Consider the following 144,179-nt stretch of genomic DNA (forward strand, 5'->3'; position numbering starts at 1 on the left):
GGTGACTGAGCAGAGGGAAGAACGTGCCCTGCTTGTTTTTGAAGTGTTTGGGTAATTTTGTTTGGGCTGCCATATGGCACCACACCCCTCTTCCCATATTTTAAATCTTTGAGTTTGTTATTTTTTTTTTTCATTTAGACTTTAGGCCAGGCATAGTTATAAAAGGAAGAAAAGAAATTAAAGTTTCAAGATTTAATTATCTTCATATGTCAAGGACCCAAAACATCCACATCCCCTTTTCCCATATTTTATCATACGGACTCACTTGGGGTGCCTTTTTATTGCAGCATCAAATCATTGCTGTTGATGCTCATAATGAGAATGCTACCTCCTACAGACAGGAAGTGTGTAATCTTGGGAAGATTCCCAGATGTGGGGATTCAAATTGGCAGCTAAACTCATGCTATGATTCATTTAAAATAGCATTTCACATTCAAAAAGAAGGAAGAGACCTGTGCAATTATTAGAGATATAACTTTTAAGCCTTTAAGATATTGCCTGGTAATTTTGATAATGGAACTTAATGGGGTGAAAAGGAAAGTCTTGAGAATTTAATGAAATGTATCTGTTTAGGACTCAAATTGATATCAAACATTTTAAACTGCACATAAAAACATTATCTTCCAAACACTAGGACAGTCACAGTATTAAAAAAAATAAATACAACCTTCAAAATGTTGTTTTCTTCCTCATTAAATGTCAATTGCTTAAAGAAGAAAACATCAGTTTGCAGAGTTAAGAGACAACTCTATCGCTGATGAGGTAGTTTTTCAGACATAAAATTCTTTATTTCTACCCTCACACATCTCCAAGCTAAAAAAAAAAATAATACAAACTTTTGGACTAAGAAATATCTTTTAAACTAAGCCACCCCTCTATCTCTGCTAGTCAGAAAGAGCACATTAGGTCCTTTGGCTACATTTTGGCTATCAAGCATCCTTCCAGAGGTTTGAGTGAACCCTCTTACTTCAAGGGGGTTATGCAAATTCAAGGGGGTTATGCAAATGTGTGAAGAATAAACCAAACCTGTAATCAGGAAGCTCCAAAACCCAGCTAAAAGTCAAGCATGGTAAACCAATAGAACATAACACCCAGAAGAAAATTCTTCACTTCTAGATATCTGCCAGAACTAGATTCTATAGTTTGGAGTGGTTCTCAAACACCCTTGTGTTAAAGGGTTGGTAACCAGCCAGTGGTATTTCTCCGTGGTAGTAGAACATTTAAGAGCTAGGGCCTAGTGGAAGAAGGTAGGAATGGGGGTGGGGGTGCATACATTGAACAGGATAATGGAGACTCCAGTCCCTTCCTCTTTCTCTTGGCTTTCCAACTTCCATGAGACAGTTTTCCTCTGTCACAGTTTCTGCCATGATACATTGCCTCCCTACAAGGACCCAAAGCAACAGGGCCAAGCAATCATGGACTGAAACCTCTAAAACCATGAATAAAAATAAACATTTCTTCCTTTTAAGTTGTTTAATTAATCTCAAGTATTTTGTCATAGTGACAGAAAGCTAACATACTAGACTTTATTTCTTCAACATTAGATTGAATCAAAATCAATAAGTATAGAAGCAGGGTTGTCAACCTCTATTTACATTTTAGTATCTCTACCAATAAGTTATAAACTGGCAATTTTCCTTTTGGAAAACAGCAAATGATAATGGCATAATTAATATTAATAGATCCATTTAATCAAGTCATTCACATATTTAAATGAACTCTCCCTCTCTTCCAATGTCTGGGCTATTTTTGCATTGATATTATTATGACCTTTAAATTTATATTTTAACTTCTGAAATCAATTACTTCATTAGTTTAATATCAAAGACAAAACTGGAAAACCTCATTTAAATATAATTTTCATTTCTTAATTCTTTCAAGATTTCAATTTTCCCTATAAAAGTCTCCCTATTGCCATATTACTTTGCTTTTGAAATGTCTTACATAGTACCCACTTCCACATATACCCCTGATTAGTCAGAGCTCTCATAAATTTCAGAAAGTTTGCTTCATAAAATATAAGACAGAATAAAATCAGATGATACACCAGACAGCAAGAAGGGTAATATTAACTCAAGATAGTGTGCTTTTTTTACACAACTCACTTGGAATCTATTAACAAAGAAAGGTTTAATGTGCATTTGTTAGATGTAACACTGGATTGCATTCAGAATGAAACCACACTGAAGTAACAGAAAGAATGCCTATTGCTGAAACAGAGCTCCAAATCTGGGCTACATCTTTCTTCAGACCATATGATGACTCCTTCAATGGTCAAAAGCCCTTCCATATTATGTGTGATCATTAGGGAAAGAGACACAGAACCCAAAGACTAAAAATAATTTGATCTATAAAATTTGGGAATTCATTAAAGAATTTACTTGTTCTTAACTTTTCAGTGAGGTAAAGATGTAAGAAAAAGTTAAGTTTGTTTCTCTCTCATACACACACACGCACACACACACACACACATAATGGTTCTTTAGATTTCTTATTCATTTTCACTAAAGGTTAATCTTTTTATATCTAATTTAAAGAAGTACTATTTTAATAAAACAACCCAGAATATTTGTAACATGACAAGAAGTTATCCCAACTTTGAATTAAATCTCTCAAAACATGGCAAAGAATTTTGCAATTTCAATAGATTGTTTCAGTGATTAAATTTAAAATTATGTTCATATCTCTTTTGAGACTGTTAATATATACTCTTATCAGCAAATACAATGTTGAATTCTTCTCTGAGAGAAAAAAGGAGAATCAGAGGACAGAATTGATGATACTTTCTTATCTCAGGTTTGCAATTGACTCTTAAAACTTATTTAAAATTTAAACATCTAAGCATCCACTCGGATCTCTTCAGAGTACATTCATGCTAAACAGCTTGCATTTGTAAGACAGTGTACAGAGTTTTTAATTTCAGTCTAAGATCATAGAGTCTGGGGACTATCCTACACATCATATAGGCTTTCAAAAAGTAGTAAGATCCAGGTTTGAATTTAGGCTTCACTGCTTATTAATTGTTTAGTAGAGGTTACCTCTCCCTTCCAGGCTTCATGTTATCTTGCAAGACACTCATGACACTCATCAGAGATAATGAACAAAAATAAAACTCCTTAGGCAATGGCTGGCATGTAATAGACGACTAATTGATAAATTTTAATTAAGCCCTCATGGTGACCAGTCCAAAAAGAAATTAAATCTTTATCCTTGGCTACTTGAGGACTTTACCCCAACCAAATAAGTTCATGACTTGGTGTTAATACTTCCTTGACCTCAATAACAGGATCTGGGATTAGATGAGATAATGAATCTAAACAGCTCTGAAATCTCTTCTAATATCCTGTTTAGGAGGAGTTCAATAAAATATGCACTTTATGGGCCTGAAAATTATACAGTTTTTCTAAACTGATGATTAAGACCACAGAAACAAGACTAACAACCAGTATTTATTTCACACTTACACTCTGCTATTAATACATTCATAAGATGCTTTCAATTCTCTCAACACCCTCATAACCTGTTACTATTATTCCCATTTTCCAGATAAGGAAACATAAATGTAGATCAAATGAATGATCTGTTCTGTATAGCACATATACTAGTACAGTGACTACTGCCTATGCAATTACAAAACAATCATTGAAGTATAATGATGGATCTTGCTTCATGGATGCCAATTTTGTCAAATTTCAGAGCCTAATAAAATTAATTTTACTGAGCTTAAAATGAAGAGATAAATTCCTTTTTGATTGGAACAAGATCCTCAACATCAAAGCTATTTTTAAACATCTTCATGTCTGTTGAAGGGGTGGGCAGAAAGGAGGGCTTTGTCTTTATGCCACCATATACTGAATACTATATTCCTGAGACTTATTGAGCAACTACTCACCCATATCATTTAATCTTTATTGGAAAAGTGAAGGCTGTGGTAGAAATTTCCCACAAGGAATTCAGAGATTCCATTTGCCTCTAAACTTTTTTAGACCCACTAAATTTGATTTTTAAAACCAATTTACAGACTCTTTGACTATCATCATGTCTGTTTGGAAAAATTAGGGATTATCCAGATAGCATAATCCACATGCAAAAGTGCATCTAAACTTCATTATTTTCTTTCCATCATCTGTGTAATTGAATTCTGCATATTGTTTTGATTTCATATCATGATAGCATGTGTTTAGATTTGACAGAAATTGTACTATCACTGGCCAGCCCTCAAGAAGAGATTTCTTTAGTTCTACGATATATCATAGTTTCCCATCTTTATTTTCAGAGTTTTAACTTCTGAAAGCATCTTAATTAAATACAGAAGACCATATTCCCATGTGATTTATTAAACTGAGTCTGTATATCTCTTCCAGTTACTTGAAATCAAATTATGCAGCATGTTGATCAAAAACCAGGAGGTGATTGCAGTTTTTTTTTTTTTAGAAAGATTGATTGCTCAGCAGGATTTGGAGGAAAAAAAGACAATAATTGCAATTACAGCTGCATAAATACCCTTCACATGCTGTCTTATATGTTTAGTAGTTCAAGATGAATGGTAAAACATGGACTGGAAGAAATATTCAATTTGGATAATATTTAGCAAAAATCTACATTTGCATGCCAGTATAAATATGCCATTTCTACTGCTATGTCTCTGAATATCTTGGGGGGAAAAAGAAATGTACACAGTGATTTTAATCTCCTCTGAGAATCCAGTGATTTTTTTTTTTTACTTTAAGTACACAAAGGTCAAGGTATGCTAGGATCATAAAGTTTAATAAAAAGTTCATGATGATCATGTGAACATAAAATGTTATAATATTTACTAAGTCAGTGTAATATCTGTTTGACTGTTCTGAGTGAACTCATATATTATCAAAAAAAATGTGTTACTGATTGACTGAGCTGACTGCCAACCAAACTGTCAAGACAGATTGGTTAATATAGAAAAAACAGTCAATTATTAGTTAATGGGCCAAATCTCCTGAGATGAGACTTAGAAAAATTCCAAGAGGGAACTAGGATACTGGAAATGGGGAAGGGTATCACTTTCAATCATTTTCACATAGCCCCAAGACCCTGGAATTAGATATCTCCCAAGCCTGCTCTCCAATTTGATTTTCAAGTCCTGCCAAGCTAGTCAGTAAGATTTATTAGATTTCTTATGCTGAAATGAACACAGATGAAATGTTAAAAATGGAACAGAGATTATTTGAAACTTGTATAGGATTTTGTGAGTCATCTTTAGTCACCAGTTTGTCCATTATTAGGTAGGTATCAAACATCAACATGTTACACCATAATGCAGTCCATTGAAACACGATTGGATTCATTACAGTGACCCATTATATTGAGGAATCAACAGTAAATTCCAGTGATTAAGTTCCTAATAGCATGTATCCTTTTAGTATGATCATGAACAAAGATTAAATTATATTAAGTTTATCCAGTTTGTAACACACCCCATGGCTCACAGTAAGCGCCAAGTATTAGTAGTTTATGCCAAAGATAGGGGCAATGGTTTTGAAAAGTTAAATAGATTTTAAGGTTTAAAGAACTGGAAACTTTGGGCTGTGGCTCGGCGATAGAGTGCTTATCTAGCATATACTAAGCCCTGGGGTGGATACTCAGCATAGTCAAGGGTTGGGGATCAGCCACACCTTCCTTAATCCCATCTTTACATATGCTTCTCTGGCCAACTTTCAAGTTTTGCCAATCTATCTGTTCGGCTTTGTGCTCATGATGTTCACTACAAATCTGGCTAAAAGCCACCAGCAACAATCAGGTCACAGCCTGAGTGTTGTGCTGCCTTGAAATTTCCTCCACTAGAGTACTTAGTCCATCACTTTTCAATTTGGCCTCACACAAAGTCTTAGTGCACGGAAAAACATGTAGGCAAGTTTTTTGCCACAATGTAACATGAATGACCTCTAACCCAACTCCCAATCAAGTTCTCATTCCTCTTTGAAAGTTCATGAGATCAGTCTTTTTTTGTCCTCATTCCTTTTGGCATTCTGATCATCTGCAATAACACCAGAATCACTTACTAAGCTCTGCTTATATTGTTCTAGGGCTTCTCTAGCCTGCATCTCCAAAGTTTTCCAAAACCTTCCCCACAAACCAGTTCCAGAAGCTTCTGAACCACATGGTCCATTATAATCACTGAAGGGTCCCATTCTCAGTACCGATTTTTGGTGTCAGTTTTTCCTTGCTGTGATCAAAATACCTGAAAAGTAGAACTTAGAGGAGCAAACGTTTACTTGACTCCTGGTTTCATTCCATGGTTATCCCTCTCTCCATTGCTTTGTTCCTGAGGTAAGGCAGAACATCATGGTGGAAGAATATGGCAGAAGAGCTGTTTAGCTCTTGGGGAGCTGGGAAGCAGAAAGAGAGAGAGAGGAAAGGGGAAGGAAGGGTCAAGACATCCTTCCCAAAGGCACACTGTCAGTGATATGCTTCCTCTTACCATTCCCCACCTGCCTATAGTTTCTGCCACCTCCCAGTAGTCTATTTAGTTATCAATGGATTAATACACTGTTGAGGTCAGAGCCTTCATGATCCAAGCATTTCTCAAAAGTCCCACTTGAACATTACTGCACTTGGGACCAAATCTTCAACATCTGAGACTCTGGGGCACATTCCAGATTCAAAGCATAACAACAATATTGTAAGGCTGGTTTCCTGTAAATATCATTGAAGAGGAACTCTTTTCACATTGTGTTTTTGTAGGAATCTCTGAACAAGTTTTCAACTACCCAGTTAATGATAATAAACAATAAAAGAGGATCGCATAGAAAAGCACATATCTGCTCAAGGACTTCAGCATTAGACCAGAGACCCTGAGAAGAAAAAGTAGGCCAACCCTACATCATGTTGGCTTCGGAACTGACTTCCTCAACAAGACTCCTAAAGTGCAAGAAGTACAATCAAAAATCAACAACAAATGGGATGGTATCTAACTAAAGAGTTTCTTTACCCTCAAAGCAAATAATCAAGAATGTGAACAGGGAGCCTACAGAATGGGAGAAAATCTTTACCACCTGTACCTCAGAGAGAGCATTAATCCCCAGGTTATACAAAGAACTCAAAAAACTTAACACCAAAATAAATAAGTAACCCAATCAATATATGGGCAAAGGAACTGAACAGACAATCCACAGAAGAAGGAATATGAATGGTCAGAAAATATATGAAAAAATGTTCAACATGTCTAACAATTAGAGAAATGCAAATTAAAACTAAACTCAGATTCCATCTCACACCAGTCAGAATGGCAAAAATCAAGAACACAAGTAACAAAAAATGTCGGTGAGGTACTCTCATATATTGCTGGTGGGGCTGCAATTTGGTGTAACCACTATGGAAAGCAGTATGCAAATGCCTTAGAAAACTTGGAATGGAACTACCATTTGATCTGTTATATCACTCCTTGGTCTATACCTAAAGGACTTAAAATCAGCATACTATAGTGATGTAGCCACATCAATATTCATAACAGCTCAATTCACAATAACCAAGCTATGGAATCAACCCAGGCATCCTTCTATGGATGATTGGATAAAGAAAAGGTGGTATCTATATACAATGGGATATTACTAAGCCATGAAGAAAAATAAAATTATTGCAGTTGCCAGTAAATGGATGGAACTGGAGACTATCATGTTAAGAGAAATAAGCCAATCCCCCACCAAAAAAACACCAAATATTTTCTCTGATATGTGAATGCTAACCCAAACAAGGGAGGGTAGGGAGGAGAAGAATAGAAGTCCATTGGATTAGACAAAAGGAAACAAAAGAAAGGGAGGAGAAAAGGAATAAGAAGGATAGTAGAATGAATCGGACATAACTATCCTATCTTTGTATTTGAATACATGACCAGAGTAAATCCATACCATGTACAACCAAAAGAAAAGGATCCAATTTAAAATAAGTTATACTCCATGTATGTATAATATACCAAAATAACTCTACTATAAAGTATAACTAAAAAGAACAAATAAATCTTTTTTTAAAAAGATAGAAAAGCACATATCTAAAAATTATGCCCCATCTTGCTACAATATTACCTTACACTGAAAAATTAAAAACAAGTCAAAACTGATTGTGATTTTTAGAAATCACAAATTCTAACATAATTTCACTGCCAATCCAACAGCATTTTTTTCAGGATTATAGAAATAAAAACGTTTATGTTCACTTATTTTACCTCCCATAATTTGATGTAAAGCAAAATATGAATTTGAATTTTCCAAATCAACAGATATTTCTAGTCTATTGTTTCTATATTTCTCTATTGCTACTTGAAATACATTCAGGAATAGGATTATATTAAACACCTTTTTATAGATTTAGTGTAAGCCTGAAAATAGAGTAGCTAAATCCCCAGATTAATCTAAAATGAAAATTACCACCAGATGCAATATGGTGCTTCGCAGGACATAGAATATTCAATCCTGGGAAAACTGGGTCTGTTGTTAAGAACAAAAATGAATAAATAAATAATGAAACAAACAAAAGGGAATATAAACAAGATATTAAGTAGGATGAATTCTGCCCTCTTGAAATAATTGTTAAATATGCAAAGGGATTGTTTTGATTTGAAGACCATTACATCAATCCTAACAAAGTAAAACAGTACTATTTGACGCCAGCCAGGCTAGTTACTGATCTAGAACATGCATTTCTGCTGACCCAAAATGGAAATGGCATATGTATTTCTGTGCCTGTTTACTGATGACATGCCAATTCGGCTTCACGTGTACTCAAACTCAGGAAATGGAGAAATGAACAGAATGTGAGTGACTCAGAAGATAAATGGCCATCTGGTCCCTTTCAATTCTGTTTCTTAACTGGACCTCCTCTTCCTTGGAGAAGTGCAGCTAATGTGGATAATTCTTCTTCCAGTCAGACTTGAGAAGGATGCCAAAGTGTTTTTTTTTTAATAAGCAACAGTCAATGTGTATAGGGGAGCACTTAGACATTATTAGAAATATAAGCCTATTTCCTCAGAAGATGATTTATACACAGAGAAACAAAATCCATCTTCTTTGCAAGATCGGAGTAAAATAATGGACTGATCAACCCTATGTTTCAGCCAAGTTCCTAGAAATGACATTTTAGGGCTGTTATATATATATATATATATATATATATATATATATATATATATATATATATATGGTAAATCTATAACAGCCCTAAAATCAAGAAGTATTAAAAGGGACCCAGATGTTGAAGAATCCCTAAAAACTAAAATACAGATAATAAATGAAGTAAGAAACTACAATTCAAAGGGCAGGCAAGTCATTCTGCTGAAAAGATGGAGTGTCTCTGAGGGGTCACATATGCTTACAGTGGGGAGCAAGAGACAGCCCATGGCATCCAGCAGGCTGACTAATTAGCTGTATATGGCTCCCTCATCACCCATCTGACCCTCCATTTGTGCTGTGCATAGACACTAAACTACAGGAATGATTGGGAGCTTGAATTTGAAAGGCTAAGCAGTGTCCCATGGAGTTACTGATGATCAATAAGCATAGTGAATCCCTTGGCTAACAGATTAAACAAACAAACAAAATAGAACTCTTCCATATCACCCCCATGGCATATGCCACCTTTTCCTCAAAGAAATAGATTGCTTTTTAGAAAATTGATTGTTTCACATCAGGAGCTCCAACCGATTATTTTTTAAAAGAATTTATCATTTAATTTTAGTTTACTCAGTAATAACAGAAGATTAAGTAAAAATTAGACAAACTTTGGGATTATATGCTTATAGAATATTTACTGAGATGTATGTGAATAAAAGAAATTGACTCAACAAACATGCTGGCCAGATTTTCATGGAAGAATTTGCCTTAAATTCAGTATTACAAATAAAGAACTATCATAAAGTATTTGAAAACAAATAAGAGTACATTATGGTCAGTTAAAAGGCTGTGTCTGAATAAACTCACCAACAGTGCTCTGTGGATCTCAATGTAGGTCCAAAATTCCTATCACATACGCAAATAAGAGAACCAAGCTATTGGAGTGCTCATCTTGGTTCCACATCTTAGAATGATATCCATCTGAACTCTTCTGGCACCTCCCAATCCCTGTCATATGGCACCTGTACCCCTGTGATAGCTGTACTCTCCCTATGGGGCAAAAGTGACTCATTACTCATATCCTAAAGTAATCACAAGGCACGTGTTTATGATTCCACTGCTTCTCAAGGGTGCATTTGGAAGCTTCTAGTTGAGGAAGAATTTGACTTGCTCTCTGTTTGTCTGGGTCTTCCACAACCCAAGACCCACCTTCTATTCCTGCTAAGCCTTAAGGGAGTAACAGTTCTTTCTTTCTTTCTAATATTTTCAAGTTTCTTCCTCTTTTCTTCCTTTATTCTTTCACACTCATTGGCTTTTCCATCTCATAAATTCTACTTCTTCACTGCATTCATCACAGTTCTTTCCATCTCAAGAACAAGAATTAATGGACATCTATTTTCTTTCAGTATATTTACTAACTTCTGAGGCTGATCTCATCTTTCTCTTCCAACTTACTCCTCCTGAAATTGGAACCACTGAGGACAAGTGGTGTTCATCTTTGCTCCCAGATGTTTCTTATGGGTATTCTGTCCTCTAGTTTCCCACGGCAAATGAACTTTGAATGGTTTGGCTTGATTCTCCAAAGGATTATCGAGCTTGACATCTCTGAAGTGGAAGGTGTTCAGACGTGTGTGTGTGTGTGTGTGTGTGTGTGTGTGTGTGTGTGTGAGAGAGAGAGAGAGAGAGAGAGAGAGAGAGAGAGAGAGAGAGAGAGAGAACCAGGAGCCTTACCTCAGATTCACAGAAGACACATTTGATAAAAGATGGGCTATGGACAGCACCCATGAATCAGAAGGAATTGGCCATTCCTGGAGACTTAATCCTGGAAACTTCATGACTGAAGGTAAGAAAATTGAGGTTCAGAGTGACCAAGGGACTGTTTTGATGGAAGAATGTTATAGATTCTTTTTCAGTGCAAAGTTTCCACACACAAATCTCTTTTTGTACCTGCAAATCACACAACCTCAATATCACTAGGACACATATTGAACAGGACACACATTCCATTCTTCCAGAAAACATGCAGGTATTTATCCAAAGAGAAACATCTAAGCTCTTTTCCACTTTTGTAATTTTATTTTCATCAATCCACCACCACACACACATGCATATATGGCATGTTTCTACAGTTTTTTCAGTGTCTATAAAAATGTTCTCACAGCTAGAAGAAGAGGGAGAATAGGGAAGTTGTTCACTACTTTAAGCTCCACTTCTCTTCATCTTTCAAGTGGCCCCTGTAGAACTCACGCCATCCTAAACTGTCAGGATTGAAAAACAGCTGTGCAATTTGTGATAGGTTCACTACCAGCCCACCTCTGGATTTCATGGACTACTATTCTGATAGACATAATGACCCAGAGATTACATTTGAACTGAATTTTAAGAACATGGCTTATCAATAAATATCAGCACAGAAGACAGAAAATAACAAAGACCCAGAAAGTTAGGGTTGAGATAACTCTCAGTTTAAAAAGAAAAAAAAATGCAAAAGTGGAAAGCAGCTCCATACCACTGTTAAGTTTCTGCTTCTTCAGCATTCTGGCTTTTCTGAGAGGAGTTCTACTCATTTGTTTCCCTTTTCTACATCTTCTCCAGAAACTGTGCAAGTGAGAAACACCTATATGAATTTCATTCCTCTCCCAAAATTTTCCATCATTTGAAATTCCACAACCTGTATACTCATACAGAGAAAAGTTTGTGGTTTTTTTTTTGTCGTTGTTGTTGTTGTGGTTGTTTGATTCACTACCAAAGTCGGATACTTTGGTACAAACTACAATGAGTTTTCTTTTCCAGGAAAAATGTAAACTCTTTTTTTTTTTTTTTTTTTTTTTAGGCAGTGCTAGAGATCAAACCCATATCCTCATGCATGTTAGGTAAGTGCTCTGCTGCCAAGCTGCATTCCCAGTCTCTGAAAAATTAGACTTTCATCCAGAAGTTACTTTGGAAACTCAGGAGCTTAGCCATCAAATCTTGACAGTTTTGGTTCAACAATATCTGTTTTTACAGTTTCTTTAGGACCTCATTTCAGTTAATAAATCAGGTGTTTCACCCAGTTACAGGACAGCCTCTGACAGTATCGCCAATACTGATATTCTGACAAAGTTTCTTCCTTAACAGTTCAGTCCTTGATTTCAGCTGAATAAAATAAAACACAGCTTGTTCTATACCAAATGTGTTCATGTATATTCTTAACCTAACTAAAAATAGTATGACAGAAATATCATGTCATGGTCATAGTACAACTTTATAGCCTTGTGTTCTGGAAAAACAATTTTACTTTTAATAATTTATTTAGGGGACACAGATATGACACTATTGAGGTAAGAACATTGGAATAAAGATTGGGCATAAAAATTACTGAAATAATATTCTTGAGATTAATTTTCTCTTTATTTCACAAAGCTTTAGTTAATTGAATTTTCCTAAGTTAATACTTATTTCCATATTCTGATACTTGTTATATTTATATATTATAGTCCTTATGTAAAAGTGACCCATTTATAAATGTTTATTCACTGGACTGTCATTCCCAGAACTAGCTACACTGAACACTCTCTCAGCTAATCTGAAATTCAATGACAAATATAAAGTACAAACACCAAATTAACAAAATAAACTGAAATTGCAATACTTTTCAAAAGAGATTTATTGCGGATTAGGTTGAAATTACGAACACATCTAAAATAAAGAAAATAATAAAATTCATAATCTGTATTTGAGATCTATAATAAGGTTCCCCTCCTTCAAAAAATACCTTGGAAAATCAGAATGAGAATACCTTGTAGAGCTCCTCTTACTTTAGTGTTGTTGCATGGAAAAAAGATCCAAACTAACTCAGATACAAATTCATCAAATAAGCACTATGACTTCAGAGCCAATAGGATTAGTTCTAACCTGATTTGATACCAAATAAAACTTTCTTCCATTTCAGTGGGTGATCATGGTGTATGTTGACTGTGACCATTCCTGAATTCTTGCTTGAGAAGAAAAACAGATTATAGAACAATCTCCATTGCAATCTGCATGTATTAGCCTAAAGCTATTATATAAACAAAGTCTTTTTTTCTGATTCCATGCACACCAATCTAGCTTTTAATTATGCTGAGGTGTTCTCAGGAAAAGAGAATATCAAGATCTTGCAGACTTCAAAATTTTCATTGTCGTATAGTGAATTTTCATAGTGAATGATCTTAATTCATTAGGAAATAACTTCTGTTCCTTAATTTGTAATTTTAAAAGGTAGAAATAGTTGAATTTAGTGATCATTATATCCTCCATTACCTGGGAAAAGTTTTAAATATGCTATACTCTCGATAAATATTTCTGACTAAAGTAATTGTAAGAGTATACAATTTAAACATGTGTAGGGTAAACCCTATCTCTAAAATAGTAGTATATCTTTAATATTTAAATACACAGTTGAGAATCTGGCTTAAAATATAAATCCTGAACCAGACACAGGGGCACACACCTGTAATCCCAGCAATGTGGGAGCTGAGGAAGGAGGATCACAAGTTCAAGGCCAGAATGGATAACTTAAGAAGACTCTGCCTCAAAATAGAAATAATTTGAGTCAGATATATAGCTCAGTGTTAGAGCACCCCTGGTTTCAATTCCTAGTACCAAAAAATATAAATATAAATAAAAACGATATTTTAATCTTTTAGAAAGTGTATAAGAAGGTGGAAAAAATCAGATTTCCACAGGTTCAAAGCATCACATTAAGAGAAACAGAAAATTCACTAAGTAATAGATGCCAACACCTAAATATTTCTATGAAAATGAAAAAAACAAATCCAAATGGGTTACAGAACTCACAGACAATTCCAACCAGAGAAGGCTTTATACATGTAAATAACACCAGTACATTTCCACAGCTGGAAATCTCTCTCCAAGTGAGATGAGGCTAGACCAACCAGGGAAAAAACAATTCATATCTCTTCATCATTTGGAATGAAGACGGCTTACTTAAACAAAAAAGGAAATAAATTTTAACCTAAAAAAATAGAGTTTAAATTATAACTTCCCCCATAGGAGAGAAGAAAAAATTAGACCACTCATATCCTTCATCCAGTATCTCATGTAAAGCAAAACATTACTGATTATAATTGCAAAGCTATTTAATCTACTGTAGCATAAGTAATATCAGCCAATCACCTATATGAAAGTGTACAAATTTCACTTTGTAAGATATAAAAATGTCAATTCTAACAATGAGGCTTTGGCTTTGATAATATAAAATGCTAGAAAAACTGTTAACATTCTTTAACCAAGATCAACCCTGAAGGAACTAGAGAATGAAAATACAGGGAACTGAAACTTCCAGAATGATGAGCTAGTGTGGGCTAGTGCGGGTGTATGTGTATGGAAGGCTTGCATGGAAGGCGCAGGTGGATTCACCTGGTTTCAGTGTGGGAAGGTCAGAGATACAGAAGGTGGAGTTATTGTATCAGGAGAGAGGTATAAATATCACTCAAATCATACAAATAATCAAGAATTAAAAAGAATTATAAAGGAAAAACAACAAACAATAAGTTGGTAAAGTTTGTAAAAATAAATAGGTTCAAGTATAATAATAATTTTTTAAAAAATACTAAATTGAAAATATCTTAAAAGATAAAAATTGACAGATATACACTACTTGTAACACACCAAAAACATAATGATGTATAAATATTGAGGTAAAACAGTCAAAAACAAATGGTAAGTGAGAGAAATGCTAACCCAAATAAAACTATATGGCTATATTAATATTAGAAAAAGTAACTTTAAGAGAAATATGTTTATGAAAAAGTTATTATATACTGATAGACTTCTATTTGCCAAAAGGATAGAACAATTTAAAATATGTACCTAACACAAGCTACAAAATATTTTGTAAATGTACCTAATATATTTACATTTTATAGGCATTCTAATGTATGTATCTAATTTATGAGATACAAAATACAAAAAAAAAAAAAACCAGTTGGAAGTAATTCAGGAACAAAGTGACAAACTTACTATCACCCTTAAAGCTTGTAACAAATTTCTCTCAGTCACTGCAAAATCAAACATATCAAAAAAATCATCATATATATAGAAAACCTGAGAACCACAATAAGTGAGGCTTGCCTACTAGAATTAGAAGACACAAGTTTTCCCCCAGTGTTCATGGAAGATTTATAAAATTTGATCAACTAAAGATTGCCTCAAATTACTTCCAATAAGTGTCACACAGATCACTCCAGGATAAAAAAAAAAAAAGATTTTTTAAATCCCTCACATATCTGAAAGTTTCAATATATACTCTAAATAACAAAAGGATCTTTAAAAAGTTATACTGGAAAATTTAAAATACCTTTCATTGACTGATAAGGAAAACAGACATAAACTTAGCATGATGAAATAAAAGCTGTAGTTGTGGAATTCATGGGTATGAATACTTAGTAGAAAAAAGAAGAAAGTTTCAAAATAAATAATTTAACTAATGTAAATATTTATAATGTAATATAAATCTAATGAAATTGTTGGATTCTTTAGTCAAGATCAATGATAAAGGAAGTACAAAATGGAAATACAGAACACTGTGAAATCCTCAGAATGATGTTAATCTTAAAAATAATAAAAGGGCTGTGGCTGTGGCTCAGCAGTAGAGCGCTCGTCTAGCATGTGTGAGGTCCTGGGTTCAATCCTCAGCACCACATAAAAATAAATAAACAAAATAAAGGTATTGTTCCCAACTACAACTAAAAAAATATTTAAAAAATAATAAAAGCAGAATAAAACTAAAATAGTGGAAAATTAAACATAAGCAATAAAAGCAAGAGTTAAAAAACAGAAACTAAAGCAGAAAAGATTAACAAAGACAAAAGCTGGTTTTTGGAAAAAAAAAAACAGAAACCATTAAAGAAGAGAAAGACAGGATATGATAAAATGCTATTATTAATAATAACCGAAACATTACAGTACATATTGGATGACAAAACATATTACAAAGACTTCTACGCTGAGAATTTGAAACACTTAGATAAAATGGATGAGTCTTAGAAAATATAACTTTCCAGTGCTAACTTAATAAGAAATAAAAAGCAAAAATAGTCCAATAATTAAATGTTCTTGAAGAAAAATCTTACTCCAGTGTAAGAACCATGCCCAGATGACTTTATAAGAAAATCTACCAAACACTCTAAAAGCTCAAATTGTACTAATTTTATATAGTAAAAACAAAATATAATACTCCAAACTCATTCTGTGAATTAGTACAATGCTGACATCAAAACCAGACAAAACTCTTCCAAGGCAGGAATATTAGTGGTTCACTACACTAATGACAATAGGGGCAAGGAATCAAATCAAATATTAGTAAATCAAATCTATAATATATTCCAAGCATGCATGGATAACTTAGAACTAGGGAATCAATAAATCCATTTCAATAATATATTAAAAGAGAAAAATTACCTGATCATCTCAATGGATGCCTAAAAAGCATTTAATAAATGTGACTCTTATTCATGATTTTGAAAAATCTTTAGAGGACCTTTATCTTACACTTTATACAAAGATTAATTCAAATAGACTTAAAACTTAAATGCAAATCCCGAAACTGGAAAAGCCCTAGAAGAAAACACAGGACTTTGACATTCACTATGACTATGATTTTTGGATATGACACCAAATACACAGGCAAAAATAAACAAGTAGGGCCATATCAAATTTTAAAAGCTTCTGCACAGCAAAAGGAAATAGTCAACAAAATGGAAAGGCAGCCCACAGATTAAGAAGAAACATTTCCAAACCTTATAGCTGGTAAGAAGTTAATATCCAAAATACATAAGAAAATTATATAACTCAATAACTAAAGAACAGGTAACCTATTTAAAAATGTTCAACCATTGTGAATAGAGATGTTCTCAAAGTCATACAAATGGCAACAAATGTTGAAAAAGGTTCTCAAGATGATTTGTTCATTAGGAAAATTCATATTAAAACCATAATGAGACTTCACCTCACACCTGCTAGAACGACTTTTATCAAAAGGACAAAAGACAAGTGCTCGAAAGGGTATGCAGAAAAGAACCCTTGCACTCTGTTCTTGGGAATATAAATTGATACATTCATTGTATAAAACAGTATTTTACTTAAAAAAACACATGGAAACAAAACCAGGATACAATTCAGTAGTCCTAATTTTTAATGTGTGTGTATGTATGTATGTATGTATGTATGTGTGTGTGTGTGTATATATATATATATATATATATATATATATATATATATATATAAAACAGGCACACTGTTAACAACTGAGGGACTTAAGGTGATTTTTTTTCTCTTTTGGGATATCAAGATGCTTTAACAACATATAAAACCAAGATTAAGATCATGAATAGCAGCTCTTCTGCTAAAGCAAGCTTTCAAACCCTCACTGATTCAAAAGTATCTGAAAGATCCCTGTTTCTTCTCCTACATAAAATTTTTCACAACCTCACCCCAAGCTACTCCCATCTCACTCATATAACTGCTTAGTACAAACCACACCAAACTTTATGGCAGTCACTTCATAACTATGTGCCTTGCTCCATATTTTTCTTCCTGCTGGTAAATTCTTTCCTCTGTTTTTTCTTACTTGGCAAACGCCTACTTCATTTCAAGAGCCAGCACAAAATTCACCCCCACTCTACAACTCTGTAAAAATATTCATCTAGGAAAAAAATTGCTTTCTCAGATGTTCTTCCACAGCTCTTTATATATACTCCTACTTTAGTACAGAATACACTAGATTATGATGATGGCTTATATATTATCTTGCTTAACTCTTCATATTTAATTTATTTTAATGATATTTGTCATTTTGATACTCAGAATCAAAACACCTTTCCCATTAGGGGTGGGATTGTAAGATTTAGCCAAAACAAGTACAAGATACCTAGTTAAATTAGAATACTAAAAATTGTTATTAATCTAAAATTCAAATATAACTGGTTGTCCTGTATTTTATCTTGCAATCCCAATTTTGAGAAAAAAAATCAGTGTTAACAGAGTCACACTTTCACTAGAAATGGCAAAGGGCAGCAAATCATCTTCCTTCAAAGCCCAATGTGGACAAAAGATCTGGACTCAGTCATCAGAGGTCCTTGTCCATCTGGAAACAATGTGCCCATGTTTCTAAGAGAGAATTAGCAGCATCCTTCCCAGACTATGTTGATGTGGCCACAAGAGGCTACCTTTCCATGATTTCTGATCTTCTGAGTCTAATTGTGGACTTCTCATCAACTCTGACTTCCAAATTCTTTTATTTCCTTGATATCAATTTTTACCATTTAAAAATCCATATATGTGCTTAATGTCTATCCTGTCTAGTAGAAATACAAGTAGAAATATAAGCTCCCATAGAGTAGAACTCTATTTTGTTCCTTATTTTTTCCTCAGAGCCTGAAATAGATCTTAGGACATGGTAGATACTAAGTGCATTTGTTAAATAAGGAAGAAACAAATGAGTTCTTCCCCATCGCCTATATATATAATTTCTACTTAAATTTAATTAGAATTGGTTTCTCTTTTAAAAAATCAAGTGCTTGTTTAGTATATTCAATTTTTAAGGAAATCTAAATGTTTATATCATTTAAAGTAATATCATGTCAAAAAATAAAACTATCCTTACCTTGGGTAAAATTAAAAACAACCCAGCAAAGTATATGAATTTTTTTGATTCCATCTTCCAACACTAAGATTATCCCATAATCTCCTGAACTTGGGTTTGTACTCAAATGTTTTATAAAACACACACACACACACACACACACACACACACACACACTATTGTGAGATGAAAAGGACTCTGTACAAGGAAACTAAAGGGAAGAAAACAAAGAGTAAACCAAACTTATTTGAACTTTGTGCTTTTGGACCCAAATGTAAACATTGGCAAGCTTACAAAGTATAGGACTTTGCTGATCTTTACTCACCCAATAACTCTTAAATAAAGAGGACCTAAGGGTCCAGGTGACAACCCAGATTCATTTATACCTGCCTATATTGAGATTCAATGAACAACTTCTGCTAGAATTCTGAGTCTAAATTTGCATTTATTACCAATACTTCCTTTTGAGTGACCAGTATTCAGCATGTTATGGTAAGGTCTCCGCTGACTTGGAAATCAGAACAGCACCTCTCTGCATTAAGTCTTATTTGAATTTTTCCCTCCTTTTTTTTTAAAAGAGAGAGAGAGAGAGAGAGAGAGAGAGAGAGAGAGAGAGAGAGAGAGAGAGAGAGAGAGGAGAGAGAATTTTTAATATTTATTTTTTAGTTCTAGGCGGACACAACATCTTTGTTTTTATGTGGTGCTGAGGATCGAACCCAGGCCGCACGCATGCCAGGCGAGCGAGCTACCGCTTGAGCCACATCCCCAGCCCTTCCCTCCTTTTCTTGATGTCTCTGCAGACTTCCCTACAGTTATATGTCATCCTATGTTTCTCTTCCTTAAAATTCTATGGCATTATGCCCTTCTGGTTTTCTTCTCATCTTACTAATTTTTCTATTTTGGTATTCTCCGACTGCCTTTTTTCTAACTTTTAAATTCTGAGATTCTCCCGTATTTTTTATAGATTCTCTTCACTTTGCACCTTCCACTCTTAAGTGAACTCACTGATTTTATGGCGTGTATGCAATACAAGGACATCTTATTTGATATGTCCAGCTCAGATGGCTCCTCTGTGCATCAGACCTTTATATCCAACTGAATTATTGATTTCCCAGGAATATTTCACAGGCTCTTGATTTTATTCAAGCAAAATCTGACTCACAATATTTCATCAAAAAAATATGGACTTTGTCTCCATTGTGTTATTCAATCAATGGCAGTCACCAAAGGTCCAGAACTCTGGTTATGGTTCAATTAAACATAAGTTCCAGTCTTACCTCAGATACTTAACTCCATTCCATACCAACTATTTACTTAACCCCTCTCAAAACATATTATTATTCATTTGATCCATGAATCAAGATTTAACATCCAAGTGTGTTTGTGCCCCCAATTCCTCCTTATTTCCCCATTCCCACAGGTGTTTTCTCCAGTAGATTTTTTTTCTCTATCATATCAGTCCTCATAAATAGAATCGTATTTAATAGAATTAAGTATCTGACTTCTTTTCTCATATTTCAACTTTTATATTGGAAACCATGGGATTTCCCTTACCATTTTGTTCCATACTTCCAAGCTTGGGTTTCTTATCTAGCATTTTCCAAAATATTCTTACATGAATGTCTCTTAAACATTTTATCTACAAAATATTTACTAGTTAGTCAACCCAAATCCTTAGCACTAATTTTGGGTAAATTGTCATGATTTTAAGTTACAAAAATAAAACACATTAAAATTAGTCTTTTCATTAATTTTTTTCAATTATAGGGATAATTTTATTTCTAATATTTCACCAAGATCTCTATATAATGCCAATGATAAATAGCTATAGGTAGTTGTGGCTTAGGTACCCATCTGTGTTGAATTATTTTCCCAGTCCTTTAAAAGTCAACCAAAATGGCAACATAGGTTGTACTAGCTAAAAGGTTAAACACTGATCCAAATATCATGAGGAAATATTATATCAAAGACTATTTTCAATGCTTTTTTCAAAACATACTTTAGTAACCACATCACTTTAAAATGTTTTAATTTGGAAGATTATAGCAAATAGCCATGTGTGGTAGCATATGCCTATAATCCCAGGAGTTTGGGAGGCTGAGACAGGAGGCTCACAATTTCAAAGCCAGCCTCAGCAACTTAGTGAGGCTCTAAGCAACTTAAGGAGACCATATCTCAAAAGAAAAAATAAAAGGGGCTGGAGATGTGGTTCAGTGATTAAGTGCCCCTGGGTTCAATTCCTGGTAACAAAAACATACACGCAAAAAATATATATATATATTATAGCAAATAGACTTTCCATTTGTCACACTGCATTCTTCCCTAGAAAGACTTTTATGGCAGCATGTAAATATCAATGTAAAACCATGATTATCAATGCTTTATCTGATGAGTAAATAAAATCATAGTTTGAGGAATTTTCTCCATAATAAGTCTTAGTTTATGTCCTATTACAATTCATTTTAAAAAATAATGAAATCCTTAGAGTTAGGGTTTTAAGTAGTAAGTTTAGCCTTTTCAAGATTGAAACATATCATAAGATTCATCCTTTGAGTAAAACACTAAAATTATTGGGATAATAAATATTAGGAAGAACAATTTTGTATCACATTCATTTCAAACACTGGGGAGAGTATCAGTTTACCACTGAAAGCCAGGGCTCCTCGGTGAAAAATCTGTCCAATAAGTTTTGCATACTTCTCAAAGCACACTGAACAGAAACACAAACACTGATGCTATTTTTATTGTGTTCATAGTTTTCAGTACTTCTTTTGATTTAATGAAGAGAAATTGTTTCCAATTAAAGGTTTAGTTTGAACAAAGCAGTTGTTCATAGTATTCAAGGAAATCTTTTTGATCCACCAGTAATACTATTTATTCCTGCCTGTACAAATGCCTCAGACTCTGTCCCACTAATCTTAGGTCCCCTATCGTACTCTGTGGCCCTCCTCAGATATAATCAGTACGGTACTTTTTAAAACTCATGTGGCATAAGTGATAACTAAAACTAAAATTTCTGAACATTTTTCTCTCATATATTGCCCCAAATGCATTCCTGTTCAGTACAACTCTGGCTTTGTCCAATTAAAATAGCTTAATATTTATTAAGCACATGATAATAATTGCTTTTCTAAATCATATGCCCTCGATATTAGAGAACATTCAATTTGATTTTAAAATCATAACTTTTATTTCCCTTCAGCCTTAAGTCTATTCATTAATAATCTTGTGGCAATATCAGGATTTAAACATTTTGGGGGAAAGTAATCTAAAAAATACCATAGTAATTTTTGTATGTCTTTAAATTTAATAACAAGATTCAATAATTTCTATTAAAAACATAACTTTACATTTGTTTTTGTTCTGAAAAATATTGAGATGACTTGATTGATAAACCAGTATACTAAAAATAGTATTGTAAATTATAGCTTTCTGCTTATATTTCACAAAATTCTAGAAATAAAAAGATTGAACATCTTATAAAGTTAAATTTTTACACATTCATCTGAAAAATTCCATTGTATCTCTTAACCTGAAAGGATGAATCTTATGATGTTTCAGTCTTGGAAAGGCTGAACTTACTACTTAGACATCTTTTTTGGATGTTTGTGCCAACACTTAAATATTTTCTTGACACTATACAGATTTATGTTCAATATTATATTCACTTGGTTATTTTGAGAAAATACAATGATCTTATAAGTCTATCATGGCTTTTATGAAACATTTTAACACATTAATACATTTTCAACAATTGGAAATAAAATGTAAAACAATTTAAAAAATAAAATGTGAACATGTAAAGGATACATAATAAACAAATGATATTCAAATAATTTAGTCAAGACAAACAAATCACCGGAAAACTGAGCATAAGCCAAGATAAACTGATCAACTGAGTACTTGTATAATTATAAGAAAGCCATGGAATTCCTAAAAGTCTAATATAATCTACATTTCAATTATACAAGTCATAAACAAAAGTATTTCTTTCCTTTTGTTCTTTGTAAATACCAAATCACTTGATAGGCTAATTATTATCAGCAGGCATTCAAGAACCACGCCTTGAAAAGCTTTCTTTCATACATATATATGGCACTGAAAAAAGTGTTCCATGTAAAAAACTCTTTGGAAATTTTGGGCTAAACAGTCTTCTTTCCTGAGACTCTCCAAGAGCAAGGAGTTATAAATTATTTCCACATAGTTTATTCTTTTTTTCTAATGGAAACTACCTTTGTAACATGGTTTGGAAACAGAATTTTTGTTTGTTCCTTCAGTTCCAGTTGGAGTTAATTGATTAGTGCATTTAATGAATCTAAGCATGTTTCATTTCTGGCTTAGATTTATGCCCCTAGGAAATAGCTCAGTTTCTAGATAGGCATGTCAATACTTTTCTTTTCTCTCTTTCTTTCTCTTTTTCTTTCTTTCCTATCTTTTTGCAGTGCTGAAGATCAAACCCAGGTCATCATTCACACGAGGCAAGTGCTGTACTACTGAGCTATATCCCCAGCCCTTTTTATTTTTTCTGAAGTCGTTTGTTGAAAGATATTAACTACCATTAATCTTTTTTTTTAAGAGAGAGAGAATTTTTTTGAGAGAGAGAGAGAGAGAATTTTTAATATTTATTTTTCAGTTTTCAGCGGACACAACATCTTTGTATGTGGTGCTGAGGATCGAACCCGGGCTGCATGCATGCCAGGCAAGTGCACTACCACTTGAGCCACATCCCCAGCCCCAAATCTTTAAGTGTTATATTCTTATTTACCTTACCTACTTCTTACATCATTAGAATTTGATATAGTCTAGTTTTATGCATCTTTCAATAAAAGTACAGCTTCCTTTTCTAGACTATGACATTTATCAAGTCCCAAAAGTATGGATTTACTTTCCTTCCCTCGCTCTGCTTTCCACATTGATCCATGAACCAATTTCCTGGCACTAATTTTCCTTTATCAGAATTCTTTTTATCCTGTGTACTTTCTTGGATTGTTTTTGTTGTTGTTCTTTTGTTTTTACCTTACCTAATCACATTCAACACTTTTAGAAGTAGAAAGTCATCATACAAGAGAAAAATAAAACCAGGGCTCTAAAAGCAAGATGAACTTATTGTAATGATTATTGTTCTGAAGAGAGGGTGTGACTTAGTGGCATAGCCATTCTGAGTCCAAGCACTGCAAAGTGTCAGCAAGTGAATTTTACAAATTTTATGAAAATTTCTTATCCTTGTGAAACTTCAGTTTCCCATCTGTGAAGCAGATATCATAATATCCAATGAGCTTTATGGTGCAGAATGTATAATCTCCTAAAAATGGCAAATACTCAATAAATGCTCATTACCCTCACCCTGATTCCTTGAGGTAATAAATATTTATGGAACTCTGATAAACTGTTCATTTACTCATTGACCAGAAGCAGATGGTATCAAAGGCCCTTGAGTTTCCAACACTCTGTGATCTTTCTTTGCTTCCTGCAGGAGCCTCACCACATGCCATTTCATATAATTGGGAGCTTCTCTGCAGAAGTGCACAGAGAGACACCTTGGAGGGCACTGGAACGTTTCCCTGGACCCTCTGCTTAGTGTTTCATAATGAGCTGTAGCCTTCCATGGGCCTCCCTAAAACACCTTTTATAAGTAGCCACAGAATAGTTGACTTGTATTTTTTTTTTATTTCTCTTAGGCTCCATATGCTGCCCAGCAGTCCTGGGATTCTCAAAACTTTTATTAAAATCTCATACATTTCAGCAATGAAACTCAGCCAGAAGTTTCTGTGAATTCTAGTCAAAGATATTCTGAGCACCAGCCTTATAAATAACGAGTGGCTTTTCTGTTTCCAGTTAAGAAAGTTTTACACCACTTTAACATTCTTCTTCAGTGAAGTGAAATCTACTGTTCTCTCTTCATTATAGTATAGAGAATGGAAGTTTTATATATAAATCACTGAAATAAAACTGACTTCATTAGGCTTGTTGATATCACTTTTATTTTCCTCTGAATCTCTTCAAATAGAAAGAAAAAATGTAAGAATTCTTTTATTGCTGTACTCTTCTTTAAAATAATTGCCTAAAATAACTCTCTAATGTAGAGTAACTTTGATATTCTAATATCCCAAAGACAGCTATTTGCTGTTTAATACTGCCTTGAAAATTACATGGAAAATTAAACCATCCAAATAGCTAAGATACATTAATGTAACATTATACGTCTGACAAACTCACTCAAGCTAAAAATAAGTAGCATTAAATCAATAAATCCAAGCTATTTACATAATTGGTTCAATCTTTTAAAAGTCTCCTTTGCCACTCCCTGTTCATTTTGTTTTATGCTACACATATCATGGTTAATAGAGTTTTAATTAATTTGCAGGCAATGCTTCTTTAAGGAAAAGGAAGAAACTACTTATTATTAAGGATATTTAACATTTGGACATAACCTTCCATGTTTATATGACTTTTGCTTGTATCATCTCATTAGGATCCTTTGACAACTATTTCTATTTTATAGTCAAGTTGAATAATGTTCAGAGATACTAGGTGATTTCTTCAAGACCACCCAGCAAATTAAAGGTAAAAGACCAGGTCATCCAGTATCCATGTTCTTAATATTCCACAGCCTCTCAAATTTTTATATCACAGCCATAAAAAGTGAACATTTAAAATATTTTGAATTTACTTCTAATCATTTAGTTCTCTCTATATTATTCATTTCTTTAAGAAATAGTGCTCCAATAAATGGTTTTAAAATACATAATCCTATATTTTATTAAAATGTGAGAAGCCATGTTTTATTTATCCTGCATCTTTTGCATCCTTTGTGCAACCATTGTCCTTTTTATAGAGAATTCTTTATAGGATAGAATTTGAAAAGAATCCCCCAGCCCAGATGTCTTCTCCACTGCCTATTATTTCTTTATTTGAAAAAAATAATCGTATGTAATGCAGCCACCCTAAGAAATAGGTCACACATCTAAGAAGTATCAAGCAACATTTTAGGAAAGAAGGTAATAGATAATCAACTAGCAAACCTGGTGAGATCTCAAGTCCAAAGAGAAATAGTGTTCAGGGTCTGTCTCATCTTGTTTTTGTGTGTTTGTGAATTGCAGGCCAAGGTACAGAGTACTTCTGAAGATTGGAGGAAGGACAAAAGACAGCCTTGAGGTACTGAAATGGAATGTCTGGTGTAAAGGCCCCTACTTCATTATTTGCCTGGAGCCTCGCTGCTCTAAATAGAGTTCATTTTATGGAGCACTAATGCTATTAGGTGACCGTGAGAAATCCTGAGGCTACTTGCCCTCTAACCTCCAAGCCACTGAGTGCACTAATTCAATATCCTGAGCACTGTTCTTGACCCCTTTCTTGCTGTGAAAAGTTTGAGTCCTCATATGGCCCCAATGAGGAATTCAGCATTAGGGAAAACCTTTGTAACAGGTCAATGCATCTTTGATTAAAATTACCAGGACACTCAACTTTCCTCCAGTATGCTTTAACACAGAACAACCCAGGACTTCTTATAGGCTCTCTGGCCTACAACACAGCCAAATTTCAGCTGTGATAGAGTTCAGAGCACTGCACATATTCAAGGTTTCTCTCCTTCATTTTTACAACTGATCTGTGACAAATGATGAAATTTTCAGCATGAAATCTGCCATTGAGGCATCCATCTTTCTTTATGATATGTTATCAGGCCCTGCTACACTACAAGCCATAAATAAAATTGCAACTTTCATCTGCATTTCAAAATGAGGTGGAAGTATAAAAATTAAACATTTTCATTTTATTCTGGGTATCAGTCACTCTGTGTGCTCCAAAAACAGCAACAGAGACTTCCCGCTGCCTCTCCTTCAGAATGATTTCTTGGAAAGGCCATAAGAAAAGAATAACTTCTTATGAGCACATCTACAACACATATAATTTATGACTCTACCTACCTTTTCAGCATCAAAATGGAGTTCCCATACAGCCTGGGAAAAAAACAAAACAAAACAAAACAGGACTGCAGAGTTTTCTGACTGCATGGGTTACTATCAAACAAGTAAAACAAAATACAATCGCCACCTTCAACATATGGGGAAAATGCCACTTAATTCCCATTAGAATTTGGAGAGTTCAATTTTAGAAAATAAGGATTCTATGAGAACATGGTCATATAAATACCTATTTGACATGTCACATACAAGGGAAAAATCAGACCAAAGTAAAAGTATTTTAAGATAGTCTATTAAAAATCCATGTCTTTATCCATAAGAAAGTGGTCCAGAATTTGCTCCCACACTGTGTTTATATATTTGTGTGTTGGGCGGTGGCACTGTGTTTATGGATGAGGGTGTGTGTTAACATTTTTCTTTGGAATTTAAATTTAGAAAAAAGTACTCAGATCCTGTTGGGTAACTAAATGAATCAACCTGTCTAAACTATTTTTTTTACAAGAACTATATCTACATTCCAGCATCTTGAAACTATTGTAAACACACAGACCAAGAAAATTAAATTAATCCCCAGTGGGCTGTAAAGGTTGCTGTTAATAATGTTCATCTGAACTTAAGGCTTCAAGTATTGCACGTCTGTCAAATAAAGGAGACAGACAGCAAGGAGGGGCAGCAAGGAGAGGCTTGAAACAAGGAGAGCGCTTTCAGCTCCAACAGGTACAAATTGCAGATGGGAAAAAGATTGTTAGCAAAATAAATTATTTCCTGCCCTCCTGTAATTTTTCACAATCTGTGTGGCAATGATTTCACTGCTGACACTGTCAACATGTTCTTAGCATCTGTAGTCATTTACTGTGACCTAGTGGGTAAAGCAACCCTCTTCTCCAAATAACCAAACACCAGATTCTGCATATTGCAAAACGCCTTCTGCTTTCCTAAGTGTACAATGGAATTAGAAGAACGGAATCGGTCCAAATGCTGCATTTATTTAACAAGGTGGTTATACAGAGAGCAAGTGTTTATGAAGTCTCTTCTTATTTCCGAACTTCTGGTTCAATTTACAGCAAAACACGTTCTAAACTGCTCTCCCAGGAAAACATTTTGCAATGATATTCCTCCCTGAACCTCCCTGAACACACACCAACACACCCCCACACATCCTTATCCTTGATTCTGTTCTCTTCCTTTCCTCCAGAAATGAAGCATCCCAATCTGTTTGTTGTTGTTATTTTTATTCTAAGTAGCAATAAGAAGAGAAAAGCCATTTTTCTGGGCATGGGGATGGGGAGTCAATATATAAACAAAAGAACAGTCTGAAATCACAAGCATATACTATTTAAAAGGGGGGGGGGTATGCATTCTGAATCCTGCCAACTTAAGAGTAGATCATTCTGAATAATGTTACACTTTGGAGCTTGGGAGAAAGCCACCAATATCCTGTTTGGAAGACAGTGGATCTAGACTGAAATTAAATAATGGCCCTTCTGAGTAGGTATTTTTTTTTAGAAATCAATTAAGTTTAATGTCCTATAACAGAGACTAAAAAGTAAAGAATTCAGAAGTACAAAAATATATTTAAAACATGTGGAGGATGAATCCAGAAGTCAAACATCTGTCTTAAAAGTCGCAAATGAAGAACTAAGACAATGAAAAGGAAGAAATACTCAAAGAAGTAGCTGAAAAAAATTCCCCTGAATGGAATGAGAGATCATTATGTTAAGCAAAATAAGTCAAACTCAGAAGGTCAAAGGTTCTGTATTTTCTCTCATATGTGGAAGCTAGAGAGGAAAAAGGAAAAGAAGGGGGTAGTCTCATCAAATCAAAGGGAAATCAGTAGAGGAAAAAAACCATAGGGTGAGAGGGTGAGGGGAAGTGCTGGAGAGATTTTAGATAAATTATATTGTCATATTGTATGGAGGCACAATATGTAACAACAAATACCATCATTATGTACAACTATAATGCATCAATTAAAAAAATGTGGGGAAAAGAAAGGAAATTTCCCTGAACTTTGTTTTTAAAGAGAATGTTGTACAGATTCAGCACAATCCCTAAAGAACAAGGCAGGAAACATATGAAGAGTTAACACAACACCAGGGCCTGAGGTCAAGGTCAGTTAACTCTTGTGATCATGACCAATCCTCTTACCAAAGGTCATCCAACATCACTAAATCGTATAGTTGCAGGAGTCTTTAAGGAGACTCTTGTTTGTTAATGATGAGGAAATTCAGAGTTCAAGTTAAATAACTTCTTCAGAATTAAAAATGAGATGTGCCACAATACTAGAACAAGAACCTCCATCCCTGCTGTGAGACCAGTATCCAGTTGTGACTGTCTGTTCTTTATTAGGCTGTTTACTCAGAATCACAAGGCAGCTCAGCTGGTTGGCTTTACTCTAGCCTTCCCAAGGATGTGAAATTAGAAATGGAAAAATATCATTCTATAAAATCAACACTGTATTTTGTACAAAATAATCACTCACATGCATATATAAACAAGGGCGATGATTGCAGGGAACAAGGTTTACATATTGTCTTTAAGAAGAAAAAGATCCCAAAACATTTGAATGGTGGTGCATCCAAAACTAAAATCAGGAGAATACTGGCCATGAAAACAGATCATTCTCTCAGCTGACCATACTTTCCTCCCTCACCCTTATTTGGTCAGGGAGAATTCGTTAAGTTTCCACACATGAGGAAGTTGGAAGAAATGCTGCTCACTTAGGTGTCCAGCACAAGATAACCTGTGAGGAGCAATGTGAGAATAGCTAAATATGCTCTACTTGCCATTACCTCAGCTGATCTGAACAAAAGTGTGTTGTCTTGCACCCTCTGGTTCCCTAGGAGTGACAGGATATAACTTACTCTCAGTATTAATTTAACCAGTCACATATGAGAGCTTTAAAACCAGTGATCCCCACCCACCCACTGCACTACATCAAGCAGCCACATGTTGTCCCAGTGTAGACAGACTGTCACTTGCACTGCAGAAGCTGTCATAGGATAGAAAAAGTCATCTGAGTGTCTGACAGCCAGACAGCCTGCTTGAGAGGGAAGAGCGCCCAGGTCAAAGCCCTTGCCTAGAGTTCAAATATTTTTCTGTTAGAATAACAATCCTGACTGAATTGTCAGTGTTCTTGAATACATTTTCCTTGGTTTAAGGTTTTGCTTTGTTTCAATAAGTGGTTAGTCATTTTTGAGTCTAAGTGAGAGACAAGAGTTTTCTAAGAAGTTTCTTCTTCCATCAATGAACTTTCTGTTTCTAACAAAGGTTATAGATGATTCAAATATTTTGATCAGTGGTATTCTGGAAGATGGCAACTGTACAAGGCAGGAAACAAAAGCCTGCCTGGTAACCATCTTTCTAGATAATGTTAAGAATACTGGGGTTTGAATAAGCATGCCTCTCAATCAGAACAATAACACTTTGTCTTAGCCACGAAAAGATAGACATTTTATGAAATATAAAAGGACGTGAGTGGAATGAGAGCAACCAAATGAGAATATACTTTTTATATCAAAGCTAATTTCAGTTTAGTTTTTTCAACAAGAAGTTGTTATGTGAACAACTAGAGAAATTGAAAGACAAAGCCTAGAAAACTTGCAAGAAAAATGTGCTTTGTAAACAAAAAGAAATAGCAAATTAAACAAGCTTCACCTTATTTATTCTCCGGATGAAGACACATTCACTCTCATTAATTTGTGTTCAAGAGGAATGTTGGTATTTATCACAATTTTAATAACACTACTGTTCAGATAAATTAGCACGGGACTGGCTTGGTAATTTAAGGTTCATGGTTGAGACCCCTTCCCATGATAGAGGTCAACCTCATCTCAGCAAATCCATTACAAGCCCATTCAACAGCATTTTCCAAATAACATTTTAAAAATCTAATGTCCTAAATAGAATCCAAACAGTTTTAAGGATTGTTTGGTTTGTTTCGGTTTGATAGGGGTGGGGATAAAGTTTTAGCCTTCACTGTGAATAGATTATAGTGTTTTATCTGTAGAATGACTTTTTAAATTAATTTTAAATTAATTAGTAGAATGCATTTTGACATATTGTACACAAATAGAACAGAAATGGGTGAATCTCAATCATTGCATGGGCCTCTTTTATGTATTTTCCTATCTGAATTTTTTCATAACCATTTTAAATCACATATCTTGGCTGATTTGACTTTTAGAAATGATAAACTTCTTAGCTAAAATTAGAAGTCCTGAGAGGAAAATCAGTGTCCATAAGGGGCAATGGCAGTATTTATTAGATTTATGATAGAGTCCTCAAATTTAGCAAATAAAAATATAATGTTCCCTTGTTGTATGATAAATAATATTTCAGCATAAATTTACTTCATGTAATATTTGGCATATATTTACAATAAAAATCATTCACTCTTTATCAGAAATTCAGATTTAACTGTCTCATATTTATCTGGAAGCCCTAGTGTAGGGTTTCAGAAAATCTAAAATAGTAATATATTACTTACCTCTCATTTTTCCCCATAGATTTCATATTTAAAACATGGGAGAATTATCTTCCATTATATTCAACAATTTAATTATGTCAAGAACAGTATAATCCGAGAGTATTTTGATAAAAGAGAACTAGAAAATTAGATAAAGTTAAACATTTTCTATTTCTAACCATTTTTCTACATAACTAAAAATAAGACTCTTCCAATAATGCATAACCAATATTTTAAAAAATCTTTTTTATTTTTTCTTATTCACGGCAGTAGGATTTTTGCTTTGAAATTCTAAGTATTATCAGTTTTTTTATTTGTTCTTTTTAGTCATACATGATATTAGAGTCCCAAGTTTAAGTTGGGAGATCCTTCTTGTTTACTAAAGATGAAGTCTTAGACATCTTCACACATACACATAAAACAAGTAACACTATGGTCTATACAGCAAAGATTAAGCAAAAATTAGTTTAATCTTATCATACTAAATGTCAGTTGTATCATTCATTAGGTCTAAGGCTCATACTTCTAAAGTTGCCTTGGAGAAATAATAGAGAAGAATAAACCTAGATACACTTAACATCATGTCAGAAGAGCTAAAACCCCAACACCTACCTCTTATCCCAAAATGGAGAATAACTAACTGAATTCCTTACAATTTATAGAAAGAAGGGAGGAGGGAAAAATAAATAAATAACTATGAAAATAAAAAGAACATGTCTGCCTGAGTTAAAAATATTCTGAAAAATAATTGCAAATCTCATATCCACAACATGCTGGCACTGGAAGGCCCTTAAAATGGAAACCACTTCTCCAAGCAAGACAACCAATACCTTGCCTGATTTACTACCTAACACAAGACTAAAAAGGGACAAATGGCACAGTCTAGATCTCCAAGTGTCAGGATGACAAATGTTATTTCTCTATTTCAAAGGACAAATCATTGGTGCAGAGAATAACAAAATTTCAAAAGCACTCTGGCATAGTATCCTGAAAGGATATTAAAGTAAAACAGTAAATCCTCTCTTGAAGGAGGAACCTGTACCACAGGAATGACACAAGATACAAAGTGGAGGCAGCGGGACATGCACACAGGAATGGAGAAGAGAATTGTCCTTCATAGCAGTGGAGGCTTAACCCTGGAGCATACTCTGTGGGTGAAAGGTGAGTTAGGGAGGTTTTTGTTTGTTTGTTTGTTTGTTTGTTTGTTTTAGAATTTAAGACAGGAGGTGGGCCTTTTCTCAAGTGTGGCCATTGTTTTCCACATAATAGGTGCTACTTCCTAATCATGGGACTGTCACCCCTGGCAAGCTATTTAACCTTCCTTGCCTCCATTTCTTAATCTGGAAGTGAGAGTAATAATAGTATTTCAAATATAGTTGTTAGGGGGAGAAAATGAATAAATAATTTTAAGATTCTTAGAACAGAGCTGGGCACGTAGAATACACTAAAAACTACTGGCTATTTCAAGAAGTGTTTAATAGGAATTCCAAAGAGTTTGGGACCCCAGTTATTAACAATAAAAGTAATCATCACAAAAACTAACTATGTGGTACAGCAATTCACCAGCAATCACAAGTGTTACCTCATTTAATCCTTATGACCTCCTTGTGAAACATATTGTCTGATCCTATTTTATCAAGAAGTAAAGAGGTCTTCCCAAGATCCTGTGCCCAATCCATGTCACCCATAATAGCAGCCACTGGGTGTTTTTCTAAACTCTTAATCTCTGGACACATTTTAATGTGGTAGCTTATCAGGTTCTGCACTCTTGCTTGACCCACTTTTTTTGGCCCTTTACTCCTCACTGACGCTGCAGAAAACAGGCAGGATAAGGAACAAGAAGAAAAGTATCACTTCAAACACTCCAAATTTCAGCATCAGACTTTGGCAGAGTCACAAGACCATGACCAAACTGTTTGGGCACGTTTCTAAATTAAGCAACAGAAATAATTCCATCTTGCTCTCTGTCAGTCATCTTTTCACCCCAGCATAATTACAAGGTTTTCTCCTATGAATATCAGTTTTTAAATAATTTATGCAACTGTGTACAGCTCAACTACAAGTTTAAATGAAAATTTTGATAAATGCAAGTAATTGATGTTAATTTACATATTCTTCAATGATTACCATTGGTTTCAGGTAAATAGTCTGAGGTTCTTTGCCATATCTTAAATAATCAGAAATGACAGAGCCTCCATGAAGCTCTTTGTAAGGTCAATTCAGGATAGAGACAAATCATCTAGGCAGAGCCTGAGAAAGTGTCAGCAAGGCCCATGAAATCTGAAGAACTTCATTACGATAAGCAAATGAGCAAAAGTCCTGAGCAATTCATTTTCATAGAAATGAGATTAAAACTATTTGTTCATTTATAAATATTAATTAACTTGTAATATGTGCCAGGCACTGCTCAAAGCATCACAGATTCTGTGGGGAGAAGTTAAAGACCTGGCCCTGCTCCATGGGAGTGCATGGTAACAGGATTAGATCTCGTCTGGGGGAACAGAAAGAGTGCCGCTGCACAAGTGAGAGTTGTGATGAGCTCTGAAGGGATATTACAATGAAAAACATGGAAGGAATAATATTTAAGAACTTGTAACAAAGGGATGGAAAGTAACTGGAGCAGAGGGAGCCTGTGGAAGCATCATGATAGATGAGGCTGGGCCCATGATTCACACTAATGACTTTTTTATTCTAAGAGTGCTGGAGGTTTAAGCAAGAGCTGAAGAAAGGGTAGGGGGGGTGACATTATCAGCATTGGGAAGGTTTTTCCAATAATTATCTGGGTAAACCTGGTAGAAGATGGTTGCAGTGGAGTGAGAGATGACACGAGCTTGGGGGAGAATGGATGACAGGAAGGGAGCAGGTTATATATAGGAAGTAGAATTGACAGGACTGGATGATGGACTGGATATGGACTTATTTTGTCAAGTCTAACTGGCGTAAAGAATGGTGTCTAGTACATAATAGCCCTTAAATATTTGTGGAATAAATTTGGAATGAGCAAACACAAGGACAAGGGCAATGAGGTGTCAAGAATGACTCCTGAGATTGTAGATGGCATATCATAGATAATCTATTATTCCAGGCAATAATGGAATATCCAAGAATAAGATTAAGCTTGAGGTAAGAGTGCAAAATTTTAATTTTTGTCTTTTTGATCTTGAAATATCTTTGAGTTATTGAAGAAAGATGTCAAAAAACAGAGTGGATAACATGGAGCCAGGAAGAGAGGTCTCACTTATAGATGTAAATTTGAGAGTCACTTGTTTATAAGAAGTAATTAAAATTTAAGCATAAATGCTATTGCCTAAGGAGAGGCCACAGAGAAGAAGATGATCCCGAAGCAAGCTCACAAAAGCATTATTACCCAGAAAAAAAAATGTAGTGGAAAAGGAGTCTGTAGAGAAGTATGGGCACAGATAGGAAAGCAAGCCAAGACACTGTTTTCAGACAGTGACCACTAGTGTTGAATGATATTCAAGAGTCATGCATGATCAGACCAAATTAATGATATAAATACAAGTAGTTCAGATTAAATAGGATAATTGGGTGAATTGAAGACATAAAAACATGGTATTTATGCAATTGGAAAAAAAATAATATGGGAATTGGGAATGAGGGAGGAGCTCAAATTATAGGACATAGGATGTAGATCCCCAGTGGAGTCCCTAGCATGTATAAGACTCTGAGTTCCATCCGCAAGGACACACACATAGACACACACAATCATCTCTGTATTCCTTAGAAAACCTAATACAATGTAAGTGCTATGAAAATTGTTGTTATACTGTAGTGGCTCCCTTTCCTCTACCTTAATTAAGCTTCTCCAGAGACCCTCACCATAACTGCTCTTGTTAACAGAATATCAGCAAAGATTTCTGCAAAAGAGCTCAGTGTGGTTAGAACTTCCTATTTCCAGTCCCTTGGTCTTGCAAAAGCTAAGTTTAACTGCAGATTGATGATGTTACTGCTGCTTTTGTGGTAAAACACATAAAACCTCTGATTGTTCTAAAAAATGAGACAAAAAGTACTTTCTGAAAGTTAAAAAAAATTACATTTATGTGGACTCCTGCAAAAAATGTAAACCTCCAACCACCGCCCCCCAAAGGTATAAAATTCAAAGAATTTCTAGAGTCATGATACAGAGCAGGAAATTTCAGGCATGAACCTCTGGATCAGCTGCAGCCAATAAACATGCTTTCTGTGAATTTGTTGGGTGTCCAGCTTTATCAGCTTCATCTGTCCTACATCAATAGTATATTGCTTAGAGAATATGAAAGGGGAAAAATCTTTACGTTTTCAGTAAAGATGCAACTTTTAATATTTAAGGTCTATGGTTTTTGAATCTACAGACAGAGAACCTAAGGATACATTAACCAGTATACTCCATATTGTTGAGGAAAATCCAGTGATTTGGAGTTGGGGCATACAAGGTCTTTAGATAAATGTATTTGATTCGATGCTCTTTCCACCATACCATCTATCCTTCTTACTGATAAAATATATCTCAAAAAATATATTTATTGGCCAACAGGTCCATGAAAAAGTGCTTAACATCACTAATCATCAGAGAAATCCAAAGAAAAATCACAATGAGATATCACCTCACCCCCAAGAAATGGCTATTATCAAAAAGAATAAAAAGTTAACAAGTACTGGTAAAGATGTGGAAAAAAGGAAAACCTTACACAGTGGGAAGGTAAATCAGTGCATTCACTGTGGAAAACAATACAGAAGTTTTTCAAAAAGTTAAAAATACAAATATGATCCAGAAATCTCACTACTGAGTATATATCCAAAGGAAATGAAATCAATATGTAGAAGAAACGTCTGCTCTCCAATGTTCAATGCAGCACTATTCACAGTAGCCAAGAAATGGAGACAATCTAAATGTACCTCAACTGATGAATGGTTCAAGAAAATGTGCTACAGGGTAGGGGAAGATGGCGGCGAAGGGAGTGCATCACCCCTGTGTGCCGTGTCACTGTGCGGGAGAATGACGAGTTAAAACAGCTTAAGGCTGTCTTGTTGGGAATTTCCAGCGAAATTGAGGTGCTCCAGAATCTAGTGGAGGGATTTTCAGCGCGTGAGGATCGGCGGAGGGGCTCGGTCGCGAGCGATTTCTCCGCACGGAGGGTCGCACGGCTTGTTCGGCGGATTGCCCCGCGGCCGGAGTCTGCAGCGCGCGCTGGGAAGCAGAGAGGTGGAGGCGAGGAGGTGCAGCGCTGCAGATTCTGTGGGCTTCTGCCAGCGGTGGAATGGCTGCGCTCAGTGCTTAGTTCTGGGTTTGAGACGGAGGAGGGAAGCGGTCCAGTTCGGTTCTCCACACCGGTCAGTCCACAAAGGAGGCCAGCAGCCGCCATCTTGGAGAGCTGACGTAATCATCCCTGTTTTCTACTGATCTCAGCTCATTCAGCTACGGAACAGGTGATTTCAGGCTATTATTTGCCTGCTTCTCGCAGACAGATAGCTCAGGCTCAGGACTAGAGAACCCGCGGTGACGGCTTCTTGGAGCTCGCCCCTAGCAGAGCATGCTCCGAGCTCTGAGCAGCCAGGTTCTGGTTCCCGGAGCTGCTTTGGTCCAGGGCTGGGGAACCCACGGAGACTGCTTCTTGGAGCCTGCTCCTAGTGAACCGTGCACCGAGCTCTGAGCAGCGGGTTCTGGCTCCCGGAACTGTTTTGGCCCAGGGCTGGGGGAACCCGCGGAGTCTGCTTCTTGGAGCCCGCTCCCAGCAGAGTATGCACCGAGCTCCGGACAGCCGGGTTCTGGCTCCCGGAGCTGCTTTGGCCCTGGGCTGGGGATCCCGCGGAAACTGCTTCTTGGTCCCTGTCCTGCTGGGTGCTGTGGGGGCCAGAGGGGCAGAGTGGAACTGCCGCCTGCACCCAGAACAGGCCAAGCGACCCATTGGCGTGGTATCACGTCACCCCAACTGCAGCTGGGGCCGAAGACAGCAGCCGCCCACGCCTGGATCAGGTCCAGCGACCCGATGGCGAGGTAGTCAAGTCACCCCATTTGGAGTAGGGGCCGAACAGAGCGGCCGCACGAGCCAGCAAGGTAGGCAGACCTGCGACCCACCGGCGGGACAGGCCCGGTGGCCTGCCAGCATGGTGGACACGTAGCACCGATTGGAGTGGGGGCTGAGAGGGGCCATTGCCTGTGCCCGGAAAAGGCCCAGCGACCCACTGGCGTGGCAGTCAAGTCACCCCATTTGGAGTGGGGGCCGAGCAGAGCCGCCGCCCGAGCTCGCAAAGTAGGCAGACCGGCGGCCCACAGGCGGAACGGGCCCAGCGGCCGGCCGGCAAGACAGACACGTCACACTGGTTGGAGTGGAGGCGGAGCAGAGCCGCTGCCCGTGTCCAGAAAAGGCCCAGTGACTCGCCAGAGGGGCAGTCAGGTAGCCCCATTTGGAGTGGGGGCTGAGCAGAGCTGCCGCCCAAGCCTGCAAGGTAGGCAGACCTGCGACCCACGGGCGGAACAGGCCCAGAGGCCTGCCAGCGTGGTAGACACGTCACACCAAGTGGTAGACACGTCACACCAATTGGAGTAGGGGCCGAGCAGAGCCGCCGCCCACATCCGGATCAGGCCCAACGACCCGTGGGCGTGGTAGTCACGTCACCACAATTGGTGTGGGGCCAGAGCAGAGCTGCCACCCACGCTCGCAGGGTGGGCAGACCTGCGACTGACCGGCAGAGCAGGCCTAGCGGCCCGCCAGCATACAAGACAGATCACCCCAATTGGAGGAGGAGCACAGCCACTACCCGAACTGCAAGGGAGATTTTTCAACTATACAAGACCAATATAAATAAATAGGGGGAATATTTCAAAAACAAAACAGTTTTACCAAGCAGAAAGAAACGCGAGCAGTATGAAAAGACAAGGCAAGAAAGGACCATAAGCAATGCAGGTCAACTCAACTTTAGAAGAGGAAATAGCTGCAACAGATGGAATGTAAGATAAAGAATTCATGATATACATGCTTCAGATGATCTGGAGTCTCAAGGAAGACATGAGACAGCAAAATCAGACAATGAAAGATCACTTTGACAAGGAATTACATAAACAAATCCAAGAAACAAAGGATCAATTATACAGGGAGATAGAGGTAATAAAAAACAAACAAATAGAAATCCTAGAAATGCAGGAAGCAATAAACCAACTTAAAAACTCAATTGAGAATACTACCAGCAGAGTAGAACACTTAGAAGATAGAACATCAGACAATGAAGACAAAGTATTTCAACTTGAAAAGAACATAGACAGCTCAGCAAGACAGTTAAGAAACCATAGCAGAACATCCAAGAGATATGGGATAACATAAAGAGACCAAACTTAAGAGTCATTGGGATACAGGAAGGCATGGAGGTCCATACCAAAGGAATAAACAATCTATTCAATGAAATAATACGAGAAAACTTCCCAGACTTGAAGAATAGACAGAATCCCAAATCCTAGAAGCCTACAGGACGCCGAATGTGCAAAATCATAAGAGATCCACACATAGACACATTATAATGAAGATGCCCAACATAGAGAATAAGGAGAGAATTTTAAAAGCTATAAGAGAAAGGAAGCAGATTACATTTAGGGGTAAATCAATCAGGATAACAGCTGATCTTTCAACACAGACTCTGAAAGCTAGAAGATCCTGGAATAACATATTTCAAACACTGAAAGAAAATGGGTTCCAGCCAAGAATCATGTATCCGGTGAAATTAAGCTTCAGGATAGAAGATGAAATTAAAACCTTCCATGATAAACAAAAGTTAAAAGAATTTGCAGCTAGAAAACCATCTCTTCAAAAAATCCTTGGCAAAACATTACAGGAAGAGGAAATGGAAAATAATAATGAAAACCAACAGTGGGAGGTAGGACAGTAAAGGGGGGAAAATAATCAAAGAAGAAAACAAATCAGGTTTAGTAACATTAATAAACAAATATGGCTGGAAGAACAAACCATATTTCAATAATAACCCTAAATGTTAATGGCTTAAACTCACCAATTAAGAGACACAGGCTAGTGGAATGGATCACAAAACAAGACCCAACAATATGCTGCCTACAAGAGACGAATTTGATAGGAAAAGATATACATAGACTGAAGGTGAAAGGTTGGGAAAAATCATATCACTCATATGGACTGCGGAAACAAGCAGGAGTGTCCATACTCATATCAAATAAAATAGATTTCAAGCCAAAGTAAATCAAAAGGGATAAAGAGGGACACTACATACTGCTCAAGGGAACCATACACCAACAAGACATAACAATCATAAATATATATGCCCCAAACAATGGTGCAGCTACGTTCATCAAGCAAACTCTTCTCAAGTTCAAGAGTCTAATAGACCACCATACAATAATCATGGGAGACTTCAACACACCTCTCTCACCACTGGACAGATCTTCCAAACAAAAGTTGAATAAGGAAACTATAGAACTCAATAACACAATTAACAACCTAGACTTAATTGACATATATAGAATATACCACCCAACATCAAGCAGTTACATTTTTTTCTCAGCAGCACATGGATCCTTCTCAAAAACAGATCATATATTATGTCACAGGGCAACTCTCAGACAATATGAAGGAGTAGAGATAATACCATGCATCTTATCTGATCAGAATGGAATGAAACTGAAAATCAACGATAAAAGAAGGAAGGAAAAATCATGCATCACTTAGAGAATGAACAATAGGTTACTGAATGATCAATGGGTTTTAGAAGACATCAAGGAGGAAATTAAAAAATTCTTAGAGTTAAATGAAAACTCAGACACAACATATCGGAATCTATGGGACACATTGAAAGCAGTTCTAAGAGGAAAATTCATTGCTTGGAGTTCATTCCTTAAAAAAAGAAAAAAAACAGGGCTGGGGATGTGGCTCAAGCGGTAGCGCACTCACCTGGCATGCGTGCGGCCCGGGTTCGATCCTCAGCACCACATACCAACAAAGATGTTGTGTCCACCGAGAACTAAAAAATAAATATTAAAAAATTCTCTCTCTCTCTCTCTCTCTCTCTCTCTCTCTCTCTCTCTCTCTCTCTCTCCTCTCTCACTCTCTCTTTAAAAAAAAAGGAAAAGAAAAAAACAAAAAATAAATGATCTCATACTTCATCTCAAAATCCTAGAAAAAGAAGAGCAAAACAACAGCAAAAGAAGTAGCAGGCAAAAAATAATTAAAATCAGAGCTGAAATTAATGAAATCGAAACAAAAGAAACAATTGAAAAAAATTGACAAAACTAAAAGTTGGTTCTTTGAAAAAATAGATAAAATAGACAGACCCTTAGCCATGCTAACGAAGAGAAGAAGAGAGAGAACTCAAATTACTATCATATGGGATGAAAACGGCAATATCACAACAGACACTTCAGAAATACAGAAGATAATCAGAAATTATTTTTAATCCGTATACTCCAATAAAATAGAAGATAGTGAAGGCATGGATACATTTCTTAAGTCATATGATCTGCCCAGATTGAGTCAGGAGGATATAGACAACCTAAACAGACCAATATCAATTGAGGAAATAGAAGAAACCATCAATAGACTACCAACTAAGAAAAGCCCAGGACCGGATGGGTATACAGCAGAGTTTTACAAAACCTTTAAAGAGGAACTAATACCAATACTTTTCAAGCTATTTCAGGAAATAGAAAAAGAGGGAGAACTTCCAAATTCATTCTATGAGGCCAACATCACCCTGATGCCTAAACCAGACAAAGACACTTCAAAGAAAGAAAACTACAGACCAATATCTCTAATGAACCTAGATGCAAAAATCCTCAAGAAAATTCTGGCGAATCGGATTCAAAAACATATCAAAAAAATTGTACACCATGATCAAGTAGGATTCATCCCTGGGATGCAAGGCTGGTTCAATATACGGAAATCAATAAATGTTATTCACCACATCAATAGACTTAAAAATAAGAACCATATGATCATCTCGATAGATGCAGAAAAAGCATTCGACAAAGTACAGCATCCCTTTATGTTCAAAACTCTAGAAAAATTAGGTATAACAGGATCATACCTCAACATAGTAAAAGCAATCTATGCTAAGCCACAGGCTAACATCATTCTGAATGGAGAAAATTTGAAGGCATTCCCTCTAAGATCTGGAACAAGACAGGGATGCCCTCTATCACCACTTCTGTTCAACATAGTCCTCGAAACACTGTCCAGAGCAATTAGACGAAAGAAAGGCATAAAAATAGGAAAAGAAGAACTTAAATTATCACTATTTGCAGATGACATGATTCTATACCTAACAGACCCAAAAGGGTCTACAAAGAATCTATTAGAGCTAATAAATGAATTCAGCAAAGTGGCAGGATATAAATCAACATGCATAAATCAAAGGCATTCCTGTATATCAGCGACAAATCCTCTGAAATGGAAATGAGGAGAAAAACTCCATTCACAATATCCTCAAAAAAAAATAAAATACTTGGGAATCAACCTAAAAAAAGAGGTGAAAGACTTATACAATGAAAACTACAGAACCCTAAAGAGAGATATGAAGAAGATCTTAGAAGATGGAAAAATATACCCTGTTCATGGATAGGCAGAACTAACATCATCAAAATGGCGATATTACCAAAAGTTCTCTATAAATTCAATGCAATGCCAATCAAAATCCCAACAGCATTTCTTGTAGAAATAGATAAAGCAATCATGAAATTCATATGGAAAAATAAAAGACCCAGAATAGCAAAAACAATGCTAGGCAGGAAGTGTGAATCAGGCGGTATAGCAATACCAGGCTTCAAACTATATTACAGAGCAATAGTAACAAAAACAGCATGGTACTGGTAGCAAAACAGGCGGGTGGACCAATGGTACAGAATAGAGGACACAGAAACCAACCCACAAAACTACAACTTTCTTATATTTGATAAAGGGGCTAAAAGCATGCAATGGAGGAAGGATAGCATCTTCAACAAATGGTGCTGGGAAAACTGGAAATCCATTTGCATCAAAATGAAACTGAATCCCTTTCTCTTGCCATGCACAAAAGTTAACTCAAAATGGATCAAGGAGCTTGATATCAAATCAGAGACATGGCGTCTGATAGAAGAAAAAGTAGGCTATGATCTACATACTGTGGGGTCGGGCTCCAAATTCCTCAATAGGACACCCATAGCGCAAGAGTTAATAACTAGAATCAACAAATGGGACTTACTCAAACTAAAAAATTTTTTCTCAGCAAAAGAAACAATAAGAGAGGTAAATAGGGAGCCTACATCCTGGGAACAAATCTTTACTCCTCACACTTCAGATAGAGCCCTAATATCCAGAATATACAAAGAACTCAAAAAATGAGACAATAAGATAACAAATAACCCAATCAACAAATGGGCCAAGGACCTGAACAGACACTTCTCAGAGGAGGACATACAATCAATCAACAAGTACATGAAAAAATGCTCACCATCGCTAGCAGTCAGAGAAATGCAAATCAAAACCACCCTAAGATACCATCTCACTCCAGTAAGATTGGCAGCCATTACAAAGTCAAACAACAACAAGTGCTGGTGAGGATGTGGGGAAAAGTGTACACTTGTTCATTGTTGGTGGGACTGCAAATTGGTGCAGCCAATTTGGAAAGCAGTATGGAGATTTCTTGGAAAGCTGGGAATGGAACCACCATTTGACCCAGCTATTCCCCTTCTCGGTCTATTCCCTAAAGACCTAATAAGAATATGCTACAGGGACACTGCTACATCGATGTTCATAGCAGCACAATTCACGATAGCAACATTGTGGAACCAACCTAGATGCCCCTCAATAGATGAATGGATAAAAAAAATGTGGCATTTATACACAATGGATTATTACTCTGCATTAAAAAATGACAAAATCATAGAATTTGGAGGGAAATGGATGGCATTAGAGCAGATTATGCTAAGTGAAGCTAGCCAATCCCTAAAAAACAAATGTCAAATGTCTGCTTTGATATAAGGGGAGTAACTAAGGACAGAGTAGGGACGAAGAGCATGAGAAGAAGACTAACATTAAACAGGGATGAGAGGTGGGAGGGAAAGGGAGAGAGAAGGGTAACTGTATGGAAATGGAAGGTGATCCTCAGAGTTATACAAAATCACATACAAGAGGAAGTGAGGGGTAAGGGAAGAATAATACAAGTGGAAGAAATGATTTACAGTAGAGGGGGTAGAGAGAGAAGAGGGGAGGGGAGGGGAGGGGAGGGGGGATAGTAGAGGATAGGAAAGGCAGCAGAATACAACAGACACTAGAATGGCAATGTGTAGATCAATGGAAGTGTAAATGATGTGATTCAGCAAGCTGTATACGGGGTAAAAATGGGAGTTCATAACCCACTTGAATCAAACTGCGAAATATGATATATCAAGAACTATGTACTGTTTTGAATGACCAACAAAAAAAATAAGTTATTGATTTAAGAGGATGAAAGTTACCTCTGTAATCCAGATTTTTCTTAATATAGATTGAATTCTAGCATTCTATCCAAAAAAAAAAGGAAAAAGCAGCTTTACATTTATGAAGACATGAATTGGTGTGAGCATATTTTATATACAAACAGAGATATGAAAAATTGTGTTCTATATGTGTAATAAGAATTGTGATGCATTCTGCCGTCATGTATTTAAAAAATAAAAGCAATTTAAAAAATAAATAAATAAAACATTTTTTTTTTACTGATAAAAAAAAAAGAAAATGTGCTACATATACACAATGGACTTCTATTCAGCCATAAAAAAGAATGAAACTCTGCCATTTGCAACAACATGGATGGAACTGAAAAATCATTCTCTTAAATAAAAGAAGCCAGGCACAGAAAGATAAGTACCACATGATCTCACTCATATATGGAATGGAAGTGCAGAGTAGAGGCAGGGAAGTGTGGCAGGGAGGGCAGATGAAGAAAGGATGATTAATTAATTCAAAGTTATATTTAGAAAGGAGCAAGTATTTCTGGTATGCAACTGCATGATACAGTGACTATATATAACAATGATGGACGGCACATTTCAAAAAGCTGAAGAAAGTATTTTGAAAGTTTTCACCATAAAGAAATGACAAATGTTTAAGGAGATAAACATATTTACCCAGATTTAAACATTATGATTATATTCAAACATCACCTGGTACCACATTATTATGTATAATTTTCATGTTTTTTATTGTTTTTGAGCAATTTTATTGGTTCTTTTTAGATAGATAGATCCACATATACTAGTAGGACTCGTTTTAACATAGTTATAAAATCATAAAATATATTTTGTTCTAATTTAGTCCTCAGTACTTTCTTGTTCCCTCCCTCCCTCCCCATTTCCTTCCCTCTCCTCCACTGATATTTCTTGCTATTTACTTATAGTTTTTAATTAGTGTATCAGTTAAAAATAAAAAATATATATGCAATTGCTAAGACAATTCTATACATGTGACTGTTCTTTGTGGGAACAGTAAAAAAAAGTCACTAGAGCAAATATTCAAATCAAAGGAGAAACAGAAACCATCATTTTTCACCTTTTTCCTCTTGATAGATGAAATACAGAGATGAATTAACTGATTGATGAACAAATGTATCTATGAATACAGTTTTTGCATTTTTACATTTGTGTCTTAATCTACAATTAGCAAATGGTAAAAGAGTTTTTTTTTAATATTTTGACAAAGAGCCTTGTATTTAAAATACACAGCTTCCAGTATCCTGGCTTGACCCATCTCACAATTCTGTAAGTTTCTTAAGATGCCTACAGGGTTTTTTTTTTTCTCTCCTAAAGGACCACTACCATATGTTTCTAAGTTCCTATGAAACCACAGGGCATACATCTGAGGCCTATAAATAAAACTTTTGTTTGTATCTCAGGATCAAAACTGTATCATCAATTAGATTGTCCACTCAGGTTATGATGAAACAAAGCCCAGATGCCATAATTTCACTTTTAAATGTTACAGCATATCTCTAAAAGATAAGGTCTTTCCTTTAAAGATAACTCTACCATCATTATCACACCTAGGACAAACTTCCTTGATTTCTATTTAATACATTGCTATTGCATTGGTCAGAGAAAATGTGAACACAAGACATGAATCAAATAATCGTGACCTGTGACTTAAAGTTCCCATTACATTTCATCACAAATGAGGGAGAATATGTTATGTCCAAATCCACTCAAGTTCATGACAGGTTTTTGTTGTTGTTGTTGTTCAATAATTACTTCTTTTATATTCTTCTATCAGTGTGCCCCCTACTTATATCAAAATTTCTCCATCAAAAGGCTTTGCCTGGTGGAACAGATATCTGAGTCCTTTTCTACTAATTAGTGTTTAAGTACCTTAATTGGAGAATGACATCTTCTAGCTACAAATAATCAAAAAAGAATGCAAACACAGCATTTTGTTCAGCTATTTCAAAATTGTTCTGCCATAACATCAGTAGTCCTTTGACAAGGGTACATAGAGAATTATCCCTATGCTTGAGATAAGTGCCTTGGGGATTTTCTGGGCTTCAAAATGCTAATCTAGGCACTATTGGAGGCTTTTGGTATCATTAACCATGGTGCAACACCATGTAGTGCTTTGAAACTGAGGGTGAGCTGCAGGTCCTTTTTTGTCCATTAAGTCAATGTGTAGTGGCAAAATAGTAATCAATGGAAAGCAATATAAGTGACACTTTTGCTATGCAGACATATCCATGTTCTACAGGAAAAGAATAATATCCAGTGGCATCCTTGTTTAATAGAGAACTTGTAGAAGCTTCTTCAACTTCTGAAACCTTATTCTCTGACTCCTAGATGCAGAGACCTTAGAGAACCCTAGGATTTAAGGCTGCTCTTTCCCCCATTTTCCCCAAGGTCTATGAGCAACTCCCTTTAATGCAATATTTTAATTGCATAGGATGCATTGCAGAGAAAGTAATTCAACCAACCTCTCAAGGTTCCTAAACCCATGGGAACGACCCCACCCCCATGATTAGGCAGTTAATATGCCCTAGTCTTTCCTATTAGAAGATTCTGAGTACCTCTCTCACTAGATTTACTGACACATCATTGAATGCTCTTATTTATTTGGCTGTTCCAGTCTGTTGACAATAAAATTAGAGTTCAGCCTTAATCAATCAGGAGAAATGTCCTCAAGCCTCCAGCCTAAGCCTCCTGTTGTAGTCTGACATAACAGAATTCTGCCTTGAGAAATTAAACAGGAGAACTCAAGGGGTGCATTCCTTTCCTTTGTCATGGCCCACTGTTCATCCTTCTTCATCAGGCCTTCTTGCAAAGGAGTGGCTTTGACCAGGCAAGAGTGGAGTGTTGCTGGTTCCCTTGGATTAATACCAGTGAGCTTCAGTTTATTGCATAAAGCCAAGATTTGCTAAGATTTTAAATTATAGTTTTAAATATTTTAATGATAAAAGGGAAGTGAAATATGCCCAAGTTCTAGAAATTGAGTGTCAGCATAATAAGGAAGGGACCTAGAATTATTGTCTCCTTCAATGAATTAGTTCAAAGGAAAGAAGCTGTAAACTAAAAGTTCCTTGATCATGAAAAATGTAACTGCTATATAATATACCCCCAAAACTTACTGCTTTATCTCCTGCCCTTTGAACTAATTGCAAGAAAATCAAGGGCAGCAGGTCTGGGGTTGATTTTGAAGTCATTTTGAGGTAATTTAAAGTAATTGGGATTTTTTTATGACAGTTGCTATAAAGAAGAATATATAGCTTTGCTACGCCTTGTGACAGTTCTTTGAATTACACCTGCAGAATAAGAAGTATGAGGCCTGGCTGTTAATTTATAGCAATACACCCATTCTACCATCATGGGCTAGCATTACAAATGAGCAAAGGATAAAAAACCGTCTCTGGGTAAAATGAGAAGTGCCTGTGAGTGCTCCTATCCAGCCCAGCCTCATTTCTACCCAAGTGCACATCCATACAGATTCTCATACGGCCCTCTGAAGCCAATCTGCATCTTGGAGCCAAATGGCAACTCATCTGGAATCCCGAGTGCTAAGTGAAATGCTTAAAATATGCAAGGATCTTAATTAGTAAAGGATTAGAGAAAAAAATAAGTGTTCTATTAATAATTAGACAAAATTGAAGCATGATGACAAATGCTCTGTCTCTGAGAAGCTTGCTGGGGGTAAAGCTTGTCAGTTGCTGCCTCCTTAGCACAAATTGCATTTGATCTCAGGAAGGGCTCTTAAGAGCAAAAGAGTATGAAGATGTTTTCAGTATCTCCTCTTCCCTTCAGTGTCCCTGCTGTGTGGGCCCTGCCATAATTAGACACTGGCTTTTAGTGGGATGCTTTGAGTGTTCAATTAGGTTTCCTTTCTTCCTAGCAGTCCTGTTTTAATATGAATGAACACAAAGCCAATTATCTTTTAGAGGCCTGCTTTGAATTGCATTGACAATCTTCCCACATGTTTGACAACTATCACCCTGAGACACTGCCCCTAATTCAGACATAGTGGAGAAAAAAAAAATGTCCTAAAGTTCTCTTTGAATCCAACTAAAAAGCATGATGCCTCTTGCTCTCTACAGTGATAGACCAAAAGTTTGATATTCCAAGTGTGTGCCATAGCAGCATCACATCTCCTGGGAGCTCTTTAAAAATGCAGAATCTGAGCCACACCTCGGACCAACTGAGCCAACATTGAACAAGATCAAGGGTGATTTTTATGTACATAAAACCTTGAAAAACACTGATTTAAGGCCATCAAAATATCTGCAGTCATATATAACATTGAGGGGAAAATCTTTCTGATTTTGTCTCATCAAAATGCAAAACATAATAAGTAGTTTTAGCAATATTCAAAAACATAAGTCAGAATATAACTGTTTGGGTAGTCATCAATGAGGCCCACAAGGACTAGCAATTCTCTTCTCATTCTGAGTATTTGGAAATGTTGCACTTTCTACTCCTTAAGCTTGGATATGCTGGGTGGTTGCTGTAGTTCTTGAAATGTTAGTGAAGGCAATAAGTGTCCTGTGGAGGCACCTAGGACCTGGAACGTCATTTTTTATGCTCTCTCTTCTACAACCAAAAGGTTCATGAAAGACTATGTTAATGTGGAAGTCCCATAAGAGTAGAAACAGAAAAAGAAAAAAAATTAGTTTCATTATTGCCACGTCACCCAAACAGTGGACATAAATTATAGAGTTTTAGCAATATTCACGGAAATAAGAACTCTACTAATACCTAGAGGACAGCTGTCCTCAGAGAAATTTCTTGATCCTCACTAGATTTTATGTGAGTAAGAAATAAGCTTCTGTGATGTGCAGGCATTTTTTCTTACTGCAGCATAATCTCATCTTTTCTGATTGCTACAACTATGTATAGATGAAATGAAGTAGAGAAAATCAACATTTGTCCTTTGGACAATGAAGATATAAGGAGCTTACAGTTACAGTCCAACATATACTCAAAGGCATCAATGTCACCCTAATATCCCAATTTCCATCACAGCATAGCACCATTACATAATATATCTTGAGTTACTGCCTGTTAAATAGGGAAACAGTATTTTATGGTTTAAGGGAGAGTGAAGAGGTTCTAATAAAATTCTGCACCTCCTCTTTTTCCTAAAAATATCCAAATATCCTGCTTTATATTCATTGTAAGCTTTATTCATCTGTTTCTGATGTGTCTAAAAGCTTCTACAGGTTACCCATAAAGCAAAGATGCCACTGGAGATTATTCTTTTCCTGTAGAACATGGATATGCCTGGATAGCAAGGGTATCTTTCAGTTACATTGCTTTTCATTAATTGCTCTTTAGCCACCACTCATTGATTTAGTGGACAGAAATGGATCTGCAGCTCACCCTCAATTTCAAAGCACTAAATGGTGCTGCACCATGGTTAATGATACCAAAAGCCTCTGATGGTGCCACTAGAGAAAATCTCTGGGCACTATGCGTAGTGCTATTACTGACTGGATTTAATCAGTTACACTAATTTGCATTTAATAGTTGGCTATCACCAAGATATTTCAAAGGAATACTTGTTTATAGAGAAAAAGGAAGAGATTTTTTTTTTCTAATGAGCATTTCAAGCTTGCTTGCTGTGAATTTTTTTACCCTGTCTGCCCTTCTCATATATCCCAACAGCAAGATTGGCTCTCAATTTGGGCATGTCTCTCATGTATCATTTTTAACTCCAAAAGAGTTATCTTCTTCTTTAAATTAAATTGGCATGTATTACAAGTCTAATTTTACAAACTTTCTCATACATATCCAAATTTCCTCCAAAGTGAATTATGTATATTTAAAATTTTGTCTTAATCATGCTTCTCTTTGAGAAATAAAAGTTCACGGCTCTTGTGGAAGTTTGTTTATTTTCTCACTCAAAGGAATTCATAGAATAACTAATGGAAGGATGTTGTTCTTTAAAATGTCATAAACCAGCAATGGTCTTAAGATTTCAAAATAGTTCATAGACTAGGATTTGATCCATTTTTATCTCTAATCCATAGCAATGGACAATTAGAAGATGATGCTATACCTTCCTGTAGTGATCATGCTTTCTAAATAAATAGAATATGGAAATTACTTGAATACTAACATGGTAAGTTTAAGCTAAGCAGTAAATTAGTTGTAGGAATCATTTAAGTAAGATCCAACCAAACTCGTATCTTACATCAGGTAAACCCTATGTTGAAATAATACTTTAAATAATTAGTTGATTTATACAAATGAGAGATTCATTGAGAAATTAATTTCCTCATTTTCCAAATATGTCTAGAATATTTGTAACCATCTAAAGATCATCTACATGATCATGTAAATTAGTGCCACTTTAGAAAACTCTTTGGTGATGTCTACTAAAGCTTAAAACATGCCTATCTTATTACCAAGTATTTCTACTCTTAAGTCTATGCCCAAGAAAAATGAATACATTTAACCCCTAAAATATATGATTGTTGAGAGTAGCACTTTTATAATATCCTCAAGCTTGAAAAATAACCAAATGGCCATAATTAGTATGTTAGATAAATAAACATGCACACAGGAAGCAGAGAGCTCTGCTCACCAGGGTCAAATGTAAACCCCCAAAGCATATCCCCAGTGATGTATCTTCTCCAGCCATACCTTAAACAGTTACTTCCCAGTTAATCTCTATCAGGGGATTAATGCACTGATTGGCTTACAATTTTCATCATCTAATAATTTCACTTCTGAACCTTTTTTCATTGTCTCACATATGAACTTTTGGGGGACACCTCATATATAAACCAAAGGAAAGCCCATTTCATATTGCCTCATGAATGAAAACCTTTGAAAATCGTCTTAAAGTATCGTTTCTTGGAAATCCTGGTAATTTACTAATCTGTAATCCAGAAATAATAATACATTAAATCTCTGGCAACCCTTAATATCTTGGAGATACTTGTTTCCAAGTAGTCAAGCAGAAAACAAAACAAAACAAAAAGATCTTGAAGCAACAGGTTATGAGATTTTTATGAGGAAGTAAAGAAAGTTGTGGGTATGGGGGCAGGTACCTATTCATAGTATGTTCTAGAGAGAGTAACCTTAACATTCACATGTAAAGCATACACTCCAGAGGCCTGTAGGTCATAAGAGCAACATGTGAAGTCTTCACTCTTAGATTTGCTTTAACTTCCTTATAAGCACTGCATGCTAAATGATTGCAACACTGGAGTTCCTGATTTGCTTTACCGTTTGATAAGCTTGTTCTACAAGTCCATGTTTTGCCCAATACAAACACAAAATGCCTCCAGTTCTCTTACATAAAACCATGCATCACTTAACAACAGAGATACATTCTGAAAAATGTGTTATTAGGCAATTTTGTCATTATGCGAACATCAGAGTGAACTAGTCAAACTAAGATAGCTCTGATGTCAATAGACAGTGTAACCTCATGGCACTACCATCAAACATGTGGTCCATCATTGACCAAAACGTTTTTATGTGGCATATAATTGTATATATGCATATAATACATCTGTATACTTAATTACATGCACTTTATAAACATGTGTGTGTTAGAAACATTCATTGCCGAAAGCCACTCACACATATACCAATATTCTGATACTTTTAACCATCCAGTAGGAATTTGGAGGAATTTCTACTTCATTCAACTACTCATGTAAATATTAGAAAGACACGCAAAAGTATTTGGTTCCTTTTTGCTCATAATCATAATACTCATTTTGAGGTTTTGTCATAATAAACATGGCTCTAGAACTTGTAGATTATTAAAGTAAAATATTAGCTGGTAAGCACATACACAGAGATTAAAAAAACTGAAAAAGTGAGTCATTCTAGGTGAAGAGGGACAAATTCATTCATTAAATATTGCTTTCTCCTAAAACTCCACTAAAACCCGAGTGAAAGGTATTTTTTAAAGGATAGAGTGAAGAGGAGAGACCAGCAATACAACACTGAGTACTGCAGAGGAGATGGATGTATAATAGTTGACTCAGTAGATAGGAAAAACGTGAATCCCAAGCCAATATTGGAGAAAATTGTGGAAGGACCTTATTTTTACCACAGTCTCTAAAAGATCAGGAGTTGGTATCATTCAACATCTCTGGAAACATGGGAGAACTAGGGAAGTGGCTACAATCAAAAAAGTATTGCAGGAAAACTGAGAAACACATCTTTAATCAAACCCACTAATTCAGGTTGCTGGACACCTTCTTTTCCTGATGTCAGAAGTAATTTGTGGTTTGAATCTGAATCTCTTCAGGTCAAGAGCACTGTGCATAGTTGAGAGCATACGTCTCTATCTATAATTCTAATCTGTGCATCTGTATTACTTCCCAATTTTGGAAGGACAATTGTAATTCATTTCCAGAATCCCAGCAACCAGACTTCCATCCTCCAAGCAGATTGGAAGATTCTTCTTTAGATAATCTAACCCAAAAGAAAACACATGGAGATATTTTCCTTAGAGACTATCCCCACAAACATGAAAGTAACTCTACATGAAAGAATAGTGACAAGCCACATACGTGCGGGAGGAAGGAAAATGTTAGCTTTATCATTAATGGAGAGTCAACAATGACCAGAGATTTCAGAAAATGTGTTACTTTAATCTGAAAGATAGAAACCAAACAAGTTTACTGAAGAATGAAAGAAAATATTGGCAAGAGAAAAATTCTTTTTTTTTTTAAATTTATAAAGAAAAGAGATTTATTTACCTAACAGTTCTGGAGGCAGGAAAGATTGGCTAGCTATGTCTGGTATGGGCCCCATGCTGTATCAGAACCTGGTAGGTGGCATCACAAAGAGTACCAGACACCTTGTGATTCCCACAAGTAAAGGCTTAATCTATTCATAAGGGTAGATTCCTCATGATGAGAAGAAATTCTTAATTTTCAATAGGATTCTCAAAGAATGAAAGAAGATACTGATTGCAATCCAAACTGAACATTATAAAACAGAGGATATAGAGCACAAAACTGTGCATAAAAAAGTGGGCCAAGGGGAAGAAACTTTTCTGGAAAGGAGGAGAAGAAATACTAGGAGAAGCAGGTTTTTCATTTGAATCCATCCTGTTTATTTATTCTTAATTTTATTTCTTACGCTATAGAAGTCTTTTTAAAGGAAGTCAGGCTGGATCTAATCTGACATGATGTAGATTTGGGCTTATTTTTCTTCTGTTAGGCACGGGTTCTAATTCCTCGGTCTTTGATCCACTTTGGGTTGAGTTATGTACATGGTGAGAGATAGATGTTCAATTTCATTTTGTTACATATGGATTTCTAGTTTTCCCAGCACCATTTGTTGAGGAGGCTATCTTTTCTCCAATGTATATTATGAGCACCTTTGTCTAGTCTGAGATAACTATATTTATGTGGGTTTTTCTCTGTGTCTTCTATTCTGTACCACTGGTCTACATATCTGTTTTGGTGCCAATACCATGCTATTTATGTTACTATGGCTCTGTAGTATACTTTAAGGTCTGGTATTGTGATGCCCCCTTCTTCACTCTTCTTCCTAAGGATTGCTTTAGCTATTCTGGGTCTCTTATTTTTCCAAATGAATTTCATGATTGCTCTTTCTATTTTTGTGAGGTATGACATTGAGGTTTTAATTGGTATCATATTGACTATAGATGTCCTTCAATAGATGAATGGATAAAGAAACTGTGGTATACATACAAAATGGAATATCAGCAATATAAAAGAATAAATGTACGACATTTGCAGGTAAATAGATGGAGTTGGAGAATATCACGCTAAGCGGAGTAAGCCAATCCCAAAAAAGCCAAAGGCTGAATATTTTCTCTGATAAGTCAATGCTAATGTGTAAGGTGGGCTGTAGGCCTAGGATGAGTGAGGAACTTTGGATTAGGCAAAAGGGAGAAAGGGGAGGGGAAGGGGCATGGGGATAGGAAAGATGGTGGAATGCGATGAACATCATCACCCTAGGTACATGTATGATTGCAAGAATGGTGTGACCCTACTTCATGCACAACCAGAGAAATGGAAAATTGTGCTCTATTTGTATACAATGAATTAAGAGCATTATGCTGTCATGTATAACTGATTAGAAGAAATGTTTTTTTTAAAAAATCAAGAGATACAAAACACTATAAAGAGATAAGAGAATCAGAAGGAATAATTCCTGAGATGCTACATATAAGTCATAGGTTTCCTGAAGAAAAAGAAAAGAAACAGAGGAGGGGAAATGACCAATACAAAAATTTATTTTGAATTTTTTCAGATTAAAGTGGTTCAGTGAGCCCAAAACAGCAGATGGAAAGGCAGTTAAACTAAGGCATATTTGGGGTTTTTGTTAGAATGTTGGTGACAAAGAGAATATTTGTCATGTTTCTGACACAGTGATGGAGAATGTCAAGAATGCATCATATAGATAGTATAAAAAATAAGAATGGTTTTGGACTCCTTGATAACTACCCTAAAAACCAGATGACAATAAAGAAATACCTCAAAAGTCTAAAAGATTATGATTTACGAAATAGAATTCTATACCTAGCGAAATTATGGAGTATGAAGGAAAAATGAAGACATTTTCAAACTTGAAACAGCTTTTCAAAAATGTATATCAATTTCACCCTGTCTGAAAAAACTCCTGGAAGATATATACTAACAAAACAAGAAAGATTAGGCAAACAAGAAGACTTGAGCATCAGAAAACAGGAGATATAGCCCAGAAGAGAATCAAGGAGTACTCAAGATAAACAAGAGAGAGCAGGGGTCAGCTGTGCACAAGCATATACACCAATTAGTTCATGTTAGAGAAGTTCAAGTTAACATCTCAAGATACAGATGTTAAGGGTCCTATGCATAAAGTTCCATATATCAGAGGACAGATGCCTGGATACAGCTGGCAAAATTTCTTGTATATTTTCCTGGTTTGCCTTGATTATGTCCTGATGAAGCTCCTCATCTCCTTTGAATTCCCTGTATCCTAAAGCAGCCAATTTTTTCTTATTTTATCTCCACGAAGCCATTTTCTGTGTTTGGATAAACCTGAGACCTGCAAAGTTTGCTATGGTGACCTTAAAGAAAAAAGGAAGCCTTCTTACTGTATTTCTATTGAGTATTCAGTACCAAGCCTGCTAAACACATGATTGGTATGTGAGCCTCAATTTCCCAGGACTCTATCATAACCTTAAAGACTAAAAGGGCTCTTGGAAACTATAAAGATGCCTGAAGCCAATGAATCAGAGACCATTCACTCTATCTTCTCTTGGGAGTCTTCATCTAAAGGTAATAGACTTGTGATCACTATTCATTTTTTCCAGACCAAGCAATATATTGCTTAGAGAAAATACATAGACAATAAATCATCTTTTAAACCAAGGGAATGTATCAGGCAAAACACAGTTAGTGGTTACCTGGGAAAGAGGGAACACAATAAAAGCAGATGTGCTTAGAGACAGAGATTGGAAAATTTTGAAGGTACTGGTAACTTGGGTAAGTACTCAAGATTTTTATAATTTAAGTATATATATATATATATATATATATATATATATATATATATATACACACACACACACACACACATGTATATGTGTATATATATATATATATAAAACACACATATATGTATATGTATGTATATATATATATATATATATATATATATATATATGGGGTGTATGTGTATGTATGTAATACTATATATGTTTATATATGTGTGGAGATATATTATGCTTTTTTTGTATATTTGATTTCACAATAAAAAGTAAAACAAATGAAAATTATAGTCCAAGTGTTTCTATGTGTGTTTGTGGATATATGCAATATTTTCAATCCACTTGTTTTTGTGTATTTTTCATTGAAATGTATATTTTGGAATATTTCTGAAATGACTCCATAGCTTTAGTGTATCCAAAATTCATTCAACTATTTGCAGTAGGTAACTTTCCTCTTGAAATTTTCATCTTCTGAAATGGAAACAAGCATTATCTGTCCCTTTCCCTGTGCTCAGAAATGCAGTGACAACCAAAATGTCAGAACCCTAAAGCCCTGAGATTTTCTGGATGACAAGCACTCTGGAGATGGCTCTGTTTCATTCACAGGGAGCGTGAGTGTTAGCCTGTGTTTTACACTTCAACATCCCACTGCTTTTTTAGTTAAATGTGTTGAAGTTGCACAATCCAATAATAAACTTAATAGCAAAACTTCTTGGAAGAAAATAAAATCCTGCTGTTATAATTTTTTCATTAATGCTTTTTGGTATTCAAATCCTAAGAAATCTATAAATAAGAAAGCTTAAGCTCTGCCTGTCACCATCACCACCACTATTCCTTTATATACCTGCTCCCACCCCACTTGCAAGGTAATTAGTGATAATAGTTTGGTATGTATCCTTTCACACATTTCTCTGTGAAATCCCTTCTCTTTTAAAGAAGAGAAATGACTTGCCGTACAGATTACTCCACATAGCCTCTCTGGAGGCTCCTTAGCATCGGAGATAATAAGAAACCTGATGTCGGCTGACACTGCTGCAGGAACAAAGGGACTGTATAATAATCTTGCTCTTAGAAGTGCTCGTGATTCTTTCCACTTTCCTTTATGTATCAATCTACCCAAGTCACTGTGCAACTGTGCAGTTTTCTGTTAACAGATCCACAGGGCCCAATTCCTTTGACAGAGGCCATTTGAATTCGTTCAGGAAATCTTTTGCAAGCAACCCCCTTGAACCAACTCAGACTCCAGAATCCTGGGAACCAAGTTTTCTCTAAGCCTTTAGAGAAGAAGTGGCGACTACCACCCACTCCCATGCCTCCTCTGGCTCCAAATCAAACAGTCTCTTCAGAAACCCAGATACCTTTAACTGACCATTAGGGCTTATTACACAAAGCACAGCATTCACAGGGAGACATCAATCTGCATTTTTTGCCAAAGTAGTACAAAGTCCTTCTTGAGTGCTTTTTGAACTGGGGCTAAAAAAGAAAAAAAAAATCTTGGAGCCCAGAATCATGTTCATAACCTCAGTTCAAACCTCTTCCCACCCCATGCCCTCTCTTGTTCCCACCCCCCACCCCCATCCTTCCTGTAGTTTAATAAAAGAGGTTAATAGCTTACAAGAAGTACAGAATCAAAACCAGTGAGACCTAAAAACCGTGCCCCATGACAGAAGAATTAAGCTGGCTCCAAGAGTTCCAAACCTCAGTCAGGATCATACGTAAAGTGATCAGAATGCATTCATATGTGCTGCTTCTCTTTATAGATCAAGTGGAAAGAAAATACCATGAACAGAGGTATGTGAGGGCCAGACTTTCAAGTTATTTTCTAAATCCTAGTTCATTCAATGTTTGGAAATTTTGCATAGTAAGCAGAATGAGTCACAAAGCATCCTGGTTGTGGAATTTATGAGTGAAAACCTAAACTTTTGAACCAAGAAAGTTTTTCTAAAAATTAAAATATTATTTTTTTCTCAAACTAAATGGCCTAACGATTTTAAATGGATAAGAACATTTAAAAATAAAAATTGCAAATAGAAGAGCACTATCATTCTTTATTCATGTGTCACTGTTTTTATGCTATGTCATTGTTGTTTCTATTGCTACTATAATCAGATTGTGTTTTCAGTGTTTTATCAGGATTAGATTATTAATTATGTCTATTACTCCCTCAGATTTATTGAATGTCACCACTGTAATATCTTCTGGTACCATGTAAAATATGAAGCTATTAACAAATAATCAAGAAGAAAATGAGTTTAAATTTCTTCTTTTTTTTTTTTTTTTTTGTAAAAGTTCCTCTATTTCAGGATTGATCAGTGAGACCCAGTTTCTGCCATCATGCCATGAAAGTCAATATACTATATTGTATATTGGTGTTAGTCTTTAATTTTGTTCTCAAATTGAAAATGTTGTCTTATTTATTCAATACATATTTCCAGAATAACTGTCTATAGAATCGAAATAACAACCACTTCTAAAAACCATTATTATCACAATATAATTTTAATTACATTCCAGCCCTCTGCAAGGAAATGAAGAAAGCTTCTCTCCTCTACAACTATGAGGGCAGGGATCATGATTCAGTCACACTGCAATACTAGCACAGTTCTTAACACACAGTAAGCAGTTCATAAGCATGTGATTAGTCAGTAAAATTAAGCACTAAAAATATGAGAATTAACAATGCAATCTATAGATATTTAAGTTGGAACTGAATAGGTTCTGACAGGATGAGGTCTTCAAGTCAATGTAACATTTCATAGATCCCCCCGAATACATTTATTAAATCATTCCTGCATCCATCCTTTTATTGTGAAGAGATTGAATGTTTTCTCCAAACAAAAACATTATGTCTTTCTTTGCCTTCTGTGTAGCCAGAATAATTTGTAATCCGAGGGAAATGAGTCTCTGTGTTTTCCTTTCACAGTGGCTGAAAGGATGAATCTCAAAAAGACTGATATCCCACCTCCATATCAGAGAGGTGTAGTGAGGTGAAAGCCCTTTTCCACCAGAATGTTTCAGAGACTCGGACGAATAGAGAGCAATCAGCATATCTCCTGAAAGAAGCTAATTATATTGCAATCTCCGGGCCATTTTAGCCCATAACCATGGTGTGGTCTTTAGATTATTGTTAGTCCAGCAGCAAGACAGAGAAGTGAATGGGGACTATGGTAACATTCACATGCAGAGTACTCGGAAGGAAGTAGGAGCTCCCACACCAAATGTTTGTAGAATTAGGATTAGAGAAATCCTCCCAGAAGCTGGGCGCAGAAACACAAGAGCAAAGTGGAAGTAGTTAGAGTTTAAGAAGGAAGAAGAGTCACATTTAAGGGAAAGCAATTGTGAATTGCTCAGGATACAAACCAGAGAGGATGAGCCGTTCAGGGAAAAAAACCAAAGATGCTCTTGACCAAAGCCAGACATGACGGCCTCGAACATGACACCAAAGGACATAGAATATCCTATAGGTGAAATGGCTCAATCACAAATTCCAAATAAGACCATCTTATGACCAATTTTCATTGGAGAACAAAGTCCATGTGAATAACGTAGTAGACAGGGCCGGGCAGTGGGCAGAGAAACTAGTTTAGGAGCTTATTTATAGTTATACAAGCAACAAATTCTGAGGACTTTAAAAAATGCCTACTGCTAACATATGGTTAATCCCCTAAAAACCTTTTATTTGTAGCATTTCCTTCTGTTCTTTCTCTTCCTTCCTTCACTAGATATTTGATGAGGATATTTATTATCCCCTGAGATTGGCATTTTCTGAGCTATCTATGCACCTAAAAATGGTAACCATCCAGTCACTGGGATATACACATCCACAGAATACTTTTCAAGTCGAAGTCAGCCTCATCTCCAAAACAAAAACCACACTTATGTTTGTTTTTTATAGCAGTCTGATTATCATTCATCTCAAACTTGTTTTATAGCAGACACACTGTGTTAGTACAAAGCATTGTGCAATATTTGGTGTGAAAACATGAAAGGATTAATTTTTAAGCTATTTCTTGCATTGGTAGATGTTACTGATTTTATAAATTCATGCATGACCATTGCAAATAAAACAATTCAAAATGTATGTAGTCAGAAAATAGGAATAGATATATTTTGTGTGATAAATATTTAATTATTTACTTGATTTCTTAACAAATTCAGATGCTCATATATATTATCAGTTCTATAATAAAGTGATCTGAATACCATTGCTGAAGGTGTTGCTTGCAAATACTGGAAAGTGTGTCTCATGTCAAATGAAACAACTAATAATAAAGAGTCAAATAGTAAACATTATTAGACAATTATTTCATTCAGTATATAAGTTTCTCAGTATAGAGTAAAGAAAATCTCATAATTATATGAGAGAGCCAGTAAGAACTGCAACCATATAGACCCAACTAGACCCTGGTTTTTCATAATGACTGTGATGATTACCAGACAATGCAGAGGGAACCTGTAGCAAAAATGAAGATTGAAAACTACTTCCTGAGATGTTTGAGTTATGTCTTTCATTTAGACAGTTGTTTTCTAAACTATTTTAAAACTATTTTTCCTTTTCTAAAAAAAAAAAAATGTATCTTTCTCATTCCGTCCAGAAAGAGAGAAAGGAAGACCATACCGTTTGCCATTTAGTATCATCTCAGTGAAAAATGGAGGTTTATTCTCAAATTGCATGTAGGTTAATTGCATTTTGAGTCAAGAAATAAAACATATAACTTTTCAATAGAATTATTTGATAAGTTAATGGAGGTCAGACTGAACAATGGTCACCATGCCCAGAAGCAGAAATGATAATGGTTGTTATGAAATACAAGACCCTGGCTGCTGGTTTTCTCTTCTCTCAAGGAAGTGTATAATAATGTTTGATATTAATCTGTTTATGAAATGTGTAATAGAGAGAAGAGACTATCAGAATGTGAGAAAGAGCTAGAAAGTCACAGACTTTCTGGTTATGCTACCAAGGTTAAAACTCAGACTCCAGAGTTCCTAAGTTCACAGTGGCAATCATGGAGTAAAGAGGTCATTTACTAAAAAAATCAATGCTGAAAAAGAAAGTTATTTAGAACTTCTCTAAGTTCTACATAAAATAAAAAGAAAAAAATAAGAGAACCAAGGAAGAGGTTTTTAAAAATCAAAAAGTTCTTTTAAAACTTAAAGAGAAAAAAGAAAATGAAAGAAGAAACTTAGAAAATAATATATATTATAAGATGAATCTTTAATTTACCTTTGTCAAACCATAAAATTTGGTGAATTAAAAAAATTAATTAGAGAATGATAAAGACAATTCCCTTGGAATAATTATAATGTCTTTTATAAAGAGAAAATGTCATTCTTTGGGGGAGATTTAGGATCTTCCAGAACTGTTTATATATTTCCAAATTATTCCAAATTTAAATAGACAATCATAATTTTTAGTCAACTATACTTCTTAGGGGTCAGGAAAATTAATAACATTCTTTTTATGTAATTAAGAAAAGAAGAAGAAGAAAAATGAAAGTCATAAAGTCCAGTTTTAAGTATCCCAAAAGTTCAAAATGTAAAGTTAAAATATTTGATATTGTTTGCTTTCTATAAGAAATATGAGAAACCACTAAATAAACCAAAACCCTTTCTGCTTTGCCTGCATTCTTGCAATGCTTTTTAAAAACAGCAATAATGTAAAAGGTGGTTCAGAAAAAGAAATTATACAAAATTTAAAACAGGATAAGAAAATGCATTAAAATATGCCTCTACACATAAATTACATAGCACATATGTGTTACATGACCAAAAAAAAGTCACACTGAAACATTGTCACAATTCATCCTCCATATGTCTGATATTTTCAGCAATATATAATCAGATATCTTATAAATACAAATAAAGAAATGCTGCCAATTATTTCATAGGATGATGTTTTTTCTGAATCAATTATTTGAGAAGCACTTTACCAATCAACATGAAATAATGAATAATAATTCAAAAATTATGTTGAAGTGTTCTGAACTGGAATGCATTCCAACACATTGGCAATAGCCTGCTTTTGCAATCTGCTTTTCATCTCTCTAAAAAATAAATTGTTCCTGCATAAACAATATTTCAGTAACTGACAAGAGTTGGCAGCTCAGCGGAAGATAGCAGGGATATTAGCAACCCTGACTGATGGCAAAATTGGGGGCTGCCGAAAGAGGAAAAAATGTATACATTTAAATTTAAGGAATAGCTGTTGTACTTCAGAATCCTTTCAAAAATATGGGATGACATATTGAGGTCACCATTGATTAAAAAGATGTCTGAGTAAGGGAGCCTTTTACCTCCACTGAAATCTGCACAGAAACCACGTGGCCATGCACTGGCCTACCCCTTGCTGCTGTGGCAGGCCATGATGACTCTGGCTAGCCTCCTCCGGGCAGAGTTTGCCTCTGGATGGCATTGTTAATTAGTGAAAGAAGTTGAAGTCCAGTCCTCCTTGATGACATGCCAGTTTAAGAATCAGGGAAGGAAACTCTCCTACCTCAGATCCATCAAAGCAAAGCTAGTAGAGCAAGTTGGTAATACTAACCATATGTCTCCAGCCTCCTTTGCAGTTAAATGTACCCATGTGCCATGTGGCTATATTTTGTTTGGGGGGATGCAGTGAAAGTGATGGTACAGTTTGTGGGTACCACTCTTCTAAAGGAAGGAACCATCCTTACCCCTTACCCCTGCCTACTTCTAATCTTTAGAAAAGCAACCAGCTTAAATATGGTCACCTGGCCTTAGGATGAGCCTAAGCAAATCCATTTTAAAAACCCCAGTTTGAAACTTGAAGGCTCACCAGGCATACCCGCAGAGCCCTCCGGTATGGCCACCAACAAGTTACTTCCCCTCACCCTGATTAACAGAGTGAAGCCCCTGGCAGGCTGTCCTCTGCTGATAAGAGGGAAAGGCCAGAAGATCAGGGTGAATACCACCAGACCAGATGTTTCTGACCCAGGGTAAATGATGTCATGGAGAAATTAAGTGGTAGCTGATGAGGATTCAAAGTAGGGTCAAAAGCCCCCAAATTTAGTATAAATAATAGAGCTAATTCAGCCAGCCGAAACAAGGATGCACTCCAGCTGGAGAGCCTGATGAGGAACTGACATCCCATCACTTGTCATCGTTCCTGATCGTCTGCGTGATCCTCACAGCTCTCAAACTCTACCTTCTTGTCTGTATCCTGGTGAGAGCCGCAACTTCTCCCTATGACCCTCTCCTCAATCGGTCGTCCACACCACACCAGGATAAGCCTGCCTTGGTTCGGGATCTGATCACCACGGTCTAAGTGAGTGTGCATCTGCTGGACATAAAGCCTAAGGCTTGAGACTTTTGAACTTAGCATGCAGAGGGAATGTCTGTCACTAGCCTGTCATGATTAAGTGTGTTTGCAGTGCTTAGAATTAATCTAGAATTGTTTGCTGTGAATTGATTATGTCTATTACAGTGCCTAGCATTAAGGATTGTCGTTTTCTTGATTAAGAATCTACAGAGTGAAATTGTATTGAGTACTTTGAGTGAATAAAGCATTGAAAGGAGCAGAAGCACATGGACATTCTTTATTTCTTCCCCTCAACTGCATATGTCGCAATTTTGCCCCCTTGCAACATCACAGTATGTTCTGAGTTACCCAGAACATTCAAAATTTGTTCCTGGTGTTCCAGGATCTTGTGGTTTCCCTAATCTTAGAATTTTAGATGGAAACTATATTGAGGGTGGTCAATTTACAAGGTAGGATGAGCCACTTGTGTTTAGGCCCTTGTCATAGCAACCAAAGGGGCAGACTACATGAAAACAACAGAAAAAAATTAAGGAACCAATTTAATTCTTTCTTAAATTTAGGACAACACAATTTCCCTTTGAGGTGTTTAAAATCTATTGATATATTAAATCTTCCATTAAATAATTTTTATCTGGCAAGAAAAAGAAGAAACCCAGAGACTTTTAGGATAAGGCATTTAGCCTGTGCCTTACATAGTAAATATCAAATAAATATTCCTCAAAAGACAATAAAAAGCCAGATGTGGTGGTGCACACCTGTAATTCCAGTGGCTCAGGGGCTGAGGCAGGAGGATCTCAAGTTTATAGCTTAGCAAGACCCTAAGCATTTAGCGAGACTGCATCTCAAAATTTAAAAAATTAAAAGGGCTGGGGATGTAGTTCAGTAGTTAAGCTACCCTGGATTTAAACCCTAGTCCAAAAAAAGGACAATGAAAGATTCTATATAAAGAGATAAGCATGAGCAAAGACATAAAGGTAGGAAGGTAAATGACATTTTCCAGCAATGGGAGAGTATGGATGTCAAGAGGGTAGGATGTAAGAAAAACTAAAACAAGTGTTCTAATTTGGGATACCATTTTGGAGTAATTTGAATACTATTCGGACAAGCTTAGATTTTACTCAGGAAACGTATGCCACTAAATTTTGCCTTGAATCTGTCCTATAGAAAACAGAATGAATTCAAGAAACAACATAGTGTTCATGTCCTTAAAACTAGATATAGTTAACTAGATATAGTTAATATAATGAATTAATGACACATGGAAGGATACTTTTTAAATAACTAATGCTATTGTCTACTTTCATTTTCTGCTATTTCTTGGCCCTTTCTTATCCTCAGCCCTCTCATTCAGTCAGATTGTTTTTTGCTTCTGAATTTCAAAAACTAGGGCCTTGGGAAACTCAAACCTTGGGGAAGAAAAATTAATAGATTTAGAAGCAATCAGGAAGAGAAGCAACAGGTCAAGCAACATATCTCTTACATAACACAACCAAGATTCCCCCTGGGCTGGGAGAAGAGAAAGTTAAGGGTATTAGAGTATTGTCCATGCAAACCTAAATACTAATGGGTCCTAAAGAAATGGACCCTGTACGGAGACTATTCTAAGGGCCTCCAAGAAATTAAAGGAATCTGACAGTAGAAGAACCTGTGGCCCCTCTTCTAGGTAGAAGAATGTGGGGGATCCCCAGATGAGAAACAGAGGTATGGCCTTGCAGGACCACCAAGATCTTAGTCAACTGTGGGACTTGATCCTGACTCAGTACCCACAAGAGGAGCAGAGTGATCCCCACATGCACAGGAATACAGGAAAGTAGCAGAAAGCAGAAATGAACTGGCAAGGTTCTTCAAAGAAGAACTTGGATACTTTGTCAGGTAACTTGCTCGGGTCAGCAACCAAAGACCTGACAGGAGGACAGGTATGACCACAGATGCCAGCATTGCCAGATGGCACAGGGAGTCAGATATACGTACCCCACCATCACCACTATGGCAGTTATGGGATACTTCTAGCACTGAGATTCAACCAAGCAGAAATGGCAAGGAAACCCTCATCAGAGAACAATTTTCTGCCACACCAGAGAAATAGTTGCTCAAAATCAAAATTATGTTCAGTTGTAAAGAAAGTTTAAATTTTTGTCCTATGTGTATTTGGGGAATGATGGACAACATCAGGTCAACACATAATGCCTTTGAAATCTCTAGCCCAGGAGACTTGAGAAGATGCTAGTGCTATGACAGGTAATATAGGGAGAAAAGCAGAAATGTATTGGTCTAACACATTTTTCTAAAGTTCTGTTTTATTTTAAAAATGATGAGAATAATCTACTTAAGAAATTGTTCTTCTTAATTTCTTTCTCTATTACTTCAAAGACTACTGATTAGATTTTCCTCATGGACATTTTGTCGAAATCAAGTTAACTGGGGGAAAAGTGAACTAAATGATTAAATACATTAAAATCTCAGAATTAAATTAGAAATTATAGTAAACCCTAAAATTAAGTTTAAAAGAAAGCCAATGAAATATGCAATATGATAAAAATTATCCTTAAAACCTAAATGCTTATTTTTAATTAAATGTTTTCTGTCTAATTACTAGTATTACAATAATATTGTTCTGTGCACTTCATATAACATTTCAGCAGCCCTAATAATTAAATCTTATGAAGCAGTGTGGAATGTAATCACCATTTATAATATAATTTTTGTAAAATATGCTCCCTGTGCCAAGCTGACTTACCAAGTTATTTTGAGGAAATTGAGAAGAAAAAAAAATGGAATGGGGAGGGGGTGGTTAGTAAGAAGAGGAGGAGGAAGCAAAAGGAAGGAGAAAGGAAAGGATGAGAAAAAGCAGAAGAAAAAAAGGAAAGAGGAAGATTTTGCCATTTTCAGCAATAGGGAAAATGAAACTCAAAGTTTTATTTAACTTCTCTATGCCCCTGGTAAATTATGCTGCCCCAAATGGACATACCGGAGTAGCCTATCCTGAATCTCTACAGGAAGTGTCGAAGTCAGCAGAGAGGAAGATGTTGAGCTGAGCTGCTGAGGAAGGTGGGCTGACTCCTAACTGACCAGTGTGCTGAGAGTGCCACCCTGCAGGTGTTACCAAGGGTCTATTATCTTCAAGGACAGACGGTCCTTGTTGCCTCATTCTCTGTAACTGAGAAACACTGTACTCACTTCCACTAAAACAATATCAAAATGATTGTAAGGCCTGTTTTTAACACTGAAGATAGTAATATTTTACCCTAAGCATTTAAAATAATCAACATTAAAGGTAAAATTCATTGACTTCAAGTATTTTACATTTGATGGCCCTCAACAAAAGAGCATACATTAAATGAATAAATCTTTATTTTTTCTCAAGAGTTGAAAGTCTTTTTTAAGTACCAAGTATTAGTGTAAAGAAGGGTATCTGTATCAGAATTAAAGTCTGGTTTGTAATTTTTATTTTTAATTCATAATTTTTTTCTATAATTGACCATGTGATTACTTTTAGTTAGTTTATGAACATAATTCAAATAAAGTAAGTAAGGTCTGATAGAAACAATAATGTATTTACTATAGTAATTAAAGATGCTTCTCAATGTAATGTTATCTACTAATGCTCCCTATTTAAAAACATCAAGGAGAAATTTTTTAAATTTTATTTTATTGAGAAATTATACCATGAATTCTTTGAAAGAAAAGAACACATTAAGAAGATATACTTTGGGCTGGGGTTGTGGCTCAGCAGTAGAGTGCTCACCTCGCATGTGCAATTCCCTGGGTTTGATCCTCAGCACCACACAAAAATAAATGAATAAAATAAAGGTATTGTGTCCAACCATAACTAAAAAATAAATTAAAAAATAAAATAAAATAAAAAGAAGATGTACTTCAAAATAGAAGAATGAAAAGACTGTAGCAAACTCTTTTGCCAAGAAGTATTCAATGTCAGTAATTAGGTATCCAGAAACATTTTACAAAAAAAAAAAATCAGGATTTTCAGTAAGACAATATATGAGAAAAAGAAAGAGGAAGCATTCATGAGAGAACAAACTTCATTCAAAATTTGTGAATTCATGGAGTGCTAAGATGTGAAGACAAGATTGAACCAGGTGAAATTGCCAGTATTTTGATTTGCACAATTGGCACTTTCACGTGATTCCATCTGAGAGTTACCTCATCAAATACAAAAACAAAACCAAGAAGAGAAATTTTTTTTTAAATTCCATCATTTTCAATTTCTCTAGTGATAACACTTACATAAAAGAACTATTCCTGATTATCAAGGCAAATCTAAGAACAAGAGTAGTTTCACATGACATCTTCCCTAGAACCATCTAAATTTTAAAAATACAATACTAGAGGGAAGACAGTGAATACTTAAAATAAAAATAAAATATACCTTCTATGTAATTCCACATTTTAAAGAATCTAACACTGTCCTTAAGGAAAAGAGGTCAGAATTCCTCCAAATATCATGTAGGGGCCCCCTCCCAGAAGATGGTGGCTCTAGCCTGTCAGACTGAACTGAGTAAGAAGTTTATTTGATATCATTTCAATAAAAAGAGCTGGGTGTCATGGCACATGCCTATAATTCCAGCAGCTCAGGATGCTGAGGCAGGAGGATCTCGAGTTCAAAGCCAGCCTCGTCAGAAGGGAGTGCTAAGCAACTCAGTGAGATCCTGTCTCTAAATAAAACACAAAATAGGGCTGGGAGTGTGGCTTTGAGTGGTTGAGTGTGTCTGAGTTTAATCCCTGGTACAATTGATCAATCAATTTATCTATCTATTTTCCTGAGAGGGAAAAAATACTGATCCCAAGAAGAAAAATATGACAAAAAATACAAAACAAACCATCCTGACTCTCCTTCCTCAGAAACTTAAAGGATCATTCTTTCCTCACTCGTCTTTCAAAGTAGTTTTGAAAGAAGAATATTGGCAAGGAGGAGATTATGTTATAATAAATAATAATGTCTAAATTCTTCTGCTTCATCTTCTCAACAATTATAGCAAAACTTGGGAGAAACTCACTGAAAACCAGAGCTTTAAGGTGATTCTTAGCCTGGCAGATAGGAGATCTTCCCTGAGCTACCAAGCATTAGCACTTGTGGATCTTCATGCTGGTATCACTGAGTTGCCCATCCTGTGATAAGTATTTAAAAGCTCCAGGTTTTCTTCTATCAGTACATTGATATAATTAACACAAGTACTCTAAAAATTCAAAGAAATAATTTATTCTGAGTCTATATTGAATTAGTAAATGCTCCTTAGAGCTGAAAGATTTCTCTTTCCTTTTGCGAACACTTTTGTTGGACCCCTTTCAACATTTTGTGTTATTAATTTAGATAGATACATAGATAGATAGATAGATAGATAGATAGATAGATAGATAGATAGATAGAAGACCAGTATAGGGGAGTAGGAGGAAGGAGGAGGGGAGGGAAAGTAGAAGTGTTGGGGATTGAAATGGAACAAACTATATTCCATGCATGTATGAATATGTCAAAATGAACCTGGCTATTATAAATATAATGCACTAATAAAAACGTTTTAAAATCATTTACAAAGAATCTACTCTATACTTTTCTTGTCTCCTTAAATCATTGAATTATATTGTGGATGGTTAGGCACTTAGAAGATATTGTAGATGGTGGATAAATTTGAACCAGAATCAGATCATTCTAGTTGTATAATCTTGGGAACATCACATCACATCTCAGAGTCTCAGATTGCTATCTCTTTAAACATCCACTTCTTACTGTTATTGACAGGCAAAAAAATAGCACTGAATCTGAAATGGAAAACAGTGCCAAGAAACTAAATTCTCAATAAATGCTACTATTATTCCTACGTGTACCCTTCACTTAAATCCTGCATATGTCTACTCTTTCCCCACCACATCATGACTGTGAAACTGTATTGGCCAACTATGGCTAAAGTACTTGAGACACAGGGGCTTTTTGTACTCACCTCTGCTTTACCCACTTCCCTAACCCCTACAATGTCTGGCATTTTAAGTCATTGTCAGGGTCTCTAGTGGGGATGTCAATTACCTAGCCCCCATCTACCACTATATCCAACTACTCATACCAGATAAAGGATTTGGTCTATAAAAGAACCTACAGAAATCCTGTCTCAAATTGTCTTAAGCAATTGGGAATGCCTCACATAAGCTCAGAGGTAGGGAAGATTAGAGGCTCATTCACTTTCCCTTTGGTGCCCTATACAGAACCTCTTTCCTCCCAATGCTGTCTTACCTCAGTCACAGGAAGGCTTTCTGAAGTAAGTGGGTGTGCAGTCTTCCTAGTCACATCCAAAAGGAAAGACAGAGAATTTTTTCCAGCCATAAAAGAGCATCACTTGAAGATGATTGAGTTAAGGGAGGTCACAAAGACACCCTTTACTAATGAAAGTCAACTGGGAAACTGCATAGACTGGTTTAAATTAAGATTATTGAAAAGATACAGGAACTGAAATGGAATTAACATGATTGCATTAAACTAATTACTATCTATTCCTGGTGTGAGAGGATCCTAGTTTCCTCTAGAGTTACACAAACTAACTGGGAAAGGGCAGACACCTGAACACATTTGGGTTCTGGGCGAACAGTTGTTAAGTCAGATAAGCATCAACAGCACGTTGCGCTTCCGTGCAATCTCTCTAGTGATGGTCGGCCCAGTGTTCAATCAGTTAGCCTGGTTCAGTCTCAAAACCTTCTCCTCACTGTAAAATAGGAATAATATTTCAAAACATTAAACTCACAAATGTTTCATTCCCTGTAAAGCCTTTTGTCTTACTCCCTGCATCTACCTATTTTTTGAATCAAGGGCATAAATATTCCGCAAGAAGGGCTAAACCCAACCTAGAACTTAGAAGTTATCCCACAATTTTCCATTTCTACTTGAGTTAATATTCAACTCTACTTTAGTTATTATTCAACTCTACTTGTGTTTAGAAAGAAAAGGGTTCTTCAAGTTCCCAAAGCTTCACATCATGCATCAAAAGCAAAGAGGGGCTAGGAGTGTGATAAAGCACATGCTTAGTTCCAACCCTAGCACCAGAAGAAAATAAAAATTAAAAAAAAAAGCAAGGAGGTATGAAGTCACGGTTTAGAGAGGCAGAGGGTTAAAAATTGTGGGGAGGGGGGCCAGGGAAGATACTTTCCAGGGTGAGAAAAAAATCCCTCTAGGACTTGGGAGAAAAGACAAAATAAAGCTCAAATGGTTTTCCTGTCTCACATTCCAGGTTAAAAATCTAAAAAAGGGTGTCTGAAACAATCAGAAAATTCTGGAAAAATCCTCCAATTAGGAGGCCTTGTTTCTCAACCAGAAATAACATTAAAAAAAAATTCAATGCCTTAGAAAAGGTTCACAACAAAATAGAAGAACAACATTGAAATAGAAATTACAATATAGCATAATTTTTAAAAGAGGAATGATGTTTCACATTGAATACTAAGATCCAGATACACTTGCACACTCCAAAATGCAAAAGACAACTAAGTGTGCTGTCTATGAACTCCCCCAGGGGACAGGCAGAGGCAGGGAGAGTAGCATTCAGTGAAGGGCAAAGGAAACCTATAGCAGAAAACCACAGGGGAGACTGTCCAAACCAGTAACAAAATGGGAGCTGCAGCCAGGCTTCAGAAAAACAGCAGCAGACTCCTCCTCCCTGTCCCACGACTGGCCTCCAGAGTGTATGCCCATCCTGCCCATCAGAGGTAAAAACAATGGGCAAGGGAGATGGTAGGGCTGAGAGCTAGGAGCAGCAATGATGGTGCAGGTTCAAATATATCATGAACACCCAGCTGTTAACTAGAAGTGGTGAGTAGTTGCCACCCATGTTTACCCTGCTGCATTTTAGAAACCACTAGGCTCTCTAGATGGAGGGGCCATGCCTACCTCTGCAGCCTCATCCCATCCATTCCTCCCCAGGATCACTATGCTTCAGTGCACTGATCTCCCTTCTATCTCTTCATCTTACCACTGAATGCAATATCCTTTCCCAGACCCTTTGTGTGACTGTCTCTTTCCATCACTCACTTCCATGTTACTTTAGGTCTTTGCTTGTTGTTTTTTTTTTTTTTTTTAAAGAGAGAGTAATAGAGGGAGAGAGAGAGAATTTTTAATATTTAATATTTTTTTAGTTATCGGCGGACACAACATCGTTGTTTGTATGTGGTGCTGAGGATCGAACCTGGGCCGCACGCATGCCAGACGAGCGCGCTACCACTTGAGCCACATCCCCAGCCCTGTTGGTTTGTTTCAATAAAGATGAATTTCAAACCAAACCACCATACTCGATGGAGAAACCTTTGAAGCATTACCATGAATATTCAGGAAGAACAAATCAAAGAAGCCCACTATCACTGTTTTATTTAACTTATGCTGAAAGTACTAGCCAGTGCAGTCTCCAAGACAAATAAAACATAAGTATTAGTAATATATAGTCATGTAAATGATGAGCATACTTTAAAAATCCCTGAAAACTGACTGAAAGAAAATAGAAATAATGAAATTAAGCATAGTTGCTGGCATACATAACAATAGATTCAGAGCGGAAAATATTAGAAAATAAAGCTGGAGTTACTTGTTAACATTACAAGTGGATTAAATACATGTTATTTTGCTGTCTTCTGAACTCCACCAGAATTACAGTAAAGGGAATTTGTTGAAGAGCATAAGCTCACAAGAATGAGGAACAACAGAGGAGAAGACAACAGTAGAAGTGTGGAAGCTGTAATGCAGTGGGACAAATGATAACTTCCAAGAAATCAATTCCAGAGCGGAAAGCTAAGAACTTAGTTAATGCAACAGAATCCTCAAAAGTCACAAAAGCAGAACATATAGGACAGACTCCTTCTGATCAGACCTTTGTTGGATATCAGTAGCTCCAGGTTGATGTTGTCATTTCATAGCTTTGTTGAATGTAATTCATAATGTTCACCTGACCAAAGTATATGATTCAATAGCTTTTAAATAGATTCACCATCATCTAAGAACATTCTCATAATTGCAGTTCTCAGTTTAAGTGACACCTACACCTCTGTACAGATGTCTTCTTTCTCTCCTGGTTCAAGCACTATCTGAAGACATAGGCTTCCTTGGTTATCGTCTGCCCTGCCTTCTAGAATGTAGGCTTCATAAAAAGCTCTTTCTGGTCCTCCTGATCTCCTTTGCAGTCTAGCTAGCAGTACAACAAAGGGCCTTGCACATAATGCGTAGTCACTAAAGACATTTGCTTAACGAATGAATTGTCAAGACATAATTACTATAGAAGACGAGCTCTGTGGGTGCTGGAGGACCAGTTGTCAGGAACTCTGTGGGGCACTGAGGATGAATGGCAAGCAGGACAGCACTGAACACATAATCCAAGTGTCCATCTGGTGTTTGGAAAAGGAACCAGACCCTTTATACTGAACTGGCCCTTTAGGTTCTTGGGTATTTAGAGAGAGTGGGGAGGGAAGGCATCAGAAGGAGATATTACTAAGAGAAGTAGGTGAATCTTATGCAATTAATTAGAAAATAATTATATTTGGTCATATATGCAGTTTATAGTAGTGAAGAGGTAGTAAATTTCCTTTGATGGATCAACTTCAAATCTGGTGGTAGTATTTAAATGCAAAATGGTTATATAGGGTAGTACACACTTCTGAAGCCAGAAATTCTGAATTGGTATCCCCATTCTGCCACTTCCTATGTGACTTTGCAAGTTAAAACCTATTTTATGTTCTTATTTGTGCATTTATAAAATAGCCATAGAAACCATAATGTGCTTTTGTTTTAAATTGAAATAGTCAGAACAGTACCTGTCACATCCTGAGTGCCCTATGCTTTCCAGTAACTATAAAAGTAATGGTAGCAGTCATGATGGTGTTGCTTGTAGTGGCAGTATTGGTAGCAGTAGAAGTAGTTTGTGAGAGAGGTGCAGCCCCTCATAATTTTTTTAAGGGGCAAGAAAGTAAAATTTAGATTAGAGTCAAACAGTGTCAGATACAAAGTACAAAATTAATATTAAATTGACTTGTGCCTACAATGTTTCCTATCATACTGCAAGATGATTTGACATAATTGATTTTTCTTCAAAAACTGAGTGATTCAGCAGATTTATGGTCCTTGTCATTGGCAAACCAATTCCAAGTAACTAGTTCTCAACTTTGGTCCACAGAGTGTCAGAAGGACAGCCATATACATAAGAGCATGGAAACGTGTGAGAGAGATAATGTTCCTTGAACTTGGTCTCTGTTGCAATAAGTCTATGAGAATTTCATTTATTTAGGAAACAAAGTGAGAAAATAGTGGACAGTCCTGAAAAATAAGACATGGCATCGATAAATCAATAGAATCATTTATTTAGAGGAGAGAGTTACTGGTTTGCATTTATTAGCAATATTGTATATGCTTCATCTTCAAAGACAAATAAGAAGTAACTCTCATTTAGCACTGCAACTGACTTCTCAATTGATTCATCCACTGGGGTCCACTTGTTCCTTGCATGTATTATCTAAAGACATTAGACATTAAGAGTGAAAAAGCAGTTTTATCTCATGATCTGCATAGAAATCAGCTGCAGAATCAGGGTTAGCCTCCAGATTCAAATGTGGGGACTGACAGCAGTTATTTAATTATCCAAGAGAAATCAGGAGACAGTATAATAAAGGAAGTTGTTTTCAACATAAACAATGGTAAGTGAGCCATCTTCAAGTTAAGAAAGGATGTGCTATTTTTTAAAATAGCCTAAAGGATTATTTTCCATTTATGCAATAAAACACATCTACTAAGTGTTCCAAAGACGTTAAGTGAAATAAAGTTGAATGCTCAAGATCAGCATAGAGCAACATATACAACTTACACTGTGAGAAGACAAAACAGGGTAGGAAGTAATGCTAACTACCTCTAATAATAAACTGTCTGATTCTTCCCTTCTAGCTTTCCTAAAAAAAAAAATAAAATAAAATTTCAGACATGCAAAGGAAAGTAAATATCCTCCAAATCACTTCTGTGTCTAATTCAGGATGACATTCACAAATAAGGAGCATTTAGGGCATTTAAAGCAGATAAGAATATTCCAGCAAGTAGAGATACAGTTATTCTCAAAGCAATAACTATATTAAATTCACTGAAATATAGGGATATTCATGTTTTTGGTAATCCTTTACTCATTAATTAAATACTGGTTGACTCTTCAGTTGTGTTGTACCTGGGACTTAATTTATAAAGGCGATAGGGTGATGAAACAGAGAAGCTAATGCCACTTATGGTTTTTATCTTGTTTTGTTTTGTTTTGTAATACAGTTGCATAGGACATAACATGTACAACAGGGTCACATGGGAAAGATGCCAAGGTGGTCAGTAGGCTGAAAATGCCAACAAGGGTAGGTTCAGGCCACTGTCTTCACCGAGGTTTCCATGGGAGAGGGAAAGCAGGGCAGACAAACAGTTTAGGACTGCCAGTCTGAACCAATTCTGCAGGCTTTGGATTACTGTGGGGCTTCCTAGTTGCCTGATACCTGTCCCTTTAGGATGACTAAAACACAGAAATAGTGCTTCCTGAACCATATAGAAGAAGTATGGCTTTGAATCAAGTTCCTACATCAAAGACATGCTCCTGGCTGGACCCTTTGTTGTTGTCTTTAAGAATTGACTAGCCCCAGGAGAGGCAGTGTTTCCCTAGACAGACAAGTTTGTTTAAGATGTCAAAACATCATAATATTCAGAAAAAAAATCTAAATATTTACAATATAGCAATACAACCTTCATGTCCTATTAGTTATAGACAGTGTCTTATTATTTATGGCAACTCAGTTTCTTGAAGGTAAATCTACTCACATATACCAAAAAATATGTATCTGCATTTTTTTCAGCAATATAAATATTTTTAAAGTGGGTAAAAAGAGAACCAGCCTTTGATCTGACAATTCTGAGAAGATAAAAGGCACAAAAGCTCCCCCTAAAAGTTAATAGGTCATGTCAGGAACAGCTGGGAACAAATGTGAAAGGCAAAGGAGGAATGTCTTCTGACCTTTGGGAGTAATGATAGCATCTAACATAAAACATGCAGAGCCATTACTATTAAAAAATAAAATAATCCATGGGGGACACTAAGGATAGTACCTGGAATATACAAACTAAATATGAGCTGTTGGTAATTTTATTATTCAACCCATGTGCATTGAGCACCCTCTACCTGTCACACACTTTTTATCAGTGGTAAGGATATAGTAGCACAAATGTAAATACATAATATAATGTTCGGGAAATGTTATGTGCTGTGATAGAAAAAGTAGTTAGGGTAGTAAAGGAGAGAACACAATGGTAGGAGAAATGGTAGGTGAGACCAGAAATATGAACAAATGCGAAATGATGTTACATATCATGGACCATGATAAGGATTTTGGATATTACTCTATTCAATGGTAGATTGAGAGTCAGGAAAGAATATGATCAATCAGTGAGTGACCTAAGATGTCATTCTATGTAAGAAATATATTGTAAGGGGGAGAGAAAGAAAACAAGATTTGTTTGTTTGGATTGAATTACTAAGAAAAGAGGGAGCAGCAGGTGGACTAATAGTGGACATGGTTAGAGTGACTGAGTTCAGAATATATTTTGGAGGTGGACCTGGCAAGTTTTGTTGGTAGACCAAATGTGAAGTATAGTAGAATAAGAGGAACCAAGGATGATTATAAATAAATGAGTGCTGCTTTCATAGGATGAGATAAAACTGAGGGAGAAAGGAAGAGCGTTGTGAAAAGAAATCAAGAATTTTGTTTGGGGCATATTGATTTTGTGATGCTCAGTACATACCTAGGAGGCAGTGTAAGTAGGACCAAAAAATGATCCCCGTAGATGAGGGTTACATCAGATATCTGAGTTTAGAGTTCAGTGTAGAGCTAAGGGCCAGAGACATAAACTTGGGAGTCATGAAACCTTGGATGACATAGAAAGTCATGATTTCTGCCCCCACCCCCACCCCCAAGGAATGAGTATAGCTAAAGAGAAAGCAGGGATGAGGATCACTCCCTGGGACACTTCAACAGTTAGATGTTGGCTGTGAGAGGAGTGGCCAGTGAGGTGGTGTGCTTTCTGTGCTCATGGTTTAACTCTGAATGTGTGGATGCCACAAGCCAGGAAACACTTTCCAAAGAAGAAAGTGAACAAATGTATCAAATTGCTGCTAAGAGCATAGTAAGATAAGAACTGAGGACAGACAGTGAATTTGGCAAAGAAGAGGTTGTTGAGAACCTAACAAGAGCTGTTTAAGTGGAGTGTTGGAGATAAAAGCCAACTAGACTGAGTAGTGAAGGCCAGTGAATAAAGACAACTCTTTGGCAGAGTTCTGCTTTATAAAGGGAGGCAGAAAAATGAGCAAATAGCTTCAAAGGCATGTGACTTCAAGTGAGGCCTTTTCAGATATTAGAGAGATTATAGCAAATTGTTCACAAAAATGATCCCTCTAGATGAGAGTTAATGGTGCTGAGGAGAGGACAATTTCAGAAGCAAAGGGCACAACCAGCAAACACAGATGGCCTAATCACATTTGCCATCCTTCCCCCTAATGTTCTCCAGTATTTTTTCCCCTAGCTCACCCAGGGCTTTAAAAACCCTCCTGCCTTTTGTTCCAGTGGGGTTGAGTTCAATCTCTGCCCCATTGCAAAAGTTTTGAAGAAAGTTTCCTGAAACTTGTCTGATGCAATTTTTCTCAGAATCATCTCTTCTCTATGTTCCACTGAGAATACCAAGCACCACACAAAAATATTCAAAGCTTTTGTAATACAAATTGTTTTCTTTGTCTACCCTTATTCTGATGTTTTCTTCAGAAGTACTGAGAGGGTTCTGATGGAGAAAGGAATCCGGCTTCCTTCCATGAAGTAAGTAGCTTCAGTCTTCTCCGAGAAGGGCCAGCATTCCCAGAACATTAAAGCCAGCAGAATTTTCCCACTGTACTTTGTTTGGATTTTGATTTGTTTTTTTCCCCCAGTTCATTTTATGCTCTAAATTTCCTTCTTTGGGCTTTGTCTTGTGCCTTTTTCCCTTAGCCTCCAAGCTTTCTCTCTCCCAGAGCCAGACTTTCCTTCCAAGTCAGACCACCTGAAGGTCTTTCCCTTGTTTAGAGGAGGATAATCAGCTACATCCTCTCACATCAGTGGGTGGACTGCTTCAAACAGGAAAGGGCTTTGAAATGGCTTACAAGGCAGTCCAATTTAATTGTTAGAAAAGCTTGCCCAGAGGCCACTTTGGTCTATTCCAATCTGAAGTATTTCTCTTGAGTAAGCACAAGCTCGAGGTGAAAATCCTAGCTGATAATCCCTTTTTTTTGTTTTGTTTGTTTTTTGCTTTACAATACCAATGTGTAAACCAAGTAAAAATTAGAAATCATTCTTTCAATTTAAGATTTGTTAGTGTGACTCTGGCAAGCTCTAGTACTGAGCAGGAATCTTGAGCCAAGATAATAAAATTAACCTGTAACTTTCTTGTTTTTCCCAGGCCACATTCTCCACAGTTACCTGAGTGTTCTGTTTCTATTTAGGCTGCCTGAAATTATTCCATGCTCCCATCCAGAATTTCTGAACTTCCTTGAACAAATCATCAGAAAAAATAATATGAGTCAGATCTTCCTCCTCAGATTCAAGAAGTCTCGTGCTGGGATTGTGGATAGAATCAGATGCTTTTCTTCTCTCCTTGGGGGAATCCTGCAGCAACAGCCACAGCAACTTCTAGTGTCTCTGGTCTCATTGTCCCAATAAGGGAGAGAACAGCTCCACTACTGGCACTAACTGGGAAACCACTCAAAAGTTTTATGAATGATGGCATTGCGAAAGGATTGTTGCTAATAAATAGCATTGGCCAGATTGTAGAGATTGGGCCAGAAGGAGATAGAAAGAAGAAAATCAGTTCCTGGGGTGATTCTCAATTCAGATATGGCCATCGTGGTACACAAGTAGATTTTTAAAAAAATTTTTTTAAATAAATGAAAGCAGAATGTATTATAATTCTTATTACACATATCAGCACAATTTTTCATATCTCTAGTAGTATATAAAGTATGTTGACCCCAATTCATGTCTTCATACATGTACTTTGGATAATGATGTCTATCACATTCCACCATCCTTGCTAGTCCCCTGCCCCCTCCTTTTACCTCCCACCCCTCTGTGCTGTCTAGAATTCATCTATTCCTCCCATGCACTCCCTCCTTACCCCACTATGAATCAGCCTCCTTATATGAGAGAAAACATTCGGCATTTGTTTCTTTTTTGGGGGTGGGGGATTCGCTAACTTCACTTAGCATTATCTTCTCCAACGCCAAAAAATAGGAAATGCTTCCCAAATTTGCATGTCATCCTTGTGCAGGGGCCATGCTAATCTTCTCTGTATCCTTCCAATTTTAGTATATGTGCTGCCAAAGCAAGCACCACAAGTAGATTTGAGAAAATTTTAGTCAGAAAAATCACTAGATATAATTGGTGATTGGATATAAAATGAGAGAAGGTCAGGGAGTTGGAGATCTCAAGAATGATACCCAGCTTTCTTGGCGGAGCAACAAGGTAGAAAATAATAGCTGACATTCATCGATCCTTTCTATTTGTCTAGCTCTGGTCGCAGCCTTCTACAGTCTCAGTAATGCAACAAAATTTTGAGGTAGGTAAAACTGCTATTATTCACATTAACCAAGTTCAGAAACAGAAAGATAAATAATGATTTGCTCCAAATCACACAGGAAGTAACCAAGCATTGGAGCCAGGATCTTGATCCAGCCACATGGCTTTAGAGCTCAGGCTCCTAACCCCTGATTCTCACTGAGGAGAATGTTTTTAAGAGTAGGATGTTTCATTGAGCCCTGAATAAGCTGTTGAGATTTTAGTGCTTTGGAGACATCCCAGCAGAGATGGTAACATGCAAGTCTTTGATATAAATAGGACCCACACTCAAGAAGACTAGTTGGAAGGTAGAGATTTCAGTTATTAGCACACAGACAGTAACTGAAACCCAGAGGTAGATGAGATGAATTGCCCAAAGGGAGCATAGTGGCAGAAAGCAAAGCCCCAGGACTGAGCCCTAAGGAATATCCATATATAAGGACTACGTATAAGATGAGGAGTTGATAATATAAGAAGTAGGAAGAGAATCAGAAGAGAGTAGTGTCATGAAAAGCAAGAAGAAAGTGCTCAACAGTGACCAATGCTACTGGGGGAATGGTGAGAATTTGAGCATCCACTGTTTTCAATATGGGAAAACTGAACCTGTGCAAATCTGGTAAGAATGTAACCAAGAGCTTAGTTTATTAAACTTATCACTTACTTACATACTGATGAATTATTCTGATTCTGTTTCTTACACAAATTTTTTAACTTCTTTGAACCTAAGTTATCAAATTTATAACAGGAAAATAACAATTCTTAACACTTAATAAGAGGCACTCAGACAAATAGAGGGTTTTTTTGTTTGTTTTTCTGTTTTGGGTTTTTTTTTTTTTTTTTTTTTTTGCTTTGTTTTGGTTTGGTTTTTGAGGCACTGGGGATCAAACCTAGACATGCAAGTACAGTGCTCTTCCACTTGGCTACATCCCCAGACTTAAAGATATATTTTTAACATTATATTTTAAGTCCAATCCTAAGGAACTAAGACAGTAAATAGTTTAGAAATAACCTTTAAGTACTCTGGAGAAGATGAATCTGGGATATTGTATGACTTTTACCTACTCAGCAAACATTTACTATGAACCTATGCCAAGTATTCTTCTTCTAGGTCTTGGAGATATAACTGGGAACAAAGCAAACAAAACTTCACTCTTTTGGTGATCACGTTCCTGAATGATATATGATTTATTTCCAGGTGATTTTTTTTTTTGTTATGCAAACTTGAGTGCAGGTCATACTTGTTGACAACTGGTACTACTACTTTTTTTTAAAGTACAGAGACGCTCTCTTTTCTAATGTAATTCAAAGGCTCGCATGTTGCCTAATTTTTCAACAGTATAATAACTGTAATTGGTATCAAGGCCAATTTAGAATTACATTAGCAGCACTGATTTTACAGTCCCTGGATGGATATAATCAACAAAGGGAAAATGTTTACTAAACATTAGTTAGTCTGGAGACTTAAGACGATTCTTTACCATTCATATAAAGACTGACTTACAATTGAAAGAAATGCCTCTCTCTTTCCTCCAATCCTACAACAGTGCAATTAAAACAAGACATTTGTCTTCTAATGTGTCTTCCCTATCACTACTAATGCACTGGGTCATTAGCTCCAACAATGTGAATAGGTTCTCGCTCCCTCATTCAATTTAATTAGTGTACCAGATAACATATAAGAGTACACTTTGCATTGCAGCTAATAGTAGATAATGGCTCTTAAAAAGAGAGAGAAATTGCCTTACTCTGTGATGGCTACACTGGAATATACCATATACATACACAAACATATATAGAGATACATATACTTGGTGTGACTGAAAGATATCAAGAAACAGCTCATGAAGAGCAAAGGTCAACCTCTGTCTTCCTAGGAATTAAGGATAAGTCAATTGGGATAAGTTACTGCCACGCACATAGAGCAAAAATGTCAAAAAGAGTCTGGTCTATTTTTTCTTTTCTCAATCACACTAAGCAGACAGAGCAAGACATTAGTCAACTTAGTGATCATTTCATAGTTTTGACAGTGCTCAAATACAAATACTTAAGTAATATATCATAACATTTTATTGTAATGTAGGCTGATAACTCTGTCAATTTACTTTCAAATATGAAACTGAATCAATATTGAAGTCATATCCTTACAAGAAAAGTGAAGGTATGTTTCTCACAGTGATGGGGCTAGTCAAATACATAAGAATTTAAGCTAACTTCTGTTGAATCTACTAACTCTTTAAATCTATCTTCAATCTACATCTAAAGGCAGCTATTAAAGGAAATCACCAGGATATACTAGCAACTGAAATCTTTCACATTCAGTAAAACTCAACTAAGTACCAGCCATGTGTCAGTACAGTGCTCGGTCTTGACACAGACCCCAGGTCTTAACTTGCTAAAACTGGACAATTGTTTGGCTATTTACAAAAACACGCTTTGCATTTAGCACATAGCCTCATATTTGAATAATTTCTTAATGCCATGTGATTACCATGCCAACAGTTAATAGATCCAATCAGAAATATAGAAAATCCACTTATAATGGCAGAAAGACATCTGGGCTGGAAATGCATGAATGAATCTAGGTATTGTGAGAATCAAAAACTTACATTAATGTCTGGGATTAAAATAACATGAAATTAATGTTGCTATTAAATTAATGTTTTAAGCATTTGGGGGAGAGGTTGACTCTGAATGTGCTCCTCTCTGCCATCCTAGAACAAGATTTTAGGAAGCTTATTTAATTTGGATGAAGGTATTGACTATGGAAAGCAGGATGCCTAGGGCAGAAGAGGTTGCTCTGTACTAAGGAAAAGAGATGCTGTGGGTTCAGAAGCAAATAGTTACCTCTAAATACTTTAAAATACCAGGGGTTTTCAGAATTTGGGGCTCCATCTCTAAGTCAACAACGCAACAAGGCTGTTTATTTTGGAAAAGAAAACTTTAAAGAAATAGATTGGTGCTGACAAGGATTGATTTTTATTTCCACCAAAAAATTCAGTGGAGAGAGTACTTTCACATTCAATGAATCTCTACTAAGTACCAGCCTATTGAATCAGAAGTGGAGCCAAATTCCATTCAGCCAGTTATGTGAGGAGCCATGTGCAGAAAGCTGAGTTAACTGGGACATACTTCCAATTTATCCCAAAGCTGTTTGGGCCACCTCATAGCTTGGTACTATGGCCAGTTATCTGTCTAATATGCCCACAGTCCAATTCTGCCTACAGGAAATAAAAATGAATTGGTCAGGCAGACACAAGTATCTGATCTGCATGATAGCTAAATTTCTCCTCTTAAATTAATAATGATACTCTGGCTTTTAGATAGATCTTTTGAGTTTCTCAGCTTGAAGTTGCATCATTCTCCTATCCATCTACCCTAGGACCCTGGTAAGTCAAAATTTCTGATACTGCAAAGTCAATGGGATAAACTCTAGCCTACAATAATTTTACCAATAAAATTCAACCTGTGTGGACCTGCTTGAACATCATGATCCCTACCACTCTGGCCATAGCTAATTGCAAAAATGGATTTATGCCCAAGCCATAGCACTGTACAGAAGGCCCAAGCACATGAAGGGGATGATAATATGTGGAGTCAGAGTTTTCCTCAGGGAAATTCAACATAACAAGTTCAAAATGAATTGACAGAAAACAAGGTATATGAACATGAAGAGATAGAATGCAGTAGACAAGGACCAGGAGGCAATAGAGACACAACTGCAACAGGGGTCACCAGTAAGCAGAATCCACAAGGTTCAGAGGAGTTGAGGGATACCACTCATCAGCAAATGGCAGATGGAAAGGAGCAGAGGCGCCATGACATTGGAAAGGCTGACTTCGGGCCTTTGTGGTGCCTACACAACCACTATCTTCAGCTGTGGAAACAATTGCCTCCTTGACTTCTGCACTTATCCTTCCCAGAAACCCTGACTCAGTGAAATAGCTGAAAATATTTTGTTTCTTGCAACATGAATGAGTCTAACATATTTTTAGAAACATTGAAATACCGAATTCCTCATTTGAACAACTCTTTGATATTCACAAGGCAGTTTTTTAAAAATTGATAAAACAGTTTCATATATTCTTGTGCAATGGTTTTATCATAATAAACACTTGTTTTCAATAAAATCTTATTTAATATGTTTTCAACTAAACCAGCAAACATATATTTTACAAATGTATGAACTAATAAATCAAAAAGTTCAGAAGTAGTATCTCTCATAAATAGAAAATTATTACTTGTCACATATATATGTTCTGAAAGCAAAGCAAAATAATCCAATTGTTTCATTTTTTAATCCATGAGATAGATGACACATGATATATTTTGTCACTGTTGATTTAGTATATATTTTTTCCTGAGGTTCAGTAATTTGAGCCATGTATAATCATTAAGCTCAATTTATTCCCATCTTTACATAAAAGTCTTCTGTGCTCATTTCTGTCACCAACTGAATCCCTTATCTCTAGCTGAATAATTCATTGCTCCTGAAATATTAAATAAAAATCTAGTCTGTGCTTAGTCCTGTACTAACCACTCATCTCAGCTCAAAATTGTAGAAAGAGAAGTACAATGGGAATAAAACTCTCCACAATGGGAATAAAACTTGAAAAAGAAAAAAGTTTACCCATATACCTAAGGAGACAGGACAAATGGATACTAATTTCAGAGACTGAAGATATTACACTAGATTGTAGCAAAGACTATACATGAAAGAATTTTTCAAACCAAAAGAAGTTTTTCAAACCAGAACATTGCTGGTTATAGTGAAATACAAAATTAACATAGGAAGGAAGTCACTGTGGACTCTCGTTTGACTGGGAAAACTTCTTGGTGCCTGTGAGTGTTGGGTCAGGTTGTGCTTGACAGGTGTAATTAGAACAGCAGAGCAAAAGGGAAACGCCCAAGGCGATGGGGCACAGAGCAAAGAAAAGCTTTATATATGTGCAGTAACCAGAAAGGTGGCAAAAGGGAAGCACAACAAGCTTGGCAGTGGTTTTGGTTTGTTTGTTTGTTTTTGTTTTTGTTTTTGTTTTTCCAAGAGATCTGGAACACAAGTCTTAGCTGCTTGAGCCCATAAGCAAGTGGACTTTTGTTGGGGATGAGGAGTATTGAGGGTTGAACTCGGGGACACTCAACCACAGAGCCACATCTCAAGCCCTATTTTGTATTTTTATTTAGAGACATAGTGTCACTGAATTGCTTAGCACCCCGCTTTTTGCTGAGGTTGGCTTTGAGCTTGCATTCTTCCTGTCTCAGCCACTGTATGCGGGAGCATGGTGGACTTTAAGCAGGAAATTGTCCTAATAAAAATGGTGTCAGAAAGAGAAATACTACCAACAGCAGGACCTGCTGGGAGTTAGCCCAAATAACTAACACAACAAGTTAACAGAGTCAACTTTGAATCATGGCAAAGGACAAATTAAATAGACATAATAAATGATTGTGAATTAATGGATTAAGGGGTAGACTTAAAAAATTGAAACTAAAGATTGACCTACTTGTTAAGCATCAGAGTTTGAAAAATAAAGGTAGGGAGTATGGGAAATGATGTATTTGGGAGGGAAATGCAATGTTGAAATCATCGGAGAGTTACCTGGTTGGAACTGGACATGAGAGAGGAAAACAGTATGTTCTTTGTCCTGTCTACCCAGTAGGTGATGACCACATGAATTCACAGCAATGCTGATGTGCTCACTCCTATCTAACACTGGCTATGTATCGAGTAATTGTGCTGCTTGATAATCCAGTGGGACACAGACTGCATCCATGGGATCAGTCAGTACAGCAGCACACAGCACAGTTCTAGAAAGCAGAAAATGTCTGTGCCAAAATCATGCCACAGCATGATGATGCAACAAGTCCACGGCCATTTTATAGATAAGGCTCAAATAACATTACTTTGTAGAGATAGTAAGACCTGCTGCCAAAACAACATTTACTGAACAATTATGATTAGGATTTCCAATGCTTTGGGCAGTTAGTTCCTTTGAATGAAATCTTAATGCATCATGGTCTCCCCAGATTCTCCTGTCTACTCTGGAGATGTCTACTTTATGCCCTAACTTTTCCTTCCTCTTTGAAACAAGGACCACTGTATTCACATGTGTGTTTGGTCTTAGCCTCTGGATCTAGCACTATCTTAAAAGCAGATAGAATTTAAAAGACACTAGGTGAATAATTTAGTCATTCAGTACTCTATCACAGCTATATTACCATACTGTGTAGACTTCATGTGCTGATAAACATGAGAGGACCCTTGCATTCTGGGTTGGAACCCAGCCTCCAAACCAGGTCATTGGGGCTAGAGATTTTTTTCCTATTTCCTGTTGAAATTCTTTAGAACTATAAGTCCTGTCCTAACCACAAATTCTTATATTTGAGTCCCCAGGTACTTTTATGCTATTTATGATAAACTTGTGCTGATGAATTCCAAATATGTTCTCCATTCAGACACATGAAAGGTAGTTACCTTTGTAAAGGATTGTCCTCTTCTCACTTTCAACTTTGTCATCTGAGTTGAACTTTGTTCAATCTGGCATTAAAACTCCTTGAATTAGCCTGGGTGCAGTGTTGCATGCCTGTAATCCCAGTGACTCAGGAGGCTAAGATAGGAGGATCACAAGTTTGAGACCAACCTCAGAAATTTAGTGAAGCAATTTAGCAAGACCCTGTCTCAAAATGAATGAATAAATAAGGCTGAGAATGTATCTCTGTGGTTAAGCACCTCTGGGTTCAATCCCTGTTTTTTTCTTTTTTTTTTTTTTAACTTCCTTGAATTATAAAACAGGATGAATCTTGTTTCATGAAAGCTAAAAACATTCATATTAGCAACTGTATTTCAGAAGAACTGAAAGTATAAACATGAGCCCTCAAACATCTGAAGAACTGGTTTTGTTTTTCAGAATCCATTGTATTGCACCCTTGTTTTAGTCAGATTTTTCCACTGCTATGACTAAAATACCTGAGAAGAACTATTTTTAGGAGGATAAGTTTATTTGGGGGCTCACGATTTCAGAGGTCTCAGTCCATAGAAGGCTGGCTCCATTCCTTGGGGCTCAAGGTGAGGCAGAACATCATGATGGAAGAGTGTGGTGGAAAAAAAGTGGCTCATGTGATGATCAGGAAGCAGAGAGAGACTTATAGTGGTCGATACAAAATATGTACCCCCAAAGGCACACCCCCAGGGACACATGTCTGTCAGCCATACCCTACCTGCCTTCAGTTACCTCTCAGTTAATCTCATGAGGGGATTAATTCACTGATTGGGTTAAGACTCTGATAACCCAATCATTTCTTCTCTAAACTTTTATTGTCTCACACCTGAGTTTTGGGGGGACACCTCACATCTAAACCACCTTACACCTAACACACCTTAAAAGATTTAGGTTTAAAGGCTGGGGATGCAACTCAGTGGTAGAACACTTGTTTATAATGCCCCGAGTCATGGGTTTAATCCCTAGCATCATAGAATAATAAGAAAAAAGAAGATTTAAGCTTAATCCTAAGAAATCTTCATTTGATTAACCAAATCAAATAAATGATTTTACTATGAAAAAGATCATCTTATAAAGTCTATTTATGGGTAGTTTGGTGTTTAGATATTATGACCACTTTCCTTAGAGGAAGATGTTTTTCATCAGTAAAAACAATATTTGGCAAAGAAAACCTACTAATCAAAAGGTGACACATCTGAATCAATGTTTTGTTTCAATTTCTATATCAAAATCAGAGTCAAAAAAGCCCTATGTGTATGAGTGGCCTGCATTCAAATAGTGCTGACTCGGGGTTTGAGGAAGTTTGATCTTTAGACTAGTTTCAGTTGGGGTTTTTCATTTGCTTGCTTGCCTGCTTGTCTGGTGGAAGTTTTAATATTGCCCTGTGGCTCTGGCTTCCCCTTGCTGTGCCAAGGAGCCTAGGAAGAAAATCAGGGACAGCAGCCTTGCTGGCCCTGCTTAGGGAAGAATCCCACCTGCCTGTAGACCTTTTCAACTCACAGTCTGCATTGGTTGGGGGACTGAGGAGCATCCTCTACATTTCTTATCCAGGGCCCAACTGGCAGATCAGACTGTGCTCCTCCTTGAGTGTCACCATGCCCCCATCTCCCCAGCTGAACTGTGCTGAAGAGCCAGGAGGAACAGCTTTTCACAGAGGCCCCAGATGAGCACCACAAACCAGTGAAGGGAGAAGATGAGGAGGTGGAGCTCTATGCCAGCCCCCTTTTCTCATGGCAACTCAAGGAGGGTTCAAGGTTAAGACCTGGTCCTTGGAAGAATGCCCCCTGTGAATGCTTCCTTCTTTACCGACTCCTTCATCTCCTCATCCTTCCCACTTCAGTTACTCTCAGACTATTACAAGCAACTCTCCTGGCCTGGCTGGGATTCTACCTCTTTCTTTCAGAAAATCCCACCTACCTCCATCTGAGTAATGCCAGCACCTATGCCTAATTGTTTCTTGTAAATTCTAACAGTTTACACCTCAGCTGAAAGTTCACATCAGTTTTATTTGCCTTAAGCCCCACAGAGAGTAGATGAGCTTTGGTTCTCTAAATGTGTAACGGGAACAGTACATAGTCTGATCTGGGTTGATTCTCCATTAGTAAATGAGTGACTAAATACACAAATCAACAATGCCCAGACCATTTATAACAAGAAAACTCTGACTTAGTGTAGTAGTCAGCTCAGGAAAACAACCCATTATCGACAGCAACCAGCGAGGAAGGCCAGGTTGCTGTAAGCCAGACTTATAGGAAGATAGACCATACTTTCCAACAAGTAATTCAGGAAGCCAAATAATATCCCTGGTAATAATTGACCCCAAACAGCAAGAATTTGATTAAAAACTGACAACCGCCCTAATTTGTATCCCCACTTCCAACGTAGTCCTATGGAGAGAAAAACCAAACATTCACTACTAACCAGTCACAGAATTCCTTGCTTCTAGTTAGTCTAGAGCTTCTTCCCAGGTCAGCAGCCCCCAGCAAGGCATGCCTGAAGGCCACCCCTTCCCACTGTCAAACCTTCTCACTCCTCTCTCTGCCCTTGAGTCTTTGCCAAAGCACAAGTGATAGTGGCTGACGGGTCTGCAATAGCAACCTTTTTGCTTGTTCTTATTTGGTTGGTCTTGATTATTTCCAATGACAGTGTTGGTGCTATGTTTTTCCCTAAGTGCAAGTATATCTCATCCTAGTAGTCATTAATTAATTATTAGCTAATTAAGTAATTATTCTAGGGAGATTCCGTCTACATGAAGAAAGCATGTTCCTCATATTCAGAATATTTTGAAATGACTTCTTGAAAACCTTGAGAAATAGCTGGCATCATTTTGCTAAAGGAACATTTGACTCCCACTTGTTCCTGCTTTTATTACCAAGAGCCCACATATTAGCTGAGAATGGCTCTCTCTGAGTCAACCAGGATAAATGGCACAATCTTTCAACAGATTATGTATGGTCTTAATTGGGTGGGGAGAGGAGTTTCAATCCATCATACTGTGTTCAACTCACTTTTACCAAGTTTGAAAGCAAAGACATGTTGAAAAGTAAAGAGTCATATAAACTTGTGTCGAAAAGGGAGAAGCAAGATGAAGAACCATCTTTGGAAAGAGCAGGAAAAGGAGGAGAAAAATCTAATAGGCAAGGTTTTATTTGAAATAAAATCTCTTCCTTACATGAAAGAGATTGTTTATAATCAATTACTCCCATTATTATAGAAGGAGCAGAATAGGGACAGGGTTCAAAGATTTCAAGGGTTTCTATAATTAGTTAAAATCAATGGCAACCTAGGAAACTAGAGACAAGAAGATTCATAGATTTATGAAAACTTTCATAGTACATTTGTGGAACTAAACAGAAAACTGTAAATTGGTAAATTATTTAAAATGTACATGGTGGTAGAAAGCTATTATATTTCAGATGAGAGGTATCCCCAAAAAGCTCATATGTGAGACAAGGCAAGAAGGTTCAGAGAATAAATGATTGGGTTTTGAGGGCCTTAACCCATTCAATGAATTAATCCCCTGATAGGGATTAACTAAATGGTAACTGAAGGCTGATAGGGTGTGGCTGGAGGAGGTAGGAATTGGAGGTATGGCTTTGGGGTATACATTTTCTATCTGGCAAGTGGAGTCCCTCTCTCTGCTTCCTGAACACCATGTGAGCTGCTTTCCTCTGCCACACTCTTCTGCCATGATGTTCTGCCTCACCTCAATCCCTGAGGAATGGAGCCAGCCTTCTATGGCCTAAGACCTCTGAAACCATGAGCCCTCAAATAAACTTTTCCTCCTCTATAATTGTTTTGGTCAGATCCTTTGGTCACAGCTGTGAAAAAGGTGACTAAAATAGATTCCCAGAGTAAGCATAAATTTGTTCAGCACTACAGTAGTATATTAGTCAGCTTTTTATCACTATAACAATTTACCTGAAATAGGTATTTTAATAAAGAAAAGTTCTATTTAGCTCATAGCAGTGTCTGTTCAAATTCCAAGGTTGGGCAGCCCCTTTGGTTGGAGTTCTGGTGAGGACATCACATGGCAGCACACTGTGGCAGCAGCATGTGTAGGAGCAAGAAGTCACAATGGGCAAAGAGAGAGTGGAGTGGGCAGGGCCAAGTTTGCTCCTTTTTTTTTTTTAATTGGTTGTTCAAAACATTACAAAGTTCATGACATGTTATCTTTCATACATTTGATTCTAGTGGGTTATGAACTCCCATTTTTACCCCAAATACAAATTGCAGAATCACATCGGTTACACATTCACATTTTTACATAATGCCATATTAGTGACTGTTGTATTCTGCTACCTTTCCTATCCCCTACTATCCCCCCTAAGTTTGCTTCTTTTTAACAATTTTTCTATGACTTCCAGAGAGGTCACAGGAGAAATATTTCATACCCCAGTGACCCAGAACCACCCCCACACACATAGCATGAGGTCTCACCTTCCAAAGGTTTCACCACCTCCTAACAGTGCCAACCTGGGAACCAAGACTTTAATCCCAATTAATCCTTAGGGAACATTCAATCCACACCTAACACTAGCAAATAATACCTGAAAAACTGGTTTGAAAAATCCTACAAGTTTTGCATTTGCATACAAATAAAATGGGCCTTCCTAAACTCAACCTGTAAAGAAAACATATCCTGAAAGAGAAAATACAGGTCACAGGTTTGACCCAATAGGAACACCCCAGTTACTGGAAGAGGAACAACAATGTTAGATTTTTTTTTTTTTTAGAGAGAGAGAATTTTTTATATTTATTTTTCAGTTTTCAGTGGACACAACATCTTTATTTTATTTCTACGTGGTGCTGAGGATGGAACCCAGTGACCCACGCATGCCAGGCGAGCACATTACTGCTTGAGCCACATCCCCAGCCCAGATTCTTCCTATTAGAAGACTAGATTTGGCCTCTATCTTGGCCCAAGGTGGAACTAATGAAGAGTGGCAAGTTAATACTGAATAAGTTTTTTTAGACTCAAAAATCCCTGAGAATTTTATGAGAAGTATGACTAGGACACCATGAAGAACCAACTTCTGGCCATTTACATGTGGCCCAGAATGGGCAGAGCTCTCCATGCTGGTGCAGCCTGGACCGGCCAGGAAGCAGCCACCATAGGAGGCCTGGATCTCCCTGCTAGTGACAGCAGCAGGAATACAGCTGTCAGATTCTCCACAGACCCTGTGCCAAGCATTCACACAGTAGCAGAGGACAGTGTGTTCTCTGGTAGCTACAGAGGGTGTTCTCAGCCTGAGCATCATCATCGTCATCACCTACTATATCTTCAACAACAGACACCTTGAAGGGATGTCCAGGGCTTCTCAGGTAGCAGAGGCTAGGGAGGAGGATCCCTCACACACTCACACTCTTCAGAGAAATACTTAGAGAATAACAAAGAAGAATCACAGAAATAAATGCAGAAAACTTCAAGTGGGACTCGAGTTTCCAAATAAAAGATAAAGATGAGAATGAGAATAAGAATACTTATTACTATTCATAGGATCTCCATTTTCCTTCAAGGATGATATCTGGTTTGTGGAAATAATAGTTACAAGTATATATTTTATCTTCAAGGGTACTGTTTTGAAAATTTTTAAATGACGGGGTTTTTCTTTCTCTCCCCCGACCATTCTCCACTGGTTCAAATCAGGATGTCTGGCAACCTCTCTGCCATTATCATCACAGAGAAAGTTCCTCCAGAATGAAAGAGAAAATAAAAGAAACCCTCTGTGCCAGAAAGAAAGCAGAGAAGGAGGAACTAAAGAGGTAGAAGCAGTCAGACCTATTTATGTCCTATTTTCCAGCTCCTGTCGAAAACTCTAGAAGAAGGTGTTGATAATGAGGTGGCGGGATGAGGACACCAAGGCAGGGGTCATCTTCCTTTGGTATAGCCCAGGAGAGCCAACAGACTCCTGGGGGGGGGCCAACAAGTCATTTCCACATCCAGCATGGCACAGGAATGAGGTGGCAAGGAGAAAGAGCCTGAGGTTCCACTCATGGCTTTCCTCCACCTTCGCAGGGCTTCAGGGATTGAGTTCTGCATGCCTGGCAGAGAACATGCAGAGGCTGGACTGGCAGAGACACGGATTCTAGAAATGTTGCATTATGCAGAGATTTCTTAATAAAAAGAAAATGGCCAGATCACAGACTTCAGCCGTCAGTGATAGCACATATTTTTACGAGTTGAGGTGGTGAGAGATGCGCCTCAACGCACAGCAGGCCAATCAGAACAGAGAGGATCCAGAGGACACCTGACAGACAATGAGGCCCTCAGCCCTGCTTCCTTGAGATGACATACAACCTCCCCTTGCGTGGAAACACGCCATCCTACAAAGGAGCTGAGGGAGGGAGAGAAAGCCCCAACATTAAGCATTTACCTGTTAGAGAATGCCACCCAAAAGAAATCACTGTAGAGGTAGAGAATTCATCTGTAGCTTCATAATTCCCCGCTTCTGCCCACCTAACCCCACCATATACACGGCCCCAAGAAGACAAGCCCCACAAGGAAATCATACCAACTTTGAGGAAGACAGAGTTCCATTTTATTGTGTGAATATGTATTCTAAGACTACCTTTAAGTGTTACATATAAATACATACACACAGATATACATGCATATATGTATCAAGTCTTAAACATGCTTGTGTCTGTTTTTAAGAGAAAATGAGATTGAAAACAGAGAAAAAAAAGAATCAAAGAGAAAGTTCATGAGACCAAAGGACCGGTTTGGAAATCCACGTGGGCCTGCAGACTGGCCAGTGGACTTGGCAGAAAGCTGAAGGTGAAGACTATAGAACTCTGGGGGAAGTCGCACTAGGGGGCTGAACACAGCCAGTGCACCAGATAGGACTAATAGCACAGGTGAAGAACACAATGGCTCAGCAGGAGCCGTCAGCGTTAATTATGACAAATCTATAACTGATGGAGATATTGGCATTTTCAAAAAGTGTCTCCCAAGTTGTGATGAATCTACTACAATGCCTTCCAATGACAGCAACAGAAATGGAAAGGCATTTTTCCCCCTACACTGCATACTAAGCTCTCAAATTCAGTATTATTTCAGAATCATATTTTATTGACTTCTCTGAAGTTTGAGGCACATGAGTTGTATAAAAAATGGAATCATGACAGAAACATCATTCTGATTCTAACTTATTACAGGTGCTTTATGGAGTTATTTACAATAAAGAAGGTGCTTGTTTCCAGTAAGAGTCTACAGTTTTGTTAATGCTATTTTTCACAATGCTGCACTGGCTTGGATATAGGACAGAATAGAATTACAAAGAGTTTGTCTTTGGGGGGATACCATGGAGATTTAGAAGAGCCCTTAAAATTTTTCCCAAAAAATATTGTGCCTAAGCCCCAAAGTTCACACTCTTGACCATATTTTTCTTACATATCAATGTTTCTGATTTTCCTACTTTACACCTGTGCCAAACCCGTTTCTTGCTGGGAAGCAATTCTGAGTGTCCCCAGTAAAGCAATATGCAGAGCTCTGGAACAGTATGTCCATGAGGAGCTCCCAGTGGGAGTGTGAGTCAGGCAAGCACACTGGACCAGAGACATCGTAAGATGTCATAAGTTGTCACAGTCAATCATAAGAGAGGATCCAGGGTTTGCCATTCAGACAAGCAGCATGGCTTCATGAAAAGTAGGGAGGAATTAGAATCTGAGAAGTCCAAAGATCTATCTTGCTAAGGACCCTCAAACCATAATTCAGCAGTAGCTATCTAATTGACTTGTGGTAACAGTTACACATTCTCCCTCAAACTTTGCTTGGACTCATGGAAATCCTGGAAAGAGCAGCCTCTGCCCTTCAAGGGCTCCAACGCATCAACAAAAGGAGAAAAATCATAGTCTCCTTCAGAGGTAGAAAAGGCTCCTGATGAAAGTGGCAGTACACAGGGTAATCAGACTTATGCAACAGCAAAGCCAAAGTACCCAGAGGACCATTATGACCACTGACTGGGCTCATTCAGAACACAAATGAAACATCTCCCAGACTTCAGATACCATAAGTTGGAAGAAGGAAAGGACTCTATAAGAAATAGAATTCCTGAACTGAAAGACTGACACAAAACAGACACTACAGGTAATCCTGTCGTATAAAATTAAGTAGGTGTAGCTGGTGAACACAAATTACATAGACATCCATGGCACGTTTCTATAACACTTCTCAGAGTTCTGGGGGTTCTTAACCTGGTGCCTAAGACCCCTAGACATTCCAGATGAATATTTAGTGAATAAATACTCAAATTTTTGTAAGTAAGCCCCAAAGTTTGCAAAATTCCACGTATACATCTTTATGGACATTTCTTCTGAGGAAAATGTTTATAACTTTTATCAGATGATCAAAGCAATACATGATCCTCAAGAAAGAAAGAACCTATGATCTTACTAGCTTTATCTCTCACATATATATCTCATTTCTCAGGACTCAGTTAAGATGAGAAAGGTCTCTTTTTGTCCACTCTGAGGGCTTTTAATTTGTTTTCCAAAATCTGTTATGAAGGCTATATATCTGATCTCAGGTAATGTCAGAATTCAGTAATGTCAGAAATTCCCATCCAAGAGTGAGGTTGTGCTTTGTCTCCTCCAATTTCCAGACTTATAGCACAGAACTGTGTTAAGACTACTCCAAAGAACTCTGGTGGATCCCTGAAGACCACCAATACAAGGTGCAAGAATGTTGCTCATTTGCATATAGGTTATGAAACTTTCCTACCAATTTTTCTCCACTAAAAATTATAAACCAGGATCAAGTGAAAACTGTAAAATTAGACTGTGTGTTTACCAAGAATCATTGGATGGAGATAGAAGGCACTGGACCTGTTCTGCTGAGCATTCTTTGTCAGCATGAGGACAGAACGGAATTATTCAATTTTATGGTCACAGTGGCATCAGCTGATAGCAGCACATAAGTAATTAATATGTGTCTTGAAACTAAAAAGAAAAAAGGCATAAAGACATGGTTAAATACAATATGAATGACAAATAATAATTTTTCTCCTTTTTTTGGTGACCACATTCCATTTTCAGCACTGAGTTGCCATATTGTACAATAAATCTAGTTAAATACACAAGATCTTAATCTCGTGTATTTAACTAGATTTATTGTACAATATGTGATCTTAATCCGTCATCAGTGACCTTCTAGGTATTTTAGTTCTATTGAGCGAATTGCCAGGAAAACAAAATTAAGTTAAATAAACACACACACACACACACACACACACACACACACACACACACACCATTACTATTGTAAGCAAAATACACTGCAAAAGCACTAAGGAATCCACCATACCCCCAATGTCTTTCCATTGTGTTCACTAGTCAAAATTTTAACATGAGCACTAAGTTGAAACTTCAAATTTCCAGGGGCTTCTTAGAAATTTAACAGCGTCTTAAAATTTCATTTCCTTTGCACATTAAAAACTATATCAGAAACAGTAAGGAAATCTCTTTTTTTTTGAAAGAGAAAAAGACAGAATTGGGAAAATAAAACATTTTCACCCTCCCATCTCTGGTACCAACATAGTCCTGCAAGTTTTTGTGACACATGAATACACATGCATAACATAAGTGGGATTTTCAAAATGTATTTCTTCTGATTAAACTCATTTTTAATGGTAATAATTACTTATTCTGGAGACACTTAACCACTAATGGTAGTGTAATCTCAAGACACAAACTGCACTTTCTTAGAAATTTAAGCCAAAGTTAATCAATCTATCTAATTCCTACTACAGGAAGAAGAAAAATTCTCTGAAGACCACACTTTTTTTATGAGGCTATAAGTTTAAGGAAGCAGCATAATTGGAAGAAATTTATTAAAGGGTTGAAAATTATCCTCAAATTAAAATGTTAAGAGCCTAAAGCTGTAATTAGGGCAAAGGTAAAGGCAAGAGATCCACAAAGCAATCCTGGCTTCTCCTGACTTCTCTGAGGATGCCGTCTTGGCTAATTAATTATCTTTCTTCTATTGTTAATTATGGGGGCTCCCGAAGGTTTCAAAATGACTCCTTTACGTCTTTTCCTTTCCTACTATTTTATTCATTAATGTATATGTTTTGAACAATTCAGATAAAAATTGCAGAACATTGATTGATGCCTTATGAATTCTGAGCCCCTGTCCTAGGCCCTCCTATAGTTAACTGAAAATAACATATGCCTAATTTATCTTATTATTATTCCTTTCCATGAAACAGTTCCACTTGACTTTGTTAGCTCTATCAAAAAGCATTCGAGAATGTGGTACAATAGGAAGACAACTAGGAGCAGGGTTGTTATTCCAGCTGTCACTGATAATCTGTGTGACCCTAAGCAAGCCACTGGTTCTCTCCTAGTCTCAGCAAAGCAAAGAGATTGAACTAGATCAGGAATTACAAACCCAACCTGATGACATATTTGACAGATTTGCTTGGCTGGTATGATTTAGAAAGACACAAGGCTATGGAAAAACTGAATTTCTATGTTAAAAAGTAGATCTAAGCCCAACTTATATATATGAATATAGATAGATAGATATAGAAATGTATGTATATCTACTGGAGATTGAACCCTTTACTGCCAAGCTACATCCCCAGACCTTGTTATCTTTTATTTTTTTTGAGATAGGGCCTTGCTACATTGCTGAGGGTCTCATTTAATTGCTAAGTTGGTCTCAAACATGCAATACACCTGCCCTAGTCTCCCAAGTTACTGGGATTACAGGTGTGCATTATTCCACACCAGCAAATCTGATTTCTTTGATGGCAATAATTAATGGTAGCAAAGTAGCAATTGCTCCTTCAGAAAAGGCCTGTACTCTTTTGCTGCTACAGTCCCCAGTATTTCCTATTGCACTACGGGTACTCCCCTTTACTCAGTCAAATTATTTTGACTTACTTTTCAATAAGATGATCAACCCCAGCACCAAAATGTACTATTTTTCTTCTCAATGCACCTCATAATTTATTTTATTTCAGGTTTTCTCCCAGCCCTAGTCTAATACCACAAAAATACATTTTAAGTCTATTCCAAATTTTTCATTATTGAGTAAATTTATCTCTTTTACTGTGGGCTATTCATTCCTTTATAAATTCTGTTTGACCATTATCATCACATTTAAACTTCCAGTTTTCCAAATCTTGTTTTTACCTCCCTCCATACTACACTCATAACTAAATGCTATAAAATCCTTTGCAGAAATTACTTTTATCCTTTTATATCCGGTCATTATACCTGCGGCAGTACTAAAGGCACTAAGTCTGTCTCTAATCAGTCATACTTGGAAAATAAGAACAATATTCTTTATTAGTCTACAAAATTTTTAACAATTGTTGCATCTCCTTAAGAGACACTCATGGGTTTTAAGTAGTTTGTAACAGAGACTGTAAGTTATTATCCAAGAACTATTGTCTCTTCAGTTACAAAATCTAGATTTTATTTGGGGTGTCAATGCAATCAGCTAAAAGATACATTTTTCCCAAACTCTCTTTAGGTAAGCAACAGCATATAACTGAGCTATGGCTACAGCACTAAGCAGGACATTTACACAGGAATTCTAAGGAAACTTATTAGAAGAAATCAACTCAACTGAGATGAAGTCTCACTCCCTTCCCATTTTTATCTGTTTTCCTTCTTTCTTACTATAATACAGATGTGATGGCTAGAGCCTCAGGAATCATTTTAGACAAGAGTTAGCCTTTGCCTCACTGTGACCAAAATACTCAACAAGAACCACTTAGAGGAGTAGAAGTTTATTTTGTCTCATAGAATCAGAGGTCTTAGTCTATAGATGGCCAATTCTATTGGTTTGTACCCAAGAGGAGGTAGAACATCATGGTGGAAGGGTGTGGTGGAGAGAAGTTGCTCCCCTCATGGCAACCTGGAAGTGGGGCAAGGTGGAGGGGCGAACAATCTTTCCAGGGCATGCTCACTAACTCCCAGCGACCCACCTTCTCCATTCAAGCCCCACCTATCTATTGCTGTCTCCCAGTCAGTCCATGCAAACAAAGGTGGACTTCTTAGGTTACCATTCTCATAATCTAATCATTTCACCCCTTGGCATCCCTGCATTAACATAGGAGCTTTCAGGGCACTGACTTCTCCTATTCAAAACTACAACATTCCATTAATCCATAGAGCAAATGTGTCTCTTCAACACAGAATGAACCATAAACATAGTTTGAACAGAAATTATTCTGACTAAACCAGTCTAATCAGGGTTCAAAAAGGTGCTATCTACCACAAGGAATAAATGGGAACTTTCCCCACAGGGCATTTTATTCCCAGAAGCTTTAAGTTGTCCTTTGGGTTTGGAACATTATATTGAGCCCAGAACAAACCCTCATTCTCACATAATCTATAATCTGTAGGAGTAGGTCCTTAGGCCTGTTGTTGCTCATCTTATGACTAGCGTCAAAAGAGTTTACTGGTCTCAGTAGATTTTGTTTAAATCTCACTTCTGGGATCATCTTTAGTTTCTCAGAAAGCATAAGATGCTGACCTATGGTAAGAACAATGGGGCTGCCTTGACCCTAACTTCTCTATACCTTCCTTCCCCTGCCATTCTGTTCCCCATGTTATAAAGCCTATTTCAGAAATCTCTTTCATCATCTCATCCCTTTAAGAGCAGTATTCTGTTTCCTGCCAATCAAGTAGGAAAGATCAATATCAAAAAAAAAAAAAATGAAATTATATAATTCCACATTAGAAAAAGAAAAACTAATGAGACACTGACCTTAATATATTTATGCATCTAAGGGTCAGTTTCATGAAATTTCTTGAAGCTTCCCACTTGGAGTTATTGAAGATATAATTTATTTGTGGAGTCATTAAATATTTCTAAAATATTCATGAGGAAAAACATAGTTCTATATCTTATAATGTCATCCAGACCACAAAAGTGCATCAGGATTGAATATTAACTATTTTAATGTCCTAACAGGAATAAACCCAACATAGAAAATATGAAAGTGAGTGGAGGGCTAGGGATGTGGCTCAAGCGGTAGCGCACTCACCTGGTATGCATGGGGTGCTGGGTTCGATACTCAACACCACATAAAAATAAAATATTGTGTCCACCTTAAAAAAAAACACAACTAAAAAATTAATATTAAAAAAAGGAAGAAAGTGAGTGGAGGTGATTAGAGACCCCGGCCATAGATAGTATCAAGAAGATTGTCAACAAGTATCCAAGTCCAACCATTAGATTAAACTCTCATCCAAGAAATAGTCACTCGCAGAGCATATTAGTTAAGATTTTATCTGTTAAGTTCAAAAGACACAGAAAATCCAATAAACTTGTCTAAGCAAATTAAAGAATAAACCAGCTCATAGTTAGCTTAAGATATGACTTCTTGAAGAGAATATAGATGATGTCACCAGATGTTCTCTGTCTACCTCTAGGAGCTTTGCTTTTAAAATGGTCACCTTAATTATTCCATAAGTGGTTGCTGATACTCTAGACCAAACAGCTTTTTAGATCTTAGCCCAAAAAAACCAACAGCATATTCTTGTTATCTGATAGACTCTGTATAGGTGCTCTTTTTCTTGCTGTGACAGAACCTCATTGGGTTTCATGCCTCACTTGAGCAAATGACTAGAGCTTATGAAACATGAATGACAAAACTGAGTGACATGTCCCATCCATGCAAGTGAGGAAGCATGAGATTGGTTATCAAAGAAGGCAAAAATGACTAAGCAATAGCTGTAAATAAATACTACCCAAGTGTGGTATTAAATCCTAATTCTGGGACAGTTAATTCATGGACAGGAAATAAATATAGAGGTGCTGAGAACATCAGGGGACAGAAATCCTTTTACGAAATTGTTAACAAGGTTAAATCCCAGTTATCATAACAGAGACCTAGAGTCAGCAGAAGAGTGAACAGCAGGAAGAGATTTCACCTCATGCCAAGGTCAGGCTTTGTCTTAGTTTCTGGTGAGTATGTGGCCATGTCACTGTATCTATAGCAGGAGGAGCTCCTCAGAATCAGGGCCTGATATTCTTCTGCTGAAGAGTGGAATGAATTGGAGCTGGGTCCTGATTAGAAAGACTGGCTCCATCCAGTTTGCTCAAACCCCGGGTTGACTCATCTCCTTTTCAATAAGGAGGATGAGGAGAGAGTGCCCAGCTGCTCAGCTTTCATGGCCCACAGAACAGTCCTTCTGAAGAAATCAGTGGTTCCATCCAAGGCCATGAAATTGTCAAAACTATGCAAATTTTGCCCAAACTGCAAAATAACAAGTAAATAAATTAGGCCAAGTGGGTGGGAAAGCAACCAAAGGCCTCTATTTGGATTCTGAATGTGTGTCTTATCTCTGTTCCTAATAAGACATGCAATTCCCAAGCCTAAAAGAGAAGGGGACTCAGTGACTGGCCCTGTGTGTCAGCTGGGGTCTGACTAATAAATGATGACAGCCTGACGCCTTTCCTGGAGAGCATCATGACAGGTCTGGATACTTGAAATCATCAGCTGCCAGAGGCGAGGTTCCAAGCAGCTACTGCCAGGCATGGACAAAACAGACTCATGTGAGCAGGCAGCATGATAAACCTCAAGAGCAGCCACTGAATGGGGCAGGGAAAAGGGTGGGCTGTTTCCTGAGCCTGATTCCTACACAAAGCTCAAATCTGGCAAAAGCAAGCTCATGCTTACTACTGGTGAAGTATTAAAGGAGACTGTCAGAGTCTTTTTTTCCAGGGCCATCCATAGGCTGTGTGTAGATTGTATTGCACACAGTAGCCTCCTTAGGGGAAAGGTCTAGCACTGCGAACTCCCTGTCATGGATTGATCACATGATGCAGGTGAGCCCACCCCTCTAGCTCTGCCTACGATCCCACACAGCATCTGAGATGGGTATGACTTGCCAGAATGTCAATCAATCTGCTGATCACAAGACATCACAAAGCAAGACTCCACCCTTGAAACCTTATCCCTCTCTGATGTCCTGGCTATGAAATAAACAAAAAGCAGGCTCATGCTCTCTTTCCAGCATGGAATCTTGACCATTAAGGTCACAGAGCTGTCCTGCCCTGGATTCCAAAATTATTTCTGTGTTGTGTGATTTTTCACTGCCTTCTTTCTTCTTAGTTTAATGTTGCAGTCAGCCAGTTTAAGCCCAGTTTGCCTTGTCTGTGCAAGTCACAGTCGCGAAGGGCCCTTCCCAACTGGACTTTCTTTCTTTGATAGAATAGATTCTCCAACTCTCCCTGGAACAAAGCAGATTCTTGTTCCAACCAGCCTTGCCGACTACACTTCATCCCACATGCTCCACATGGAAGGTCTGAATTTCATTCTGATAAACTTATTAATTTGATATTCTTATTCCAACTAGACATGGTTTTATATCCTATATTGGTTTGAAAAGTAGTCTCATTCTAAGTTTGAGTACATGCCATAGTAGAATGCACTAGTATTTCTTGTCTAAATATTAATTTCCTGTCATGCTTAAAGTTGGATTTGTTTCTAAAATCCCTTGCAAACTCAAATTATTTAATACATACATTGATTAAAACATTAAAACATGTATTGGCATTCAATTTGAATGTGTTTATGTGTTATGCCACAAAATAAGTGGCTTATTCATTTAAGACAGAAACAGAAAATTAAAGAATTTTTGCACCTGCATAGCACTTGGAAAAGAGCCAGTGAATTTCTTAACTCCTTACCTCAGGACTTAAGGCCACCATCTGCATTTTCTTCCCTGTTCTGAGTTTGGAAATTAGTTTCCTTGATAGATAGGATACCTGGTGTGAGCCACACAGGTCAGTACTGAAGGATCAGCATCAGGTCACACTTGCTGTCAACCTATTTAAGTAGCAGGCTTCTGGGGACCATATCCAGACTTGACTCATGTTCTTGTGGGTTTTCCAGACTGCATTTCTAGGTTAGTGGAATGCCCATGACTAACCTCCTCTACACTAGCAGTCCTGCTCTCTTCTTGCCAGTTACTTCCCCACTCCTGGGGACTCAGGCATTTTACAATCAACCAGACCTCCTTGATGTTCTCTAAACAATTCTTCCTATATGCCTCACTTTTTAATCTTCCTGATTATAAATATATTTATTTTACCCCTCTAGACCACCTGAAGCATCTTATTTCCTAAGAAACTACTTGTACCCATTTGCCAACTACAAAATGTAGGAGGACCTCAGGTTCCTCTACCTGACTAGATCTCTCTTGCTCCCTTGAAGCTTGTCTGTGGCCTATCCTACCTATGGCTATGAATTTTGCCTTTTTTAGCCACACTACTATATTTGATTCTGTATTATATATGGCAAGGACTTAATAATGGCTTCATTTTTTGTTATTGTTTTTAAACTCTCAAATTATTAAGAATGGGAAAATGTGAGCCATCTATACAATATTTCTGAACACCTGAAACCAAGTATCATTTTTTTTAGACCATGAAAGAATATATTAGTTTATTTCTTATCCAAATACTAATTTCCCCATCATGTAGATGAGCATTCTCAAGGCTTGTCACAGTAGAACTCTTTGTTTTAGAGGATAATACGTACTCAGGCACTTGTTTCCCTATATGATGGAAATGTCTTTGAACTCTTTTATCATAAAAATAAATAAAAAATTTAGTCTGTGCTTTATTTTACACACACACACACACACACACACACACACATCTTTTAAAAATACTTAATTGCTTACCACCAAGTAGGACTCCTGAAGAATGTAGATTCTAGCCACGTATCACAGTGCACACCTATAATCCCAGCTACTAAGGAGGCTAAAGCAAGAGGATCTCAGTTAAAGGCCGGCCTGGGCAACTTAGCCAGAACTTGTCTCAAAAAAAAAGAAAGAAAAAAGAAAGAAAGAAAGAGAGGGAGGGAGGGAGGGAGGGAGGGAAAGGAAAAATAAGAAGAATGTGAATTCAGTTTTATTCTGTGATTTCATATACCCCTTTCTATATATCCCCAGTCCCTCAGCATATACCCACACCCTAGTTTGATAATACTTGTAAACCAAGATCAATATTGTTTTCAGAGAAAACCCTCATGACCTATGGGATTGAACAGAAATATGACTCAGTTCCTTTAACCTCTTTACATAGCTACCTTATTTTCTCTTCCTACATGTCCCCTATGAAATAGGACAGTTAAATTTCCCTAAGATTGTTGTGAAGTCAAAGGCTTCTTTTCCTTTTATTGACACTTCTGAAGGAAAATGACAATTCCCAGCTTCCTTGACTAAAATGAAATACATGATGTGATTTTTATTCCTAACTTCACTGAAAAAACATCAAATCCATGTACTAACTTTGTACCTACATCCATTACTATGATTGGTAAGAGTAATATCAATACAAATTTATTTGTTTGTTATTTCATCTCTAGCCTATACCTCTCAAAGGAAAAAAAAATAAGCATTAAATACCTGAAGGAAAAGGCAACTTTATTGACTTAGATTAAAACACTGTGTGGTAGCCATTAATTATGAAAGTTTTATGTCTGTTAAGATCTTCAAATAGATAATGTATTCCAAAATGTTTCCTTAATGAGAATTTGATGGACCTTTACACAGAAGACTTAAAATGAAACAAATGCCAATTGGCCTGGGAATGCAGTCCTTTGAAAATGAGAAGGAGTTTTATTATTATTATCATTACATTATTATTATACAGTAAAGTTTTACAAAACAGTAGCATGAGAAGAAGTATTACAATTTGGTGGGGTGGAAAGAAAGGAAGGATAGTTATCAGAGTGGCAGATTTCACAATTCAAGAGATCACAGTCCTAGAGGAGTCCAAGGGTCCTTGTTGGCCTCATGATGTCCTTGAGTAATGGACATAATCCCCTTTGCAGAAACAGGAGGGGAAAGGAACAAAGGCCTCTTTGAGAAGTGTGATAAAGGAGTCCCTGGAGGATGTCTGAGCTCTTGAAGCAAGCTTCATGGCAACAGCTTGACTCTGCTTCCTGCTTCAGTGAAGGTTGCTGGAATATGAATTAGGGGTGAAGCACAGGAGCACTGGGGGCTATTTACATGTTTGTGTTAAAATTTGATTTACCAACTCAAGAATACAAGTGATTCAGAATTAAATCAAAATAGTGATTTAAAGTTTTCTTACAAAAGAGCTGAGTGCATTAAATAAGCACCAACCATCTTTTGCTCTTACAAGTGATCCAGGAGGGAAGACACAGAGCAAATTCCATCATCTCTAGTGGCAGAGACAAAAGAGTTGTCTGCAGAATATGATATCCCATCAATGGTCATAATATCAGACCATATCATTAAGGATTATGTATGAAATTGCTTCTCAGGTCAGGATTCAATCATCCATATTATACTACTTACCACCATTAATTTTTAAATGTTAACAAATAAAATTAATATTTTCCTTTGATGCCATATATATATATATATATATATATATATATATATATATATATATATATATATATATCTTTAAAAAATACAAGTCTACAAAAGAAACAATAGGGAGGAAATGTATAAGATAGTATGAAAATTTCTTTGTATGAAATTTAATACAGATATTTACTACCTGTATCTGTCTTAAGGCACTTTTGAGATGTCCTTCATGTCATTTCCTCAATTCTCAGTTTCAATCAATTGCAAAACACATCAACTTAACAACACCTTTGGGTAAAATTAATCTACAATTACACTTTTAAAACTAATGGACAGGGGCTGGGGCTGTAGCTCAGGGGCAGAGCACTTGCCTAGCATGGGTGAGGCACTGATTTCAATCCTTAGGATCATATAAAAATAAACAACAACAACAAAAGGCTTGCTGTCTGTTTACAAATACAAAAAAATTTAAAAACTAATGCACAAATACTAAAGAATTAACCACTCCTTTAAAATTCACTTATACTCAATTGTGTTCTTCCAATTCAAAAGCCTAAAGATCCCCCAGCACTATCTCTGTCCATAGGAGTTTTCAGAGCATCGTGATGGTACACTGCTCCTAAATCACACTTTCAAATATTTTCTTATTGAGCAACTTTTAAATGAATTGTATGATTTCAAATGTTTAATCTGCACTTTTCACTTAATTGAATTAGTTGGATTTCTAAATTCTTCATTGAATCAGTTACTAAAAGTTCAACAATTTCTCTTGAATGTCAACCAGAAGCTGCTGATGGTGGTGGATAGTCTTTCAGCCATAGTCTTTCATGACATGTGAATTGTTCCTGCAAACCTTTCCTAGGCTGAAAAAAGAAAAGAGCAATAGCTCTATCCTAGAATGGTAATTTCTGCTACATAATTCTACTGCCTGGTATTTGACAATGATGTGCATTCATGTTTTTATTCAGTGCTGCACCCTGGTGTGCTATTTTCCAAGGCATTTACATGACACATGATGCCGTCAGCCCAGTAACATAGCTGAGTGACCATGAGATGAACTGACACCTTCTATGCACAGACAAGTTCATATGTCACATAAAACACATCCTAAGTTGCAGTCCTCTTATTGTTGGTGAAGTAGGTTTTCTTTACATTAATCAAATATAATAACTGAATTCCAGAAACTATTCTATAATATAGACCTAAACAGAACTTATCAGGACATTATGGAAATGATTGTTTTGTTAGTGAACTGTGAGCTATAGATGACTCTAAAGGAGACTAACTGGGTTCCATCCAGCAAAGTTTACCTTTTGGGAAGATGTGATAGACAGGATTTCTAAGATGGTCTCTTTAAAACATGCCTACAGTAGTCCCCAGAAACTGTAACTCAAAGATATCACACACATGAAAATGTTTTGTTACATGACAAAAGGGACTTTGCATAATTAATATTACTAGTCAATTAATTTTAAGATGAGATTATTCTGATCTATCTGGGTATCCCCAGTATTATCACATGAGCCCTTAAAAGCAGGCTACTTTTTCTGGCTGGTGGCAGAAAAGAGAGACAAAGGGGAAGTTCAAGAGATTTGAATTAGGAGAAGGATTCAATGTACCCTTACCTGCCTAAAGAAGGAAGAGGCACAAGAGAAAGAATTTCTGGGGGCTGTTAGAGCAGAGCAGACTTAGATGACGGCTAGCGAGGAAATGGGGATCTCAGTCCTACACTGCAACATACCAGATTATTCCAACAGAATGAATGAGCTTGAAAATGTGTTCCTCCCTAGATGCTCCAGATTAGAGTCTATCCTGGTAGACACCTTAACTTTAGCCTGTGAGATCCTGAGCTAAGAACCAAGTTATACTTGCAAAGCCTCCTGACCTAGAACTGTGGGTATTGTTTTAAGCCAGTGATTAAAAAAAAAATCACACAGGCAGGGCACAAAAGAGAAGGATTCTTGTACAAGGCAGACAAGTCAATTTAACCGGGTGATGGAGAGGATGAGTGGGATCCCAGCCAGTCTACCTATACCTACTGAAGGTAGATAATAATTCAGCCAGTGACTGGTGCGTGGATCATCAGGGGTAGCTATCTGTACATATGACTAAGGTTTTATAGGGTTTCTCTTTCTAGAAAAGAAGTACATAAAAAGTTTGTTCTTAAAAATCTCAATTTTTAAAGTGATCTTTAAAAAAAAAAAAAAAAGAATTCTTCTTCATTCAGAACCTAAGAAGTCAAAACTCCGTTAAGACCCACACTGAAATTGTTTTGTTTGAAGTATTTTTTTTTTTTGGCTAACTCAGCCTATGTAAAAATCAACATATCATACATTATGTCAAGGGCATTTTCCCACTTCCTCAATGATTTGTATCCATTTAATTTACTGAATGTCTCCTTCATTCACCTAATCTCCCACCCAAAATAACTACTTCCTCTCCCCAAAAGGCAAACATTGGTCTTAGTTTATTCATCAGAGATGAAATAACCCCTCTATCAGGTGCCAAAACATTGTTTAGCAACTGAAGATGGTCAAAGACAAACAAGATACAATCTTTTTCTTTAAAGGAGATTCAAGAGATACAGCATGGAATGCCCAAAAGAGAAAATATTCACTTCCTGAGCTGTCACAGGTCTTCAGGAGAAACTCAGAAACTAGAAATTCGAAGATAAATAACTTGCTGAGATTCAAAGTGCACTTAGGGAGAAAGGAAAATCCTGCCACAAGCTCTCAGGAGAGATACTATGTATTTGTTTAATTTTTTAGTTCACCTTTCAAACAGACCTCTAGACTCAGAAATGGTAGAGAAGTATGATGAATAAATTTAGTAGGTGAAAACACAGGTAAGAAAAAGAGTAGCCATTACAAATTTCATCTGCACACAGTTTAGTCTAATCAAGAGGAAAAATCAATCAGAAGGCATCTGATCCGTGTTTTCTTGATACTATTAATTCTATCGCTAATCCAGTATCCTAGGAGCTGGGATTTGTTTTTCTTGCTGTGTTATTAATTTATTAGTGTAAATTTACACCTGTCAACACAGATTTACAGCAGTGAAATTTCCCACCACAAATATTATAGGCTTCAAGGACACACAGTTAAGAACTTGAAACACTTAAATTGCTTTAACCCTTGCTAATATATTTCAGTTTCACTTATATAAAAAGATAAATAGCCAGAGTCCTACTAGGAAAAAAAACTGTACTTTAGTAATACTTCTGATTTTTTTTTCTCCTATTTTTCTTACAAATTCTAAAGTCAATTAAATCTGTGAATCACTACTCCCAATGCCAACTAATGATGATGGTAATTCTGCCCACATAAGGCCATTTACAGAACACACGGCTAAATTTTACTCCCTTCCTTTGAGCAGTTCAAATGCAAAAAGACTCACATGTTTTGCCATCATATCCTTCACATTGTTTGCAGCAGTTTTATAGAAAATGCACCGCTTAGCACTGCAGGAAATAAAAGAGATTTCACACACTTAGGTTTGAGCTGTGATACATACAAAAGGTATAAGAAGACTCCTGTGGATGAGAATCAAGAACTGGCCAAGACAGTATACAGGAGCTTGACCTGTATGTACAACCTTCCATTCTCACTGTTCTCACCATCCAGGTCCTCATCATCTCCTGCCTGGAGTAATCTGGATAATCTCAAATGCCTTCCCATATACTCTTCAAATATTTTCCAAATAATTTTCAAAAATTGCTTCATTTTGGATTATAATGCATCCCTTCTTAAAAACTTTTTGATGTCATAAGAAACAAACAGATTGAAACTCAATGAAGCATTAAGGAAACCCATGACCAGCCATCTGCCCACTTCTCTTCCTTGCCTCTTCTCTGGTTATTCCCCTCATGCCATTTTGACAGAAGATCCATTCATCCCTAGCTACTTACCATTTCATAGCACATTTGGTGTGCTTCAAACTCTGGTGCCTTCTTGTTGCCTTTTTCTTTTTGAGCCCCTCCCCAGGACCCTCTCTCCTGAACCAAGTCTTCTTGGTTCCTAAGAAATATCTTCTCACCTTTCATAACTATAAGCCTTTTCAGCTCCCACCCACACTTAGACCAACCTCAGCAAAGAAGAGACCAGTTCCTCCTTTGGGGTACCTCAGCATCCTCTGCAGACATCCACCAGACCTCCTATATGGTAGATCATCCTTTACGTGTCTGTAATTATGCCAAACTATAATAAGACAGAATCCATATTTTCTTCTTTATATTCTCCAGAACCGTCTTCAAGGGCATTAAAACATTAGAACTAGTAAATCTCTACATATAACAACTGCATGGGCTGGAGATATAGTTCAGTTGGTAGAGAGCTTTCCTCACATGCACAAGGCCCTGGGTTCAATCCCCAGCACCACAAAAATAAATAAATAAACAGATAGATAAATAAATAAATGATAAATGAAACATCTGCATATGCCAAGTAACAGTGTACAAGGAAGTGCTCAGGTATGAGTATCTTGCTCTCTGCACTTTGAAACTCTGTAAAGCATCATGGAGTGGGTGGTGAAAAAAAAGCTTTAATGTTCAATTGGCCCAAACGCAAATGCTGACATTTCCACCTCCTATCTGTGTGAGCTCATGTTATAGTGACTATGTGAGGTGTCCCCCAAATTTTCATATGTGAGATAATACAAGAACATTCAGAGGTGAAATGATTCAATTATGAGACATGTAATCTAACTGATGGCTTAATCCACTGATATGGATTAACCAAGTGATAACTGTAGGCACGGAGGGAGAGGCTGGAGGAGGTGGATCACTTGGGGCATGCCTTTGGAATATATATTTTGTTCTTGGTGAGTGAAGCTCTTTCATTCTGTTTCCTGGTGCCATGTCCTGAGTTTCTCTTCAGCCATACCCTTCTGCCATGATGCTCTGCCTCACTTGGGCTCAGAGGTATGGAATTGGCCATCTATGGACTCAGACCTCTGAAATTGTGAGCCAAAAAAGCTTTTCTTCCTCTACATTGTTCTTGTCAGGTCTTCTGGTCACAGCAATGAAAAAGCTGACTAAAATAGCACACAGACTTCAATTCATTTCCCAGGAATACTTACCACTCAGAATAGTTGTTTAAAAATTAAATATGTGATAAGCTAACACAAGAGTTGCTAAGAAAAATATCCAATCCTGTCCCTTTTCCCTGAGAATGGAGAGTGACTATGTGTACTAAACTCTTCCAGTACAACTTCTTAAAGAAGGTAAGTTCTGAGCTTGACATTGAGTAGCCAGAAGGATTTGGACAGACAGATTTTGACAGAAAGTTCCATCCATATGGAGAAATACCTTAAGCAATGGCAATCAACTGCCTAAAACTGTTCCCAGATGTACCTAAGAAGCAGCCTTCAGATGCTATATCACTCCCACAGCTTACCCCTCATGGCAATGTGAGAGTAATTATACATAAACATAATCCAGCTTCAAACCCAAGAATATTGTAAATTGGAGAGGAGACATAAAATAGTAGTAATGCTACTTAGGAAAGATTCGTTCTTTAGTGGAAGAATCTTTCCAAAAAACAATGTTGAAGGGTACCAGGCTGATTGCTCATTTGCACAGAAGTACACATTATACTAACAGACAGCAGAGCTGGCGTGACAAGATCTACCAGCATTTAAACAAACACAGGGTAGGTAATAATTTCCATGTGTGATGGCTGGAGTGTTAACAGAGCAGTCTAAAGCAATCTCATTTACTTTTATGGTTAAGTATTCAAGAAGCATCTCTTTTTTTTTTAACATCTGAATGTTTTCATGGCTGAAGGGAGGCCAGCGTAGCCTGGAAAACAATTTACAATGATGTGTAAAGTAGTTACATTTCCCCACAAGTCTGGTTGCTCAATTATTCCACCTATATTAATAGCGCTTCATGGCATTTGATGTAGAATAGTCCCTATCCAATCACCCACTTGAGCTAGAGGAGAGCAAGTGCTATCCAAATGGAACGGAGCCCAAGTTTGAAGTTGATTACAAACTCAGGCCCCTGTGCTGATCATTTCCAGCACTGGCTTGCTGTCATTGAGAAAGGGTGCCGCTGGCAGGCGGGCCTGCTATCACTCTAATGCTAGTTCATTTCGTTTCAGATCGGCAGCGAGGTTTGCGCTATCAGGAAAACCAAGGCAATTGATTCCCTTCTACTTCTGTTGAGATAAGTGGAACAATGTGTAATTTGGTTTAGGTATGAAAAAAAAATCTATGTTGTAGGAAAGGGCTTAAAGAAAGGGATAAAGACACAAATGGCAATCTTCACACTACCCTCAACACAGTAGGAATTTAATAATTTTAAAAAGGGTTATAAAGAACTGAAATAAAATCCAAAGATAAGGGTAGAAAGTGAGAGAATGCAATATTGTTGTAATACTTGTTTTTCAGTAGCATTCATAATGGTTTTTTCCCCCTCCTATGTGGATGAGTACAATTGACACTGAACTGGGCTCCCAGCTTGGGTTTTCCCCCTAGAATCTAATCTACCCACAATACCCACAGCTGTTCTTTAAAAATGTTGTCAGATCCTATCACTTACTTGCCCCAAATTCTCTGATGGCCCCCAAATTCATCAGAATAAAATCTAAAGTGCTCACCAAAGTCCACAAGTCCCTCCTGAACTTTCCAGCCTCACTTCACTACCTGCTTAGTGCTTTTTCTAACCAAGACACACAGACACTAAGCCAGCTGTCACCCCAGATGTGGACAGGCTGTCCAGCGTCCCACCCCACCCACTGCAGGCTTTGTTTGCATTTATGTCTGTGTTCAATGTCACCTATTCGGAGGGGCCATGTCTGAACACCACATCTAACACAGAAGCTCCGTGACCCTCTTCCCTGCTTATTCTTAGCAGCCATCACCACTTCTCATTAGATGGTTTGTCCAGCTGTTCAATGATTTGTCTGTCTTTTCCATTAGAATATTAACTGCAAGCTGGGAAATGCTGTATCTCAGAGCCTGGAATAGTAGTTACTACATGGGAAATGCTCAAAAACTGTGGTGGAAACGAGAAAGGTGAGAAGGAAGTTTCCTTGTCTTACTACTCCAATGCTTGCCTCTTCCTTGCCCAAAAAAACTGAACCTGTGAGCTGTTTCGGACAGCAGCTGTTTTTATCTCCCTTGATCCATCTGCTAGAGACAGTAACATCAGGGAGAGCTCATGGCCTTTAGAATCAAAAAGCCCAGGATACAAATCCTATCACCATCACAAAGTAGTGTTTAAAATATGGACACATGTTTTAACATCTCTAACAAACTTTAGAGTTGCTAAAATTTAAATACCCAAGAGCATTGGGCTAGATACTGGGGGTGCCTCAGAAAAATTACTGGGAGAATTAAATTAGATGACTTTCATTTTATGTTTTAATTGGCAAAAAACACATAATAGGGCTGGGATTTTGACTGAGTGCTCACCTAGCACAATAAAGATATTGTGTCCATATACAACTAAATATATATGTATATATTAAAAAAATAAATAATAAATACTGGTGCTCTGCCCCTTACCTCATCCACTCCATCATCCCAGTAGCTTCAAATGCCCAATAAATGCACCTAGGATACCCTCTAAAAGGACAAATGGCTGCTGTTAAGACTATGAAATCGCACTCTGATTTTCTATGAATGAACACACAAAAGAACTTGGAAGAGCACTCTGAAAATGGTAGCATGAAAACAACTGTAGGGACTATCATGACCTTTGTAAAAACTGAATATAGAATGAGGTTTGGGGTCTTGATCTTGTCATCAAGTAAATGAGTTTGAAGACAGTCCAAGGAAAGAGGACTCTGGGGTAAGGAATAAGCCAAATGAAGATGAATCAGGGCTAAAAAGAATGCTAAGGGGAATGGTCATAGGCACGAAAGTATTCTGGGATGTCACACACCTACATGCCAGAAACTCCAGGAAATTCTCCCCAGCCTGCAAATTACACAGCTGACATCAGATTCACTAGAGTTCCACCTCTGTGGAAAAAATGAAAGAAAGCAGCATCACAAACAGACTCCTCCATAAACATCTTTCCTGCCACCATGGAGCCCACAATCAAACCCTGAAAACAGGATGAATGATATAGTGAAAATGAGCAGACAGAGGTAAGTAAACTATAAGCAACAGGAGAAATTCATTTAGAATTATCCTACGTGGACTCTCCCTGAATCACTTCCACTGAGCATGTGGCAGTGCCCAGAAGGGAGCTAATGTTTCTCTGAGACCCTGCAATATGTTGGGTCTCAGGCTGATATCATCATCCATGTTATCTCATTTTTATCCTCCCAGTAATCCAAATAAGTTTCTTATCCCTGTTTTCTAAAGGAAAAAACTGAGACTCTGAAAACTGTTGAAAGTATTGAAGCCAGGAATAACATGTAGCCTCCACTCTGCACAGAAAAGGAACACCTATCACATTTGTAAACTAGAAATTTATAATATACGGTGTTTTCCTGAGCATTACTCTCAGTTGATCTTCTCACACACACCTTGGGAGACAAATAAAACAATATCATTGTTCTCACCAGATAAGAAGCTTGGGACCAGAACAATTGCATGGCTTATCTAACAGTGTACAGCAAGTAAGTGCCAGAACCAGGACTTGGATCCACTTCTCTAATTCAGAGAACCAAGCTGTTCTAAGAAATTATTTTCTACTCTTCAAAAAGAGGACAAGGTTTGTTTGTGTAAGCCAGCTGTATAGCCACTGCACAATCAATTGTACCCAATGAGAAGCAGAGTGTGAATTACAAGCAAATAGCTTGTCTTCTCTGGCACACCCTACTAACATAACCAAAGATGAAATAAACAATGATTGTGAGTAAATGTTCTTAAAGTCACAAGCCAGCTTAGACTGTTTCACATAATCTCAAGCAACAATCATATTTTTAAATAGCATTTGCTCCTTTAAATAGCAATAGCTTCTTCTGAAGCATACAAACAATAAGAAACAAGGTACATTTGCCCCCAAGGATAGTGTGTTCTTACCCATCAGGGAGCACAGAATCATCTGGGATGCACATTTTTAAAACATGTAGACTTTCAGGTCCCAGGCCCTGTCATTTTTGTATAAGTGTTTCTGATGCCTCAGGTCCACACACCATGCTTTGTGAAATATTAACATGGAACCACAGTTATTTCATGACTGGTGATTACACAATATCTGTTTAATGTTAAATTGCAGAGAACAAAAATGTATCAACAATCCAAAATTCTGCTCACAAAACACAAGTAGAAGCTCCAGAAGGAGCAGGAAATCTATGTGGTTTCAGACTTTCCACACTCAAGCCTACGCCCACTCCCATAAAGGGTTTGTTTTGCTATCCAGGTTCTATTTTCTGGTCTCCTTGACACTGTGGAAACAACTTGGCCATTCACAGAGACTCGGCTAACTTCAAATAGCTGGAGTTGCCTCCCAAGGACAAAAGAGACAAAGATGGATTGAGCAGATCTAAGACCTAGAAAAAAATAATATCTGTGTTTAATAACTTCTATCTCACCTACATCACCGTGGCTCTCTCTGGAGTGGGGAGAAACTAGGGTATTCGGTAGGGGCTGCACTCAAGCTACAGAGCAGTTGTTGCTCATTAACCTTGTATAACATGACATCTGATTCTTCCATAACACGGCTAACAAATCACTTCTCATATCAGGTTGCCCCAGAAGCCTTCAAACTATTTTAAGCTTAGTGCTGTGTCCCAGAAATCATTCTGAATGTTATCAATGGTGATCCTGAGGAATTTAAGAACAGTCAAAGAAAGTAATTCAAAATATTTTTCACTTTGGGAGTCTTTAAAAGACCTTTTCATTGGGGGGAAAAAAAAAAGAAAAAGAGGTTAAGATTTAGAATACTTGGTTTCATCCCCATTGCCAGGTTTTGCAGTTGTTTATTGAACTAGATAGGATGAAAGAAGGACCAGAAATCAGAGAGCCCCTGAATGTGAGCAGGGACAGGAGGCTGGGGACAAGAGGGAAAACAGCACAACCAATCAAACCTACCACAGAGCCTGGCAATGACTGGGAAGCAGAGAGTTATGGTCTGGATGTACCAACAAGCACCCACCCTCCCAAGGCGTCTCTACAAGTGTGATGCTTTAGATAAGACTCCAGTCTTGACAATTCCGGAGCGTACACAGTAAGACATAAAAACCCTCGTCAGAGCCCTAAAATTCCTAATGCTCCAACATGGTGGATGCAAATTATTACCCATGAGCTTTAAGCTCCCCAAGCTAGCAGCTCTACCACACCTCTGGCATTCAGAGCCACTGTCCTCCCACTATGCTTGCTTGAAGTTTAATAGGTCAGCCTTCCCACCATGTTCCTTTTCTGCTGCTCTGTCCCCACATACCTGGCCCATTGGTTATCACCCAGTTTCTCTCTTCTTTCACAAATAACTGTTAGACCCTCACCTACAAGGAAAGTTCCACGCACAATCACCCTCAGACTCCAGGGTCAACCTCTTCTCCCCATCTCTTCTGAACTCCCACATCCATAACCTGTCATGCTGGGCAATGTCTCCCACCACTTTCCCTCACACATTCTCAATCACCCAGATTCAGGCATTTCTTCTGCTCACCTGGAAAGGTTCTTGTCTGTACCTGCTGTATCCAGTTTCTCCCCGCTCCAGTACACCCTTGAAACCATGCCCAGACTATCTGACCAATAAGTAACCCTGGATAAAGGGGTGTTACTGATTGCATTAGAAGTCCCAGTTTTTTCTTCTCCTTTAATCCATGTTCTTTGCAATATAAATCTGTAATTCACTTTCACAGTGACTGGACTTTGTCATAAGATGTGTCTGTTTTTGCTTGAAAAGCATTTGTGCAATTGGCCTCACTTGCTCTTGCTCCTGTATGATTGCCATGAGAATATTCACGGGCTGGCCTATGGATGAGAGGCATGTAAAGAGATGAGCGCCCGTAACCCCAGCTGGAGGTATATTGAACCAGCCAAAACACCAGACAGACAAGTGAGCCCAGCTGAAACCACAACTGGTAAGTCCAGCCTAAATCATCAAGCCACAGACTAAATATACACTTCTTGTTTTAAGCCACAGATTTGTCGAACAGTTTATTATGAGGCATTATTGTGGCAACAGATAACCAATATGAAAACACACAATACAACAGGTGATTTCAAAGGACATACATCCACATTCTGGTCAAAACTTCGGCTTCCCCTTCCTCTCACCATCTCAGGATCCTGTCTTTCACCCTCGTGATGGTGAGGATTCCATGCCCCTGGGTTAGCAGTAGAAATAAGTCAGATCTGAAAACTTCTCTGTAAAACCATGACTCCATACTGGATGAGTGGAGGAGACTGCTGGTGATTGGTGACAGTGTCCAGCCATGACAGTAGGAAGTCAGCAGTGACTCGGCTCCTTACAGCTGGCTGGAACTGGTAACAGAGGGTGTTGGCTTCAGTCACAATTGACACTTGACAGTCTAGACTCTCGGTTCAGGATAATTGATGCTAAAAATATTTACTGAATCTTTCTCTTACACTGACCAGCTGCTTCCTCACAGAATGGTCCTGTTTTGCAGGGTTTCTGCCTGACTGTTCTCAAGACTATGTGTGGGGGACTCTTGGGAAGACAGCAGGGGCCACAGGAGAAATCCTTGAAATTAACACAAAAGGGATTTGGTGAGGACTGTGGAGAAAAAGAAGAAACCCAGAAATCAATACAATGTTTGAAATATTGGTATTTTCTTTCTCTAACTGGAATACAAAATTCTTTGAGAACAAATTCCCAATTCATCTCCTTTTTGAAGTGACAAGAGAGGTAATAGGAAGAAAAATGAATTAAAAATCAGAAACTTTATAGGAAAAAGGATTTCTTTTCTACTTTCTGAGAATAAATAAGAATTAATATATTCTCTCATATAGTCAAAAAAGGCAGAGAATATATATATGCTATAAAGACATCAATTAAATGTCATCTCCTCACTGTAAGAAATCATATGCTGTCACCCTAGCCTTTCATTTTTTCACATATTTTTATTTTCTTCATAGCACTTTATTATTATCTAAAATATCTACTACATTTATTTCCATATCTGTTTTCTATTCCTCTCAACTCAAAAGTAAGCACCATGAGGGTAAATTCTCCAAGAGAGGAAGATCCCAAGAGCACATACTATTTTACTATTGTTTCTCTAAAAATTATTAGGCACATAGTAGGTACTCAGTGGGAATTAACAAGAAGAAAGGAAGTAAAAGGGAAGGGAAGGAGAATGGACCCATAGATATTTTATTTACAGTTATCTAACTTTTCATTAATAGCACCCAGTTCATCAAAGTGATGGTATTTGGTTGAGAATGCATGGGTTTATAGAAAGGAATTTTAATTCATAAGATGAAAGGTAATGACATTTTGTGTGCATTATAAGAATTATTTGTCAATAATAAAAATATTGCAATCCAAAGTTTTCTGTGTTCTCTATCTGGTAATCTCCTCTCTAAATGTCCCTGAGTTTGGTTGTTTTACATATAGATACATAAGTAGACCTAAAGACATAAGATAAACCATTTACCCTCCTGAGCATATTTCTTTGTATAATTAAAGAGCTGGATAACATGACTTTAATGGTTAATGGTCGCTGGTGAAATTCTGTAAGTTAGTGATAATTAGGAAAACTGACATTTTGGCTTCAAGTTCTTTTCCATGAAACCAAAATCTCCACCAGACATATTCTCAAAATTAACTACAGAAAAGCACTAAGGCTGGTCTTTGAGGTGCTATGTCTGCATGTTTAGACTTGCTGCAGAAAAGTCAGCTGGAATTATGAAATCCTGATTCAAAAATATCCATCTGCCAACATTAATTTTGAATGTGAGAATTAGATACTTTGGCCAGCACCTAAAGAAGCAGTGGACAACCTGGGGCCTCAGTCCTCACCATACAGACCTTGCCATGAGCTGCAGCTGCAGTCATGGAAGTACAAAATGCTACTGGCCTATTGAATAATTAAGCTGCTCTGAATTTCTGCAGGCCTCCCTGGAATGAGAATGAATGAGGATTCAAGATGACATTAACAGAATTTCCTGCTCATCTCCTGATCCACCTCCATCACAGTAGGGTCTTAATCAAGAATCTTTTGTTTCTCAGTAACAGAATCCCTTTCAGCAAAAGCCTTTAAAAAAAAAAAAGACAGTTTTTATAATCGTGAAATTTGGGGCATGATAAAGGTCAAAATGTTGACTAAAACCAGAATGATCAAGTCCACCAACCTCTGGGTCTTTCTCTCAGACTCTCATCTCTGCTCAGCTCTGTGTATCTACCTCAGATTCTTATTCCTCAGACCTGTTCCTGTACCTGTAATGTAGCTCCCCCAATTGAAGAAACCATTCAGCCCCACCCTCACCCCAGTTCAAGCCACATGCAAAGGCTGAAATCAAGCTGTGGTGGCTTCGTGGATGAGAAGCCGCCCATGGTGAGATGTAAGAGGTGAGTTTAGAGGTGGGCATCCCCCAGTGTCTAGTATCATCCAGCTGAGAGGATGGTTACACTCAAGGGGTCGTCACCACTGCTGGGTAAGCATCAGGGGCAGGGTCTGTAGACTTGGGCATTGGGTGGAGAATACGTAATAGGGGCAGAAGCCCATAGAAGAGGCAAAAGCCCATAGAGATTAACCCAAGGCTGAGAGGTAGTCTCACCAGGAACAACTCCCAATCATCCTCAGTGGTTTTTTTTCCCTCAAAACCCAGGACCCAAATAAAAGACCACCTATAGACTAGGTCGACAGTAGGGATCAGCCATAGCTGTGCCCCGGGTCACACAGTAACTCTAAGAGTGCTGGAGGATCCAAAGGATATTGAGGTAGATCTGATTTCACAAGTGGATAAGTTTTTGGAGGTTTAGGTCTAGGGTGAGAGAGATAGACTCTTCTTCCATCCAATCTAAACTGGCCCAAGAGTTTAAATTCTGATCAGCCCAGATGGGCCAAGTAAACTCCTCTGGTTAAATCATCTGTGGACTAGTGGGCAATCCTACAATACAAATGTGACTGTGAGGGGCTCATCAGTGCATTAAGAAGGGTACCCATGGGAAAATAAGTCAGTGTTAGACACTCCAAATGGAGCCTACCACAGCTGATCTTCAAAGGGACTCTATTAGGAGTAAGACTCTTATAAGAAATTGCCAGAGTTGCCAACTGATGTCTGAAGACCATGGCTATGATTCCTCCAACAGTCTATAGTCATTATTCAAAATATAGAAGGCAATACAGCCAATGGGAGTTTGGTCACATCTCACCATTTCAACTTCATGTAGCTGCCGAATCATGACCATTCTGAGCATCTGACTTTCAAGGCCGGAGGCAAAGAGTGAAGAAGGATAGCTTTCCACCTTTGGAGAGCTATTATAACAAAATTAGCACAAACTCAGTGGCTCAAACAAGACAAATTTAAAATTTGTGTTTTAAATTTAAAATTCTGTGTTTCCTGATTATAATCAAGGTGTGAGCAGGTTTGTGCTCCTTTCTGCAAATAGGAGAGGAGAATATATTTCCTTGCCTCCTCCAGCTTCTACAAGGTACCAGCATTGCTTGGCTCATAGCTCTTCCTCTATCTTCGATGTCAGCAATGTTACATCTCTCTGACCATGTTTCCATCATCATATCTCCCTTCCTGGCTACAATCTGAAAAGTTCCCCAACTTCAAGGACTTGTGATTAGATTGGGCCCACTGAATTTTCCAGAATCATTTTCTCATCTCAAGGACCTTAACTTAATCCCATATGGTAAAGTCATTTCTTGCTGTGTAAGGTAACATATTTAAACATTCCAGGGGTTTGAACATCTTTGGGAAGTCATTATTCTGAGTATTGCAGAGGGAGTCTAGGAATTTAAATTTTTATAGAAGCTTCTCTTTCAGATACTTTTACCTCTCTCATTTGCCTAAATTTCTTAATTATTTTTCCAACTTGTCATCTTGTGATCATTTCATAATAGAGATGTGCATTCTATATGCACAGGAAAATATTTCACCTTCACCTGAAAAACTTTTAAGAGCATATGACTTGATTAATATCAAATATCTGTAAATATGAACTGTTGGTTCTATAAAAAAACAGAACAAGTACTGAACCTCTACTACTTCTCAAGAAGTTTCCAGGTATGCATGTCAGTTTACTTAATTTAAACAAGGACCTGCAATGGGGACAGCATTATGCCCACTTTACTAATGAATTAAACAATGACAAATAAGTAGTCCAAAATCAGACAGATAGTAAGAAGTGGAGCTAAGATTTAAGCCCTGAGCAACTTTAGATTTATATTCTTTCCTTTATACAAGGCAGCCACTAAAGAATAAAACCTTGCTATATATCCAAAAGAACTAAAATCAGTATACTATATATAGTAAGATAAGCACATCGGTGTTAATACCAGCATAAGTCACAAAAGCCAAGTTATAGAACCAGGCTTGGCGTCTGTCAACAGATGAATGAATAAAGAAAACATAGTGTGTATACACAATGGAGTTTACTCAGCCATAACAAAGAATAAAATAATGGTGTTTGCCAGTAAATGGATGGAACTAGAATTACATCATGCTAACTGAAATAAGCCAGACTCAGAAAGTCAAGGGTCAAATGTTTTCTCTCATATGTGGCAGCTAGAGGGAAAAAAATGGAATAAGAAAAGGGATCTTACAAAAATAGAATGGAGACTAAAAGAGTAGAGGAAGGTGATCAAGAGGGAGGGAGGAGGAGAGGTCATGGGAAAGCACTAGTGAATGAAACTTACCAAATTTTGCTATGTCCTTGTATGAATATGCCACAATTAATCCCGCTAATATACACAATTGTAAAGTAATAATTAATCCAATAATAATAATAATAATAATAATAGAAGGAAGATCAGTAGAATAGAGTAAGAGACCAGTGGGAGGAAGAAGGGAAGGGAACCGGAAGGTCCTGAGGAATGAGATTGATCAAATTATGTTATGTTCATATGCAAATATGGCACAGTGAATTCCATTATCATGCATAATTGTAATGCACTAATTTAAAAAAGCATAAATACCAAGAACTTATGCATCATTTCTGTTCTTTTATCTTTCTTCCTCTAATCTACCCATCTCCTACTCTATTGTAAATGAAGGTCATTGTGATTATCAGACACTTACTTATCCTCCAATATCCCTTTTCCCTTTCTTCTTTAGAAGTAGAGCTCATAGTTTTTGCTTCTCGGAGTACATACTATAATTTCTCTTCCTCCCTTTGCAGTCAAGCATAACTAAATCCTGTTTGACAGATCTAACCAGAAATGTCACATGAATCTCTCAGGAAGTTTTCTTAAAGGGAAGGATTGTCCCATCTTCCTTCCTTCCTCCTCCCTGAGACCTGGAGTATTAGATGGGAATGCTAGAACTCATATTGCTGTCTGAGACCATGAGATGTAAGGAGTGATTAGAAAGTGATTAGAAAGAGTGTATGCGTTTGCTGACGTCTTTTACATGAGGGATGCACTTCATTTTGTTAAAGTCACTATTATTTGTGGGTATTATTTACAAATATCTAAACTTAATCCTACTGATATAGGTATTTTTCAAATTTTTTATTTGTTATTTTCACTTATATGTGACAATAGAATGTATTTTGATATATTATGCATACATGGAGTATAATTTCCCATTCTGTGGATGTACATGATATGGAGTTATACTGGTTGTGTATTGATATATGTACCTAGGAAAGTTATGTCCAATTCATTCTACTGTCTTTCCTATTCTCATACCACCTCCTCCCCACTTCCCTTCATTCCCCTTTGTCTAATCCAATGTATTTTTATTCTTCCCTCTCCCCACTTTATTGTATGTTAGCACCTACATATCAGAGAGAACATTTTGCCTTTGGTTTTGGGGGATTGTTTTTTGTTTTTTTTTTTTGTTTTTTTTTTTTGCTTAGCATAATAGACTCCAGTTCCATCCATTTATTGGCAAATGCCATTACTTCATTTTTCTTTATTGTGGAGTAATATTCCATTGTGTATATATACCACATTTTCTTTATCCATTCATCTGTTGAAGGGCACCTAGGTTGGTTTCATAGCTTAGCTCTTGTTAATTGAGTTGCTTTAAACATTTATGGGCCCGTGTCACTATAGTATGCTGATTTTAAATCCTTTGAGTATATATACCAAGGAATGGTATAGCTAGATCATGTGGTGGGCCCATTTCTAGCCTTTTAAGGAATTTCCATATTGCCTTCCAAAGTGGTTGTATTAATTTGCAATCCCACCAACAATGTGTAATTGTACCTTATTCACCACATCTTAATTAGCAATTATTGTTATTTGTATTGTTTATGCTTGCCATTCTGAGTAAGATAAAATCTCAGTGTGGTTTTGGTTTCTATTTCCTTATTGCTAATGATTCTGAACATGTTTTCATATATATTTTAACCACTTGTATTTGTTCTTTCAAGAAATGCCTCTTTAGATCATTTGACCATTTATTGATTGGGTTATTTGTTGTTGCTTCTTTTAGCTCTTTATATATTCTTAATATTAATCCTGGGTCAGAAGAGTAGTTGGCAAAGATTTTTCTCCTGTTCTATAGGCTTTCTCTTCATGCTCTTAACTGTTTCCCTCTGCTTTTCAGAAGCTATTTAATTTTATGCTCTCTCACTATTGAGTCTTTGTTTTCTTCCTTGAGTTTTAGAAGTCTCAATATATTGAAGTGTTTAGCCCTATATTTTCTTCTAGCAGTTGCAATTTTCTGGTCTAATTCTAGGTCTTTGGTCCATCTATAATAGCTCACAAGATTAAAATATAATACCTAAGAATAAATATAACCAAGGAGGTAAAACACTTTTCCAATGAAAATTATAGAATACTAAAGAAAAAAATTGATGAAGATCTTAGAAAATAGAACAACCTCCCATGTTCTTAGGTAAGCAGAATTAATCTTGTCAAAATGGCTATTTTACCAAAAGTGATCTAAAGATGCAAAACAATTCCCATCAAAATACCAATGACATTCTTCACAGAACTAGAAAAAATAGTTGTAAAATTCATATGGAAGAATAAGAAAGCCAGAATAGCCAAAACAATACTGATCAATAAGAATAATGCTGGTGGCATCATACCCAATCTCAAATTGTACTACAGAGCTATAGTAACAAAAAATAGCATGGTATTGGCATAAAAACAAACATGAAACTGAGAATGGTGGTACCTGCCTATAATCCCTGTGACTCTGGAGGCTGAGACAGGAGGTTCACAAGTTGAAGTCCAACCTCAGCAATTTTACAAAGCCCTCTGCAACTTATACCTGTCTTGAAATAAAAAACAAAAAGGTCTGGTGATGTTGCTCAGTGGTTAAGCACCCCTGAGTTCATTCTACACTACTGAAGAAGGAGGAAGAGGACTTGGAAGAGCAGCAGCATCAAACAATAAAACAAAAATTCAGACATGAAGACTAATGAAATAGAAGGAAGACACAGACAAATTTGCATAGGCATAATAATCTCATTTGAAAATTGTACCAAAAACACATGTTGGAGAAAAGACAGACTTTTTTTTTTTTTTTACAAATGGTGCTAGAAAAATTGGATAACCATATATAAAAGAATGACACAAGATCCATATCTCTCACCCTGTATAAAAATCAACTCAAAGTGGCACTTATGCTTTTTAAGATTGGAATTATACTAAATAAAATCAGTACCACATATGGAACAGGCATATGAATGATAATTTTAATACATTTGTATTAACATATTAAATGCAGTAATATATTATGCAATAGAAGATGGAACACCTATTGTGAGACCAGGGAATGGGCATCAATTCAGAACTAGATCAAGAAGAGTTCAGTTATAGACAGATATATAATTTACATGTCTCATGCAAAATAAAGATGTAAAACCCTCATTCAAAGAGGGCATTAGTAATATTACATGTAAATGAGGCACCCTTCGGGTGACAAGAAGCAGAGTACATGCATGTTACACCTATCTTCTCAGCTCACACACATACTACATTTGCTAATGGAGTCTCAAGGGAGCTCCAGCCACAAAATGCAAGTTCAAAAATAAAATTATTAAGAATTTCAAGGCAGTGATAGTAGGGAATTAAGCCAAGGGCAAGGCCCTTCTGAGCATGTATGACTGCATAGGTCACATGCCCATGAAGCCAACCCTGGGGATGTGCTATTCATATCCCCCTTCAAAAAAGGACTTTGCTCAGCCTAGCATGGTGGTGTACACCTGTAATCCCAACAACTTGAGAGACTGAGGCAAGAGGATCACAAGTTTGAGGCCAACCTCAGCAACTTTGCAAGACCCTGTCTCAAAAATTAAATAAATAATAAGAGGGACCGGAAGATGTGGCTCATTAGTGGTAAAGCACACCTGGGTTCAATACCCAGTACCAAAAATCAAACAAGCAAAAGAGACTCCACTCAGATGTGAGGAGTACAATTAGCTGAAAGCCTCTAGCTGTGATTTTCTTCAGAATCTGCTTCAGCTTGATCACCGACTTCATAACATTCTTGGGGAAGCACAAGTCAATCACTAAGCAAAGCAATCTTCTTATGGTAATCCCTAGTGTATGGTTAATCAAGGACACAGTACTTGGGATCAGCCCTTAATACTCACTGCAGAGTCCCTCTGGTGGAACTCTGTGCAGTGTTCCCTCTGTGCTGGCAGCAACTTTTCAGAACTGCATTGATCCCTAATGACCTCCACACCCCATCCTGCTTCTTCCCCATCTCTTTTCACTTGTGCTACCCAATAAAGCTTTCCCATTCCTAGTTCCCTCTCAGTCTTAGCTTTCCATGGAAACCTATCTGTGACAGCTTCAGAGGAGATAATGGTTTGATCTAGAGAATGAACAGGGAAAATCCAGGCAAAAATTCATATGTAGGGAGAATGAAGCCTAGGAAACAAAGGAGTGACGTTATAAAACATTGTGTTACTGTTGTTGGTGGACAGAATGTATTTGCAGAGGGGCATGAAGAATGGAGCAGAGAATGGAGGGCCAAACCAGGAAATTGATACTGGCATAATTCAGGCAGCTTATTATGAAGTCAAACAACAACAAGTGCTGGCGAGGATGTGGGGAAAGGGGTATACTTGTACATTGCTGGTGGGACTGCAAATTGGTGCAGCCAATTTAGAAAGCAGTATGGAGATTTCTTGGAAAGCTGGGAATGGAACCACCATTTGACCCAGCTATTCCCCTTCTGGGTCTATTCCCTAAAGGCCTAAAAAGAGCATGCTACAGGGACACTGCTACATCAATGTTCATAGCAGCACAATTCACAATAGCAAGACTGTGGAACCAACCTAGATGCCCTTCAATAGACGAATGGATAAAAAAAATGTGGCATTTATACACAATGGAGTACTACTCTGCATTAAAAAATGACAAAATCATAGAATTTTCAGGGAAATGGATAGCATTAGAACAGATTATGCTAACTGAAGCTAGCCAATCCCTAAAAAACAAATGCCAAATGTTTTCTTTGATATAAGGAGAGTAACTAAGAACAGAGTTGGGAGGAAGAGAATGAGAAGAAGATTAACATTAAACAGGGGTGAGAGGTGGGAGGGAAAAGGAAAGAGAAGGGAAATTTCATGGAAATGGAAGGAGACCCTCATGGTTATACAAAATTACATACAAGAGGAAGTGAGTGGAAAGGGGAAAAAAAACAAAGGGGAGAAATGAATTATAGTAGATGGGGTAGAGAGAGAAGATGGGGATAGTAGGGGAGGGGGGATAGTAGAGGATAGGAAAGGCAGCAGAATACAACAGACACTAGTATAGCAATGTGTAAAACAGTGGATGTGTAACTGATGTGATGCTGCAATCTGTATATGAGGTAAAAATGGGAGTTCATAACCCACTTGAATCAAAGTGTGAAATATGATATGTCAAGAACTATGTAATGTTTTGAACAACCAACAATAAAAATTAAAGGAAAAAAATAATTCAGGCAGCTTGATTACAAATCTTTCTTAAATTTTACACAATAACAAGATTTTAAGAGTTGATGTGTTAGCGTTTCAATAGTGATATGTTTTTAAATCAAGTATAATTGCTACTGTCTTATGTGGGCCACCACTCAGAGATAACTTTAGTGATGCTAGCGAGCATGTCCCAACCTATATAATCACATTTCCTGGTTTTCATAATGTGCTATGGTTATATATGATGTTACCTTTGAGGGAAGCAACTTTTCAGAACTACATTGATCTGAACTGTTGGTGAAGGATACAGAAGGATTTCTCTGTAACATTTTGCAAGTTCTTGTGAATCTAAATTGTTTCAAAGTAAAAACTTAAACAAAAAGAATAAAACTCTATTCATAGATGGGTTTATACTGTTCTTTTCTCCTGCCGGAATGACCATTTCATTAACAACAGCAATCATTCCATTAATAAGCAAGTGCGAGGCCTGGAGACATGCTGCTGACTCACTCTTTGGCAGAGCCTCAGTGAGTGGGGCTGACAAGGCTCTAAGGATGAATAAGACCATCCAGATGGCTGCTTTCTATTACTGGTCATGATACAGGCTTTCTTTCCAATCTTCCCAATTAGATAGAAATAGATAGACATGGATACAAGGAAGAGAAAGAAAGCAAACTGTGCTTCATTCATCAAAAGGACATCATTAAAGGTACTTAACTAATTCCATATTATTGTCAGAGAATTAACTTAGTCAATGTATGTACAACACTTAGAACTGTGGCATATGGGAATATCATCATCCCCACCACCATCACCACCATCACCACCACCATCAACAGCACCATCTACACCACCATCTACACCACCATCACCATCATTATCACCACCTTCATCTTCATCAGGGCTTCAGACTTAAAGCATTAACAAGTCAAAATATAAAGCCCAGAAAAATTTCTACATATGGGAAGGAGCTCCTTTTTAAAGTTTACATACACATAATTTCTCTCAAAAAAATACTGAACTGCATTTTTAGGAATCTTAGAAATACAATATAGTTTTCTTTGTAAGAAGGTTACTCAGAATTTGCCATGCTGCTTAAACTCTCACTCAAATTATCTTCTCTCATCAAAAAATGAATCAATCCACTGCTTTTACATGCTACATGTTTCAACCCTCATTTTGACCCAGCTCTTCCAAATACTCCTTACTTTAACTTGCATCTCAAATGTTCTCTTTGAAGTTTTTGTTTGGGCTTTTATTGTATTCTTCTCGACGTCTCCCACTGTCTTCAATTTTTCCTGATTTTATTTTGGACACTTAAGGCCAACTGTTCTCCTATTTCTTTGCGTGGGCTCCCCGTGTCTCCTCAAACTTCCTCTCCTGCTGACTCCCTCTGCTCCTTTGCTCCATATGCTGCCTCCTCTTACTTCCCCTCCAGCTGTAGAAAGTAAGACTTGAGCTCAAGCTGCTCATCAACCCTCTTCTTGTCAGCACAGTTTGACTAAAAGAACTGAAGCACGCTCAACCCTTCACCACAGTGTCTCTTGATTTTTATCACCCACTCCGGCCATTTCCCATCTTGTCCCCTGCAAAGCTACAAATCTCTGCAGAGCTGTCTCACTTCTCTCCGTTTCCATTTCTTCCAACCTGTCCCTTCTGGAGGAGCTTTCATTAACTTTCTACAACCTAAGGTTTGCAACAGAATTTTATCTTCCAGGCTTACAATGTAGTTAACTTCCTTACAACTAACTGTATGCATAGAATACTTTTTAGATCGTGCACCTATTGAATCCAGAGGCCTTGAAATCAAAGTCTTAACCATACAAACTGGGCTGAGGTCAAGGTCTAGGAAGGTCTGTGAAGAGAGAGAGGAGTATGCACAGCTTCAATCCAGAAAGCCAGTGCTTAAGAATGGCCTTACCACTAAATCCTTGCTTGAAAATAATTCATTTAATCCCTCCTGGTCTATGTCACCTTCAAAAGATTGGTAGTCAAATTGTGATCCCTTGTTCCAATCATCTTTGCTGCATAACAAGCTTCCCTAAATTCAGTGACACAAAATAGGCACCATTTTATTATTCTCATGGGTTCTGAGGATCAGGAATCTGGACCGGACACAGTAGAAAAGCTATTTTCTATTCCATGATACTTGGGGCTTCCATGAGGAGACTCAGACAGCTGGGGCGAGAACAACAGGGGCTAGAAAATCCACTTTCAAGACAGTGTCTTTGTTCATGTCTGATGAACATGTCTCTATGTGGCCTGGACTTTCTCACACCATGGCAACCTTAAGTTTGCTGGACTTCTTACCTGGTGCCTTGGGAACTCCAAAATGTGATGATGACGACCCTCCTCAATAAGTCACACGACCTGATCTTAAAAGTCACACAGTGTCCCCTCCACTCTGCTGGCTGAAGGAGTTGTGAGCTTGATCTGATTCAAAAGAAAAGAATTATTCTTCTCTCTTGATGGAGAGAATGGCAAGGCCACGCTGTGAAGGATGGGCATTGTTGGGTGGCTTTCCCAGAACATACAATATGCCACATCCCCACATTTCTTGCTGCTCCAAAAACCTGAGTCTAAGCTTCATTTAGCTTCTCAGTATTTGTTCAATCAACACTTGGCCTCCAGGAGGCAACCTGAGAAACATGGGATGTGGGTTTTTTACACATGCAACATAACAAGAAGACAATGCAAAACCATTCTTGTTCACAGAATGAAGTCTTGCAAATGTAGAAATCCAAACACAGGTGGTAATCACCGAAGGTCAGAGTGAGCAAAAAGAGCACCATATGGTAGAACTCAATTTACTAATCCCCACAGCTTACATTATCTCATTTAATCTTGCAACAATCCTGAGCAGTAAATTTCACATTCCTTGTTTTTATAGATCATGAAGCTCAGAACCAAAGTTGTTAAAAAAAATTAAAACTAAGCCCTTGGTACCATTCTATTCATATCAATCTTTCTGTGACACTACAAGAAGTAGTGCTGAATTGAACTGGGTTTGAAGGTGGATTCTCTGTGTAGAGATTTGCCATGACTGAGACCAAAGTCTGTTTGGTCTTAGCTTGACTGTTCTTAGCTTGGGAGTCAATATGAACAAGAGCAAGTGGCAGGAAACAGGAGAGTACGGAGGGCGGCAGCAGTGGTTGGAGAAGGGCATTGCCCAGGCTACCCAGAGAGGAAGCTTACCAAAGGGCTGCAGCAAATCCTAAGTTTTGTTCAGTGCAGCAATATCCACAAGTAACATACAGCATGCAACATACAGCATGGTGTTTCTCTACTTCACTTCCTATGAGACCCTTTAATTGTGACAGCTGCCATGCTGACAGAATGTTTCCTCTTTCCCTGGACTATACACACTATGCCTTCCTAGGGGTAGGAGGAGGAACACATTTTAGCCTGTAATATGTAAGTAACTGTCAGATACAGCCACTTCACACATGGACTAAGGGCAATGCCTGTTGCCTTAGATCTCTGCAAAATGACCCAGCCCAGTAAAAGAGATTCTGATCCCAGCTATAGTACTTATGTGCTCCAGCTCTAGACCTATGGCCTCAGCAGTGACAGAAATAGGAACAATCAACTTTTATCTGCCACATATGAAGTTCTGCATATGTCACTGAATTCTCACAATAATCCTAACAAAGTCTTAGTAATATTATTCCTGTTTTGCAAATGGGAAAGCAAGGCCCCAGGAGATGTACAGTGTCACCCATGGATGACAGGGTGTCATTTCAAATCCAGACATTTTATAACCATGTGTTTAACTCTATGCAGAATATGAGCATCGATAACCCCGTGCTCAGACAAAGGCTGGATGAAACAGAAAAAAAAAAAGCTGAGAAGTGTTGTGAAGACATCAAAGAAATACTATACATTTTTCTCTGTTCTATAGGCCAAGTCATGGTTAAGTGTTATGGCCAATCTGAATTGTCAACTTGACTGCATTAAGAGATGCCTAAGATTAAGAGGCTTGTGGGTGTGTCAAGGAGGTGTTTCTAGGAATGATTAGCATGTAGGACAACAAGCTGAGGGGGGATACTCATCCTAAATGCGGGAAGCACTTTCCAATAGGTTGAGGGCCTGGATGGAGCAAAAAGGTAGAAGAACAAGGAATCAATAGCAGACACAAGCTCGATTTTCCTTGAGTGGGTCCTTCAATTGCTGCTATCACCTGAGGACATGGGACTCCAGTTTCTTCACTCTTCCATGGAAGACTCTTACCAACAACTCTCCAGGAGATTTCCAGGTGTTTGGTCCCAGACTGGGGCTTCATCATTGATCCTTCTTGTTCTGAGGCTCCAGCTTCTTGGACTGAGCAGCTACTGGTTCCTCCAGCTTTCCAGCCTGCAGACAGCCATTATAGGACTTTCCACTTTCTGGTAGTATAAGTGGATCTTATAAATCCCCCTTTTATAATCATACCTACATAGATATCCTGTTGGTTCTGCTTCTCTAGAGAACTCTAATTCAATATGATATCCATAAAGAGTAGAATAAGCAAATAATAACACAAGATGTAATATCTCCACATATTCCACAGACCCTCAACATTCCAGAGAGATCGATTTCCAAGAATACACAATTCATAAATTTCTTTTTAGAATAGTTTTTCTCATAAATTGTGACTCTGTATAGCCTCATAAATAGTATTGCTTCATACCTGATCAGAGTACAGACAGACTGAGGAACAGACAAGCAGGGCTTGCTCAATCCTCAAGTGACTCACTCTGCCCATAGTTACTAAAAACAAAAAACTCACACCTCAGCACAGTTACCAATCCCCAGTGAACCACAGGACAATGTCAAATCTCAAATAGATAGATCTGTAAATGATAACCCAGGCATTCCTGAGATTTAGTGATTTAATTATATGACCCAAATCAGAAAAGCAAATATCTATGATAGGAACTCAGAGATGAGACTTTACCAAGTCCCCTTCTGAATGACTTGTCCTCTCTCCCACCCATTTGCAAGCCTCTGATATTTACACCTATCTTCAAGGCTGCATTACATCTCAAGGGGCTGTTTTTACCTTCCTTTCAGGTTTCAGAGCTCTTCATCAAAGGGACTTTGGGCTCCATCAGGCTGCACACAGAGCATTTTATACCTTTCACCAAAGCTGGGCAGAGGGAGATCAGTTACTGTTAATTACAGATGCTTTCCGTCATAATGAGCCAGAATTTCAAAAGAGTCTCAACTGCAAAGCTCCCAAATGACATGCACAAACCTGGTAATGGTCCATGCAAATTGAATACTTAGTGGGTCTGCATGCATTCTATTCCAAGGACTGCCTTTGAAAATTTAGCCCCATAACTCCAAAGCATTTGTAGCATCATAATCTGTCATCATTAGCAACAATGCTTGACTTGGTGCTCAACATTCTTATTAACCATGCAATTATGAATGCAGACAATGTTTAATCACTTTTTACAAAAATACAGCTGTGATGTTGGGGAGCTGTCATTTACTGCTCATTAATGATTGATTTTTTTAACCATCTAGATTGTTTTCATGAGAACAGCAGATTAACTATAAAGAATTCATTACTGGTCATTAAAGGATATTAAAATGTAAAACCTTTACAAGATGTGTCCTGTCTTTCTGCATTCAGATGACTGAAACTCTCTGGCCAAGGTAGGGGAGGAAACAAAACAAAAAACAAAAATTATTCCTCTAGACCTCTGGCAGGGAGATTGGTCTGAGGAGAGGTAGAGTGAAGAGAGAAATTAAGAAAAAAATTCTCTATTTTTTCTGTAATAAAAAATTGATTACATTTCCCAAATGGCAATAATTTACCCCAACTAATTACTTCAGCTTTTGTCTGGCTTGTTTAAGGACTGAGTTGTGGGTACCAATCGATTTGGTGCAGATTGTTAATAATGGGCTATTTTGAAAATGTATGGCTGTTTCTCTATACCTCCCATATACTGGAAGACACTAATTCCTTTCCTGCATTGTACACTTAATTAAAGATGAGTCAGGGAATTATTTTATGGCTGAATTTCACTTGTACCATGGATGCAGGGAGCTAGGTTATGCTCCATCAAATGTCACCTGTACAGACTGTGATAAAATGCACTTACCCAGTGCTTACCTACAAAGATAATAAATTTCAAAACCTGTTACAGCATTTGAAAGATCAGATTGCTCAGTGTCATGCCCTCCCTGGATTTCCAGTTATGATGTTCATAGAGCTTACACCTGAGGTCCTTTATTTCCTCACTTACTCAGGAGCTTCTAGGATCCAAACCTGAAAGTGAAGGTTTTTTAAATAATAATTCCTCATTTTTCTGTTCTGTCATACCCTTACTCAGAGTCTTCTCTGAAATGTCTGCCTTGGGGTTTTGGGGGTTTTGTTTTGTTTTGTTTTGTCAGGAGAGGGGGTTACTGGGGATTAAATCAGGGGTACTCAACCAATGAGCCACATCCCAGCCCTATTTTGCATTTTGTTTAGAGACAGGGTCTCACTGAGTTGCTTACAGCCTCACTTTTGCTGAGGCTGGTTTTGAACTCTCAATCCTCCTACCTCAGCCTCCCAGGCCTCTGGGATTACAGGCATGAGCCACTGCACCTGGCTGCCTTAGTTCTTTCCAGTAATATTTTGGATGTTTTTTTCTGATAACAAATATGATATGTATATACATTCTAGAAAATATAGAAAAGAACATAGACACCACCTGTAGTCCTACACCCAGAAATAACCACTGTTAACTTTATATTTACTTCTAGTATTTCTCCTTAGAGGATTTTGTGTGACTTTGGGTGAGTTATTTATCTTCCCTGTGTATAATTAGAGAATAGTATCTACTTCATAAGGTGATTTTGAAGACTATATAATTATTTGGAAAGCACATAGAGAAGTCTCCAATACAATTAAAAGCAATGTATAATTTATCAATCATAATTTTATAAATTATTGAGTGAGAAATAGCATTGAGGGGGATTCCAAAGTAAAGAAAGACAGTTAATTAGTATATTAGACTGTTTTCCATTGCTATAATAAAGTACCTAGGGCAAGGTAGGTACTCTTTTTAAAAAGAGGCTTATTTAACTAACGGTTTGGAAAGCTGAAAGTGTAAGAATGTACACTCTGCTTGTTTGGCTTCTGCTAAGGGCTCTCTTGTGTTATAACATAGTGGAAAAGGAACCAGCAATATGCAGAAGAAGCCAAATGTATGAGGTGGCCTCACTTCATAACAACCCACTCTTAAAAACTAACCTCAGTCTGTTAGACAAACATTAATAAATACCTTCTGAGGGCACTGCTAACTACCTCCTGTGAGATCTCATCTCTTCTTAATTCTGCTACATGAGGCATTATGTCTTCAGTATATGAACTCTTGGAGTTCCCAGGCATGGCTCATGCCATTGCTGAAGGGAGGAAGTTGCAGATAGTAGTGTCTAATTGTGCAACTGTGTAGACAACACACCCAAAACATTCATTCTTCAGCATTCCTCTCCTGGCTTCCAAGGTTCATGTCCTAAAACAGTGCAAAATACAAAACATTTCATCTCCAATAGTCCCCAAATTTCTTCCAGCATCATTTAAAAGTTCAGAGTCTCATCTGGGATTCAATGAGATCTCCTATCAGCTGTGAGCCTATAAAAATCAAAAACAAGTTATCTACTCCAAGGTACTGTGGGGGGACAAGGATAGGATAGAAATCCCTATGTGAAAAGGAAGAAATAGGGAAGTAGAAAGGAAAAACTGGCCCAAAGAAAGACTGAAACCCAGCAGGGCAAACATTATTATTTATTTTTTGGTACTACTAGGGGATTGAACCTGGAGGCACTTTACCCACAGAGCTCCATCTCAGTCTTCTTTTATTTTTTATTTTCAGACAGGGTCTCTCTAAGTGGCTGAGGGTCTCACTCAATTGCTGAGGCTGACCTTGAACTTGCAATCCTCCTGCCCCAGCTTTCTGAGTCGCTGGGATTACAGGCTTGTGCCACCACAGCCAGCTAATAAATCTTGAAGCTCCACATTGTGGTAGGGGTGGGCCTCCAAGGGTTCAAACAGCCTCACCCCCATGGCTTTGCTGGTCACAGTCCACATGGCTGCTCTTTCTCTGGTGTCTCTGCTGCAGCTATATCCCCATAGATCCACTAGGCATTGGCCCCATGGAGACTCTGTGGTGGCTCCACCTCTGTGGCAATTTCTCCCTGGCTTTCCAGGTTTTCCTTTGAAATCTCAGTGGAAGACACCAGGATCCCATACCTCTTGCATTCTACACAGATGCACAATTAGCATACCTGGACACTACTATCTGCTACTTCCTCCCTTCAGCAATGGTATAAGCCATGCCTGGGAACTTTAGAGCACTACTCCAGAAAACATGATCCTGAGGTGTCATTGGGCAGAGGCCTATGCAGCATGCCTCAGGGTTTCCTGGGGAGGGTGGGCTTTTGGTGGGAGGGGCAGCCTCAAAGGTTCCTGAGATGCCATTGAAGCCTTTTTTCTATTACCTTAACAATTGCACATGGCTTCCTTTTATCTAGTCATTTGGCCATATTATCCTTCCCCAAACATGCTTTCTCACTCTAATTTATATAAGCAGGCTATATGACTTTTCCAAATTCTTAGTCTGTTTCCCTTTGCTACTGAGTCTTACTGTGAAGCTCATTAAAAGTGGCCAATAATAACCATGCAGCAGCCTGAATGCATTATTGTTCAGAAGTTGCCTCAGCCACATAGCATCTCTCCTAAATTCGGCCTTCTAATCACTAGGGCATGTACATATTGCAGTAAGTTCTTTACAACAATATAACAAGGGTGGCTTATCCTTGTTTCCATCTGAGACTAGTTCCCTAGTCTCTTGTCTTCTCAGCCCTTCACAGAATGACCCAGAATTTCTGCTTACAGAAAAACAGGCTTTCTCTACCCTGCTTCTCAAAATTCTCCCAACTTCCACCCATTACCAGTTCCAAAGCACATTTTTATATACATAGTTTCCATTATCACCCCATTCTTTAGTACCAATTTTCTATATAAGTCTGCTTTTTGTTGTACAGAAAAATACCTGAGGCTGAGTAGTTATATAGAAAAGTAGCTTATTTAGCTCACAGAGGCTGAAAGTCCAAGATCAAAGAACCCTATCTGTTTGGCCTCGGTGAGGGCTGCCCTTGACTATATCACAGCATCATAGTGGAAAGGGAATCGCAAGAAGACAAGTACCTCGGATGTCTTAATTTTGTGACAACTTTTCCTTTCTCTCTCTATCTCTCAATAAATAACTCAATACTCAAGAAGACCTTAATCCTTTCCAAAGTTGATATCTTTATGACGGACAGACCTTCCACTAGGCCTTACGTCTTGAAGATTCTATGACCTCTTAATACTGCTACATTGGGGATCTAGCCTCCAACCCATGAACACTTCAGAGACAAACTGCACTCAAAACATAGCAACTACTAAAATTTTCCAAATATTTAAATTCCCAGATGATGCTGTGGATCCAGGAAACCACACTTTGAAGATCAGTGTCTCGTATTATATAATTATAACGAGAAAAACCCACCCAAAGTGAGAAAAACAATAGTAAGCAATGGGAGGGTATTTGGTCCAGGGAGCTTTCCCATGGGGAGGGTTTCGGAGGGATTTGAAAGGGGTGTTGTGCTCCAAGGATGATGTGGTGAGTGGAAATGATGACTTACACCAGGTGAAAGAGCTGTGAGATTCTGCTGACCTATCACTTTCCCAGCTGACTCTGGTCCAAGACATTGCTCAGTAGTAAATCTTTTAGTTACATATTATGGTGTCTTGCCCAGGATATTCCAGCCCCATGCTTGGAAAGTATCACCAGAAATGGGAAAGCCAGACCCAAGGAAAAGCAAGTCCTCAGACTCCTTATGTCTGGGTAAGCATTCAGGATAACAGAAGCGATTTGCTGCTCCCCCTGACTGCCATCACCTTAAGAGCCCAGGGTGTGGAGGAAGGCAGTCCACATGAATATTTATGCCTTTTAGAGAGCATCATACTATTGCTCTCATCGTATATCCAGTGTATTCCTCTAAGTAATATATTATGAGCATTTCCCGATTTTCTTTTTAAAAAAGCTGTTTTATAATATGTCATCACATGGATATATCATAACTTTTAAATAATCCCTTTTGTTGAGTGTTTTTCTTCTTTACTTTCTCTTTTATAAATAACTCCACTGGATCTTTATCTGTGTTTCATATTTTATTCCCTTCATATTCATACCAAAAATTCTCTGATTTGGAAATCATGCGCCACAAGTACAAAAGGTTTAGGATTACCATGCCAGAGTGTGGTAATTATATCAGAAACCCTAGTCATTATAGGAAAGTGTTCCAATCTTTTTTCCAGCAAGAAAACCTGGAAGACTTCTTTTGTTGGAAAAGCCATCCAAATGCCTATCTATCACATGACACTAGCATTTGTCACAAAGCTGTTGAGGTACCAACAAAAATTTTTAAAAGTGAATTGTCTATGTCCACAGTAAACTTTGGTTGTGGAGATACTGGTACATTGACTTATAAAGACTCTTCTGGTGCCTGATCTATAAAAGAATAAGTAAATATTTTAAGTTAATGAATGATTCAATTGTTGAAATATCCACTTATTAACATAAGCAGAAGATTAACCTAGGTAGAAGTCACTCTTAATATTGATTAAATCTCATATTAATGGAAGAGAAGTCACTAAAAAGTTCATCTCTCTGGGTAATGTGTCCAATGTTGGAGTCTATTTGGCTTTCATATTTTTCCTGTCAGGTTAAACATAAACTAATAAATTAAAGTTAGTCCCCAGGGGTGAGACTAGAACATCTGAGTAATATTAGCATCACATTGATACTATCTACAATAAAGCTGTCAGCTTCAACACTTTGTTCATGATGGCTGGTAGGATACTAAATCATGGATGATTTCTGATAAAAGAATCTTCTCTCATTAAACTATGCTACAGGGGGCCATCAATTTTCATCAGTGATTTTCAACCCTTGCTGGATTACCTGGGGGACTTTTTTTTTCTTTTTTTTATTGGTTGTTCAAAACATTACATAGTTCTTGATATATCATATTTCACACTTTGATTCAAGTGGGTTATGAACTCCCTTTTTTACCCCGTATACAGATTGCAGAATCACATCAGTTACACTTCCATTGATTTAAATATTGACATACTCATGTCTGTTGTATTCTGCTGCCTTTCCTATCCTCTACTATCCCCCCTCCCCTCCCCTCTTCTCTCTCTACCCCCTCTACTGTAATTCATTTCTCCCCCTTGTATTATTTTTCCCTTTCCCCTCACTTCCTCTTATATGTAATTTTGTATAACCCTGAGGGTCTCCTTCCATTTCCATGCAATTTCCCTTCTCTCTCCCTTTCCCTCCCACCTCTCATCCCTGTTTAATGTTAGTCTTCTTCTCATGCTCTTCTTCCCTACTCTGTTCTTAGTTACTCTCCTTATATCAAAGAAGACATTTGGCATTTGTTTTTTAGGGATTGGCTAGCTTCACTTAGTATAATCTGCTCTAATGCCATCCATTTCCCTCCAAATTCTATAATTTTGTCATTTTTTAATGCAGAGTAGTACTCCATTGTGTATAAATGCCACATTTTTTTTTATCCATTCGTCTATTGAAGGGCATCTAGGTTGGTTCCACAGTCTTGCTATTGTGAATTGTGCTGCTATGAACATCAATGTAGCAGTGTCCCTGTAGCATGCTGTTTTTAGGTCTTTAGGGAATAGACCCAGAAGGGGAATAGCTGGGTCAAATGGTGGTTCCATACCCATATTTCCAAGAAATCTCCATACTGCTTTCCAAATTGGTTGCACCAATTTGCAGTCCCACCAACAATGTACAAGTGTATCCTTTTCCCCACATCCTCGCCAGCACTAGTTGTTGTTTGACTTCATAACAGCTGCCAATCTTACTGGGGTGAGGTGGTATCTTAGGGTGGTTTTGATTTGCATTTCTCTGACTGCTAGAGATGGTGAGCATTTTTTCATGTACTTGTTGATTGATTGTATGTCCTCCTCTGAGAAGTGTCTGTTCAGGTCCTTGGCCCATTTGTTGATTGGGTTATTTGTTATCTTATTGTCTAATTTTTTTGAGTTCTTTATATACTCTGGATATTAGGGCTCTATCTGAAGTGTGAGGAGTAAAGATTTGTTCCCATGATGTAGGCTCCCTATCTACCTCTCTTATTGTTTCTTTTGCTGAGAAAAAACTTTTTAGTTTGAGTAAGTCCCATTTGTTGATTCTAGATATTAACTCTTGTGCTATGGGTGTCCTATTGAGGAATTTGGAGCCCGACTACCGGGGGGACTTTTTAAGAGGGAAGCTTGATAGAATGACCTGTCATTCGAGGATGATCAGACCACCAGGGTTGGGGGAGGGGCAGGCATTAGTATTTTGTACAAAGTCCTCTAGTGGTTTCAAAGTGCTCCCACACTTGAGGAGCAGTGCTTTAGAAGGAGCAGGTAACCAACCTAACTCCAGGCCCTCTCAACTTCAAGAGAATAATGACCTTCCCATGCCCTCCAGGCATCACCTGCTGTGTAGAAGCAGATTCATAGCTCTTTCAGGCATTGATTAGCTCTGTCAATACTGGAACTGATATACCTCTCCAGTGGCCATAAATAAATTCTGTCAAAGTGCAAACCTGAGGAACAATCTGGCAAAAAAATGACAAAATGCCAAACAGGGATAATTGGTGGGGCAACCCTGGCACTAACTTATCATTGACATAATTGGAAAGATGATACGGGTTCTTTTTAAAATTTTAATATCTTTTATACTGGAATGGAAATGCACTCAAATTGATAGTACCCTTAAGTGCCAAAAAATAAATTAATTAATTAATTAATTAAATAAAAAAATAAACAACTCAGCTCCTTTGGGCCCATTATCTCTAAGATTACTGTGATATAAGTTGTCCCCTATCCTGCAGAAAGCCACCATTTCTGAAGCCTGCTGGACTGTCTGCTGAGAGTCAAGTAACTGATAGTCACAATCTGCTTAAAGTTCACAACTGAATAATGAATGTATAATATTATATATTCACATATGTGTGTGTGTATGTGTGCATCTAACCTGACTTTTAACATGTCTCTTAGTAGACCTTTATAGCAGTGCCCATATTTTGGACAAAAATAGTTACACATTTTTAAGAGAACATCTTTCATCACCCATGCTAAGTAATTTTTGAACAAATGTTTTTTAAACTATTAATTTAGAGGAACAACATACAATTAGTTTAAACTAAGATATCCATGTGAATCAATCTCACCCAAGCCATTGCCAAACAGTATCACATAAATTAATAAATATGAAAGCACTCTCAGAACAAACTTGTCCAGTCTGTTACCTTCCAAAGTAGTCTTTAACATCATGTATCTTGAATATCAATGGTGGGTAAGCTGTTTGGCCAATGAAACTGACTGCCAAATTAATCCTACCCCTTCCAAAATACAGAGTCATTACTGAGAAACAACTACCTGACCAATAATAGCATTCCTGAATCTTAGGGACCACGTAACTCCCTCTTGCAATAGGACATGCATGAGGAAGATGTGGACTAATGTGGCAGGGGATCAGGGTACCCTCCCTGCCTACTCTCTTGACACAATGCAAAAACACAGACATTGGGTACCCCATATTGGGGGTAACAAAGATGCAAGATGGAAAGAGATTGAGTTTGTGACTCAACACTTAAAAGAGAGCTATACATCACTAAGATTATCTATTGGGGACTTTATTGAGTGAGAAATAAATTTTTTAGTGTTTGGACCACTATATATTTTGCATTTGTTTTCATAGCTGCTAATATTACATTAATACAAATGCTGTATGTGGGCCCCATATTGTGCCTGCTGCAAAACTCTATAGTGATGCTTTTTTAAAAATATGACTGGTCTGATGTATAATTTCTAATAACTACAAATAATACATTTAATGAGAAGGCATATTTTGTAATAGCTGACATTCAGAAATATAATTGTACTTTAAAAGAATAAAAGTGCTTCTTAGATTTTTACAATATCCTATGAAAATAAATTTGGAGCTTAGTAATTAGAATTACCTTGTTTCAAAAATGAACATTGAGTTCCATGCTTTCCATCAACTAGAGTTCAGCTCACCACTATAGTACCAAGCATGATATGTACCTCCTCATTTGGGTTCTTTCACAGAATTGTCCCTATACAGCATTTTATAACACATCTGTGATTCAAGTTCTAGGACCTCTCACCATGTGAAAAAAAAATTTATATGAAAATCTACATAGTAAATTTCAAGATACCACCCATGAGATTCCTTTTCTGGGAAAGGGTTGTACCTGAGAGCTGGGAAGAAAACCAGGAAATTTTACAGCATCTTTCCCATGTCATCATCAAGCAAAGCCAATAGAAAGAGGAGAGATGCCCTATGGTCCTCACAGTACTATAAACCACCAGAAAGCTCCCCAACTACCAGGAACCATGCAAGACCAGCAGTCAGCAAAGGGACATACCACTGTGCCAGGCTACATTCTGATTTAGGGACTTTTAACTAATTGAATATTTTACTCTAAATAAATATTTCACTCTTTCTGTCTCTTTTTTCACACTTGTAAACTATAAATAAGAATAGCTAGTTCATGATCAGTATATATTGCCTACATGACCTGACATCTCATTGTACTGCATAAATATATAATTTTTATATATTGATTCTTTTAAAAAAGAATAGGTTATTCATTTGGTTTCTTCAAGTTCAAAACTACACTAGAAAAGTTTATCACTTCCTTAGAAAGACCTCTGCAAGGTAAGGGTACCTGGTAGATCTAAAACTCCAAGAATTGTCCAGCATAAATCCAGTGGTCAGTCTTCCTAAGTAGCTGTAGTAACCATTGTCCTTGAGTTGTATCTGGAAAATGGTGCAGTGTTGTAAAGACAGAGACGGGAAATATGATTTAATCTACACAATTGTTGTTTGCCAAAAATATTTTTCAGAAATATAGTTGTTGTAAGGTTAGCTATGGCCCTTTGAAGAACATTTTTCTTCAAAAACATTTCCATTTACACTTATTCATTATTCGAGGAATATGGAAACTTCACTCAGCATCACTTCAGATCATAAGTTGCACCTTCTGGAAACTCTACTAATATTTGAAGCATTAATATTGGAATAAACCTGATAATTAAGCTAATTAAGCAGCAGGAAGTATGTTTTATCAGTATGTCATAAATTATGTTATACCAGATCTGCTCAAGCAGATTTCTAGGGTAACAAAGATCCACTTTCAAACAGAAATGATCAATGGATAAAGGATAGACTCTCTCTCTCTCTCTCTCTCTCTCTCTCTCTCTCTATATATATATATATATATATATATATATATATATATATATATATATATCTCACTAGATTGACACCTTCTCATGGGACTGAAATTGGGCATTATCATGAATAACTAAGATCAATAATAGTGCATCCATAAACAGTAACTCTCCTGGAGTTTTAAGGCCATAGACAATGTTTGAAACACACAGACCTCTGAAATAAATATGTAAGCCATGTCTGCAAAACCTTCACCAATAGAATTCATAATGGAAGTACTGATAGACCCTTAATGATACAAACATTAGCTGAGCCTGTTACAGTATTGTAAATCATTTCTAAATAACAATATTGATAAGATGAGCCTTTCAAAACCACCCAGGACACCTCTTTAGCTAATTAAAACTAGAGAGTGAATGTGGCTCTTTTATCATTCACAATATTGTAGCTCTGATCATCCCACAGTGAATGATTTTACTTCAGTAATAACCCTGATCCGACATTCAGTTAGCAATTACCACATCAGACTTTATCTACTGGTAACAACTGGTTCAGAAGATATTGCCTTGCATGCATTAATTTCATCATGCTAATAAAGTTCCCTGTTATAAAATGCAAAAACATATTAACCTGTCTGATGCAATATAAGGAAGATGTATATCTTTCTTGCAAAATAATGATACACCAGCATTTCATTTCTATTTCAAAACGCAAGTGGGTAAAGTATATTAGAAGAACAGAAAGTAACAAGCTATAATCTGTAGTGAACACAATAACATAACTAAGCACCAACAAATTTCCCTGTGAGTAATTGCAGCTATTGTAATTTATACACATTCGATTACCTTGGAATTTGCATAACAATGTGAAACTGCTCATTTTCAAACACTGAGCACTGGAATAGAAGAAGCATATGCATCTTGTCTTTTCCACAGAATTCAGAGAGGCCACTGCAGATGCCAGCTAACTCCTGGGGAACACCTAGCACACACAGGTTGATGGACATGTTTAATAGAGATGTAGATGTGACTAATGATGACAGGCCGGAGTCCCCAGACCACAATCCCTGGCATACAGTAAGCAATCTATAAAGATTTGTTGAATGAGAGAAGAGCAGCTCTATTGTCCTGCTCAGGAATAATAAGCATTCTGTTCATGGAGCTAGGATCTGTCCTGGAGACCCATTTCCCCTCCTGAGCTTGCCCAAGTACCATCCCCATTTCTAACTGAGGAATCCAAGACAGTGGTGTCTTACTTTCCCCTTGATTGGTACCCTCAACTCCCTTCACCAACCTCCCTATCTTAATGGTTTGATGTGACATATTACTACAACCCCAACTATACTTGATATTGCTTAGCTTTAGTTCTTCCCTCTCATACCTTAGGTTGCCTACTGACTTGCTCCTTTAAAGAATTATAGACGTGAAGATGTTACATTTATTAAAATCTCAGTGGAAAAATGAATCATGTGATTAAAATTAATACATATGACATCTTTCTCTCCTGCCTCCAAGGACTCATCCACAATTGTCAATTAAAGCTCTCAAAACTAGATGCCTCCCAAAGACCACCCCATTTCATAAGACCAAATATACTTTTAAAGTGAAAATGGCATTTCCTTTTCTGCCCCCTGTATAAAAAGATTTGGCCTTAAATGTTTTCTATGGACCACTATTATTAAAAATAATAGAAGGAGGAGGCAAGGAGTAATAGCAATAATGGTAACTATTTCTCAAGTTCTCATAATGTACCAGGGACTGTCTTAAGAATTTTTCAATATGTACAACCTCATTTAATCCTTAAAACACCTCTATAGGAGGCAGGTACTAATACTGTTATCATTTTACAGATAAGTAAATAAGGCATATGTCTACATCATAGGAGTAGGCAGGGATTCAAATGTATGCCTTCCTGGTCCAGAATCCAAGCTCTATTGCTACACACTAGAGCATATAAGTAGGAATACTCGCCTTGGCTTTGATTCAAAAGGAAAAATATATATATATATGGAATAAATATGTATAAGATACATATAAGTATGGTATACATATTTAGATTGTATAAATATTTTGAAACTTCAGAAGTCTTTCAATTTCTCCAGTATAAGATATACATAATTTGTGAATTAAACCATAATTGAGGACATTTCTATTGCTAAATTACAAGATATGTAAAACTTACATCAACTCAGCCTCCATTCCATTATCAGAAGAAAGGCTGCTTATGCATTCATTCTTATTCTGGCAATTAAGGACAAGTGTGTTTAAAGTGAAGGTTATTTTGACTTTGATAAGTATATTGCTCACTGTCTGATCATAAAGGGCCAGAGCTGGGGATGAATAACAGAATACTTTGTCCTTCACTTCAGGCATGATGGCTGGACCTCCCTGGTTGTAAATTACCCAGTATTTGATGGCCCCAGTGTCAGCAGCAAAATGATGCATAATAAACACAACAATACATTATGTGCCACTTCTTGATTTGGTGCCTAGTCAGGGAAGGCAACAGTCTACTTTTGAATGGGTTTACTGAAATAATACACAGGCAGCATGCACCAGAGAGATCTGAAGAGAATAAATGAAGCTTGTTTTTCATCCCACAGTCTCCAAATTATCCTTTGAAACTGACTATCTGGAATGACGCGAAGCTCTGTACCACCATCGTTGGGTTGATATGAGGAAGAGCCAAGTACACAGGCTTTCATCTGGCCAGGAAAAAGGAAGCAGAGTTTATTTTGAACAGGAAGGAGAAAAAAAGATATCTGATGAAAGCCAAAGAAACAAGCTGCCCAAATCCTTTGACAAAGAAGAGACAAAGGGAATGGGTTTTTGAAATAATGTGCAGACCTAAAAATAAAGTTTCAATTATTTTTCTAATTGTTTCATTTCATCCAGAACATTTTTTTTTGCAAAAATCTGAAACCTTACTTTAGAATGAATAAAGAAACTCTATTTTAAGGACTGCCTTATGAAATGGTATTTCTTAGGCACCAAAGAAAATGAAAGCTATGAAAAGAGAATAGCATAGAGGTTACACACATGACTTCACCTGTGACAGCTGCCTGCCACCTGCATCCAAATCACACACTTCTAGTGCTAGAAGGGGCCTTGGAAGTCACTGGATCTAACCCTGATATTTAATGAATGACAAGTCTAAAATTGTTAAATGACTCACCCATGGTCACACTTGGAGTTGTATCTCTTTTCTTGCCTGAATAACAAATGACAAATGGACAAAAGCAAAATAGATCATATTCTAAATTAGTCCCTCCCAAAAAGTAGGTTTGGGGAGATGGTTCAGTAGCAGAGTATTTGCCTAGCATACACAAGACCCTGAATTAGATTCTCATTCTCAGTACCTCAAAATAGATTATCCAAAGACTTTCTACATGAAAAATGGTGGTAATTATGGGTTCTAAATTCTTGTCAAAGCATATTATCAGAAATTCAAGAAACACATTTACATAATGTTTCCAAAGGCAAATATAATTTCTTTTAAAAAAAATCAGATATTCTGCCATATATATTTGCTTTATTCAGTATAAGGTTAAGTTTGCCTACTCAGTTCTTCTTTCCAGAAAGGCGAGTGAAAAAGTTCAGGAGTTCTTTTCAGTGAGCAAAAAAAAAGCCAAACATTAGAGCACTTCTTTCATTTGGATCTCAAATCAAGACACTAAGTGCAAAAGCACTTGTACATCAGTCAACTAAATGCTTACTGGCAAACACAGATGTGCAAAGTTTGCAATAAGGCAGTGGGGATGTTTTCTAGTTTCTCTGTTCTCCATTAACTCATCCCAGAAGGTCAGACTTCATAACTTATCCATAAAACAATCAGAGTTCAAAAGGGATTTTTTCCCCATTGCCAAGTTCACTGTGACCTGGTATCAAGAAACTTTCAAGATTGTTGACTATTGTGGGCCAATCCCAATCATTATCTCTGTGAGTGTTGTATTCATTCATATTTTCCAAAACTGAAGCCTGTAGTTATAGACAACATTGAAACTATTCTCTGATCCTCACCTCCCATTTTATCTCCTAAAAAAATCCCACCTACAATCAAGACTCTGACTTAGGAGTATAGGTCCTCAGATGAATCAGTTTTTCCTTCCCTCTCCATCTTCTCATCCTGCTTGGTCTTAATTTCATGCAGATAATAAAGTATGGAAAGAGCATGAAAGGAAAGTGAATTGGTGTTGTGCCTTTGAAAGGGATATTGGAATGCCAGTCTCTCTCTCTCCCTCTTCTTCTCCCTCTCCCTCTCTCCCATGGAAGGAGTCAAACACCTCTACCACATATTCCCACTATGAGGTACTGGGCCACAAAGGCCCAAAGCAACAAAGACAAGCAACTGTGGACTGAAACCCTTGAAACTATGAGCCAAAATAAACCTTTTCTCCCTACCAACTGATTCTCTTATGCATCAGTTATAGTGATAGAAAGCTGAGTCCAATTACATACACAGTACTACATACTAGCCAGATACTATGGACATCTTAATAGCAAACGAGGATCAACCCTGCCCTTAGGCATCTTACTATCTAGAGAGAAATGTACATGTAACTAGATACAAATTCACAGCCAACATCCAAATTAATGTACAAAGTGAACCATAAGAAGGGATGATTTTTCTTTTCAACATTTTCCAAATGAATGTCATCACTGTAGTGAAAGCAACACATTCTGATTCACATTTCTATTGTTGAAAAGTCCTGAAAACTCTCTTTGCAACTAACTGTATCCTATATCCTGAGCAGCTGCATAAGGAGAGGGAAAGTCAGAGTGTTTGGAAGGGAGGAACTACTTTGTCCCTAATATATTTTTAGGATTTTGGATTTGGAGTGAAAATTAAAAAGAGACTATCCACATTGGTTCTATGTTTTAAATTCTTCTGGAGTGAAAATTGAAAAGAGACTATCCACATTGGTTCTATATTTTAAATTCTTCTGTAAATCATCCTAGGAAAATTGCCTCTATATCCCTCACTTCCATCCTAGCCTTTGAAGCGTACATTCTTTTCCATAAGCTCAATGGTGCTCAATCTCTTCTTGTATCAAATGCAGTCAGATGCAATTAATGAATAAAATGGAGGGCCAAGCCTGACAGATATATCGAACAGAGAGTAAGCATGACTTTACAGTAGACTGTGGTTGTCATATACTGCCCTGAGAGCAACTCCACCAGAAGAATCGTTGGAATGTTTTGGGTAAAAACAGAATATGTGCATTTTTCTATATTACTCTAGTCAGAC

The sequence above is a fragment of the Spermophilus citellus genome (genome assembly GCF_964194105.1).
Source record: "Spermophilus citellus genome assembly, chromosome: 1".
In the NCBI taxonomy this organism is placed as follows: Eukaryota; Metazoa; Chordata; class Mammalia; order Rodentia; family Sciuridae; genus Spermophilus; species Spermophilus citellus.